This window comes from Anser anser (assembly GCF_964211835.1).
Source record: "Anser anser genome assembly, chromosome: 1".
Lineage (NCBI taxonomy): Eukaryota > Metazoa > Chordata > Aves > Anseriformes > Anatidae > Anser > Anser anser.
Window position 1 is genome coordinate 200794109 of NC_139720.1, and position 100959 is coordinate 200895067.

Here is a 100959-nt window from a genome sequence, read left to right on the forward strand (position 1 = left end):
TTTGTTTTTCCATCTAGCATTCAGTAAGACAGAAAATAAGTAAGTGCTAACTTTACATCTATATCCAGACGCCTCACATAAAGCTACTTCTCTTCCTTTTTCTTCTGAGCTGGGAAGTGAGAAAAGCTGGGTATCTGCAGGTGATGCCTTGTGCAAGACAACCTGAATTTTGGCACTGGGCACCATGGCAGCGTTGCTGTCCATATAGGTGTCCGTAGATGGATGCAGCAGCGTCTCCAGCACGGCTTGGAGCAGCACTTGCCTTCCGCCATCAGCAGCCAGGGGGGCCTGGTCCTTGCAGAGTCTCTGGGATCTGCTGGGGGGCTCGGTGGTGTCAGTAGGAAGCAAAAGGGGCAGTTCTTGTGGTTTAGGTGCTGCATGAGAGCCTCCAGGGCAGAGGAGGAGGAGAGGACCCCCCCCAAATGTATGCTTTTGATATCCTCTGCTTTGCTGAAGGTCTTTTAGCAGTGCTAAGCAGCTCTGTGAGGGCTGCAAATCTGGAGAAAACACCCAAAAAGAAGGGCATGAAATGAGAGGAGGAGCTGTGCTGCTCTCCCCCGAGACCTCCAGGCTGTCATTTCAGCATCAGGAGCTGACCAAGACAGGGTCCTGGTACCCGCCGAGCCCCCCGTCCTGCAGCTGTGCTCCCCAGACTCTTCAAGGCGTTGCCCTGAAGCCTTCTGGCTCATTTTCTCCCGACCACTTCTTTATGCCACTTCAGCAGGTTTCAAGCTGTGCTGCCCGAATTCCCCCATGTAATGTCCCTCCTTGTGCCGTGCCTGGCTGCTCCTCCGGGTCACGGCGCCCAAGCTGACGCCTCCCCATCAGCTGAGGCTGCTCAACGCTGGGCGACTCCTCCCCGGCTGTGGGGCTGGCAGACAGAGCCCAGCACTCACAAAAGCAGCCCCACGGTCCCTTCGTATTGCTGGGAAGCACCCAGCTCCCAGAGCTGAGTCCAGCAGTCCTGGTACAGCACAGATCAACGGCGGAGAGAGCAACCCCGCGGGCAGGTCAGGGTGCCTTCTGCACTGATCCCTGTGTTCTGCCAGCTCCTACACCCTACAGGCTGTAGGACATGGCGAAAAGGGTCAAGGCAAGGGCAGGGATCGCAAGAGAAAGAAATGAAAACAAGCTCATTCAATATAAACTGCGTGTTTTCTTGCCCCTGCTTAATTTACACGCCGCGTTTTTGCCTCCTCTCCGACCAGCAGTGTTTATCTTGCAGGGCACAGCCCTCATTAGCAGCGAGGAGCAGCATCAGATTTTTCTGTGCTTTGTTTAAACATTATCTTGGGCGTGTGTTTTCCTTAACATCGAGCAAACGGCTCGAAAGCGATCCAGGCGTGCTCCCTGCAGGCCTTCAGCTCCCCGCGGCCATCCTTTGGTGCCCTGCTCAGCGCTTCTGCTGCAGCCCCCTGCTGCAAACCCCTTCTCAAGGGTTTGGTGGTTTGGGAATTTCAAGGAAAACGTAGCACTGAGTCGAGCAAAACATCTCAACTCGCTGCTTCGGAAGGGTTCGGATGGGAAAAATCCATTTTCAACAACAACGAAAGAAGAGAGCTTTCAGTTCTCTTGAAACCGCTGGCACTTAGGCAAGCTGTTGGGTCGTGGCAATACAGATATTTTGAGTTTAATAATATTTAGAATAACATGTTTATGCAACGGTCATGTTTTGCATGAAGGTCATTTCTAGTAAGCGGGGAGCTTTCCCAGGAACAGAGCCCTTTTTCTTCAGCAAACCAGAACAAAAGAGCAAAAGCTGTGCCTGGCCTGAGGGCAGCTGAACCGGGGGGAAGATTGGCTTTGCTTTGTTGGCTTTTGGGCACAGCGAGCTGTATTTGGGGTGAAGGGGCAGCCGGGCAGCACACCAGGGATGCTTTCTGGCCACAGAAAGGCACGGTCTGGTCCACCCAGCTCTGGAGATGCTCCACGTGTGGGTCTGACCCCAAGGACTCAGCCTTTGGTGGCATCAGAAGCGTCCTCAGCCCTTATTTTGGCAGCGCGTTTCCAGAACAGCTCTGCGCATTCATAGCATAGAAATATATTTAGTGCCAGTCACTAGGAGCATCACATCAACCAACGTGCAAGGAATCCCTCTTGCGCTTCTGAGGTGGTAAAAGCTTTATTCAGAAGGTTTCTTCCTAAAGTTTTTTAACGTTTTAGCATTTCCTGGGTGGTTTTGCTCTCCGTTGGCGCACACACCTGCAAAGCTTCCAGTGCTTCCAGCTGGGGTGGTAAAGCTGGAGCAGAGCCATAGCACTGAGGTATCGTTCCTGGTGGCTGTGCTGGACGAAGAGAGGACTTCTTGTGATTTCCTCCACCACACAGCGAGGGCTGTGCCCTACCCCGCCAGGATGGGTGCTGGGGGAGCCATGTCCTGAGGCTGGCTGGGGACACCGAGGGCCCACGTGGCGGAGAGGACCCCAAGCCCAGCACCTCTCCCGGTCCCCCGACTGCTCCCCATGGATGATTTCGATGGCTCTGTGGATTGAAGAAGTGGCTCGTGATTTATCCACAGCAGGAGACAAGCCCAAGGGCCGATCCTCACATCAACGCCGCCAACCCCCCATGGAGAATGATTAAACCCACGGAGTCATGGGCTTGCTTCCAGCCTCGCTGGCTGCTCCAGGACATTGCTGGCTGCTCCGAGGGGTGCTGGCAGGAGCCACGACCGACTTTGGGCCCCCAGGGGACAGCACGGATCTAAGGGTCTGGCTCTGAGCATCCTTCTCCCTGCTCTCAGCAGGGGCTGGGGACAAGGGGATGCCGCGGAGGTCGGTCCCTCTGCCCTGGGGAAGCGAGAAATGATCCTTGGGTGGATTTCTGCTGCAGCCATGCTTCATGTCAGGAGGAATTTGCAACTCCCTTTCCAGCTCTGCTCTGCCAGACAGCAAACTGCTTTGCCACGTTGCCTGTAGCAACACCTCCTGCTTGAAAATAAGAGCTGTGACACGGGGCTGGGTTTGCTGGTGGCTGCGTGAGAAGGGCCGATATTATTAATTACTGCTCTTACTACCACCACTGTTATTTATGGTGGGGCCTGTTTGGGTGGGATGCAGCGGCGCGTGCTTCGGGAGCAGCGTCACCCAGATGGCACCGCTGCAAGCAGAGGGCACCGGGCGCAGCAGTCTGGGGCAAAGGCACAGCACGGCGATCACAGCGGGGCTGGTTTCCCTCCTATTGCTTAAACAACTGCTTGTCTTGGCAGGGATCTTGTGGGAAGAGGCCTGCGGCATCAATAGGGAATCCTTTTTTTCCTGGAAAAAAGTATAATGTACGTCAGCGTGGCCAGGGCAGCCGGGCAGGGCGGCGTGTCCCCAGGGCTCGGGCTGGAGCACGTGCTGCTGGCCTCCCGCGACGGAGCAGCTCTGTGAGGTTCATGCTCAGCGGCTCACGAGAGCTGCTGCACAAAGCACAAGTCAGGGATTTTTAGGCAGAGGGTGCCCTCAGAGGGGCTGAGCCGTGCACAGGTGGCTCAGGGGTTTCTGGGTGACCCCACTGGAGTTATTTAAGACCGTGCAGGCAGCCCCACAGCTCACAGTCACTGGCCATATTTGCAGCTCTTGGCCCTTTCAGTCCCTGTTCACAAATTGCTGTTGGGTTGGGGCGTCCATCGGTCCACTATGGCCAGGGAAACGGGGACGCAGAGACAAGTGCCTTCTGCACAGGCAGCCTGGGCGCCAGGCGCTGGATTCCCAGTTTAACCCATTTGCTTATCCCACTCCACCACCCCCAGACCCACCAACCACTTGTCATGGGGTGAGAGCACCACGGTGGTTTCCGTCTGGAGGATGGAAGTGGGCACCCCTGTCCCCCAGGTGGGGTTATTTAACACATTCTTGCTTCAGGGTAGGTAGCAAAAAAACAAACAAACAAAAAAAACCAACAAAAAAACCCACACTTCAAATGGCCCTTTGGTGGTTTCCATCCAGTTGGTGCTCCCCACTGTGTCAGCTCCCCAACGTGGATTTGAGCTCTGTCATTCAGCACTTTTTCTGGAGGGTCCTGGATGGGAGCTGGGGTATCTACAAATGGAAACACAGGAGGAAAAATGTGCTCTTGTGGTTTTTTTCTCTAAGCAAGCCTCCTGGCTCCTCCTGTCCTGGTTGATATCTGGCCTCCCCCAGGCATTTTTTGGTAGGAGACAAGTCCATCCCTGCTCAGCCCCTGTCCTGCAGGCTAGAAACACCAAGCCACCACTCTTCTCCTCTCCGTGGGCATGGTCTGCATGGCTTGGCTCAGCTTCACTGTCCCAGATGAGGTTTGTTTTCCCTTGAATGTGGATGTGCCCAGTGCTTTCCCCTCTTCTGTGGCAGGAGGCAAACAGGTGCTTGATGCTCCTGTGAGGTTACTTGGGTTCTCCAGCATGCTGATGGCTCATCAGCATCATCTCTCTCCAGCATTTGAAAGTGGTGTGTGTGTGTGTATATATATATATATATATATATATATATGCGCCTGTCTTCTAGTAAACATTTTCATTATCCATGAATTCAGGCTTTTTATCCCATAAAATTTCATCCTATTTCTATTATTCTACTTTACGATACCACAAATTCCACTAGCAGGTAATTCGTTGTGCCAATGGCATTGCCAGAAATACGCAGTGTAACCCAAGACTCATCTTTGAGGATCTCCAGTAGGCATCTCCCTGCAGCCTGGGAAAAACTTTTCTGAAACAGAACACTGATCCCTTAGTCCATTTGCTACCTATCTCATAGTTTCCTCCCACTAGAAGATACGGTCTTCCCCATTTTAGCTAACAAATTCACGTGGGATGCCATAAAAAAAAATCTGCTGAAGTCCAGAGAGGTTTGACTGAATGCCTCTCCTTTGTCTAGAAAAATCAATTACTCAGGAAAGCTCACAGAGCTCTCAGGCAAGAATTTCATTTGGCAGACTTACTGTAGACAAGCAGAGCTGTAGTTGCCCGAGGCGTCTTTCTTGCCTTTCTAAAATTACTATTTTCCAGTACCAGTTCTGAAAGGCAACAGATTAATTTCAATTACTTGCTGTTGGACTTGCAGTTTGATGGCCCTCTCTTCCCTGGCTCTGGGATGGAGCTGGTCCAGCTCCTCCAATTTGCACGCACTCAGCTCTTTGAGATTTTCTTTCCATTTAGATGTGGTCATTTCCATATCCTGATGTCCCTCATCCATCTTCATTTTGTCCTGAGATTCAGCACCCTCGTTCTTCCCAAAGCCTGACACAGAACAACCACCTCGTTTGCGGGATGTAGTTTTAGTATCTTTAAGCTCCACCACATCCTGGGCAAGCAGAAGCCACATTTCTTTGTTCTTTTCTCATTTATGACTCACGAACATTTTACTAGTTGTTTTAATTTCCTTTGTAAGATCTAACACAGCTCGACTTTGGTGATTCTCATGTTACGCTTCCTGACCTTTAACATAAAACTCTCTTTGCTGGTTAATCCCCTTTTCCATTCACTGCAGTCTTGTGGTTATTCCTGATTTTCTCGTTGTGGTAATTCTTCATCCAGTTAAGGCTTTGGCCTTTCCCCTGAGAGTTCTCCTCTGTTCCCTGGGATATATGATCCAGATTGTTGTAAGCTCATTTGATTTCTATGACTAATTCCCTTAATTTCTCTGAATTCCCCCTCTGAAAAAGTTAGTGTCGAGACAAATTCCTTATGATTTAAGGCACTGAGATGCCTTCAGGGCACTTGATCCAAGATATTTTCTATGACGAATTCCTCTATAATATCCTTAGGTCTTACCAAAGCCAAGCAAGAACGTCTTCCCTTTTGCTGGATCGAGGGCATTTCAGTGAAGAAACCAGACCGTTGTGTCCAGGAGTGGCTGCGTCTCGTGGCCACCAGCAACAGGATAGGAGGTTAAGGTCTTCAGTAGGGACACCACTCCCACACTTGGTGGCATCAGCTGTATGACAACAGTGCAGAAATCCCTGTCCTTACCCACATCTGACCCTAATGATCTAGAGGAAACTGCCACCCCACCCTTTTGCAGGCTTTTGATGCTCCCATTTCCTTCCCATCACTGCAGACACCTCCTAGACACTTCCGAGGCAGAGCATTGCAGCCCTGGTTCCTCTCACCCAGACTCGTGCTCTGGTGAGACCGCGTTTCCTCACAGCCACGACAAGGCCCACTTACTTCTCCATCCCCGCTGCCGAGTTTGTGCCCCTTCCATCATTTCCCACACGCTTCCCCAGCCTGACCCCTACTTTTTGCCCGATCTTCTGCAAACTCACCCTGGAAGCTGCCATTAGAAGCACCTGGTTTTCTCGATACGACCATCCCCTTTGAGAATTACATTGTCAGCTTTCCCTTTCCTCCAGCAGGATTCTCAATCAAACCTAAGCTCCTTCGACCACCATTTGCCTGAGGCCTCTAATTAAGGTCTCACTTTGAAGCACCTGTGGGTACTTGCTTGGTATCTGGGCCCCATCTCCAACCCCAAGGCCAAGGACAAGGCCAACCCGTTTTTACTCCACCCCCCCCTTGCCTGCTGGCCTCCATTTTATGACCTCCTCTCTCTCTTTGCCTCTTCATTGCTCCCAATCATTGAAGTTTCCTAAATCCCCCCATCTGCAGCAATGGCAGTGGGGGATTTTGAAGCTCAAGGCTCTTGGAGGGCTAAATTCGTCCTTCTTGGCACCCAGGTACAAACGCAGCCGTGGTGAGGCAATGACGGACCGACCGGGGCAGGCCAGGCTGTCCAGCACCTCGTCTGGCTTTGCCAGGCCGGAGCAGATCGGAGTGTTTCTAAACGCGTTTCTTCCAGGGGAAGGGTTTCTCTACCACTTGCTACAAATCTTAAATTTAAGGTGAAGCACGGCAAACTGCATTGAGCTTTCATCATGGGGAGCGGGGCTCCAAGACAAATGTTTTACCAGCAGAAGTTCCTCCCGGGGCCAGCTTTGTCTGACCAGCTATACTCCTCCTTATCCTCTGACAACAGGCTTTCAATAAATGCTGTGAAAAGGAAGGGTGACAAAAAATACCTGATTTTTGGCCCTTTGAGATAGCCATTGCTGCTGTCGCATGGGATGGCGCTCCCCTACCCATGCCCCTTGGGTCGCAGCCAGCGAGCAGGGGTGGCGCCTGCACGTCCCAAACATCTCCCCCGCGTAGGCCTTCGAGTGCATTTTTCACATGGGAAAAAAATCTTGCCACCGGTGAAGTGTCCAAAGGGAAAGCCGACGTGCTGCAGGTCAGTACTGCCAACTGCTAAAAAAATGTTTGCTTTAAGGTGTATGACATTCCTGTCTGAAACCGAAATTATTCTGGTCTTCTGGAGCATTTTCAGTTCTAACCCGTCAAGTGGATGATAGGGCAAAGTGGACTTCATTGCCCAGAAACTATGTAATAAAATAAAAAGTTTTAAAATACTGGCCAATTCCTGTGAACACATCAACCTGTCCTCTGCATGCATCCAAGTTCAGTGCTCAGGCCTAGATGTTTCACCTGGGAAGGCCCAAATGGAGCTGGCAGCACCAGCCAAAATCAAATTCTTCACCTTCAAAGCTCTCTTTTGCCACCTGTAATGGACTGAATTTCTTATTTTTATTCTTCCCCTTCCCCTTGCCCTTCTTCTTCTTCCTCTTCCCCTCCTCTTCCCCTTCCCCTCCTCCTTCCTTTTCCCCTTCCCCTTCCCAATTCCCTTTCTCTTCCCCTTTTCCTTTCCTCTTCTCTTTCTCCTCCCTCTTCTTCTTTTTTCTTTTTTTCTTCTTCTTTTATTCTCCTTTTCCTTTCTTCCTTCTTCTTCCATCTTATTTTTATTGTTTCTCTAAAGTTACTATTTATTGAGGATGGGGATGAGGGAGGCCAATGGGGTCGGGCGAGGCTGTGGGGCCCCGTGCAGGAGAAGAGCCATCGCTGAGATAGTCATCTGGGTAACATGATAAGGAGCTCAGGGTGGCCGAAAATAGAGGCTCGCCCAGCTGAAAAAAGCCCCGTGGTGGCGCGGAGGGGCATTACTTAACACCTAAGAGACAGGGCTCTTACCTCTCTGCTGGATTTCGGCTCAGGGGATGTGTACGACACTTTGGTTTTAAGAGGAGGGGGGCAGTGAGCTGGTGAACAAATAATAAAATACAATATAATTATTTACAGGCGGAGCGAGTGCTCTGGGGCTGCCACCGTGCAAGGCGCTGCACAAGCACTAAATGAGGGCAGCCCCAGCCTCCCAGGTGTGCAATCTTAACGTTAACCAGGGGAAACGGTAGCACAGGTGAGTGGTGCGGAGATACCTGACAGTGTGGGCTTCCCCTGCCTCTTCTGGCAGGGTTTAGTCAGAAAAAAAAAATGTGGGAAGCAGCAGGGTGAGAGGGATGGGGTATGGGGGCAGGACGGGAGGAGTGCTGCGAGGATGCAGCAGCAGCAGCACAGGGGAGCAGGGTGGGGATGAGGACGTGTCCTGCAGAGCAGCCCCGCACACACGGGGACAGCCCCACTGCAGCCCCCGTGCCTGTAGCTGGAAACGCAGACCGTGGCTGGGTTTGGGCAGGCAGGCTTCACCTCGCTCATCCACTTCGCGTACTCGTTTCTGGGCACGGCATGAATTCACGCGGGATCCGTCCCTCAATCCTTATTATCCCTCAAAGTATTTTTGCACACAGTATTGCAATAAGATTATCAGAAGGGGATTTTTATTTTTATTTTCTTGAAAAATGCTCAGAATTAACAGGCCAAGGGAGCACACCTCAATTTCCTCACCCTCCATCCTCTATTCCACCGCTTCATCCCAGAGGGATTTTGCCTGTGTTGGTTGATTAAAATCCCAATTAGAGACCCCCATGGAGAGCCCGGCTGCCACCGTGCCCCCGGCCCCGGCCCGAGCCCAGCTGTCCCACAGGAAGTTTTGCATTCCCGCAGGGTCACCAGCTGCCCTCGCCGCTTCTGCCGAGCTTCCAGGTAATGGATATTTCAGCCCTAGATGGGGACTCGGGTGGGCTGGAGCCCGGCCACGCCGGCCCGCTGCCACCGCAGCAGCCAGTGCAAAATAAATAGGGTCGCAGCAGGGTGAGTGTTGGCGTGCTGCTGGCCGCGCTCCACGCGGAGGGGTTTCTGCTCCTGGACACCCACAGCCCTCCACCTGTGGGGGCCCGTGCTGGGACCAGTGCTCAGAACTGCAAAATGTTTGCGATTTTATTCGTATTCAGCTCAACCTCTCTATCGTTTGCTTTAGCAGGCAGTGGTGTCAGGTCCCCAGTCTCAGCTCCTGCTTTTTACCCGTCTTTTTAGCTGAACCAGAGGATGCTCCCTGCCTGCCTGGAAAGGGACTGAAAGCAGGCACAGGCTTTCAGACCTGCACAGGCTTTTCCTCTGCCCCCCAGCAGCGGGGACTCACTGCCCTGCTTCAAAGCAACGCTGGCAAAGGACCAAGCATCGCGCCGCGGCAGGGCCATGCAGGGTTACTCTGGAAAATATGCAGGCTGATATTTTATTCATCTGAAGCTGAAGTGGTTGGTATGAAAGAAAATACCCCGTGGGGCTTCATACCTCGAGTCAATGAATTCCTGGTCCTTTTATAGCTCAGGAATGCCGGGTGCTCTCTGTCGGTTTTACAAGGCCATGAAGCCGCAGCTTAAGGTCTGGATAACTATTAATCACGGCGGGGACGATGACAGCTGCTCTTGTTCTGCTGAGCTTTCAGACGGGCACCGGACTTGTGCACGCTGTGCCCTGTTCATCCTGCTGGCTTGAGACATCGGTGCTTTTGCTTTGGTCTGGGGGGATGTTAGCTTCTTGCTTGTGGGACCACCAGTTTTGGTAGTGGTCGTGCCAGGGATTCGATTGGGGTAGTCCCTTCATGGCACACTGTTTGGCCAGCCCTCTTGGAGCATGTGGGCAAGGATGAGTGATTCCCAAATCACTGAGATCTCTGTCGTAAGAGCTACAGACCTACAAGGAGATGGGCTTGAAGGTCCAGGCGCAAGGGGTCTCTCCTCCCCATCAGGCACCGCTGATCCTCGGCGGTGCTGTGCATTTTCTGGCTGTGCTATCACAAGGCTGGGTGTGATGTGCTCCTTGAAGTCCAGCTCCGAGAGTTGTTTAATGACGTGAGAAATCACAGCTTTTCCTCGAGAACGCATCTCACCAGCGGCTGTGTGTTTGTTCCATTACAGCACGGGGAGGAGAAAGCCCTGATTTCGGTAACAGCCCAGAACAGAAGGACGTCACAGCTGTGCAGTGCACCAAATCCAAATGAGTCCTAAAAAGGTCTCCTAATTTTGGGTGGGGTTGAGTCATGATTTTTGAATGCTTCTAAATGGCAATTTTGTTAACATTTTTAGCTCTTCTGAGCTCTCTCCCTGTGTGCGATAAGCACAGAGGACACTGTCCAATGCTTACTGCTGGGAACACGCAGTAATCAGGGATTTTAACATTTAAACAAATCGTCTCTGGAAGTTTGCTTTTTGCACTATTTTTTTTTTTTCCAGAGGAACATGCAAAATGTACTTAACCTGCAGACAGTGTTAGCGATGTTCTCAGCTTTTGGCCACAGCATCCGTGAAGGCACAACCCAAAGATGGGATAAAGCCCCTCTTTGCTATATATCTGAACACAGTGACGACGCTTTTCCCACCCTCATAGTGGTTTTGCCTCTGTTGGTTTCTTTTCTCCAATAGGAAAACAAGGAAAAGAAAAGCAAGCTTGAAACCAAAAGCTAAACCCTCAATCCTGCTTTCAAATCCTGACTCAAAGCAAGCTGAAAAGCCCCTATCTAAGCAATCACCAGATTTTTATTCCTGGTGGTAAACAGCCAGGGCGCTGCAAATACTGAGAGCTGCCACGTCCTGCGGAGGGAGTGATCAGAGGGGTCAGACCGACCTGTGCTCGCACGGGGAACACAAGGTGCCGCCGTGTGGGTGAAGCACGCTGCTGCTCGAGCTCCTGCAAGCCCCCTGGGTCTGGCTGACACACTCCTGCTTGGGGCAGGTTGCTTTTCTTTTGCGCAGGGTTCTGGGGAGGGAGTTGGGGCAGGCAGAGCCCACAGGGGAGCGATGCCCTTAGTGGCATTCGTGCCTTTCGTGCCTGCAGCTCGGCGGGACCCGATTCAGGAATTTTCTAACAGACACTTTCAAGAGCATGTGAGAGCGTGCTGGGCAGATCTCACTCACTCAAAGCCAGGAGCTTCTTTCAGTTGCATAAGCAAACATGGGTGCAATATTTCCACAAGGTCTGAGCGTTCCCCTTGTCCACACAACAGCTTGAAATGGGACATGATCTTTATTCCTTACTGAAGACATCATAGTAATTCAAGAATACCAATATCCACAAGGTATTTAGGTATCTCAGTCACTTTAAGCCAACGCCTGCCAAATTAAGAAGTCTCAGACCCAGAAGGATAAATATATATATAGATACATATATATATATATATATCAATGGGAGTGCCATGCTTAATGGGATACAGGGCTAAAGTAACTTCTGATGCTCACCAAAGTGTCTTGATAACTTTCTGCCCTGATTTCCTTCAGATAAAGGTGCTCTCACTAAAACCCTGCTCTTGTAGCTTGGCAAAGCTCTCTGCTTTACAGACTTAGTGATTTCATGCCCACACCTACTAACTGATGGTACCTACTGTGGGGCCTTTCATCAACAGCTATGAAAAACACAGGAGATACAGCCTAAAGTCAACGAAGTATGACTTCTTCGTCTTAGCACGTTGTGTGAAAAGCTCAGAAAATTGTTTAAAAAATCCTCCCAGGGACTGAATATACTCACACTGGAAAAGTGAGGAAAGAAACGTGTTTATACATTTATTATATACAATATTAAGGCACAAGTTTCAACAGCAAAGAATAAGAAATCTTTGGCTGACCAACAATATCAATATTTGCCGTGGGTGACACATAACGTTCTTCATTTACCCACCTATGTACAAATAACCCTCCAGCTGTACAACACTGTACACCAACTTCTCTATACAACCAACGACAATAAAAAACGACAGTATTTTACAACTAGTTACCAACGTCACCTGGAATGGCTACAGCACAGTTTCTCGAAACACCATACAGTTCAAAGAGCTGGGAAAACCAGTACAAATGGAGCTGCACCGCTCTGCTGAGAGGGGCTGATTCGTGGCAGCAGGACTCCACGCAAGCCCTGCTAGTGCTTGGGCTGCGGGGGAGACCCCTGCGCCTTCAGACCTTCCCTCCAGGAAAGCTGAAATCTCTTGAGGTCAGTTAAATTGAGGAGAACGAACCCTTATGTTTATCCGAGCTGTGAATCTGAAAGTAAAATTTGCCCGCACTGTGCTTGTAACAGACGGTTTCCCATACGTGAACACAAAGCTGGGGCAGCACCAGTTGTAAACGCACCTTTGGACACCCAGAACCGGAGGGCCCGTTGTCTCCACGAGGAGGAGGAGGAGGAGTGCGGTATTCTAGCTGACTTTGAGAAGCAGAGAGCTGCACCACAGTGAAATACAACCGACTGAAAGCACGTCACGCACACTGCTCCAACGCTGCTCCTGCCGGACACCTAGCTGCCTGCCTGTACGGAAACCATTAAATAGTGTCATCAAAAGAAATAATACAGCCAGTCATACAATGCAGCTGGGTATCCTTATTTCTTGGAGAAAGATGGGGAAATGCTCACTACTGTTTAACTTCTGTTCCTTTGCTCTCTCACCCTCCTGCCCAGCTCCCCGTGCTGGCTCCCTTGCGGGAGGGTGACCGTGGTGGGTCGGGGGGTGCTGGAGCCTTCAGCCAGCCACTGCCACGCACAGACCCGGCTTGTATGCAAACGTTTACAACATTTAAATTAACTTTAGAGGAAGAAAAAAAATAAAATTATTTTACAAGGCATATATTAAGCAGCGTAACATCTTCAAGGGGCTTTACACATTTGGTTTTGCAAAGCTGGTAATACTCGGAACACACGATTCTCTTGACTACAGAGCCTACTTAGCACTACTGCAGCTAACAAGTGCAAAACTCAGCAACACCGACGTATGTCTAACTCTAGGTACACACACAAGTAAGTGCATAGATTTAGCACAGCCATTTTGTTTCCAAAAACTGGTCTCTCTCAGCCATGCAGCGCTGAGCGCAGGGCTCTAGCACCTGCCGGCTTTGAGCTTGCGAGGACTTCAGTTTTCAGCAAAAGCAGCGTTTAAAGTGCCTGGCGTGTTCACAATCAAGAACATTTTGATGCCTACAGGAAGGGATGACCTCGAGCCAGTCCTGAGCACAAGGTTCCTTCCAGCCACATGAGCACCCATCACCTTTCCACTTCAGGCAGCTTCACACAAAATCCCATCACCCTTTTCCCAAAGCCAAATTCTTCCTGATGTCATTGGGGTGTACTAGATGATTTAGGAAGATAAAAACCAACATAGAAATACCTCAGAGAGGAACGTTTCCCTATCAGCATTTGCAATACAGGAAGCAAAACGTCTAAGTAACACTGCCGGTGAGTTGGCTGTCTTACAGACAGTTGCCACCTCTTAGAGAAATCAGGGACTGAGCTGAAAAGGAGTAATTGTCTTGGGTGAAACAAAGTGAAAAGAGACTGCAGCTCAGCACGCAGAACAGATGATGCTCATGCACCCCTTTGCAGTTAAACCCTTCCGGGCCTGACACTACACCCCTTAATGCTGAGTCCCACACCAGCCTAACAACAGGTCTCTTTGCTCAGGGAAGGTAGGATTTGGCTGCAGGCCCTGAAAATAAGGAAAAATTCCTGTTCTTACCACGAACACACTGATTCTTCCACTGTTGTGAACCAGTGCGCACTAAGAGGCATCTGCTGATCTCACGTGCAAGCCCAGCTTAGTTCCACTGAACTCATTTCAGAAACCCTCAGTGTTTTCAGGTTTTTTTTTCCTATCTCTCCAATGTAATTGGCCCCAAAGGGCTTGTGTTCCCTCGGGCTACGTTCTGTCTACAGCCTTGTGCTCAGATTCCCACCTGCTGAAACCTGCGTGCAGCTGGCAGCATCGGGGGCAGCCCAGGTCCGGGGAGTGCTGCAGGCTGGACGGACGCTGTCCATGGGGCTGTGCTTGGGGAAGGCACTATGTCAGCCCCTTCCTGCCCTCCCGCACACATCCTCGCCCACAAAATGCTCCCATGCACTTCACCTCTTACCTAACCCTGCCTCGCATAGCCCCTGTAGTGGAGCTGGCTGGATCCTCCCCGACTTTCCCTCCTGAAACGTTCCCAGTGTTACAGAAGGGATTGCTTCAGCCTCTGCTGAAGGAGCTCCCGTCCTCCCCCACCTTCATCCTCCATGGAAATTCCAGCAAACAACTGCTCCTACCAAAAAAAAGAAGCCTTAGCAAGCTCTGAGTTTGCAAGACGCGAATATTTGCACTGCAATCCAGCTCCAAGAGTAACATTTGTCCAGCCAGGAGTGAGGCACCTGACCTACACGTCCAGGAAAACCACACCACACCACTTCAAACGGATACTTACAAGAACCTGCCGTGTACATCTACAGACCAACGCTTCACTAAAACTCAGCAGTGAATACTTTTAAGAAATGAATCAATACTGAGGAAGATGCAAGTTTCTCCTGTTATTTTCAGAAACTCCCGTGGCCCCAGAAGAGCCAAGATTTTGCTCCTGTCCTGGCTGCAGAGGCAGTAAACCAGAACGGCCCCGTGCACCCAGTCTGTAACTTAGCTCCCTTCTCTTTACACCAGAAAATGCAGTTTCCTCTTTCCTCGACGATCACCTTCTCAAGCCACCTTCAGTTTTCCATGTCCCTTTCTGCTCAGAAAGTCCCAGACATTCATTTCGACTCTCCTCTTCGGTGCTCTTTACTTCTCGCCCAGTCCAAAGTCTCAACGTAGCAGACTCAAGCTTCATTTCAGGTACAAACTTTCTCCGTCCTTCTTCAAATTCTCAGAGTTAGTTTTTAAGGTTGGCACACCGACGACACCCTCAGGCCTGGAAGTATGCCCATGACACCCCAGAGATGCCATCCTCTGCTCAGATGAGGACTTCCATCATGTCTGCATCTGGAAACTCGGGCTTGTGGAGCAAGCTGCTCACCCTGCCTTTGCTGTCGGGCGGCTTCCCATGGCTGGAGTTCTCTGCAATGGAAACAAGGGAAACAAAGTCAGTCCTCGGCTCAAATTCAACAGCAAATTGTTTGAAGCAAATAGAAAATCATTCTTGGGGGGACGCGAAGCGGGGAGGTCGGGGGGCACAATTATATGTCCTAAAGATTGAAAGCCAAATTTGATCAGGAGGCCCAAAAGACGTGAACCTGAATTCCCTGCACAATGATGGAGTATCGCTGATAACGGCAGGTTTGTTGGTGGGCACAGACCCCAAGGTAGGCATAAAAATAGCATTTAAGAGAAACAGACAGAAGCACCCTCTAAAAGGTGTCTGTGTCCCTGGAGAGAAGCAGCCACCTGTGGAAAGTCTGCATCACTTTAGCAACTTACTACTTATTATCTGATCCGTGCTAACTCTGCACGTCTGCATTCCTGTTCTGCTTCAGGTACAAAATTTGGGAGTTTGAAACAACGTGAAGGCAGTACACAAATAATCAGGTGGGTGTTTTAATCTAAAATATATTATTGTACCAGTGAAACAGGCTAAGAGCATGTATATGGCCAATTATGATCATCTATGATACATTTTGTCAGCTATTTCTTTTAGTCATCATAGTTCATGACGTTGTCAGCTTCAGCAAGAAGGACTCGCATTTCTTAAAACAGGGAAAAACCTGAAAGACTAATTTATGGGTTCCTGGAAACAAACTCCAATCTGAATTGTATGGAACACACCAATCCAGAGTTTCAAGTAATTAAAGGTATTTAGCTCTACCAATGATATATATGAAGTTCCTAGGGGGGGAGACTTGTTTTTGAGAACAGATAAATATGCAGGAAAATGGCTTTTTCAAAATAGCATTTGTAAAATAAATGTTTCCCCTTGCTATGGTCGCAAACCTGCAGTTTCCATTTTTCAAAAATAATTAAAAACATATTTCTTTACCAAAAATAAAAAAACAAACACGAAAACACAAACCAACACGACATTCTCCATTTTCTCCTTACATTTTCCCAGCAGGTTTCCTTTAAAAACGAGGTGATGCTTTTGCTAAACACGGTATAAGCTGAAAAACGAGAAGGGGCTGACTATATGAACAGGTATGGAGCGTTTTACGGTGTGAAACCCTGTGATCTTGTCCATGATTGATTTTTATCTGTGGCAGCATGCGTAATTATCACATCTGTCAGGAACTCTGCCTGCCACAGACGAGCAGAACCTTATAAAAGCTGCCAAGCACCAAACCCTGCCGTGCCAGACTGCGCAGCATTGAAAACTCCCCTCCTTTTTATTTTTGCTCCACCAACACCGGGGTGTCTTGCGGAACGTGCCAACAGCCCCGGGGGCGCCAGGACCTTACTGCACGTCCCTGCTGCCCCACCGGGGGGTCCAGCAGCACTCACCCAGTTTTTCGCCCGCTGGCCGTGCCCCCGGGGGCCGCGGAGCGGGGCTGTGCGACGGGGTGGTGCCCAGCCGGCCACGGCCAGGGAAGGAGGCGGCGGCGGGCCAGAAGAGCTCGGCGCTTTTGTCCGTCTGGGTGCTGTTGTCTTTGCTGCCCGTCTTCGCGTGGGAGGCTGCCGGAACTGGCGTGCACGACAAGGAGGGCAGCGGAGGAGGCAGCGAGGGGCCCGACGGGTGGTCGTGGTGCTCCTTCCCCAGGAGCAGCCCTGAGAACACACCGAGCTCAGTCACATCCCGGCCCAAACTTACGTGCTGTCCCCACGTCCCACCCCACAGCTACAAGGTGCTGGTCTGAATATGCCTCCAGCCCTTTCACTCTGCTTATTTTTTCCCTTGGACACTGCGTGATACTCTCGTCCTGACACCCACACAGTACCTTCCCAGGCCAGACGTGCTTTTTCTGCAAACGCAGCCTTTGGAGAGCAGTGCCCTGTCCTACCTCCCTTCTGCACACCGGTCCTGGTGGTACCCCCGGCACAGGCATCCCTCTGCACCCCCGTCCCATGTGGCCCCAAACCACAGGCTGTACTGCACTTGTTTCCCCACTCAGCTGCCACATCACATCACGAACTCCCACCCAAAGGGATGCTCACCCTCTTGTTTAGCTTTAACCAAACCTTTTTTTCTGGTCCAGGTTTGGTCTTTACTCCCACAAAGTTGCAGGCGTTATCTCCTTGTGTCTAGGAGTCTTTTCCCAGACTATGGCTTTCTACAATCAGTGCAGAACAGCTTAATATGATTGAAAATACAATTAAGATATGAAGCAAGGTTAAAAACGGACTAGGTTTTGACCTTGGCACAAGGACAGCGCCACAGCCATGGGCACTACTGCTAGGCTCAGGCAGAAGGATTACCACAAAGCGATGAATGAGCCAAAGCTTAACCAAAACAACACTCACCTATGCTTCCCTTCCAGATCTTCTCCTCCTTCTTCTCCTCAGCTATCTGGTTGCTGGTGAGCGAGGTCTGGCGCGAATGCGTGCCCGCCGCAGCAGCGATGGAGGGGACAGACCGAGCAGGTCGCAGGCTGGCGCTGTCGACTTTTCCGGGATCCTTCCGCGAGCGCTGCTGAAGGACCTTGATCATGGCATCCTTCTCAATTATTTTTGCATGGAGATTCTTTATTCTGCCAAAATATGAATGCTCTGCTTACGGGGGTGGACAACGAGTTTAAACGGGCAGCAATCGGCACCCTAAGGGAGCAGGACCAGTCTGTAGGGACGTGCCCTGCTGCTCTGTCACCTCCACTTGTAAGTGACTTGGGCAAGGCAGCTCCCACCAGGTCCTCCGAGGGATAATGATGCACCTCGGAACAGGAAGCATTTCTGGCTATAAACTGCTTTTTTGCAAGGTTAAATGAACCCACCTGTTGCTGTGGCTTTACCGCAGCAGCAGCAATGAGAGCAATATCCTGACTGCACTGTGGATTGCTACCTTCACTGACATAGTATAAAAACACAAGCAACATTCCCCCATTGCTGTCAAATCTGGAATCCCGTGCTTGGCAGACTGCCACAGGGAGGGGTTTGCCTGAGTAAGTATTATCTGAATTAAAATCCTGAGTTAACCTCATAATTCGGGTCTGTTGGCAGCTGGAGTAAAGCTCTGCTGCTGCCGAAGCGACTGAAAAGGTTCCCTTTGGTTCCTGTAACAGCTGGGCTGGGCTCCTTGTTTCCACTAAACTCTGCAGAAACCATCTGCCTGTGGTGTGCAGAGCGGAGCAAAGCTCCCTGTGCTTTTCTAATCCAGACCTAAAGACTCTCAAAACACACAAAAAATGATTATCTGAGACTTTTCTCCAGGCATTATTAACACCAAATCATACTGAAAGGGTCTGAAACTACATTAAAAACAAAACAGAAAACTTGTACGTGTAAAATATGATAGTCTAAGGACCGTATCTTTACTGAGAAAGCAAACGCAGCTCCATTTTGTGAAGCAGTGAAAGCTAAATTGCCGTGTCTGGAAAGCATATACATAAAGGGAGATAGACAGTAACTTAATGTTGGCTTTAGTTGTCATAATCAGATGTCTAATTTGCAATGAAAACACCAGATCCTAATCTATCTTTAATGAAGCCAATGGCAAAATTCCATTGCTTCACTGGAAGCAGGATTTGCTTGCATGTGTGAGTGGAAAACAAAAAATAAACCCAGTAAAAACAATCATTTACATTTTCCACAAGCAACAAATACTCTGTTTTACAAAACTGTCTGCAGACTTGTCATTCTGCGGCAAAGCCAGAAATGAAGAACAGATTTTAAGTAATTTTTCATTAAAAACCTAGGGAAATGCACAACCATTCTCAAGGGATTTTTACTGATCAAAAGGCCACTTTTCACCAGTAAAAAAACAAGGCAAAGAATTATAAATGGTGCTGAGTATGTAGCCACATGTCTATTTGTGTGCTGAAAATGGAGAAGCGTCTGTGCCAAGGAATGTTACTCTTGCTGATTGCCTGTATCCAAAAAAGTTTACTTCATACCTTCTACTGGAAAACACAGCTTGTTTAGCAGTGCTTTTGGTGCTAAGTTTTGCAGGCTTGTTCCTAAATGCCAGTGTGAACATCGCGCTGCTCGGATGTGTGAAACAGTGCATCTAGAAACACGCAGGCGACTTCTGAAGGAGTGAAGAGGAAGGAAAACGCAGATGCTTGTGCTGCTGATTATGTAGGAGTGGGATTACAACTTCAGCTTTTACAACCAGACGCGCTCGTTTCCAGTGGGGGATTTTCACCGAGATTAAGCAAGCATTTAGCTTCCTCCCATGCCAACCTACTTTTAATACGGGAACTGCCTCCATTTTTCAAGAAGGTCATTTTTGGCACAGAGAAGGCTTAACTGCAAGGTAGTGGGGGGAAATATCTAAGGACAGCAGCTATTTAATCGCTGCCTTTATGCCGAAGAGCCGAAATCATAGTGAAGTTAAGCCCATCCTTCCTGGTTGTGCATGAAGGAACCCGAGGGCATCCTGGCCTACCTGCACAACCCCCAGCTCCAGCCAGGCGGGGTGACCCCGTCCCCAACCCCACGGCGAGCCGGCGCGGCCCCTTACGTGTACTCCATGTCCTGGCACCGCCGGTTGGCCTGCACGATCTCCTCCTCCTCCTGCCAGCCCCGCACCTCCAGCGCGCTCTCGCCGTAGCTGCCGTTGCGCGAGTGGCTCGGGGCCGAGGCGTCCCTGGCAAAGCGGTGCGACACGGTGAGTCGGGCGGACCACGGAGCCGGGGCCTACGGCCACGAGGGTGGCTTCTGCAAGGCAGCCTGGTGCTTGCAAAGAAAAACCCCAATCCCGCGTTTGAAGAGCGAGCTAGCAGTGGTTGGTTATCAGATCGGACGGCTGTCTGGTTGTTTTGCCGCGGCCTACTCTTGGCTGAGGTCATTAATGCCATTAGTAATCGGGACTGGTGGAACAGGGAGTGTGCTAAAATCATGGGTGGCCCCCATGGGGTGAAACACCTGAAACACCATCCTGGAGGGCGGGGTTGGAAATCGAGGGGCCTCACTCACTGGGGGAATGGTCCCAATTACCAGGACTGCATCACAAACGAGAAGCAAAACTGTACGCCTAGGAGGGTGAAAAATAGCACAGGAATTGCTGTCTAGACTGGAGAGCAAAAGAAATTATCATACTGGGACATGCACTCAATCACACCGAGAAAGGCAAGTCTCTTCCTAGGATGTATTCGGGGGATTTGGCTCTGAAGAAACTTGGCGAGAGGTTAATTATCCCGAACCCCTCACTGCTGGAAGCCTTGCTGCAATATGCTGTGTGCTTTGGGGCACCGTGCGTGCAGACAGACAAACTGGAGACAACCCAGATGAAAGCACTGGGAAAGGGAAGGGGTTTACTACGGGACATAAGAGGGATGGCTGAAGGAAGTGAGCTTAGTTCAGGCCAGGGAAGACACACGAGGGGATATGCGTCTTCCAGTATGTACGAGGCTGTTACAAGGTCGCCAGTGAGCTGTTGTTCATCATGTACACCTGAGAAGGACAAGAATAAATTGACGTAATCTGCAGCCAAGAGGTTTAGTTTCGATATTAGGAGAACCTCTTTAACTTGAAGCTTAATGATAAACTTTTGGACATGGTCAGAAGGGTAAATCCTGCTGTATTTCACAGACGTACCACCAGGGACAGATACATTCACCTTGCCAGAGCATCTCAGGGGATGGCAAAGCAAAACCCAGCTTGAAGAAAATATCCTTTCCTTGTTTTCTGCTGCAAATAGAGAAACGCCCGTCCCCATGAACAACATCTCACCTCTCCGTCGCAGCCGTGGCTGCGGCGTTCATGGCGAAGTGCCTGATGGTGCTCTCCTCCAGGTACTTCTGCTCCCACTTGGTCATGTCGGCTTCCAGAGCCAGGATCCGCTCCTCCTTCTCCCGCACCAGCTCCATCAGCGCCGGGGCGTTGTGCTCCGGGAGGCTGTTTGCCTGGTAGCTTCCCTGCCTCTGCCGGGGCAAACAGCCACAGATACTCACCCTGACGAGTACGGGAGCTACCAGCCCCTTTTATCCACGTTACTCCAGAGCCCACAAAGACATCCCCTTTGCTGCCACAGCCCAAGACTTAAAGAGGGCTCCTCGTCCCACAGCAAATTTCGGAGACAAGGAGTTGCAACCACGGAGGTGTAAACGGCCCCGTCTGGGGTTCTTGGCACCGGGACACCCCGGCCATCCCCTCAAGATGAGGCCGGTGCCACACGAGGGGACTGCCATGCCTCTGAGTAAGAGCTGTGGTGTCAAAGTGGGCCAGCTCGTGCTTCCTCGGTATGGACACCTCCTTGGCTGCCACGAGAGCTGTGCCGAGACCCCTGAAAGGGTCGGGGGAATCCCAGGCTAAGCCCCAGGGTTAGTATTGGAGGCTGGGCAGGCTGACCTGGGGTGCAGCACCAGCACCCATCTCTCCGGTGCCAGGGGCAGGGGTCCGGCTGCCCCCTGCATACGCGTGGATTTTGTGGGACGCCCCAAGCCAAGGGAAAAGGTAGGAAAAAGAAGGAATAAAGCTTTAAAGGATATTCTTCTTGCTGGAGCCTCATCACACAGCTGGGTGGTGCTCGGCATGGGGAGGCAGTTATTACCAGAGGGTTTATGTATTAAAGAAAATAACAGAAAAAGGTGGCGTGTAACCTAGCTACAGCACAACAGAGAACGCTAGTCAGAACAGCGGCTGGGAAAATACCCCAGGTGTGGATTTATGCCTGTCTCTTCTGGCACATTTCGGCTCTAAGGTGCCCTCAGGAGGTGCTCTGTGTGGGCAGCAGGTGGCTTTCCACCCGGCTGGGCAGGAGATCCCCAGAGGCTGCGAGGTGGCTGCCGGGGGATGCTGAATGCAGCGGTGGGTGCGTAAGCTCACCAACCCTTCACATCTACACTGCGAGGGAAGCGCTCAGCCAGGCAGGATTTATCCTGCCCAGTCACAGGCACTTAATTACAGCACCTACGCTGCAACTGGAGCTGCCTCGAGCTTCTTTCTTTGCCGTGGAGATAGGGCAGAAGATTCAGCCCAGGGGAAGTCGGATGGGATGAGCCCACGGCAGAGGGACAGGCATGAAGCTGTGTCAGAAGTCAGCAGAAGTAAATGTTGTTTTCTTCAATACAAAATACAAGAGATTTGTTACACTCCAGGGTGCACAACACTGTGCTAAAGGGGAAGCTGTGTCAGGAGCAGCAGCTTTGCATCTGTGCCCCACCAGGAATTTCCACTGGTGAAGCAGGTCCCTGGCACACGCCATCCCACCGGAGCGGGGGCTGCAGCAGCCGTTTCCTTTTTCCAAAATACGTTTTCAGCTCTTCCTTCCAGACACTGATCTCCTGGTTACAGGAAGCAAGAGATAGCAGGGGAGGGCTGCAGCCCTCGGCTTTGGCGCAGTAATGACGCGTTTGGAAGACGCTTTCTGGAACAGCGCAGTAAGGAATAGCCCCTTAGGAGCAACTGCGGTGACTCCGCTCCCGCACAGCAAGCCAGTACACTCGGATATTGTCAAGCTCCTGGCAGGAAGGTAATATTTTCGAAGCACAGCTCTGGCCTGTAAAATAGCATCCTGGGACACTGCGGGTGCCTGCCTCCTTCATTCGCAGTCAGAACGTCTGGCGGCCCTGCACACTCAGCCTGCAACGCTAAGTCAGAAGGGTTATTACTTTTTGTTGTTGTCGTTGTCCTAGCATCAGTGACAATGAGGATTTGCTGTTTGGACTCGGCTGAGTTAAGGAAGAGAAGAGAATGGCTCCTTGTGTGCTGTGTCTCTTCTGCTGACTGGTAAAAGGAGAAAAAAGCTCTTTTTCTCTGCAACGAGAAACTATTCCAGGAGATATAACTGACAGCACAGAGAGGACAGCACCAAATTAAAAAGTTGGGGTATTTTGAAGCAATGTGATTTGTTGCAGCATTGTGGCTCACAAAGCAAAAAGTATCAAACATAACAGGAAAAAGTACCCCTAAGTCACCCCCTCAACACTGATGTGAGATGTGAAATCAAAGAATCTTTCTTCTTAAAACTTCTTTAATGGGATGGGTGCAGGCATTTGGGAGCTATGGCAACCTAAAATGCAGTTGCTAATTACAGTTCTAAAAAAAAAACTATGAAGCAATCTGTAAGTTAGAGATTTTTTTTTTTTTGCAAAAATAAGCAGACATAGCCTGAACTCCCACGGCAAAGACTCAGGTGAGAGTCCATCCCAATTAATCTATCGATTTGCCCTTCTGTTCCAGCCAACGAAACAAAGCCCTTTCTAGTTCTAGTTTTACCCTCACTTGGATTTTAAATGTATTTTCTCAATTGATCTTCCCTTTACACCAGCGTCAGCACATTATATCCCCGTGTGATTTCTTTTTTAAAAAGGAGAAGAGCAGGCTAGGAGGCAAGCGAGAAGAGCTACTGGAAGACGGCAGGCATAGCCTGTCCTCTGAGGCCGTGGAGGAGTGCACGAGGAAGATGCAAAGCACTGATACGGCAGCAAGGAAGAGCCAAGACGGACGGGAAGCGTTCCCAGAGAGGGACTTGCTCAAGTGGATTAAAGCGAGGGCTGGTGGGGCTGCCCTGCCCCGGGGACGCCGGGTGAGAAGGGGAGGTTTTCAGGTCCAGGCACCCTGACCCTGCAGGTCGCTGACACTGCCTGCCCACGGAGCTGTTTCCCAGTTGCGTCCTGCCGGCGGGGTCAGCCCCTCTGCTTTCTGGCAACGTGAGCTCTCTGTAACAGCTGCTTCGGTCTTCACTGATAGCTCATAAATAAGGAAGGGTTGCTGTGGCAGACACATTTCTTGACAGAGATATGAGCGAGCCCTTCACGAGTTACAGCAGCATCGCGCCTTGCTTATGTTGCTGCTTTTCCCCAGGCGGTGGTTTGATATACGTAGAGCATCTGCTCACGCTGCTGAAGCCAGTACTCGTGGATTTGGCACGTGGTGCTGGCTGTAACCTGGAAATCCTCCCCGCGACCTCCTTGTGCTTCCCCTTTACACAGACAACTGGACTTGGGGCTTGGGGATGGGGGAGAGTATAAGAGACTGAGGTGCCCACCCAAAGGAACACCTGCATAAAATACAAGCTTAATGCCTCTCTAACCTATAACCTCTATACATACCTCTAACCCTATACCTCTGAGGCCACAGGCTGTCAAAAAAAAACCAACAAGGACATAAAAAAAGAAATACAAGCCTGCATTTCTAGCCCATTCTGGACTAGACTTAGATCTAATTAATTTTTTGTTGATGAAGGCACCATTTGTTTCTGGATCTGCTGTGGACAGAGGTCTCTGGAACCTGGTACATCACCTTTGCCCAGAACTGAGCACGGCCTGAGCAGACAGTTGCTCCCACCTAACCCCACTTCATCCCACCTTGCTCTTTCAATAAAAGATTGCCCAAAGACTACAGGCTAAATCTCCTGCCTGTACGTACCGCAACTTTCCTCTCCTCCTTCAGTGCAGACCTGACCCTGCACAACCTGCAATTCCTGGAGAGAAGCCGCAAAGGACATCATCCCCCAAGCAGGCAGATTTCACCCATCATCTGCTGAAAATCCGGGGTTAAAAGGGAGAAGTTTGGTGAAGTGCCCAACAACCTGAAGCCTATGTCAAGGTGACTCCTGGCAGGGCTGCAAGCTCCCCGTCCTCACCTGCTGCATCCGCAGCGAGTCCAGCTCCCGCTCCAGGCGCGTGCGCAGCCGCCGCTCCATCTGCTCCCTCTTCTCGCAGGCCGCCTGCAGCTGCGTCAGCGCCTGCTGCAGCTTCTCCACCTTCTCCACGTAGGCCTGCTTCCTGCGCAGCTGCGGGGACAGGGGGTCAGCAGCGCCAGGGGACGGGGCACCCCCATCCCACAGCCAGGACCCCGCACGCTTGCCCACAAGCAGCCCCCCGAGTGTTTCTGAGCGAGGGCGACCGTGTTAGACGTGTTTTGGGCAAGCACATGGGCTGACCCCAGCTGGGAGGCATCACAGAATGGTTTGGGTTGGAAGGGACCTTAAGGACCATCCAGTTCCAACCATGGGCAGGGACACCTCCCACCACACCAGGTTGCCCAAAGCCCCATCCAGCCTGGCCTTGGGCACCTCCAGGGATGGGGCATCCACAGCTTCTCTGGGCAGCCTGGGCCAGGGCCTCACCGCCCTCTGAGGGAAGGATTTCCTCCTTATATCTAATGCAAACCTCCCCTCTTTTAGATTTAAAACCTTGCCCTGTGATCAGCAGTTCTCTACTTTTGGCCTCCCACCACACCACCAGGCACTCAACGACAGCGTAGCATAGCTTGGTAGGGACCCCCAGCAGGACCCAGCATGCTTGAGAGCCCGTGGGGAGAGGAGGCTGCTGGACACAGATGGGTGTCAAAGCCTGTCCTAAAAAAGCTGTGTGCCCAGGGGTGCAGGGGGCCAGGCCCACAGCAGGGCCTGTCCTCGCGGAGCACGGATGCTGAGCTGAAAACTCTCCCGTGAGGCAGGGGCAGTGGGGTCGGTCTGCTCGCCCCATGGGCTGAGGTCCCAGCCTCAGGAAGGCAGTTTCATGCCTTCTCCTCCAACCTCCTGAATTCTGAATCATGAATTTTGTCACTGACACTTTTTTAAAGTTTTGGGGGTTTAGAGCTTCAGGCTTAAACCTGACTTAAACCCCTGACTTGGAGAGGGAGGGTGAATCTGTTTGCATAATGGATCAGATGGGCTTTGCCATTTCCAGTCAGACCCCACCTGAAGTCTGGGGGATAATAAGGGTGCTCAAGGTCATTGCCCTGATCACCATGATGCTCTTTAGGGCTTATGGTTTCCTCCTCCTCATGTATTTGGGCACCTGTTTGAGACCTGAGTCTTTTCAGAAGCAAAACAGGAGGCAGAAAAATGCATTAACCCTCATCAGTGCTGGGGACCTACTTGAAATATCAAAGGCTAGACACGTACTAGAAGCTGGCTAGGTTAGAGCCAAGAAGATATTCTGGTGCCTACCTCTTTTTTAAGTACTTAAATCACTATTTAAGTTAATTGCAAGGTGAGTTCTGATAGCGAAACGATGTTCACTAAACATCTGTGTGGACCTAGGAGATGTAGTTAGACATTTGCTGCCTTGTTCCTGGGCACGAGGAGCAAATAAGCACTGGTCCCTCTGGCTCTGGGGGACTCCCCTTCATCCAGCCTCCCCTGCCTAGCCTGGGGCTCCTGTGTTGCAGAGATGGTTTTTCCCCTGTGTAATGCCAGATTCACCAAGCCCCTCTATCACCAAATACAATGGTGATAAAATAGCTTTTTCTTAAAATTCTCCCACCATCCTAAATCCATCCATGTCCCGGATGAAGTGAAATTGTTCTCAGCAGAAGAAAAGCTCGGTCAGAGCAAACCTCTGGCTCCCCAGCCAGAGCCAACAACCTGCAGCGTGACCTCCTTAGCCTCGCTGTAATCCAGGCTAATGCTCACAGCTCCTGGGGATCGCCACGAAAATTAATGAGATTATAATCCCCACTGGTCTCTGGCAGCAGCAGGAAGATTACATTCCTTGGGAGCTCCCAGCTTTGCAACACAGACACGTCGGTGATTTCTTAGCGAACGTGCTGTTTTGCAAATAGGAAAGTGCCTCCGTCACCTGCCGGCTGCATGAGCACGGATCTGAGAGGTGAAGTGGGTTTCCCCTGTCCCTCCTCGGCAGCAGACCTCATCCCCCGGGTCCTGCCCGGTGCTGGAGCGTCCATCTGTACCATGGCAGCCAGAACTGGGCCTTGCGGCAGCCCTTTAAAACCCAGGGTTCACACGTTCATGCATGAGCATCCCTCTGTGTGTGGGGGTGAGGCCATGCACACATTTACAGCCTCAGTAATCAATTTAGTCAGAGATATGCAACAAGACAGTTCCCACATTCATAAATTCACAGGAAGGTTCCTGAGCCAATTCTGGCTTTTTTTTTTTATCCTGCCTGTAGATCTGTAAGCAAATATTTCACCCACGTACATTTAAAAATCAAAGTATAACATGTTGTCATTGAAATTAATGGGACTGCCAATTGAGTGTGCATCTGTGAGGGAGGGAGACCGCAATCAGAAACACATGACTCTAAGCTCCACTACCTCGCAGAGATGCACTCAAAGAAAAAAATGTCTGGAAGGCAGGTCGGGAGGTACCAGTCCACTCTCCTGCTGCCAGGTAGGATCATCTCTTCCTAAAACCTGCCGGATGCCCGCCTAATCTGTTTGCAAACCCTGCAGGAGTAGGGACTCCAAACCTCCCCCTGCAAACTACTTCACGGTGTATTTTCCTTTACTGCCTGAAAACTTTTACCCTAACGTCTAATCTGTCTTTCTCTTATGCAATTTAAGCAAATTACTTCTTGTTCTGTTTCCAAATTGTGATCTACTAGAGCAAGAAGCATTTCATGAAACAAATCACATGTTCACAAGATCAGCAACTTGCCTGAACGCTGCCCTCATCCCAGTGATTAGGAAAAAAAGATTAAGAAGAGCTAAGGCCAAAAAGGGGCTGATCCAAACCTGGTCTTGATCAAGCAAGTAAGTCTGAGTAGAGACCAGTGAGTCTCACGGAAAAGTATCTGCACTGTGAACATAACTCCAGTTTGAGTTACAGAACAGCAACTGGAAAAAATCTATGGGTTTGAGTTAAAGGTCGTAAGAGATGGAGAATCCACTATCTCCCTAAATAGGTTGTTTCCATGTTAATTACTCTGACTCTTTACTTTTGGCCTGATTTGCTTAGATCCAGCTCCCAAACACTGCATCTCAATATTTGTTCTTATGTTAAAAAGCCATGTTTAATCCGGCTGACAGCAATCTCTTCTTAACGTTCATGCATATGGACTGGAGCTCAGCCATCTCTTAACTAATTGTTCACAGCAAAGAACATCTTCAGGGCTTCAAATAAATTCTACAGCTGTTTCCTGAACCCTCCCCAATTATTCAGTCATCTCTCTGAAGCGTCAACCAGACACACGATTCCAGCAGCAGTCTCCTAAATGACATGTGGTGGTAATACCACCTCCATATTCTTGAATTAAATCCTTCTACTAGCAGACATTCGGGATAATGTAGATTCACACAGTATGTTATTTTATGTTAATTCATCTCGGTAACTGCTGCTTATTTCTCAAGCCTTGATTTAAAAAGCTTTTAAACTTAATTATTCTGATGCTAGAAGAAATCCGTGTGGATTTACAAAGCAGTGCATGAGGTAGAACTCCATTATTAAAAATAGCCATTTTTTTGTTTGAGAGATATTTGATATTTTGATATATCCCAAATTATAGTAAGAACATCTGGTTTGAGATGAAGGTTCAAAACCTCAGCAATATCTGGCTGCATATGTGTCAAATTGAGCTCCAAAACCTGGGGACTGTTAAAAAGGTGGTTGCATTCACTTGAACTCCCCCTAAATTGATAAATCAGTTAAACACTAGTAGGTGGGTCTGCTGAGGCTGAGGGCTCTCACTGACAAATTCTGGCAAATACGGTCCCCTCACCTCCACGTGGTGCCAACCCTTAGGTCTAACATGCCCCAGGCAGGAGGTTACCACCTCCATAACACCTAACATGCCCCAAGCAGGAGGTTACCACCTCTGTAACATCTAACACACCTCGAGCAGAAGGTTACCACATCTGAAACACCTAACATGCGCCAGGCATGAGTTTCCCAGGTCTCTAGAGGGGACCATTTGCCCTCTCCTCAGTTTAACTTCTGATCCCCATCCAGCAGGGGCACATTTTTATTGGATGACTAGCTAGGAACTGGCAACCACAAAGCCTTTAGGCACAGAGCCCTAAGGCTGCCAATGTGTTTACCACAGCCCAGCAGGTTCAGGGTAGTTTCTCATCCCACCTGCCTGGAAATCTGCATTTATACTTCTGCTGCCTTCACCAGCATGTGATCGGCAAGTTGGCGCTACCTGCCAACGTCATACCAACAGTCTGTGGAGCAGCCAGGAGCTAACCACGCTTCTTCCCATCCCCTGCATGATGCTGTGATTGCAGGAGCAGGTGTTGCTGCCTAAAACGTTCCTTTATTCAGCCACTTTATAATAAAATGCAAATCGAAAACCTCTGGTTGCCTTTAAGGCAAAGAGTATCAAGCGAATAACAGACAGATTAAAGCTACACTAGCTCCTGCAGCTACCCCAAAGGGACTGCCCTAAATACACAGGGACAATGACCACACTTCAGTCTAACAAAGGAGCACTTAAACTTAATGTGATCCTCTTCTTGCTGCTGAGCGTATCTACCAGAGGCAATAGGGTTTTTAAAATGTTTCCAAATAAGAAGTCAGAATGGTCTAGTGGTCAGGAACAAAATAGCAATCACCTTTATATAATACTTTAAATCATCCAGACTGTGAGTAGCCATTAATTAGCTTAACTGGGGGTCTGCCATGCTGGATACCCTCATTAAAAAAACAGTCAAATATCACCAAGGTCAACCCGTCCTTTCCAAGACAGAGACAGAAAATGAACTGCATTTAGTTAATTGCAAGTATTTGATAAAAGACCTTGCCTGCTCCTCACAAGACCCCTGTGCACACAGCAGGCTCCTGCGGATTCATCCGCAGGCCAGCCTCAGGGAGAGTGCAAGTGGGAAATGAGGCATTGAGGGGACCAGACCTGCCCAAGATCATGCCAGCAGTCTGTGCCAGAGCATGAGCCTCTACCTAACCCTGCTAGGTGAGCATCCTTCCCCTCACCAGTGGTCTGCCTGCTCAGATAGTAAAGACTGCATCTATTTTATTCGCCATAAAACATCCTCTCTCTTTGCAGGTCACAGGGCCAGAGATTTCAGAGCCAAAAAGTCCTGTTATGACAGTCGTGTCTTATCTGCCAGAGTGCATAGACTTTCAGCTAATCGTTGAAGGTCCTTAAGGAATACAATAAATTCAGATTTAGAGACCTCCGGTAATGGAGAACTGACAACATCACTCTTGGTTATAGCTAAAACTGAGCATTACTTCCACTTTGAATTTGTCTAGCTTCAGCTTCCAGCTACCAGATGTTGTTCTGTATTTGTCTGTCAGTTTGAAGAGCCCTCTGTTCTTGGGATTTCTCTTCCCTTCTGAATATTGATTTTCACTATCAGGCCTATAGGAACATTGCCTAAAAACATCCTGAGGGTTTTGAATAGATGGCACTCCTTGGGTTTCATTGTATAATAGTTTTTTCAGCTCTCATAAATCTTGTAGCTCTAAATCCTGGAGGTTTTGCCTCTAGCCAGATCAGCCTATTCTTCTAAGACTACCGTTGACACGCGAAGTTGCCAAGCCCTGCTTTGTTGTGCTGCTGTGCACACCTCAAAAGCCCCCTGGGAGAAATGGGATGCACCAACATCACGCGTTTATATCACAGTCCTGATTCAGTGAGTAGTCAGCTTTCTGCCTAATATTTCTGTGAAGTCCTACCAATACCTCAGCCACCAACCCACTCCAGTATGATGACGGTCCTGGTTACATGCTGAAGACTTTGCTCTGAAAGCATCTGTGGTTGTGGTCTCCTTTGCTTGCTTGTCTGGCTCAGTGTTGTATAGCTATGTGTATTCTCTGTGGGAGGGACAGCGCGTGGGAGCAGGAAGACCTGCCACACCATGGCCAGAACAGATTTAGGACATGGATGGAGAAAGCCCTAACTGCAAGCCACTGCTAGCCTCTGAGCAGAGAAATGATGCCCATGCCTCACCTCCTCTTCCAGTTTGATGACCTTGGCTTGAGCATTGTTCAGGGCCTGGTCGAGGATTTCGATGTGCCTCCGCTGATCCTCGTTGGTGGAGCGCATGGCTGCCAGCTCCATCTCCAGCTTCTCCTTCTCCTTCAAGTGCTCCTTGTCTGGAAGAAAGACAAGAACAAGAACAGCTCCATGAGAACAGCCCACAGGTGCTGGGCCACATGCCAGAGGTAAGCCGCCACCTTCCTAGAAAAGCAAAAACTATGTGAAGCTGCAGCGAGTGGATCCATTACAACATGTGCTGAGACACAACAGGCAAGGAATTTCTGCAGCCAGAGCTCAGCCTCTCGCCGCCCATCCTTATGCAAGCACCAGAGACAGAGACGAGTGGCAGCTCAGGCTGCAGCTGCACTAACAGAGCTTGTGAACCTGTGAACCCTCACTCTTGTCCTTACTGCTGAGCTCCTAGCATCTTCCCCAGCAACATTTTGGCTTGCACCAGTGACCCCTTCACCCCACACGATGCCCAGGCACTGCTAGAGGACAGCCTGCATCAAGGACTGGTCGCAGCTGCCAGCTTGCATGTTGCCCTGCTCTAAGGGGCAAGAAACCTCGGTCGGTCACATGCATGCACCAATAAGGAAGAATAAGATAGGGGACATCTAGATGGGCTTTTTCTGTCTGTGCAGGGAAAGAGGATGCCACAGGAGCTGAGATGTCAACCCTGAGGGGGCCCTCGGTGACTTTCATGTCCTGCATGATCTAAGTATCCAGCATTCAGAGCTGCTCTCCTGTTAAGCACCCTATTGCATGAAGAGCAAGCAGATATCCAGCAGATAACCTCCGTGACAAAAAATTATACCCTTTTTGGATAGGATTTAAAATAACACTTTAAAAAATGGCTAAATTCAGTCAGCTTTGCTCACATTTTTCCTTCATCAATGAACCTCAGGCCCACCATCAACGTTGCTGGCAAGCTGCACGTTGAAAGGCTCAGCGCCATCCATCTCTGCTCTGACAGTGCTGAGGAACCACTTCAGGGAATATGAACATCACAGGCTGGTTGCTGGATCTCCAACGTCAGGCTGCAAACAGTTAATGATGGGAGGAAGCAGGGGATGGAGGTTTCATTCAGTGAAATCTGAGATTTCAAAATCTGGCCTTCGTTTTGGATCACAGCAAAAATAGAACACTTGGAAAGCCTCCAGGAAGGGAAACTTCCTCCAAAAATTAATTTGGCGCCAATTAAACATTATTTTGATTTTTGACTTTCTAAACACAGCATTACAGAATTTATTATTTTTTAAATGAAGGAAAAAGTTGTTCCAAAATCATCCAAATGTGGAAAATCTGTCCCTGACATCTGTCCTCAGTCCCACCTGAGCATGAACACTCAAGCTGTGAGGCCCAGCAGTCACCTCCCCACATAGTCACTGAGGATGGACAGGACGCCTCACATGGCTGAAGCCAGCCCATTTCGGAACTGAACTGCCCCAGAACGGCCTTCTTCTTCCTTCATTATAGATAGAATGAGAACGGCATTAATTTACAACCTACTGGTACACCTCTGCAGTGAAGTGAGATGAATATGAGCTGAGCCATGTGGATCACGGCACAAGTGGTCCAGGTGACCCCAAACCCGCCTGGCCATCTCTCCATTTGTCCTAAAAGGAGGAACACCACCCCACAAAAGCAGACCCTGGCAGCAACACCAGCACACCAGGCTCTGTGGAGCCTGTGAGCGAAGCACAGTGACTGCTGTGTGCTCCACATCGCCAACTGGCACCAGGACCAGACGAGTATGACGCGTCCTACATCTTCCCACACAGGCCAGGAATTCTAAATCTGACAAGCAGGCCTCTTCCTTCGACACAAATACATCTACTTCAATCCGATTCACCAGCAGAAACATTAATATCTATTGTATGAAAGTGTAAATCCAGGCAAATTATCAAGGAGCTCATTTTGTTAGAGGGTGAGGAGGCCAGAAGACGAACACTATTTCAGTCCTGTGGCATTCAGTCGTCTCACGCTGGGACCACGCTTGCTGTGCTCTGGACTTGAAACCTACGTTACATGAGGACTGTGTTTACAAAACCAGGATTTGGGACCTTCACTTTCAAGTTTCATCCAAGAAACTCAAAACACTCGGCTCGCCCTGCTGCAGTAAGTTTTCTAGTGCCCCCTAAAAGATTTTCCCTGCAAAATGTTGGAGGTATACTTTATAAGCACTTTCCTATATTGCATTAATTTTTAGTAAAGAAGAACTCCATCAAACATACCTTAAATTCTCTTCAAGTATACGCAAGGTATCCTTAAAGTCTAAAAATCCTGTTTTACTGTATTACACTCTGCATATCCCTTCTATTTTGGCATGTGTTTTTTCCCCAGCAGACTCCAGCTAATAACTATTTCCATTTTCTGACACGCCACTGCCACATCCCATTAATAAGGAATTCCCAAAAGGCTTCTCTGCTGTGGTTTACAGCAAGCTTTCCACCCACTGCCTCCGAGTGTCATACTGAAGACATCACACCTACGCTCGGGCTGGGTAGAAGAAAGAGAAAAAGCAAAGAGCCTGCTAGGGTGCTTCACAAACAGGCATTCTGAGTTGCCAAGCTGGGTACTTCCACCAAAAACAGACTAATCTTGGCCCTGCTTTGAAGCAGAAACATTAGAATTGGAGAGAGAGATTCAACCTGTGCCACCCCTGCCCTACAATCAGATGTGAGCCCAGCTTTTCACACAGACCCCATGCTTTAACAAAAGGTTTTGATCACATCAGTCTTGAAAGAAAAATGAGAAACATGTTTTTGTTTACCTGTATCAGTTGAACGCTTGTCCTCAAAGCCACCCATACCTAAATACCTCATTATATCTAAGTATCAACTTATTTGACTAATTATGTGACCATATCAATACATCCCAAGCTGTTTTTCCCCTTGCTGTGATACTGCGAAGTGGTAACGCTGACATCTTTTAAACACACTCCTTGTTCCTGCATTATGACCACTGGTGGAAGAAATTATATCAAACGACAGCAGCGAGAGCAGAATGTGCCTGCAGGAGATTTGCTGAAAACAAGAATCACTCCTAGACCACGTTCCTTGTGGCATTTCCAACAATGTCTCGTATGCACGTTTGTATTCCTCAATGATCACTCTTCGTTCACAGCTGCTAATTCCAAAGGCGCTCTCTGGTGACCAGGCCTTTCTTAAGTAAAACCTGCAGGACTTATTTAGCCTCCCGTCAGTCTTGCAGCTCCTGACACAGCAAGCGTGAGGAGGAGCTCTGTCATCTGCCATCCACAGGCATGGCCTTATGTCACTGCAGCTGCTGCCAGACCCCCTTCATCGGGGTGATTCGCCAGGATGGGCCGGGGCACCAGAGCTGCCTTTTCTGCTCTTCCAGGTCCAGCCAGGCCTTGGCCAACTGCAGCGGCCTGACATCCCCAGGAGGGTGCCAGGATGGTGAGGCACAGGGCTGAAGCGTGCGATGGGCCCCTCGTATCCTGCCCCTTACCTCAGAACGACCAGCAGAAGGATTATCAAAATCTGAAGTGAGGACAGGGCCTTCTTGCCTGCTCCAAAGACCTTTCAGCTCATGGTTTCCACTCTTCCGCCCAGAGAAGCGGCAAAGCCACCGTCCATCAGTCCCTCTGCCCAAGCCTCTACAGCTCCAGTTTGGTAACAACTGGGCTGGGCCAAGGAAGGCCTGAGGCAGCAAAGCAGAACTGGGAAATGAAGCAGTTCCTTCCATCCTCACTGTCAAGTCCCAGCAAAAACAAACAAACAAACAAATCCCACAACCCTCTCTCCCCCTTGAACAAGAAAAAAAGACGATACAAATGGCCTCCCAAGATTTAACAGGCAACGTACATGAAGAAGTCTGCCCTGAATGGGAGGGAAAACCAAATGCTCCGTCTCAAGAGAGCATTTTTTGAAAAGCGGCAGCACAGTCTCAGTGGGTCACCATTTCTTTTTAGCTCATTCCTGCATCCAGAATGGCTTGGATTAAGCCTCTCTGTACATTCACCCCCATCACTTCTGTGAAGATCACCTTCCTACTGATCAGGCTGAGCCCTGGCCGTTGTGCACACACCAGGAATGCAGCCCCATTCGTACAGCCAGGGCTCCCTCACTGCAGGAAACGAGACAGCACAGGACCCCCGCACACTTCATAAGGAGTAGCTGCATTAACCCCTGTATCCTGGCCAAATGCCAGCAGAGCTCATTACAAGTTACTCCTCCTGCAGTTTTGCTCACAAATGGCACGTTCCTGACAGCTCTTTCGAGTCTTGGCCATGTAAAGACCAAGGAAAGGCTGAGAAGCTGCAGGCCTCTGTGCTCTGAGGAGCTGAAGTCCCTGGGTTAGTTTTCTCACATGATGATTAACGGGGATTTTGTGCTGGAATTAATCATTATGATGAATTTTAATGTACTTAACAAATGGTTCAGTATGTGCTTACTTATGGTCACCGACCTACGCAGGGATGCCGAAAGGTTTGAAGTTCTCTCCTCCTCTGTCAGAGAAAGTCACCACATCTCCATCTGCGCGTGCTTTTCCGCACCCTACAGAAGTATCACCAGCAGCTTAAATGCGCTTTGATTTACAACTTGGGCAGTGCCCGTTGCATGTCATGAGGTTCAAGCCAGGGGAGAATTTGACCTTCACAAGCTGAAAACTGAAATTGGATTTCCCACTCACCTTCCTTTTGTAGGGTGGGGGGGAATCATGCAGAACAGATGCATTTTTCAATACAGCACTGTTTCTTCAGGCTCCTGCCCTTGGCTCTGGGTGCATGAGGGCAGCAGCTCTCCCATCTCCCACATGTGAAGCTCATGGTGGTGAAATGACAGAGCTAGGGCCTCCCTTTCACTTGCCCCTGAAACTTATGACTCTGTACTGATTATTTCCTGTCTTAATACCAAATGGCTCTCAGTCTGCCCAAAACACCACTCTCAAAAACATTTACTGTGAGCGTTTTCTTTGGCTGGGTTCATTTGATGGGAATATTTCTTTGTCTGGGATTTTTGGGACAGAGATACATGCACAAGTACTATACAGCATATCGACTGCACGTTCCCATGAAGCACGAGGCTCTACTAAGACACTATAAAAACTGTCTGCACATTCCCCCTAATGAGTCCAGAGCCGTGCAGAGTTAACCCGGATGTGTACAGACTCCAGTCTGCCTCAGACACCTGAGAAAACAGTCCCTTGGAGGAACCCCTGCTCTGACAGAGTGGCTCAAAGTCCAGAAATCCCAGAAAAATACACAAAATCCTCAGACTCCACCAGAACAAATTTTTCCTCTGACACCCTGTATTACAACCTTTCTCTCCGGCCTGTGTCTTTGAAACCATCAGTCTTCCTGCCTCTCCCTTTTCACAGCATCTTTGCCTCCTGCCTCTTCTGTTGCTTGTATGGGCCCACACACCTTCATCAGTTGCTGCTTCATGTATCTTTTTTTTTTTTAAGAACCTTTTTCACCGACAAAACATCACGTAATTACCAAGGAACTAATAGGCTGTGAGTTCTCTAACTGCACCCGCCACAACAGGAGCATTTTTCATTCCACACAAATGCCTAGCACTTAATACTTGGAGGCATGCAGCCTGGCTTTGCCTATCCTTATTACAAAGAATAAGAGTTTGTGTCACCTTCTGTCCCCATCTCAGAGCACACGACTACTCTGTGCTGCTGCACTGCTAATGGAGAGAGCTGCCAAGAACTGAGAAGTGATCCCTGCATGCCCTGCCTCACGAGACTTCTTTCAGGGTGTTCTTTCTGTGACTGGAGTTTTACCACAGCACTAATTCTGTATTTGCAGCGTTACCAATGGCAAGTGTTAAAAAACCTCAGAAGTTTTGTCTTTCTGCCTTCATCTCACCATAAGACTGGCTTTAAAATGGTTACATTTAGGAAGCTGCTAATGTTGGAGTCTTTTTATGTAACGTTTGGTTTGGGGGTGTTAAGGGTCATGTTTTCAGGTTGTTTTCCAAAAACTTTCTGAGCCCTCGCAGGAATGTTTGAGGCTGACACCCTGATATCGAGCTCATTCCTGTGTGTGCCAAAGCAGCCCAAAGAACATGACTGAAGAGGACCTGCTTTACATGTGCCCACTTTTCTATTCTTGGAAGCACTCTGCATCACATTGGTAACATTGAGCTCTCTGGGCTAGACAGGAAACACTCCAAGTATCCAGCCCGTCTTATGTGATAGGATCTGAAAGGCTATATTTGTTCGCTAGCTGTGAATTGATAGCAGCAATATGCTGAGTGCACAGCACGGAGTTTTACTGCTAGATGTTTAGCATTAGAAGCACAGAGTGTGTTTATGTGCTGGAAAATAACTTAAATTCCGTCCATCCTGGGGATTTAACTCACCCTTGCAGTTACCATCGCATGTGAACACCGCCAGGCTGCCTCTATATGAAGACAGCGGAGCTCAGTCTGCAATTTGCTCTGTGCAGCTTATCCTGTTTGAACTCTTCCCAAGGAAGACAAGACTTACACAGCAATGCTATTTTCTTAACAGACCAGCCATTTGGATTCACATTATTACCTACACTTGCTAATACGGCAAAGCTAACACAGTCAAGGAAAAGATAATTGGATTCTCTTCTGGCCTGTGCACATATGCACCAAACCTTCAGCAGTGTTGCTGTGCTGGCGTCATCGCCGCAGGTGGGAGCTACGAGAAGGCCCTCCTGCATTTGGAGAAGCTGGTGGATGTTGCAGGGCTGGCGGCGAGGCACACCGAGTGTTGTTAACACCGTGCTGTTAATGGAGATGGATGGCTCTCCAGCTAACCACTTGCAGTTGGAGCTCATCTTCCAGGAAAGCTCTCGGTGCAATAAATAAAACAGAAGAAATCCGCTGGACACAGGGTTTTGCTTTAATGGGATTTGAGCCCTCAAGGTACTGCACAGCTCCTGGGTGGTCAAGCCAAGCCCTTCTGGAAACATACTGAAGATGCTCAGGATACACAAGAGGCTACGCGCTGTCACACAGCATCCAGCTGCTCGGGTTTCGGTTTGCCTGGTCACGTGGAGCCACCAGCACATGGTGGGGAAATGCTGTAGTGCTGTGCTCAGTCACTACGGGAGCCTAAAATTTGATGGGAAGGGGTGTTTTTCATAGCAGTAGAAGCTACATTTTTTGTCTCAGCAGTCCTTTGTGAAAACGAAGGTCCAGCTCTGCTCTTCTTGCTAATCAACCCATGGCACTGACAACAAGTCATCAGAGGTTGCTCTAGACTTTTCCCAGCCAAGAGAAGAATTTGGCCTCTCTAAAACATGTATTTTGAGAGATGATCCCTGCAAGCAACACTTAGCAATTTCAGACAAATATTTATAAAAAATAAGCTAAGCTGCGTTACCATTAACTCCCACTGCCTATTTCTGGTGCTCAGAGAAAAGAACAGTCTAAACAATCCAGTTTGCAGCTTAAATAAGAGTGTATTATGAATTAGCTGAGTAGAACCAAGCCATAAGGACAATAAAAATTAACAGCAAAGCATTTGCCTCCTCTCCAGTACATATATGTGTGTATGTATATATATGCACCTTGGAAACAGATTAACACAGTACTCACTCTGAGTGACATAAAGGCCCTCTGTGGACTTATCCTCGTGCCCATCGAAGTCTCTGCTGGCTAGCTGCCTGTTGGCTGTCTCCAGTCGTTCTGCAAAAAACAGGAAATACTTTAAGTATAAATATATGTATATAAAATTGTAGGCCAACCAAGAAAATAAGATGTGTGCCAGCAGTGCAGTATAAATAGACTCTGAAGGAGGGCGTTTAAATGGAGGCTGACACATACATAAAAGATGAGACCTTTGACCTCTTCTATGAAGCTGTCATTCAGATGTACAGAAGCTGGAGGAAGAACCTCTGCCATCTGCAGCTAATGTGTCCAAGCAGTTCGTTTCTCATGCTGTCCGAAACGTGCAATGCACTTGCAGTCTGACTTTACCCAGCTTTGCAAGGTGATGGACGCCTTCCCATGGCGGAGTGCAGCCCCTGGTGCTGCCAGATGCCCTGGGGCAAGGCGGCCTCCACCCTGGTGTCACTGATCCTTGGGACTGTCATGGGAAAGGAGCAGTTTCTGCAGCCGGGGATGATTTCCCCTGGGAAGGGCGGCTGTAAGAGGGATGAGACTCCCTGCCACCAGCCTGCAGGGACACTGTGGGCAGCTTCCCACTGCCACCTGACTTTGGGTATGCCCCCCCAAACACACACCAAAAAAGAGCAGCCGGCCTCCTCACCTCCTCTTAAAAGTAGGAGGCTGCTTGCAAAGAGCACCTCACTGCACGAAAAGGTACCAACGTGCCCCATCAGGCACCTGGACAGCTAACAGTTACTCCTCCGTTTGCTTTCTCAAAAGGATATACCCTCAATTTCATAGGTTTTTAATACCAGAAGGAGATACCCTTTGATACTTGCTACTGGTTTGTGAAGGCACTGAACTTCGAGATATTCGGGATGTATGGCAGCACTCTGTATTGCAACTTGCTGTTCATTAGAGCTGGATGCAACTTCAGGGCTGGTGGCCCAGCAGTCAAACTGATATTTGCAAGTCTTAAATGCAAAGGCACCACTTAAAGCTGTCTTTCACATTTTGCCAGAAGGTTTGTTTGCAACCAGGGAAGCGACAGCAGTTTTGTCTTATGCCAGCGAGCAGGGCCTGATTTCTCAAGAAGGTTATCTAAAACGTGTGAAATTAATCCTCTAAAGCCAGCTACCCTGGAGCTTGTGAAAAGTGAAACTTGTGTCAGCTGTGGAAAACAAACAAAGAAACATGCAAACTTAACATACCACGGAGATCCCTGTTGAAATCGTGAAGTCTCCTAATTTCTCCTTCCAGTTTGTTTCTCATCGCTTTGTCCAGAGACTCCCTTTTAGTGGTGGTCTTGACCAGGCCCTCATAAGCTTCTGAAATCCTCTGAATCTCTATTTCAAACTGAAAGGAGAGAGAGCTCCCATGAAAGCCTAGCAGGGAAGTGTCCCGTCTGGCATTCACCCAGAGCGTTGCAATCGGGTGCGAGTGTTGGGGCAATGCCTGTGCCAAGTGTCATACCTGGCTCTAAAATGAGAATTTCTGCACACCACCAGGAACGTTATAGCCTTGACTCGAACCTCATTTCAGCTTTAAACCACTGTAGTTCACTCCTTTCTTCCCCTGACTGAAGACTGCTCTACTTAAGTTCTCTATAACAGGCCAAGACAATTTTGGGGGGTGTTCAATCTTCTTAACATCATCTCCTTGAAACCTGGCAAGCTTGCAGCTTAAAACCCGAATCCAAAAGACTGACAGGAAGGCAGTCCCAAGCAGGCTTTTGTTGCTCAGGTCAGTCAGATCCAGCTCTTTTAATTAGCTGACTTCATGTCAGGTATTACAGCTTGGCCAAGTCATTGCTGAAGGAATGATCAGCACCAAGGTGGGAATCTGCTCCTGCATGCCTGGCTCTTGTGTTTGTGGAGAAAAGCTCGATAATGTGCATGGGCTGGAAAACCAAGAGATATATATAGCCTCCCACATACCTTTCTAAATCTGGTGCTTTTTGAGTCTCTTGAGTCACGGGTGGGACGGATTCGTGATTTGTGAAGCCAGGGTGCGAGCCCACCTCCACTTGTTGTGGAGGCAGGTCCCTCTCCAGGGCTCATTAAGCTTTAGGTTTAATTTGCCAGCTGCAGCGCTTGCTGAATACAAGCTCCGGGACCAGGGATGCTGGAGCAATCACCTTTGCCATTCGTACATTCGTTTCAGCTAACGATTCCCCACGGCTCCAAGACAAGGGGTGACATGTTGAACCAGCCATATCCCATGCTATGACACTTTCTTGGGTGAACTACAAACGATTACTCTGACTTTCCATTTTGCTTTTTCCAAGCAGGACCTCGAGGAAGCCCTGTTACATTTTAGCTAATCGCTTCTGGAAAAGTGGGTCCCCAGTCTGCCGAGACACAGCCAGACACCAAGAGCGTTCCCACCACGGGGTCAGCATGCTCAGAGGAGCGCTGCGTAAATCCTAACTGCATCGCTGTAAAGTGTATGCAAAGATTATTTTTTAATCCTTTCCTGCACTCAGAATGATTGGCAATGAATTTAATTCCCACCAAGAGGAAACCACTATTAAAAATATCATGCACTGGAGAATCTTGGTTCAAAATTCAGCCTGAACATTACTGTCATTCAAAAACAGACGGTAAGTTTTCTTTTTCATAGAATCACAGAATGGCTTGGGTTGGAAGGGACCTTAAAGCCCACCCAGTTCCACCCCCCTGCCATGGGCAGGGACACCTCCCACCACACCAGGTTGCCCAAAGCCCCATCCAGCCTGGCCTTGAGCACCTCCAGGGATGGGGCATCCACAGCTTCTCTGGGCAGCCTGTGCCAGTAAAGAATTTCCTTCTTATAACTAATCTAAACCTCCCCTCTTTTAGTTTAAAGCCATTACCTGTTATCCTACCATTACACTTCCTGATAAAGAGTCCCTCCTCAGTTCCCCTCCTGTGCTGTTATGTGTATTTTTCCTCATACACGTAACGACACAAGCTCATACAAAGCCTCATCAAAATGTATGACGTATTTAATGAGAAAATCCATTTTGTGTGAATTTTGCAGAATCAGAACATACCGATTAGTTACTCAGATAACAGCATGGCTGCAGTCACTTGATCCTGTTATGGCTTTTTCTTTCTTTTTTCTTTTAGCGTGACCTCAGCTAGCAGAAGTTCTCTACCTGGAAGTAATACAGGCTGTATTCAAGCTACCTTGCACCGTTCTCCTTGATCATCTACACACTGAGCTTCAATAACTCTCCCCTTGAAAGGAAGGTTTGGCTCAGCAAAAATCATCTTTAAGGCACTTTCCTGAACTGTTAACTACAGGATCCCGGCCAGACATTGTGCTCAGTTGGGTGCCCCAACATCCTCCTGCACCTCCCTTCTCCCACTGAGCTGTTACTGCAGGAGATGCCTGCAGTGCTCCTACTGCAGCAGAGCAGATTTGCCAACTCGGCAGGGGATTTTCCCAGCCCAGCAGTCCTGCCACACGCTGCTGGTTAATGCAAGGGCTGTGCTCGGCCCGTTCTCTGCTGAGGTACCCACATTTCCCAAAGCACATCACCACGCGAGCCTCCTCCAGCCCAGGAGGCAAAGACTTGCTGCAGGAAAATTAAGAACCTCCATCCGTGATGAACAAAATTAGAGGAGAGTAGAACAGCAAGAAATTATGCTGATGCTTCTCAGGAGCTCTGGGATTTCCTTTCCCTTCTTCTGCTGGAGGAAATAAATTCAGCCTCTTCTCTCCCTGGTAGCATCTAGAGCTGACCTACTCAAACAGCCCCCACAAAACAGCATGGGAAAGAGCCAGCCCAGCAATTAAACTTCAGCAAGGTAACACTGCCCAGCAAAAAGAACAACAGCAACAAAACCATAATGCTCTACTTAAGCGAAAAACTTAAAATTAAAACGTGCCCTTCCCACCCAGTTCTTTTTAGATAAGAACACCAGACAACACATCAAACAGCACAGGGATTAATCGCTGCCTTGTACCTTTCTGCACAATGTCTGTTCAGACATGACTTAGAATTTGACAACCGTCCGGGTTGATCCGTTCATAGGAATGCCCAGGGAGCAATCTGCGTCAGGCGGATTTTCCCTCTCTAATTTCTTCTCCTAATTCTGTTATGGGAATGAAAGTGCAGGGAGGGTTGCCCTACCTATAATAACCTTGTTACACACAGATGAGAGAGAAGTACTTCTCATGACCCTTCCACTTCCAACAGCAGGGAAGAGTTTCCACGCCCAACGCATGCAATTTAACTCACTGTTAGGTTTTTAGAGGTGGCGTTCAGCTCAAGCTGTGGGAACACAGGAGGACCTGCCCCGTCCATGTGTTCAAACATGAAAAAAACCAGCACAGAAATGATAACGTGTATTACGGTTTTGGTTCAGGAAATTTTCCTGAAGAAAGAATGCACTTGAGCATGTGTTTTGCTTTAAGAGTCTGCTTACATTCCCCTGAAGTCAATGGGATTCGAGTCCACGCTCTGTTGACTGAAGTGAGACTTCAGCCCCGTGCCTGAATACCTTTCTGTTGGTGTCTGATGCAATCGACTCGCAGGGCATCCAAGATAAAGAGAGAGCCATTCCTAAGAGTGTGAAAGGAAAACTGAACATTTTTGGGGCACCGTACCTTTTACTGAACAACGCAGCTTTTGTAAAATTAATAACTGGAATCCTTATTTTTGCCCACAAAGGCCACAGGGAAGTCAGCCTTAACATTTTTACAGCCATCTTCACAAATAATGCTGCTGCAGAGATTTCTTGGCTAAGTTTAGGAGATTCTGTGAATACAACACAGAGGAGGAGGCTGCAAAGATGGCAGTAGCTACAGAACAACAGGTCTTCTTTCTAACCTTTTTGAACCTTCTGGTCACAGATTTTCCCAAAGCTGAGGCTGGGACATGGTCTCTCAGAGCCGCCTCTCCTCCTGTGAAAGGTGGCTCCAAGAACACCCTGACAAAACACAGCACAGGAAAACTGAGCTGCTCTTGAGACTCCTAAATTCAGAGAGAAAAGGCCTGAAGCCTAAGCCCACTTTGGTGGGAAGTCATAAAATGACTTGCTGAGGATGCCTTCCACTCCAGATCACTGATAAAGGGGTTGAACAGGACTGGCCTTAGAATTGAGCCCTGGGGACACCACTAGTGACTGGCCACCAGTCAGACGTAGCCCCGTCCACTACAACCCTCTGAGCTCTACCATCAGGCCACTTCATCACCTAGCATAGTGTGAACCTGCTCAAACCACAGCTGGACAATTTGTCCAGAAGGATGCTGTGAGGGACGGTATCAAAGGCCTTACTGAAATCCAGAAAGATGATGCCCACTGCCTTCCCTCCATCCACCAAACAGGAAACTTGATCACAGAAGACCAAATTACTAAGGCAGGACCATATTGCCATGCCTTATAATTGTTTTACTCTTTGACTGCCTTCCAACAGCACCCAGGATAACTGTTTCCATAACTTTTCCAGACTGAGGTTAGGCTAACAGGTCTGCAGTTCCCTGGGTCTTCTCTTACACCTCTTTTGTAGATGCCTATAACATTGGTCAGCTTCCAGTCAGCAGGGACCTCCCTGGACTCCCAAGACCCTTGGTAAAACTCCAGCTATAACGTCTGCTAACTCCTTCAGTTCTCTGGGGTGAATCCCATCCGGCCCCATGAACATTCAGCTGATACAACTGGTCCCTGACGATTTTGGTGACCACGCATGGGAAGACACTGCTCCTCCAGTCACGATCCTCCAACTCAGAGGACAAGGCAACCCAAGATCTGTCATTAATATTAAAAACTGAGACAAAAAAAGGCATTTCTCCACCTTTTCCTCTCCCTTACTTCTTAGGTGACCATCTTCATCAAGTATCTGCCCAATGTTTTCCTTAGGCCTCTTCTTGCTGTTGACATACTTGAAAAAGCCTTTTTTTTGTTGTCTGACACCACAGTGGCCACTGTCAACTCAAGCTGAGCTTTGGCTTTTATGTTTTCTCCCTACAAATGTGAACCACAGCTCTGTACTCTCTGTGTGAAGCCTGACCTTGCTTCCAGAGTTCATATATTTTCTTTTTCTTAACAAGTTGCAGGAGAAGTTCCCTGTTCAGCCAAGCCAGCCTTCTGCCCCACTGGCTTCACTTGCAGCACAGTGGGATCACCTGCTCCTGGGCTTTTAAAAGGCGGCTCTCAAAAAGCGACCAGCTCCCATGGAGCCCTGAACCCTCTACAGCAGATTCCCAGGGGACACTGCTAACTAGCTCCCTGAGAAGCTTCAAGTTTGCTCTCCTAAAATCCAGGGTGGTAGCTCTGATGACCTTTTTTCTTATTACACCAAACATTTTGAACTCAACTATTTCATGATCACTGTGGCCAAGACAGTCACCTGCTGTCACATCTCCCACACGGTCTTCCCTATTCCCAAACGTCAGGGCTAGGAGGGCACCTTTGCTCATTGGCTCACTAAGTACTTGTGATGGAAATTATCTTCCAAGAGCTTTAGGGCTTTCCCAGACTTGTTGCAGCAGCTTATATATTGTATTGCCAGTTTATGTAAATAACTCACACAGCCTTGAGCCCTTGGGACCCAAAGCCAGCAGACCTGGGGAACATCTCTGCACTGACTTCAGTGAGCTCCCAGCATCTCCTTTGTTTAATTTTCCCTTGTCTTTCCTTCTCAATCCAGGCAGTGAATGAGGCATCATCCTTCTCCAATGAAAACGTCCAGTGTGCATACAGAAAAACAAGTGCAGGATCTCTTTGCAAACACGTTTTTGAGTAAAATCTTTACCAAATAGTTCATTCGGCTATGGGGGCAGTGCTTTTTGAACCAAGATGTCCAAACATATGTGTCTAAGATCACCTTTTAGAAACTCAGAGCAGTCACCAATGACCTCTATGCCAACCATATTGCCCAAACCTCGTCATTTTGGTTGTTCAACCACGTTGTTCAAATCACATCAACCCCATTGCTGGCCTTTATGGTTCCAGAGAGAGTGAAGTGCCACGACAGAGGATTGTGTTGAATAAAACAGCTCAGGACAGAGGTGGCCATGCTCTCCAGGTGCTCCTCACATGCAGCTCTGCTGTCTGTGCAGGACTTGGCTGCCCTGGGGAGCAGACCCTGCTCGCACGGGGCTTCTGGGGCATGCTCATGAGAAGCTGGCACTGAAGGATGGAAGGGGAAAGTCCCCATTTGAAGAAAACTTCATGGGCTGCCTCGTTGTACCTTAAAGGCAGAGGAGCCCATGGGTCTTGGGGCACGGGATTACACTTTTGGAAGACCACCATGGAGAGGCAATGGTTAGACATGACCCATTGGTACGTCCCCAATGCAGTGACACGACTGTGAACAACAGCTTGAGGAACCCAAATGCAGGAGCACCGAGCCCAGACCCCATCCCCACCCCTCCGCGTACCTTCTGCAGCTTGTCTGCCTTCTCGTAGTACCCCTCCAGCTCCTGCCGCAGCACGTGGTTCTCCTCGGAGAGCATCTCCACCATCTGCTGCGCCCGCTCCACGATGGCGAAGGCGTCGGGCGTCAGCTGCGGGCCCGGCGGCGCGGGCGGCTGGGCAGGAGCTCCCAAGGAGCCCGGGAGCAGAGGGCCGGCGGCGGAGGAGGCCTGCGAGGACATGGGGCTGTGCTGCTGGGCCGGCGGCGGCGCTGGGAAGGGCGGCTGGCATTGTCGGCTGCGGGGAAGCACAGGCAGGGGAGGCGTTAGAGCCACGCAGCCTCAAAATGCACGCGGGGGCTTCAGCGTGGTTTATTGATAGGGTTATAACTGTACAGGCGTGATTCCGGCCTTTGGTCGCTCCTAAATACCAACAATCGCGGCGGGGACGGGGGAAATTGTCTCGTCGCCTGCTCCTGACAGTGATGTATACAGCTGGCACGGAGGGATAAAGGAAGCATTGAGTGGAAAGCAGCATTTTTGCCCAGGTGCACAGCTAATATTTCAGCGCTCGGGCAGCCTCTCCCTGCCCCCGCCTCGCCGCAAACCCCACCGCCGAGCGGCTTAAGCCGACGGACGGACGGGACTGCAGCACAAGGGGCGCTTTACTCACCCTTCGAAAACCGAGCCGAGGGGCTGAGCGGCCGAATTCGGAGGCGAAAGGAAGTGATGTGAGCGGAGCCGCGTCCCTGCACGGCGTTAGCAAGCGGCCCAGGGAGCTGCTGGAAGCACAGACCCGACCGGTCACCACGGGCGATGAAAGCTATCTTCCTGGGCGAGACCTCGTCGTGTTGCTCCACGGCTACCAGCATCCATCACCCACCAACCTCGTAGCGGGGAAGAGCAGAAGGGGGCAGCCCCATGGTGCAGAGGCTGAGCTACTCCTTAGCCTAGATGCCCCAAAATCTACACCACGCTTGTTCAAGTGGCTGAGCCACACCGGGCATCAGTGTCAGAGCAGGGGACAGAGCCCAGTTTGGCTGGAAAACCAGCTGGACTTCCCCACCTGCTCTTCCCCGCCATCGACCAAGCGTTTTCCAAAAAGCACATTTTAGCTTAACGACCAGCTGCTAGGCTTGCTGTAGCTCCTGCTGCCTTTTTTCTGTACCCCACACAAGGCAGGAGATCTCACAAATGGATGCATTTACACCCTTTGGCCTCGCAGATCCATGAATGCCGTTTTTCAGGCAGACAATTTTGCGCCATATAAATACATAATAAACATGATGACTTGCCCACACGGCTCCTCAAAGTGGGGTTTTCAAAGACTCTCAGCGCTGGCCTAATTCTACTGCCAACGATAACAACCTGTCACTGCCTGCCGTGGTGGCAAAACGAGATGAAAAGCCAACAGGCTTTTTAAAAACCTGCCCTAAAAGGTGACAGATTGGGAAAACCTTCGCTGAGCTCTTTTTGGGCTCACGATGGCTGTTACCTGCTCCTAGGGCTGTGCCTCCCCTGGTTAAATGAAACACCCAGGGCAGTCGGAGCAAGGAGAGAGCCGTGCCCTGAAGACAGCTCCCGGGACCAGGAGGGTTTGCTCTCAGCCCCTGCCATAGGTGCAGCCTTGGACTTAGGGGCTAAATTTCGACAGAAAGCGGGTAAAGCTTTCCCGAGGACAGTAAGTCAGGGAGGTGTTGTTTGACGCTTTACATATGGCCAACTAAACGTGCAGTAATAAAGAAACATTGCAAAGCTTTATCCGTGGTTGCTGGTGACAGCTCTGCCCATGCTGGCCCTGCTCGCCCACCCCATGCTGCAGCACAAAACACAGCAGCAATGCAAAAACATGCATGGAAAACAGGGGAAAGAAAAAGGCAGCAGCTCCTCCAAAACACCCCCCGCTGAATGCCGAGCTGCCTGGAGCCGAGCAGCATCCCACGCTGCGAGAGGAGAGGACGCCACGGCAGCTCTTTTTTCCGTACCCACTGCAGAGCTTTGCAGCGGTGCTTGACGCTGCCTGAGCGTGGAGGGGGGCACGGCAGGGGGAGCGTACCGTGTCGCTTTGTGTGCCAGGCTGCCCTGCTTGCTCGCATCTGTCATCAGCCCCAGCGCCAGAAAGGAAAGGAGTGTGCAGAGCCCTTCCCACGCTGACTTCCTGGCTGCCGCAGCCGCATGCAGCGGCCTTCCGACGGTGCTCGGCAAAGCCCCGGCTGCAAAAGGAAGCAAGCCCCAACTTCCCCTGAAACGTCCTCAAAGTGAAGGGTCCGAGGCAGCTGCAGCTGGGCACTGGCGCTAGGTGAAGACATCGGTCCCTGCTCACCCACCTTTGGCTCCATTCTCTGTGCACCCTCCCTCAGGTGTTTACAGACACTGATGAGATCCCCCCGGGCCTTCTCCTCTCCAGGCTGAGCAGCCCCAGATTTCTCTCAGCCTCTCCTCACAGCAGAGGTGCTCCAGGCCCTCCATCACCTCGTGACCCTTCCCCGGACCCTTTCCAGCATGCCCAGGTCTCTCCTGTACTGGGGGGCCCAGAACTGGACCCAGCACTCCAGGTGTGGCCTCACCAGTGTTGAACAGAGGGGAGGATCACCTCCCTCAGCCTGCTGGCTGTGCTTTGGACCACGTAACACAGCCCAGAAGACCACTAGCCTTCTTAGTGCCAAGGGCACATCGATGGCTCATGTTCGGCTTGGTGTCTACCAGGACCCCCAGGTCTTTTTCTGCAGAGCTGGGTGGCCCTCAGTGTATGCTGGGCCATTTTGCTGCTGCCATCGCTGCTGGGGACCGTAATGCAGGGACAGGGCCTGGCAGAGACAGGCAGTGACTTCTCCAAAGGAGCTGCATCGACAGAATAACTGCTTGTGGCTGAAGTACCCGTGGGGAAACAGACCTGCAGACGGGCAACAGACCAGCATCTGATTCAGGTGCTGAGCGCTGAGAGCATTTTAATCCAGGGAAATCCCCCACAAACTCAAGCCGCTCAGAGCACGGGAGGCTGACAGCGCTGAGGCCACCAGGAAGACGCAGCCCAGCACGGGAGCCATGAGGACCGTGTCAGTGTAGCTGCTTGGCTCTGCTCCCCTTTGTATTCACACGTTTGCAACCGGGAAACTCGAAGCATTCATCTCCCCACTACAAAAAAGTCCCGAGAGAAGTCAGCGAGGTTCAAACCCTGGCAGCACCGCTTCCCGGAGCCCACAAGCACGCCGAGACCGTGCACGGTCCCCTCCAGTGTCACCGCTGCCGTCTGCTGCTGGGATTTGGGGGGTCACACTGAGCTGGGGGCTTGTTTTACCTTCCTGAGACCGAAACCATCGGCCTGCTGAGGTCATCCAAGCCAGCGAGCCCCGTGCTGAGCTGCTCTGCAAATGGCAACGACAGCCTGCTGCAGGCACGGCTGTCAAACCATCCTCCGAGTGCCCTCCTCTTTCTGGTGCCTAAAACCCCGCAAGGGACCCCGCACTCCTCGAGGGACCGGGATATTGTTTAGCTTGAGAAACTGCGCAATGAAGAACGTCACGAGCGGCGGAGCAAAGGACGTCACTTGCGATGCAAGAGGTGCTCCCCACGTGTGCAAAGGCAGACAAGCACGCTGCATCTCCTCGGCATAGCTGACAGCCATACATGAGCATGCACTTACGTGTTTTACCACGACAAATAACTCAGCTAAACGTGAGTGAGTTTGTCCTGAACAAAATAAAAGACAGGTATTTTTTATGCAGGTAAAAGCCCTGCTGTCTGGACACAGTAATACTGCTCCAAAGACAGGCATTTCCTACAGACACAGGTTTTCTCACTTCTTTATGGGAACAGCTTTGAGCAATACAACACATTTATAAACTGATCTCTGAAACTAAACTGGGGGAGATGAAGCATTTTCTCTTTTCATTACACAGCAGTGCAACTTCCTGTTGTAGATACACCCTTTGCTTGCAGGAACTCTTGACACTGTACTTTTGGAAAATCTCATCCTCCCATCAGTTCGACCTTTTCACATGCATTTCAGTCTGTTTAGCTTTATACTAAAGAGGGGGGAGAGGTGCCCAGGATCTCCTTTTTCTTGAATTGTGAGTTGTCCATCAAGCTATTAAAGGCTTACACACTGTAGCAGCAGCCAGGCACCAGCATCCTTATAGCTGGGGCCACAGGAGAGATTCTCCAAAGTGTTTCCAACTTGGAAATGGAACCAGCACAAAGGACACTGCTCCTTCTGAAGCACAGCAGTTCAATGGCCATTAACTGTTTCTGACATTCACAGAACCACAGAATGGGTTGGGTTGGAAGGGACCTTAAAGATCATCTAATTCCATCCCCCTGCCACGGGCAGGGACACCTCCCACCAGACCAGGTTGCCCAAAGCCCCATCCAGCCTGGCCTTGAGCACCTCCAGGGATGGGGCATCCACAGCTTCTCTGGGCAGCCTGTGCCAGGGCCTCACCACCCTCTGAGGGAAGAATTTCCTCCTTATATCCAATGTAAATGTCCCCTCTTGTAGTTTAAAGCCATTCCCCCTTGTCCTATCACTGCACCCCCTGACAAAGAGTCCCTCCCCAGCTTTCCTGTAGCCCCCTTTAGGTACTGGCAGGCCGCTGTGAGGTCTCCCCGGAGCCTTCTCTTCTCCAGGCTGAACAACCCCAACTCCCTCAGCCTGTCTTCACAGGAGAGGTGCTCCAGCCCCTTGGTCATCCTCGTGGCCTCCTCTGGACCCTTTCTAACAGCCCCACGTCCTTCTTGTGCTGGGGTCCTGCACGCAGCTCTCCAGGTGGGGCCTCACAAGGGCAGAGCAGAGGGGCACAATCCCCTCCCTCCCCTGCTGGCCACTCCTCTGTAGATGCAGCCCAGGACGCAGTTGGCCTTCTGGGCTGCAAGCATGCACTGCTGGGTCACGTTAAGCTTTTTGTCCACCAGAACCCCCAAGTCCTTCTCCCCAGGGCTGCTCTCAATGAGTACTCCCCCAGCTCTCATCTAAGGGTTCAGGGAAACAAGAGACATGAGAAGCCTGACTATCAGTGAAGACAGAGGCAAAGAAGTTGTTGAGTACCTCAGCCTTCTCCATGCCTGTTGTTACCAGTTCTCCCTTCTCATCCATCAGAGGGGTCACGCTCTCCTTGGCCTTTCTTTGCCAAGCAACGTACCCATAGAATCCCTTCCTGTTATCCTTTATCCCTTGCCAAGCTCAGTTCCATCTGTGCCTTGGCTTTCCTGATCCCATCCCTGCACATCCAGACAGCATCCCTGTGCTCTTCCCAGGCCACGTCCCTGCTTCCACTGCCTGTGCATTTCCTTCTTGTGCCTCAGTTTGACCAGCAGGTCCTTGTTCAGACATCCTGGTTGTCTGCCCTCCCTGCCCGCTTTCTTATCATGGGGATGGAGATTAAATATTCATTTAATCTGCCCCGATTTAATTATGACTTAACCAACTGTAAAATCTCTGAGTGTATATATCCCACAAAATCAACACAGCGAGTCATGTTAACAAATCATCATCTGTAGGAATAGGAGAATTAGAACATTGGCTTTGTTCGCATCCAAGCTCTCATGTAAAAACTCCAAAGAAACAAAGCAATCAGGATTATCCTGAGCTTCTTTGGACTTAGTAAAGAACGACATTCTCAGAATGCTTCTACCATATTTTAAGCATCGATCTTACTCTGCACTAGAGCAGGTTAAAATCTTCCAGCCAACCACATTTTCATCAAAAATTGTTCTTCTTAAAAGCACGCAACTGTGGAACAGTATGAGTTTGGAATATTTCTGCAACACTACTGCAGCATTTGTATGGAGAACATATTTTTTCTTGACGTGATTCTAGAAACAGGGCTCCCATATACTTCTGCAATGCAATACAAAAAATGAAAAAAATGCAGGAAATCAGTTTTTAGAATATAGAGAGACGCAGATATACAGAGAGCTTTTCAAGGGCTATCATGCTAGGCTCGCTATACTGCACTCTCTCTCTCTCTTAAATGATATATGGATTTGCAGTATATAGAACTTGCTATGGATAGCTTGCAATACACCGTCTTCAGCAGAATACTTGGCCACGGACCTCACTTTCATAAGAAATCCCACAGAATTCAGCACGGCCATCCACAACCCTAAATTCAGGCACGGTCTTAATACACATTGTCTTAATAAGACAATTGATGATGGAGTCCACTTGCTGTTGACTACCAGGAAGTTGTAAATACAGAAGAGCTATTGCTCGACAAAGCAGGGCAGCGTTAAGAAGTAATGAAACTAAAATCCCTGTAAATATTCTGGACAGTCTACCTTTGCACTGGTGCGGGTACAGCTCTGCTCTCTATGCAGGGACAGAGAGCAGCCAGTTGAGTAAGGACTTTGGTTGCAACATACCACGACATTTACATTCATAATTAAAATGCCCTCCTCTAATCTCTTTAGCTTATCTTTCTCTGCATGCTTTGCCTTCCTCTGCCTCCAGGGCAGACTGGCCAGTTTTATCTCTGAAAGGCTCTCCCAAAGGACTTCATCTCCCAGCTTCACGTGTCTGCTGGGGATGCTGTACCTGAGTCAGAGAAACCAGCATCCATGGGGTGAAGTTCTCTGCAATTACCTTAAGTTCCAGCCTTACAATGAGAGTAGAAAGTGCAAGAAAGCTGCTTACTGCTGCCCATCGACTGGGAGCCTTGAGCCTGGATGCTAATTTCAGAGACAGGCATCCCCCTGAGTTCCAGGATGATTTCTGCAGCATGAAGCAGCCTTTAAAAGCTGTTCTTTGTATCTGTGGGTAACACAGAAGAATCAGTGATGTCAATATGGGGGAAAAGGGCAGGATCCCAGAGAAGTCGGTAAGCCCAGTCTGCTGGGCATGGTGCAAGGAAATACAGTTGTATGCCCATTATGAAATGCTGATACAGCCAGAAATGAGAGAAAACTTTCAGTAGCCAAGACATAGCCCTCGTAGCATTCCCTGCTTTATGGGAAAAGCAACAGCTTAAGCACCTTGCAAACACAAAGGTTTATTTCAAACCCATTTTTGCACACTTGGATTCACCCCTCCAGAATTCACCATTTTGTTAGTGGTGTTTATTAATGCTGGTAGGACTTGGTCCAACTACTTTGTGGGTGATTACATTACGATTTGCAGGGGAAAATTATCTGAAAAGGCATACTGTATTAAAAATAACCTCCATAGTTAAGAGATGGAGGGGATATATTTCTTCACAGGGAGCCACACAGAGAATATTCGTTAGAAGGACAGCTGATCTTCAGCAGGGGAAAAGGTGTGCTCCCCAGCTGTGCCCTCCTAGAAGAAACAACTGGGATGATAACACAGAAGGAGAAAGAGAAGTGACATTGGCACCACTGAAGCTGTTGGAACAGCTTCATTTTTCTTTTGTTCATTTTAATGAAAGACAGACTGGGCCGGGAAATGATACAAATCTCTTCTGCAGTGAGTGGTGCCACAACCTCCATCAGCCTCGGGGACGTGATGCAACGCTCCAGCCTTCCTCACGGCTGCCAGCATCCACGTCAGCCGGCGGTGCTGCCTGCGAGCCACGCTCCTGCTTACGCCAGCCTCGCCGAGAAACATCAGCACACGTCAGCCTGGGTGCCTGACGCCGATGCCCGCCCCAGGGACATCCATCAGCCTTCCCGGGGTGTCTCCGGGAGAAAAAGGACCTCCTTGTAGTCCCCTGGGTGGCTGCAGACGTGTGGTTGAATGAGTAAATAGAGACAGGTTGTCTGAAAACAGCAGCGGCGTGGGGGAGTTAAGGCACAAATAACCAGAGAAGCCGCAGACTATGCTAGCAGTTAAATACAGGTTTGCAGATCCAGGGAAATTTTCTGAGGCACATAAAAAAACTGGCCTGGCTTTAAAACAGCCTAAAACAGCGGATTAAATCAGAATTAAAAGGTGACCGCACGAAAGACTTCTGCACGTCGCCCCTCACCAAGCAGCGGTGTTTCCAGTTCCAGGCTTCGTTCACATCATGCACACTTTTTATTAACTGTGTGAGGAAATCATTCCGGATAAAAGACACCAGGATCTGACTAGGGACACAGGGAGCAATGAAAAGGATTCATTGCTCACATTGAGTGATCTGGATCACTGCTTAAACGGGGCACAAAGAAACAATATGTACTTGAGCAGGTCCAAATAGAAGTCCTTCCCCCAAGGAATAAATACAGCAGGCTACAGTAAGGGGTAGGAATCCCTGTCCTGGGACTACCCTCACACATCTGAGCGGGTAACGAGGCGGACGGCGTGCTCCCAGGGTGCCGGCGTCTGACATGGAAAGCGTTTATGAGATCCATAAACAAGGGCCATGGAGTTGCATTGCAGAGGTGATGTTACATCTGATTTGCCTCGCGTCTAGTTCAGCTTTCCACAAGGAAAAAAGCTCTTTTTTTTTTTTCCCCCTCTCAACAGTGAAATAATTAAGGGGCTTCAGGCTCCGTCTGTTTAATGCATTAAAGCACTGACAGCATGGGGCTCCTCGCTGTATCCGAGGGAGATATTGCAAAATCCAAACTGGTAACCAGAAAATACAGGCTGAGACGGAGATGCGGATCTGTGCCAGAGATGGCAGCGAGCGAGTGGAACAAGCCTGTAAAGGCCGTGATGGATTCTCCAGCTGGAGAGTGTTATAACCATCAGGACTGAACGTTTTGCGAACTGCAGTTAATTCACGGTGTCATGCCACCAAATTAGGTTATTTCAAAGCCCTTTCACCTGACAAGCTCCGAGTCTCTGAACATGCATCTCAGGAAAGTTAGCAGGCACCGTTAAGGAACAGCTGCGCTCTAGAGGCTAGCATCTAGGAAAGGAAAAGTTGAATTTTTTTTTTTTTTTTTTTTTAAGATTATTACACCTGGCCAGCCTAAGGCGTTCACGAGTTGTGAGTCAGTGCCCAAGGCACCACGCAGCTGATTGAAAAATATGCGTATTTTACAACAAGAATAAATATCGCTTCATTTTTATTTGCCTTCTGTCTTGTTGGACTTTTAAGCTTCAGGCTTCAAGCTCTGCTCTACAACCGTGATGTCCATAAAGTAGAGGTCACTGAGCCTAATTTATGTAAATACACTGATTACTGTATAACTGTAAGAGGTGTTCAGGATAATACCAGATATTTTGCTATAGGATAGTTCATTTGGAAGGGACCCTCAAGGATCATCTAGTCCAACTGCACCACTGATATCTGCAGTATCAAATCCTCCCTCCTGAACTGGTATTTAGAGTAAAGATGTGAGATTTCACCACCATGATTATTAAAGGCACTCTTCCCTTTTAAAGCCAACTGCATTGGAAAGGGGGGGGAAAAAAAAGTTAGGCAGCAGCTGCAGTTATTCTGTCTCCTTCAACAGCTACCTGCCAACATCTGCGGGTTTCCAGTCCCATTTCCCTCACCACACACGGACCAGAGGGAGGAGAGGGGGATCAGTGACTCTACAGGCCTTTTTTCATCCCTAATATCTGTGGGTACTCCCTGCAGATCAGTGCAGCTTTGTGCTTCTCCCCTCTCTTTTCTGGAATGCAGAAGCCTTTTGCGCAGTCCCTCCTCCCCAGAGGGCGCCAGGACGGATGGGCTGGGGAACAGACACCGGCCAGGACAGAGGAGAGGAGATGCCGGCGCTATGAGATTCCCACAGGACCCCAGGCAAAGCTCCATTTCCATTAGGTTCCTTCCCAGGCCCTCCCACAGAGATGGAAGCTGGAATTTCTCACCTCGGTTCCCCTACCAGAAAAAAAAAACAGCATCTCCAGACCCTACCCCTTTTGTCACCCAAACATTCCTGGATACCGGGGCTGTAAGGAGACCCTGCAGCCCAGGGGGACAGGTAGGAGCTGGTGGAGAAAAGAAACCAAACCAGTTCACACCAGTTAAATGTGGGTAATGCCATCAGAGAAGATTTCAGTACGGGCAAGCATTTGCTGGGAAAGGCTGTGATGACCCAAGATGAGGGTGAGGACCAGCACGTAGCCAAGAGGCTCGCTGTCACACGTTTCCTGCGCAGCCAAACACACTTTGCAGTGGCACAAGACGCGCAGAACGCAAGTATGAATCCAAAGCTGTCCCTAATGAGCTGTGGCCCATGAATGAATAATTTCAGTCTGCACGCTAGCAACTGTCCTGCTGGTGCTGATTACTGCCTAGGACGTAGCCAGCAGGAGCACATCCCCCAAAAAACAGGCAGGGCGTGCCAGGAGCTGGGAGAGCGCGAAGACCCCGGGTGCGTACCAGGAGCCGGAGCAGCCCCAGAGAGACCGACGGTGTGCTGGAGGTGGAATCGAGCACACAGGGGTGGCAGAATCCCCTCTGCGGTGTGATTCGGGGGTCAAACCGTGCTGCCTTAGCAGGAACAAGCGTAACCGCTGTCAGGAGCTGCAGGCTTTGTCCCTGCCGCCGGGGTCATCCTGCAGGGCTGGGGCTGGGCGTAGAAAACCTCAGCACACCACGGGATTTCTCAGCATTGCCCTCGCTGACCGGGCACCTGGGACAGGTTTGGACGTTGGCCCCAAAGGATTTCTTACTGGACACCAGTGCCAATTTCCAGTTAGCCGCAGAAGTCAGCGCAGTGCCCAGCTCTGCTCGTTTGCATGGACTCAGCAGAACTGCTTATTGAATCAGCATCTTCCAAAAGCGATAAACTCCAACCAGTTCCTTTTATGTGTGGATGAACGCGGTGCTGGAGATGTTTGTTAGCACAACCAACAGCTGCTGGAGCCCTGCTCAGGCTTCCTGAGAGCACAGCCTCAACTTGACCCCGCTGCGCTCGAGTTCATATAGCTGTTTCTTCGCATAAACAGAGATTTTCGCTTAGCTCTTTAAAATATCATCTTGCTCTGAAAAATTACAGAGGCTCCACACAGGGAAGGCTGGTAAGCAAAACACATCTCACTGGGGTTAGGCCAGCAGCGCTCTCTGCTCAGAGGGATAGCGAGGGTCCTATCCTTGTCACAACTTGCAACATTTACCAAAGCCACACTCCGAATTCATCCCTGTTTTGAAGCAAAAGCAAAACTTTTCCAAACACTGCAAGGTTGAGCATCCACTCCCTGGTTTTATGCCGTAAGAACTTCATAAAGGGAGCAGGGGGGCAGCTGCACCATCATTTCTCTGCAGCAAAACAAGTGCACGCACCAAGTTACGCACCAAGTGAAAACCTTGGGGCACTTTGGGGTCAATGAAGACCTAATTAAGCAACTCCCCAAACGAAAACCACATTCACACGAGACAGCTCCAGCCGTCCAAATCCAGCGAGGCTGGCAAAACGCTGCCCAAGAGGTCAAAGAGCGGGTGGGGTGAAACAGAGAGACGTTTGCATTTAGGGAGAGCGAGGAAAGCAGGTTAACGTGGCCGTGCCGTGGACAGGCGGACGGAGGAAGCCATATAACCCCAGGGGCCTGCCTCTGCCTGCAGCCCCGAGCAAGCGAAAGCACCCAGGCGGTGCGGTGCTGGCAGGAGCCGTGCGGCTCTCAGCAATCAGCTCACAGGAAATAAACACTCCGGATTATTTTTAATGCGCTTGGAATAAAACCACCCTCACGCAGAGGCCCAGCACGAGGGGCCAAGTACCATAAAAGTCTCATGTAAGCTTTGTTTGGAGGATTTAAGTAGGGCATAAGTGATGTATACACTTTATCTGGCCCTCTTTGTAAAGGGAAGCATTTCACCCCACTGCTGGAAGCATCATCGAGCGATGAGAAAGGTCTGAAATAAAGAGAGGCCTCTGTCTCAGAAATAAGCTTCATGCAAATTTTTCCACAGATTTTTCAGTTTGGGGTTTCGAAGATCTCAGGGACACTGGGCTTAGGCTATAAACTTTCACATTTTTAGAAAGCAGTCTTTTTCACTCTCACTCAAGTACAGGCCAAACCTCACCTCCAAACTTCTGCTCTTCCACGTGAATTACAAAGCACAAAACCCCAGCTGCTGCCGAGGTACAACACGACCTTGTGTTTCCTCACTAAAATTCAGTGTTACAGCAAGAGCCGGATGCCACATCAGCTGGATAGAGATGAATTTTTATCATGGAATCAAAGAATGGTTTGGGCAGGATGAGAACCTTAAAGCCCACCCAGCTCCACCCCCCTGCCATGGGCAGGGACACCTCCCACCAGCCCAGGTTGCCCAAAGCCCCATCCAGCCTGGCCTTGAGCACCTCCAGGGATGGGGCATCCACAGCTTCTCTGGGCAGCCTGTGCCAGGGCCTCACCGCCCTCTGAGGGAAGAATTTATTCCTAATATTGAATCTAAACCTCCCCTCCTTTAGTTTAAAGCCATTCCCCCTTGTCCTATCACCGCACCCCCTGACAAAGAGTCCCTCCCCAGCTTTCCTGTAGCCCCCTTTAGGTACTGGCAGGCCGCTGTAAGGTCTCCCCAGAGCCTTCTCTTCTCCAGGCTGAACAACCCCAACTCCCTCAGCCTGTCTTCACAGGAGAGGTGCTCCAGCCCCTTATCATCCTTGTGGCCCTCCCCTGGACCTACTCCAACAGCTCCATGTCCTCATGCTGGGGCCCCAGAGCTCAACGCAGGGCTGCAGGAGGGCTCTCACAGCTTTTCAGGTGAAGAACAACTACAAGCAGGCCATGAAAGGGGAAGCCCCCAAGGCAACTTGGCCCCAAACGCCCAAGGCCACAAGCCACCAGCCCAGCTCCCGCTGCCCGCCATGTCCCGAACAAGGCAGCGCGGTGCCACCATGCCCCAGCCCTTACCTGGTCACCCCGTACTCCGGGGGCGGCTGGTACCGGACAACCGCCACCTCCGTCCGGGCGGGCTGGGGGGCCACATAGGAAGCCTTGAGGACGTCCTGCGCTCCCGCTGGGTGCTGCTCACCGTAGAAGAGCCCGTGCTCGGGCACCTTGCTGCCAGGGGACGCCGCCACCGCCGCCGCCTTGGCTTTGTAGGGGTACTCGGGCGGCGGGCCCCGCGGGTCCATGCCCTTGCTGGGTGCCGGGGCCGCCTTCAGCCCCTTGCTGCCCGCCGGGGCCGGCGGGTGCTGCTTGGCCCCGTTCCTCTCCAGCGAGAGCTGCATGATCCTCTCGCTCAGCGAGCGCACGTGGCCCTGCTTCAGCTCCTTCAGCGCGTCGTCCTTATGCGCCTGCCCGCTGCCGGCCCGGCTCACCGTCGGCCTCCCCTCTGTCCTGGACTTCTGGCCGGAGGTGCCGGCGACATAAAATCCCGGCCCCGTCGGCGGCTGTCCCCGGAAAAACTGGGACTGGGCCTTGGCTTCCTCGTAGGTGGGGAGCTCTTCGCTGCTGTGCGGGGGCTGCGCGGCCCGGGGCTGCTTCTCCATCGCAGCACCGTCCCCCTGGTGCTCCTGCCCCTGCGGTTCCTGCCGCGCCGACGGCTGGACCATTTGTGGGTCCTCTGGCGCGAGGTTTTCTGTGGAAGAGAGAGTGCTGGCAGTGCTGTTGGAGGGGCCGGCGCTGCCCGTCGCTTGGTGCTGTATGGCCAGCAGGTTCATGTTCTCGCTGGGGTTGCCATACCTCAGCTGCTCCTGGATCAGGCGCTGCAGGACCGTGCCGGCTGCCACCTCCTCCGAGCCTCGCATCTCCACCTCTGAGCTCCGGAGGAAGTTTGGAGGGTGCAAGGTGCAGAGGGCTTCCTCGGCTAGGTGGGGAGAGAGAGGCAGCGGTTAGCCCTGCGCCAGCCCGGGGGTTTGCTCAAAGATTGGGGTGCACACCTCAGTTTTGGCTGCCTGGAACCAGCGCCATGTTCTTCACAGGGAGGCCTGGCACCCCTCCGCCCCTCCAAAGCCCCATGGCTGTCATCCTCACCCCCCACCCCAGCCCATCCTTCCTTCTGTGTGCAGTGACCCCCAAGAAACACACACTCGTCCCTTCAACACCCTCCTTGTGCCCCACACCAACACCAGTCAATGGAGGGACAGGTGGACCCATACCGACCCCAGTCAATGGAGGCATGGGAAAACGTGACCTTTTCTAAGGTCTGGGTAAACGAACTGGGTAAACCCCTCCCTGGAGATGCCTTGCACAGATTAGAGGCAGCCTCCGTGGCAATACCAAATCAGACGACACATTTTTGACAGCTGAAGTTCGGTGAGATGAATCCCCTCGCAAGTGCACTGCATGCCACAAGAAAATGTAACGCAGAACGTGTCACATAAAAACCTCTAAAATTATACTGAAAATAAAAGGGCTCAGAGAGTGTAATTAAAAAGGAATCTGTGCTCTGGCATCTTGTCTTAAAACTGCAATTTCCCCTCTGGCCAATAACGCTATTTCTATGTGAGTCAATACTAACTTTTGTAATTTTGCTGGGTGAGTACAAAGACGACGTTAAGGTCACGGATGTAATATCAGCGTTTTAAATATCACAGAACAAACTACCGTAGCAGAGACTGCTGAAGTAAAGCAGAGGAAATGGTGTAATTTTTTCACCCAGTCTCCCAGGCTGCATTTGCATGGGATAAGGTGTTACCGGTGCTGTACCAAAGCTGCACAGCTTGGGGGTTGGCGTCAAATACTGAAACAGGCTCCAGCTCCCTTTTCCAGCTCACCCCTGCTTGCTACGTGTAGCAGCACGGGCACCACAAGCCACAGAAAGTGAAATATGCAGTGAAGTTTGCCTTTGTAGTGAAGAAGTAAAGCATCTAAAAACATAATCCTTCCTTCCCGGAGCCCACCATCCCAAGGATGTGTAAAGATCTGTATGAGGGCTGCCTGCACCCAAAGGGGTGCTCCTGAAAGATAGACCCTGGTGTAGGCAAAAACGAAAATAAGCCCTCAGCTCTGCACACAGTCCTCCCGATTTCCTAGGCAAGAAGGAGGTGCTGTTCTGAGTTCAGTTTTTGAGGTCATTCTTGGCAACTTTTTTTCTCTATCCTGCTGTTTCCAATTCTCAAAGGAGTTCTTCAGCAGTACTTGCATTTGTTTTTCTGGCATTCGAAAGTAGTTAAAAAGCAAAACTTTCTCCTGAGGTCTGGTATTTCCCTGAGGTTTCATCAGTTATTGCACATGCTGTGGGATAACTTATATACAATCCGGATGCCAGAGGGGAAGAGAAGCCTTTGACTCTTAACTGTGAGAATAGGTCATTTCCACTAACATATTTTTTTTTTGTGGCAAAAGCTTAAACATGATTGTGGGGCTTGAGAGGGAGAGAAGATTCCCAGGCTGTTCCACTCCATGCCTGCTCTGCAAGATATACTTCTCCTCTGCTTTCCCTGGGACAACATTACCTGCCCGTCAGCCTGACTGGCTGGGGTGGCAGCCTGGCCACCAGGTTTCTGAGGGTCTGCCAGCTCCCTGGGCCAGTGCTGGAGCCAACAAGAAGCAGATATGTGCACAGATAGCTGCACAACAGCCAAGCATCCACCTGCATTATATGCCCCCGCAGCTACAGCAAACTCCTACTGCTGTATGTGCACTATCACAGCGCACAGAAGTCTTGCCATAATGGACATTTCTTCAGACTTGCAATAAAAACCTCCCTTATGTGAGAGAAAGCTCGCAGTCTAGTTATTAGACTAGGAGTGAGGGAAGTGGATAAAGCCAACGCCACACGCTCAAGACAGCTCTTTATCATACACCACGAGGATTTTCTCTCCTGTGCTAGTCACCCGTCGGCATTCTTGTATTCAGGAGATGCACTTTAGGAGTCTATTTTTGAGGTCCGAAAGGACTGAGCACCGTGTGCCTTATACAGGATACCAGCAATCCTGCTCCCTCAGCAAAAAGCTACGGACCTCAGTGCAGCTGTTCAGAGAAGAGCATCCGCGTCCAGAAGGACGAGCAGAAACGGTGCATCCTCCACAAGCACGGGTGACAAACGATGGTGGGTTCTGACACTCGTGTCAAAGGCAACTCTCCTTTGACCGTGCTGGGGATGAGGAGCTGGGCTTTCACCTCTGTAAATATTACTGCAAACAGTCCGAGCTGTTTGGTTTATGCTCAGGGAAAAGCCTGGATGTAACTGCGATGGGTTCCTGTGGAAGAGTGGCCACCCACTTACCAGCTTTCTCTTTAGCGCTGATGGCTTCAGCTGTTAGCGGAGAAACTTCATGCCTGCCAGCGAACAACTGGTGGTCCTGGTAAAGAAAGCCAGCGTCTTCCAGTAGCTGGCCTGGGGTGGTAGGCTTGTAACAAACAGCTGTGGAGCCTGCGAGGAAGAAAGATGGGTTGTCAGTAAATAAACCACTTGCATGACAAAGTATAAAGCCACGATTAATGACAGAAGCCCCCCAAAAATCATCTTGAGCCTTGTTAGGTGCCTGAGAAGCCCTGCTGGGCTCACCCAGCCAACCATCTCTGCTGTCCTCACCACCACATCAGCTCTGAGCAATGAGTGGCAGCTGCCAAGTCATCAGTGCTATTTTGTGCACCAGCACAGCCTGGTTTCCAGTCCAGGACCAAAGCAAGGCTGACCAAGCCTGGCTCATAATAGCCAACAGATTTACAAGATGTTCACAGAGGTTGTGGAGTCTCCTCCTTGGAGATCTTCTAAAACCACCTGGATGTGGTCCTGGGCACCCTGCTCTGGGTGTCCCTGCTTGAGCAGGGGCTGGACCAGATGGACCCAGAGGTCCCTTCCAACCCTTCTGTGGCTCTCTGAACAGCAACAAGCTCACAAACGAGGCACAGCCCCAGGACACGAAGCCAAGACCCAGCATAAAACCAAAAGAGGGAGTGGGTAAGGAGGAGGACAGACGGAGAGGTGAGGACCCAGCCACGCGTTCAACAGGGCCACAGTCTGAAAGGCTTAACCGCAAAATCTGCTCACGTCTAACAGCTCAGTAAGACAGAAAATTACCGAGACATAAAATATGGCCAACGCTATCAAGGGAGTTCATGAATCACTTGGACCAGATGTTCTTAATACGGTAGAGAGAGGATGTAGCTGGAGAGCCCCCGGACATGTCCGGCAGGAGCCGTGCTCCCCAGCTCAGGCATCCCACGGTCAGGGGAGGCTGGATCAGTCCCGCAGCACCAGGCTCTCTGGACGCGCACTGAGGCTCATCCTAAATCTGCTCTGAGGGCGCCTTTTTCTAGCAGTGTTTGTTTTAACAAGCTCACGCAAAATGCCTCGTGGCCGTGTTAAGGTGGGAATGGCATTGGCTTCTTCCCCTTCCGACTCCTTTCTCCGAGCGCTGCCTCATCTTCCCAAAGAGAAGGCTCGTTGAGGTCCAGACCTTGGAGGTGAGCATCTCATCCCCCAGCGGGGATGCAGCCAAATCCCTCTCCACACCACCACTGGTTGCCAAACATTTGGGGCTAAGAGACGGCGATCGACCTCCAGCACTGCTGAGGGATGTGCTTGGGCAGGAGGTGAAGGGTTCGTGGTGGCACCAGCAGGGCGTCCACCCATCCCGGCAGGGCATCTGTCCATCCTGGCAGGGTAGGAAGCCCACGAGCACGGGGACAATCTTGCAGAAGAAGCTCACACATTTTTACGTCCAATTCATCGCTGACTCCACACCCCTGCACGGACCAGGGTAGCAGGAGGAGGCAGGATCTAGCCCATCGTCATTGCAGGCATGAAGACGCAGAAATTATTTTCCTCTGAGCGCCGAGGAGAGGAAATGGGCATTTCTGCGAAATGTTAATGAATTCAGCACTTCACCATTTATATTATGCACGAATCTGCACGGCGGTTAGCTATATTTAGAGAGCAAGGAGGGAAGATTGCTCACTTGAGTAGATACGAGGCAAATAAGTTTGTCAAAATTAGCACGGGAGACAGCTCCAGCACAAATGCTGATACAGATACAGACAAAAAAAAAAATCTCAGGACCCAGTTTCCAACACTACCTCCATAATCGGGCGCAGACCATCACCACAGACACCCTTCACTGCTCCTGCACACACACACACGGCCCTGGCCTGGAATTGGGGATTCTGCCTGAAACAGAAGAGTTACGAGTCCAGGCTTGGTTTGCGAATAAAAGCTGGACTGGGATAAAACAAAATCTGCACACCCAAGGAAGAAAAATGGTCTCGAGCATTGCAAGCAACCTCAACCACCAGCTAGGCTTCACCACTCACCGAACAAAGCCTAAAAGAAAGAAACTGCTACTAAAATTTTACTTTCTTTCATTTGCCTCCTGCATTTTGAGCCAGCAGACACCCTGGGGTAGCACCTTCAAATCTTCCTGGGTGCAAAAAAGCAAATAAAGACTTGGTTTTCTGTAACAGCAGAAGAAATTCTCACCTGACTGCTCTAGTCTCTGGGGGTTGTACCCACGGCAAAGGACACAGGAGGAGAAGCAAGTGAGATGGTTTTACTGGGGATTACAGCAAAAGGTGAGGAGGGAGATGAGAAGCAGCTCACCCAGGGAATCCGGTGCCCACAGGTGAAGGATTTAGAGACCGAGCAACATCGGACGCTTGCTGGGACACCTTGGTTAGCAGCACAGGCTCCTTCTGTCATAAGGGAGAGCTTCATCCTCAGCGGGGGACTGAGCCCTCCAAACAGGGAGGAGATGCTCCCCAGCTAAGACCCTGGTCTTGGGCATTGCCCAGAAGTTACATTTTTTGGACCAGATCCCCTTCCAGCACAGCTCATGCTGCACCGAGGCACTGCTCCGAGCCTCTCTCCCCCACGAGACCTCAGTCTGGCCAATTGCACTGGCCACCATTCACCAAAAGTATTATAAAGTTAACACCTTAAATTAAAGATAAAACTGAGGGAGCTGCATTGCACTACTGAAAGGCACACTTTTATGGAAACCCCTTTGTTCAGCCAGCCAAAACCTTCCCACGTAACAGCTCCGCTCCCTAACAATGTGAACGCCCACCATCCATAAGCATAAAACTTTAGGACAAAAATAAAAACCCAGCTGCAAGTCCATGGCACATGCTGCCACATCACCGGGCACCACGGGACCATCGCCCCTCCCAGGACGCATCCCCAGGGAAGGGCTTTAACCCGGAGGATGCAGAGCGGTGCACAGACGTCACCCTTCCAGCTGCCATATAGCTGCTACCTCTGAGGCACTACCACGTTCCTGGGCTGGGTCAGTCCTCGCTGGATTCACCCTTCGTTACCGATTCTGCCCTGTCTGAGTGCCTGCCCGGCACCCGTTCGTGCGTTTCCCTGGTTTAAGCTGAGCACACGTCACGCCGCGTTATCCCGGAGCCTCACCACGCAGCCGTGCAATTCATTTGAAGATTCCCAACTATTTCGGTGAATCACTCGCTGAGATTAACACCAGGGACTCGGCAAGGACCCACAGATGGAGGAGCGATGCTTGAATATTTCCCGTTTCTGATGTGGTTTCGGTCTGGTTTTGAGTGGGAGCTGAACCAAAACCCCATAGGAAGTGCGGGGCCGCGACATTACAGGAAAGCCACGTCTGTAGAGCAACGCCAACATCTCCCAGCAGCACATTTCCTCCTCAGACCGTATCTGGAGTGGGCGGTGTTCCTTCAGCCCACTTACACGTCTTCACCAAAACATCCCAAAACTGACAGAACAAAAACGACAGCGTTTCAAAGCCCCCACCTGTCCTGTCTCGCAGCCGAGCCAGCAGGGAACATAAATACCTTATTCCACCTTCAAAATGCTTCCTCCGTGGAAGTATCCCAGGCCACCGAGAAAGGAAGAGAATTACCCAAGGGCTCTCCTGCCCAAAAAGAGCTCCATGAGCCCCCCCAGCATAGGTACCGTCATTTCCCTCGCCAAAAATTGCATCATCCAAGTGAGCACCGAACGACAAAGGCTAATAAGAAAAGGAGATGGGGGCGTCCAAACCCCATCGCTGCCGAGGAATCGGGCGAAAATACCCAAATTTAAGGGCAGCTAAGGCGGAACGCTCTCCATTTCGCTTCAGCCCGACGCGCCGATTTTCATCTACGTTTCCCCTTGGCAAAAAAAACACAAAGCGACCCGACGCCGAGCTCGGCGCAAAGCAGAGCAGCCACCCTTGGAAAGCAGCTCCCGGAGCTGGCAGAGGATCACATGGATGCTGGGAAGCGCGGGGCCAAGCCTCCCTGCCCGGCGGATGCCCGCAGATCAGGTGCACGGGCGTGCAGGGGCACACGGGCGGCGGCAGAGCTTTCATCTCGCGGGGATAGGATTTTTATGAAATTTTAATCATTCACAGGTTGTTGGTTTTTTTTTTTTTTTCCCCTCCTCCCCATCTTCCCAGGCTCGCACGCTGCGGAGGAGCGGGATGCACGGGGGGTGTTGTAACAGCAGCGGGATGTTATCGCACCTGCACAGGCAGGCGGGGCGAGGAGACACGCTTTCATGTGGCTTCGGCACGGTTTGCAGAAAAATACATGCCTCTATTCATTATAAGCTACGAATTTGCCTCTAAGGCTGCGGCACCGATCTGCAGTACCGCCTGGATTTATAACGAGGGCTCAAGGAATCGAATCAATAATTGAAATTTCTGCTTTGATCCAGGCGCCGTGATTACGACTTCTGTCAGCGTCGCCGTTCGGAGATAAAAGGTGAGGCGGTGTTCAGAGCTGGAGGCAGGGAGGGAAGAAGCTGTCGAGGAGTGAAGTACAAAGGCTGGCACGGAGCTGGTGAATCAGAGCAGCGCTTGTACTGGAGACATTTCACTGCTCTGTCAATTCTCCTTCCCAAGGCATGAAAAAAGCCTTTCATCCGAGAGAGAAGTCATCATGCAAATTCTCAGGGAATGAAAACGCCTTTTTTTTTTCCCTTTAGCAGAAAATAATATAATCGTGCACCAACCAGCCACAACATATCGACAAAGCATCAGCAAAGCCGGAGTTTAAGCTACGGTCAACTTTGCTGTACTTACTGCCTTTAAAAGCGATCACATTGCAGACAGGCGCTGGCACGGTCGGTTTCACGGGATATTTAAGCCCTTCCATTAATTAAACAGAAGTGAAACGGGACCTCGGACTGCACAGACACTGCGGGTCATTAAGTCCGGTTCCTCGGTACTTCAAGCAACCACGTTATAAAGCTCCCCTCTCGCTCCGCTTGAACGGCACCTTAAAAAGCAGAGGTTTTTATTTTTTGCCCCGTTCCTCCCATTTGGAGGCTGTTTAGGGTCCCGTTCCTCTGCTACACACACAAACCCCTCTCGTTTCCCGCTCGCGGCCCCGCCATCGCTCTTTATCCACGTATTTTTTCGCCAGTGGTGTCCTTTAGGTTAAATAGCTTTCTCCCTGAGTCATTCCCACAAACTCGCAAGCGTACAAAGGAGTCTGGGATACGGGCAGAACAAAAATAGTACAAAGACCGTACAGTGCTCTTGAACGGAAAATGCAGGCATTGAGCTCTATCTTATGCATCTTCATATTTCTCGAGCTTTTCCTTTTTTAAACGCAGCCAGCCCGCCGGACACCAGGCACTTCGTCTGATCCACGTTAAGAGCCGCTCGTGATAACCCAGCCCTGAGCATAATGCAAGGGCTCTGCTTATCTCAGACGGCACGTCTCAGGGAAAAAGACATGAAGCCTTCTTCCCACCCGAATATACATTGAAGTTACGAGCCTCCCATTATTAAATCATCACGCGCAATTTATATTCGGCCGCTTTTGAGAGGCAGAAGCGCAGTAAAGCCGTTACCCGCAGAAGCGCTAACAAGATAATTGCCTCCCGCTCCTGCTCCCGAACGGCTGAGCTCAGATTTACAGCGGGGAAAATCGCTCTAGCGGCCCGCTGCGAGCAGCCTGCGGCTCCAAAAAGGTTCAGAAACGGCCCCAAACCCACAGATGCTGCAGGCAGGGGAAGACGTACCCACTACGGGACACCCAAATGCCCTGCTCGGCCCCGGGACCTGCTGCCTACCCCGAGCAGCGCACACCCGGGTGTCTCCAGCCACCTCGGGGGACCCCAGGGCCATCCCCAGATCCAGCAGGGATTTCCCCTAAATATACCAAACTAAAGCACGTTTACACCAAAAACAGCTAGCCCCAAGAATTGTTCTGTTATTTCATGCCAGGCTCTGCTTTCCCGAAACGCAGCATCCCACTGCTTCTGCTCTCACGTGCACCGGGACACGTCTGGAGGGACTTCGCTCGGCTGTTCCCCAGCTTTACGCCCCGAAAATTCACTGCTGAATCCCACCTGCTGAAAAAGCCACATAAAACACCAGAAAAAGAGATACACTTTCTAAACGCCTAAAGTTTCAATAAAAACAGCTTCCTTCATGATTTTTTAATAGAAGAAGGTGACGTTGTTCTTCTTATTAGCATTATTTTGTATTTCTATTTCTGATGAATGAAGGCTGTTCTATTTTAAAATTCAGGACATAAATGGGAACCAGACCACATCCACCCCAAAGCTGCCAAAAAGACGCTGCTGTACGAAACCAAAAATCCTCCTGGGATTTTCCCAAATCCGCAAAATATTCCCCAGCACCGAAGTTTCCACTGGGACTACTCCACAAGCAGCCAGTCGCTGGGTGAGAACGTGAGCGCTCAGCCCTCCTCTTCACGGTTTCCAGTCTGGTGGGGCCACGAAAGGCACGCTCCCCCACCTCACCCCAAAAAACACTGCCCCTAAAGCCAGCCCGCTGCTGGAAACACCCTCAGCCTCGTCCCCCCTGGGCTATCGGATCCCGGGGGCACAGCAGAGCCCTCCCCGGCGAGGCCGAAGCTCCGCGGCTTTCCGAAATCAGGGTGGGTTTGTCCGGCCAGCAGCGAGGGAAGAAACGGTTTTAAACGAGCGAATTTGGAAGCACGGGGGTGGAGTAAAACAGCCGAAGCTTCTGCAGGGGAAACCTGTGCTTCGATCCGGTTTCGCACCGCTTTGCTGCAGCCGCTGCGGACCTGGCGGAGAGGCAGGGATCAGCACCGAGACGCGCATCCGCCGGGTAAATGCCACGCGGTCGCCTCCGGGACGAGCAGCACGGGCGCTGCCCCGAGCTCCTCCGCAGCATCTCAGCAGTCATTTGTGGGTACGAACGAGAAATAAGTTAGAGCAATCCCGAATTCCGCCACCCTCGGGGGGCCTCGGAGGGGCAGCACCTGCGGCCAGGAGGTCGAAGCTGTCCTCTCTCGGTGCTTCCCGAGGGGAAAAGCGAAGCCTGGGGCACATCCCTCCCCCTCCATTCACCACCCTAACACACTGCACCACGCCGGCATCACCCCCGCGCCAAAGCCTCGCCGGTTTCTGCCCTTTCTCCCCTTTTACAGCCTCGCTCCCGTTTCCCCGGCAGGACGGGGACGGGATGCTTTTCTGTCCGAAACATCCTCTTGCCGGCCCCGAGGACTGGATCCCTTTTAGAGATTTTAGAGCCCAGTGAGCAGAAAGTCGTTCGGAGGCATTTCCCAGCGACCGGAGAGAGAGAGATGCGCATACATCCACGGACATACACATATGGGAACGGCACCCTGGAAAAACAAGGGGACACCCCGATTCCAAAGCCACTCCTCTCTCAGAAAGCTGTCTCGGCTTATTTTTGAAGGCGAAAAATATCAAAGAAAAAATAATATGTATATATACACAGATACGTATACAAATATCAAAGCAGAAAGCCCCGAGCTGGCTGGACGCAGCCCGAGGCCCCGCGGACGCCCCGGCGCAGCTCTGGGTCCCCGCAGGCGCGTGGCAGCCCCTCCGCACAGCCCCAGGAAAACGAAAAAGAATAAAAATAAACAAAAAAAAAAAAAAAACACCACCGAACACCACTTTTTTTTTTTTTCCATCACAAGAGGAAAACGAGCGAGCGGCGACCTTCCTGGATGTAAAACCACGGAGCACAAAACCTGGCGGGAGGACTGCGATGGGGGGGGGGGGTGTAACTTGCCGTGGGGTTTGGGGTTTTTTTGGGGGTTTAACTCCTCTTTCAATGCATTTTGCGCTCGGACACGAGTTTCTCCCTGCTCTCCCTGCGGGGGTAGGGGGGGTGAAATCTCAACCCCCCCCCCCGGTGCAGCACCAGGAGAAGCCGCGGCAGGCCCCGGGTCCGAGCCGCAGCGAAGCCCCGTCTGCAGCCAGAACCTGCCCCCCCCCCCGCGCTCCTCCTTCAAAATCCCCCCAAAAAAATCACTTTTTGGGGCCGCCCCCGTTTTTTGGGGCCGCCCCCGTCCCCTCTCCCCGCTCCTCTCCCGGTTTTCGGTGCCGAGCGGGGAAAACTCCCCCGGGTGCCCCGGGGAAGGAGCGGGGGGGACACGGCCCCGGGCTGGGTGAAGGCGGCCCCGAGCCCACGGGGGGGGCGGGGGGGGGTCCCCACGACAACCGAGGGGGTCCCACGGTCACGGGGGAGGTTCCCACGACCACGGGGGGGGTCCCCACGGTCACGGAGAGGTCTCCACTGTCACCGGAGCGGTCCCCACGACCACCGGGGAGATCCCCACGGTCACGGGGGGGGGATCCCACGGACACGGGGGGGTTCCCACGGACACGGGGGGGTTCCCACGGACACGGGGGGGTTCCCACGGACACGGGGGGGTGTCCCCACGATTACGGGCGCGTTCCCACGGTCACGGCGGGGTCCCCACGGTCACCGGGACCCCGGAGGAGGGCCGTTTCCCACCGGATCCCCCCCCCCCGGGACGGAGATCCCACCCCCCCTTCCTTGCCCGCTCCCCGCGCTCCCCCCCCCCGGGCATATCCCCGGGAGCATCCCGCCGCGGTTCCGGCCGTGCGCCGCCGCTGCCCCGCACACGTGGCCGCGGGCAACCCCCCCCCTCCGTTCGCGGGGAGCTGCGGGCGGACGGACACACGGACACGGACACGGACACGGACACGGACACGGACACGGACACGGCCGGACGGGGCCGCCCCCCCCCCGCCGCTTACCTCCGGCTCCGCGCCCCGCCGCCCCCGGCAGCCCCGCGGCCATCCGCGCCCCGCCGCTCCCCGCCGCGATCCGCCCGGGGCCGCGGGGCGGGGCGGGGCGGGGCGGGGCGGGGCGGGGGGCGGGGCCTGGCGGTGTGGGCGGGGCTTTGGCCGCGTGGGCGTGGCCGAGCCTTTTGTGGGCGGCGGGGGAGGGTTGTGGGCGTGGTCTGCGTCGGTGGGCGTGGTTAGTGGGGGGCGGGGTTAGTGGGTGGGGCGTGGTTAGTGGGAGGGGGCGTGGTCAGTGGGGAGGGGGCGGGGTTAGTGGGGAGGGGGCGTGGTTAGAGGGTAGGGGGCGTGGTTAGTGGGGAGGGGGCGTGGCCAGCCTCGGGGGGCGGGGCTGGCGGGGGCCGGGGCAGCCCCGGGCCGCTGGGGGAGGCTCCGGGGCTGGGCCCCGTCCCAGGGGCCTGTAGAGGCACGGGCAGTGCCCGTAGGGCCACGCGGAGCCCCAGAGCCGTGGGTTAAGCCGAGGCAGCCTCCCTTAGTCCCTACCGCAGCCTGCCCAGCCTCTAGGACACCCTTGCCACCTCCTAAGGCATCCTCCCCATCCCCTAAAGCATCCTCCCCATCCCCTAAGGCAGCCTCTCTGTCTCCTAAGGCATCCTGCCTATCCATAGGATATTGTCCCCATCCCCTAAGATATCCCTCCCCATCCCTAGGGCATCCTCCCCATCCCTAGCATATCCTTCCCATCCCCTAGGGCATCCTCCCAAGCTCCTAGGGCCCCAGTCCCTAAGACATCCTCCCCATCCCCTAAGACATTCTTCCCATCCCTAGGGCAACCTCCCCATCCCCTAGGACACCCCTCCACCTCCTAAGGCATCCTCCCCATCCACAGGACATCTTCCCCATCCCCTAGGACATCCTACCCATCCCCTAGGGCCTCATTCCCTAGGGCATCCTCTCCATCCCCTAAGACATCCTCCCCATCCATAGGATATCGTCCCCATCCCCTAAGACATCCTCCCCATCCCCTAGAGCCCCATCCCTAGAGCATCTTCCCCATCCCCTAGGGCACCCCTCCACCTCCTAAGGCAACCTCCCCATCCATAGGACATCTCCCCCATCCCCTAGGGCCACATCCCCTAGGATATCCTCCCCATCCCCTAGGGTCTCATCCCCTAGGGCATCCTTCCCATCCCCTAGGGCATCCTCCCCACCCCCTAAGACATCCTTCCCATCCCCTAAGGCATCCTCCCCATCCCTAGGGCACCACCCCCAGCCCCTAGAGCTCCATACTCCAGGGTATCCTCCCCATCCCCTAAGACATCCTCCCCATCTCCTAGGGCCCCATCCCCTAGGACACCCTCCCCATCCCCTAAGACATCCTCCCGACCCCTAGGGCATCCTCCAGCTTCACCCCGAAGCCCTGAGCACGGGGTTACAAACACAGCCCCTTCCCCTTGCTGCCCACCTGCTGCATCGCCCAGTTGCATGCGTGCAGGGCGCTTCACGCCAGCCCCAGGATTTATGGGACCAGCTCTGTGGCGAGAGGAAATTGGCCAGCTGGGGTTTCTCTGTGCCTCAGGACGCCGGCCCCACAGGACGCGTTTCCATCTCGGCGGGGCTGAATCACCAACGCACCGCGGCACCGCTCCCCGGGGGCTGGCACAGCCCGGCGCTCCCCTCCTCGGCACATCCGACCCTCGCACGGAGCCGTGCGGGGGCAGGCGGGGCTGAGCAGCCCCTCTGCACCCTTTTCCCGGTGATGCCCCATGAGACGGACCTCTTTTGGGGTGCTGGGCACCGCCAGCATGCTGCTTGGGTTCCTGCATCCCGTTGTCCCAGGCGCTTGCAGCCGGGCGAGCCGTGTGGCGCGAGCGTGGCCGCCCTTCTGCTGGCACTCCTCTCTCCTCGATCTTCATACACGGACACGAGGTTCAGGCCCCAGAGGGACTGATGGCGGGCTCTGCTTCCAAAATACTGCGCTGAAGGGGGAAATTTGGGTAGAAACGCAGCAAGAGCTGCTGTCCCTGCAGGATTCTCTGAAGCTTTGGAGCTGAAGCACCCACAGGAGCCGTCTGAGTTTTAGGGGCGCTGCCCTCCATGGTGCGGGGCTGGTTTGGGAACAAGCACGGCAGAGACCCGGGGCACCTCCCTGGGCAGCTGATACAGGCTGGGTTTGCACTTGAGCAGAACAGGGAATTGCAAATCCCCTCTGCTGTTCAAGGGGGAGGCAAGGAAAAGCATCGCATCCTTGGCACACATTTTAACTTCCTCGGGGAAAAATAAACAGACTTAGGGGAGCAGACTTGGATGAGAGAGGGACGCTCAGTTCCCTCACCTGCTGCGAATGCCCTGAGTATCTCACAGCAGATAATTTAGGTCCAAATTCAAGATTTTCAATGACTAAATCCTCTGTGAAATCAAGGCAAACCTTGACAATAGATTAATTAGACACCTTGATCCACTGGATGATAGGGTCTCTAGTATCCCCGGTTGTGCAGCGTCCTCTCCTACCTGCCCTGGCGAGGAATTCTGGCTTTGCTTACACACACTGGTGATCCATGAGCCCACCTGTCTATAAATGGAGGCAAAACTCATCAGCGATGATTTCAATGATAGAGGAACAAACGTATCGAGAAATGGGATTATCTGCCCTCTTGTCTCTCAGTAGTATAGCAAGGGCAGCACGAGTTGCGCCGCTGCATTTCCGAGGAAAGCAACCTGTTATTCTGCTTAGAAGTGTAATTTCTCTTTTTCCCTATATCCCTCATTTTCTGGAGCATGTTTCCAAGTGATTTTCAAAGACTTTTTCCTCTTTTAATTCCATTCTGATTCAATAAACCCAGAGCTGGGGACCTCTGCGCCGCTGTCACCCCCAGACCTGGGGCTGGACATCCCAAGCCCCAAGTGACCCAGGTGCGGATGCTTGTAACATTTCCACCCACCCACGTGCGCAAAGCGCACAGATTCCTAATGCCACAAGCAAACAAATGATTGTACCACCTGCCCCATCGGATGGAAACAGCCTCGCCTTTCCTCACCAGCCACAGCTCGTGTCGGCTCCTTTTGACCATCCTCACCTTCCCCCAAACACCCGTGAGCTCCGGGCAGAGGTGAGTCCCCTTGCAGCAGTTTCAAGCCCCGTCTGGCAGAGGAGTGGGAAGAAGCCAGCTACCAGGTGGGCCGGGAGCTCAGCTGCTGGGGCAGCCCCGGAGAAACGCACCCGGACAAATTAACAGCCACTGTAAGGTTTACGCAGCGACACCTGTGAATATTTGTCAGGTCCCCTCCGGTAAGTGCTTCACGGGCAGGGTTGTATCTGGAGGCAGCAGAAAGCGCTCTGCACATCTGTTTTTCCAGTTCTGCCAAAGAGCCTTTCATTTTTCCCCAATAACTTGACCTGCTCGGTTTCTGGCAGGCGTTGCGCAGCACAGCGCTGCTCCCTGGGCTCCCTCCAGCACGGGATGAGGTCAAGGCAACGAGGAAAAAGAAACAGCTGGATGGCTGCTCAGCACTGGGAACAAACAGCGCAGGGTCCGGGGCTTTTTTTTTTTTCTTCCTTCCCTTTTTGCTTATCCAGTGGGATTTCATTCCTGGATGTATTTATTCCCCTGGCACACTGCAGCACCGAAGCAGCGTTTCTTGCAGTCGGCGGCTGTGGGAGCCTCCTGCTCCTGCTGCTGGCCCTGCTACAGGTGCAGAGAGCACATCAGGATAACCACCGCTGCGTCCGTTTATCCAGCACGGGTCCTTGGGCTTTCCACTCATCCACACGAGCATTTTGATCCTGATTTCCCTGGGTGGGTTTCACACCCTGCCCTCCCGCCCTATTTTTCCATGTCAGCACGCTCCCGTTAGCCTGCCCAAGAGCCTGGGGCAGGGAGGGCTGGGGATCTCCCTTTTCGATCACATTTTTTCCTTTTTTTTTTCTCTGCCATTCAGGCAGACCATCTAAAAAGAGTGAGCAGAAACATTTCCAGTGGAGAAGGAAGGACGTGGAAAAGAAGGGGGGGATGAGGGAATGGAAGAGAAGGGAGGAGAGAAGGGAGCAAGCAAGGGAGAGAGACAGAAAAGCCATCTGCACATGTTCCTCCGTGGGGAAAGTTTCTCCCTCCCTGACCTCACTTTCTCCAAGGCCAGAAATTCCACCTCAGGCCTTGCCAAGGAGACAATGCAGGGCCACAGAGCGGGCGTGAAATGTTCTGGTTTCATCATTTGCAGAACAAAAGGAACACAACAGCCACAGCCTGATTCATATCTGCTGCAATCCAGCAGCCAGGCTGTGGGAGAGGAGAGGCAGGCGGGGAAAGGAAAAGAAGAGGAGGTGTGGGGTGGGGGTGGTTTTTACTCATGGTTAATCACCGTAGGCACACGAAGGACCGCCCCGGCTTACACTCACCTGGTGTCTTCTCTCTGACATGGCCACTAAGCAGACAACAGCAGGGAAAATATAAGGAAGAGGACAAACACATGTGCTGTTTCCTCTAGTACACAAACCCATTCTCCAGCAGTTCCTGCGCTGCGGGAACTTCCTGAGCCAGAGGCTGCAGCTACATCGTTGGGTTTGAGAGCCCTTCATGGACTTTTCTTCCATGATGTTTTCTAATCACTTTTTGAGCCCATTCATACTTTTGGCAAGCTGGACATCCTGTGGCAATGAGTTGCACAATGTAATTGTGCACTGTGTGAAGACATACTTCCTTTGGGTTGTTTTAGGGCTTTCCTTATTTACTCCTATGTCATTCATAACTCCCCTATGTCTACCGTATCCTCCTTCAAGCACCTCTTTTCCACCTCAGCAAGCTGTAATTTACCCAGTGTCTCCTTTCATGGAAGCTGCTCTGTCCCTTGGTCACCATTGCCTCCCTTGCCCTCTGCTTAGAATCACAGAATCACAGAATGGTTTGGGTTGGAAGGGACCTTAAAGCCCACCCAGCTCCACCCCCCTGCCATGGGCAGGGACACCTCCCACCAGACCAGGTTGCCCAAAGCCCCATCCAGCCTGGCCTTGAGCACCTCCAGGGATGGGGCATCAAAAGAGAAGCTCTGCCAGGGCTTCACCACCCTCTGAGGGAAGAATTTCCTCTTTATATCTAATCTAAATCGATCTTCTGTTACTCTAAAGCCATTCCCCCTTGTCCTATCACCGCACCCCCTGACAAAGAGTCCCTCCCCAGCTTTCCTGTAGCCCCCTTTAGGTACTGGCAGGCCGCTGTAAGGTCTCCCCGGAGCCTTCTCTTCTCCAGAGAAGCCCAGAAATGGGCTCGTAGCTCAAGGTACCATTGAGCCATGCCCTGGTTACTCAACAGCAGAGCAAGGAGGGGTTTCCAAAGGTTGGGTTGGGCATGACAAGCAGAGCCCAGTCCTTAAGAGGCAGAGAGAAAGAAGTGTTAGGAAGGGATTTTCCAGCCATTGTTCATTCTATTCTCGGAAACATGAGAATGATCAAAAGCTTTGCAAATGCACAGGAAAGGAGGATATGAGTAACAGCCAGCGCAGATTCAGCAAGAACAGAGCTGGTCAGACTAATTTAATCTTCTGTGATGAGGTGATAAACCTTGTAGATGAGGGGGGAATTGGTGATAGCATTTATATGGGCATATATGTAAGGATTTTAATACCGCATCATATGGTATCACTCTAAGCAAGAGAGAGAGAGAGGAACCTGGGCTAGAAGAAAGAATTAATAGCTGACACCACGACTGGTCAAAACCCTTCTCAGAGCTTAGTTACTAATGCCATGAGGCTACGCAAAAAGCCTCTCCTGAATCTGGTACTGATCAGCATTTCCAGGAATGATTCAGAATCCAAGCACAGCTTTTTATGTTTGCAGTTGACATCAGGCTGGGACAAACTGCCAGCAAGCTGGACACGGGACTGGAGTTCAAGGCAGGCTTGACAAGCAGGAAAAAAAAAGGATGTGAGTTGGTGATCTGCAGCTGGGTAGCGCCTGGAAGAGGAGAAGCTCCAGATGAAGTGGCAGTTCTGTGTGACCTGCAGCTCCCTTGCCAAGCACGAGCCAGGACCATGCTCTTGTGAGAAAGGAAGACCTTGAAAGAGATGTTGGCACTGCACTTCTCCCAGCCTGGCCCACAGAAGGGCTTTCTCCAGTCCTCCTGCCCTCTGACAGCCTCAGCCAGAGGGCTTCTTCCAGCTCAGGAAAGATGAGAAACATTTAGAGACAAAGGAGAGCAGGGAAAACCACTACAAGTCTAGAAAAAACATCCTGTGAGAGAAGGGATTTGGGTTATTTAATACAGCCAATGGAAGGATGTATTAAAGAAAGAACAACCTTCAAGCACAGAAGGCACAATGAAACAAAGAGAAAACGAGTAAACTCTTTCTGCTTGGTTTTGGCAGCACAACGCGTCATTGGCTTACGTTCCAGACATTTAATTAGATATCAAGAAAACTTGCAGCGTTTGGAGCAGGGAAGCACTGGAGCAGGCTCCCTGGGAAGGCTGCTGGAAGTTCTCAAGACAGGTTGCTCCACCATGCCTTGGCGGTTTTGTCTGTGAGTCTTGCCCTCGGGCAGAAGGGAGGCGTAGCTGACCCCTGCTCACACCTGCCTTTCTGTGACTTTTAGGACAGTGAGGCTTTGTTACCATATCGATGTTTTGTCTCAGGATGTCGTTATTAAAATGCTGCTTTATTCTCTGCTCCTCTACCGGGTGCCCCGTTTCACGAGGGCTGAGCACTGACCTGGAGCTGCCAAGCCCTGGTTCCACCACCACTTAAATGCAGCACACATCTGATGGGTGCTCTCGTCCTCTCCCCCCGCACCCCGTGGTTGCTCTTACCACCCCGCTGGCCTGGCAGAGGAGCTCATGCAGCTGTGCATGACTCAGGTCAGGAGGCTGATCCAGCTGAAAATTCACCAGCCAGGAGGGAGGCAAGAAGAGGGATCGGTTTTCCATTACTCGTCCTGCTATCTCACATGCTTTTGTCTGCTGTGTCTACCTCGGATGGAGCAATCACGTCTTGTGCTGTGCTTGGAAGGCAGAGTGGAAATGTAAGGTGATACGAGCGCTGCTTTCAATAATCTTTTCCAGACTGAGGGATGTCTGATAGCACTGGGCAGAGGGAGGTGGTGTCCGAGGAGCTTCTGCTGCCCCTCAGCTGGGAGCAGGGCTGGGCAGAGCCCCTGGGAGATGCTGACCAGCACGGCCAAGTGCCCCAGTAGGGAACAGCTCACCCTGGATGCCACACACTGCTTTGTTAACATGGGGGAGATGCCAGGAACCGGGCTTCCCTGCGCTCCATCCCTGATGCCTGCCCCATCCAGAGTCCTGCCCCTTGACCGAAGTCATCAAGAAAACAGAGATAAATCTTATTTTGCACATCGTAAAAATCTGCTTCTAAACTAAAACCAACCAAATCTTATGTTGAAGAGGGAGCTTGTCTTTGTCACAGACTATGTTTGCTCAGACTTGGAGGTTTTGCCAAGGCTAAGAGAAACAGGCACCTGTCCCTGTAGGAAGGCACCAGTCAAGGGAAAATTGAAGAGACGCAGAAGATCAAGAAGAAAAGGAGCTGGAGGAAGCTGTGTCAAAGAAAATGTGTTTTAAAGTAACTTCATTCGGTTTAAATCAGCTGGGCAGTGAATGAGGCAGCCAAGGGGAGGTTGTTGGCTCTATTCCCATTCCCTGTTAGACGTCCGTCTGGCCAAACGCGTGTCAAAGCAGTCTCTATCCTGACACCAAGTGGAGAGAGCTCACAAGAACTCCTTTAAAACGCAATCAAATGTATGAGACTGCCAGTGAGGAGAGCTGCTGGCCCAGCCGTCCCTTCTAGAGCCAGCGAGGCATCATGCAGTTCATGGGCATCTCTGGATTTACAGTATTTTTTTCAAGATCCTGGGTCTTAGCAGCAGTGGTTTACAGAAGAGGTGGATGCACATGATAAAAATCACCACTCTGGGCTCCTGCACTTTTACCATCCTACCCCAGTTTCTACCAGTTTCTTATGTATTGAGCAGCCCGACACATGCACACTGAGCACCCTTACTGGGGACAAGGAGGGTTTCAAGAGCAGTGGGGAAACCATTGCCTGTAAAGTGAAGAGGAGGGCTCCTTTCCATGAGCAAGAAGGGCTGGTGCTCTGCCATGCGGTGATGGAATCCATGGTCCCATTAAATGGTGCTGAGCCCGGCACCATCCCCAGCCACCACCATCTGCTCCATCTCTAGCCTTCCCCCATGTCCTCAGGAGGGACTGGTGCCTCCTTGATCTTCCCCCTTCCCTGAGTGCCAGACCTGCAGGGTTGGAGGTTGGGGGACCTCCTGCAGAAGTTCCCCACCCTGCACCTCCTCTCCTCACCCTTTCCGCTAATTCATCCTGAGAAATGCATCTTTCTTGACCATTGCCTTGGAATTAAGGGGAGATTGCTTTCCTCACCTCTACTTCTGGCTCCCAGGACTAAAAACAAAACCACAAAACCCAAAGCCAAACAAGGAAACAAAAACTCATCCTGTTGCAAGGCATCAGAAAGTCACAGAAGTGCCAGCCAAGGGTTGGACTTCCAACCCAGAGCCCAGCAGCACCCAAGCACTAGGAAGGCGGCAGCTCAGCTCCCAGAGAAGAAATTTTGCACAAATTTCACACAGAAAGGTGCTAAATGCCTCCAGCATCCATCCCTCTGGTGGACAGAGTTCAAAAGCAACACAAAAAAAGGCCCTGGTGGTGATGAATTTAAGCACTGGAAAACATTCAACGTCTGCCCTGAGTTTTAACAAAGTCATCTCCTAATCACTCTGCTGGGTACAGAGGAAAAAAAAAGAAAGAGGAAAACGTATTGCGTATGGACTTACCCAGCTGATCCCGAGCAAACAGGGCTGGTGCACCTTCAGAAATGTCATTGTCTGAGAGAAGAAGAAGAAATGGTCAGAAAGGTCAGCTCAAGAGGTAGGTGCAGAGAGCTTGGGTGAAAATGCCCGCTTTAAGCTCACTCTGCACGTGCCTTTCCCCCTTGGGGACAGACAGGTGATGGCACAAGCTGCCCAGGGGCTGTGCAGCCTCTGACCTTGCAGGTTGTTGAGACCCGGCAGGATACGGCCCTGAGCAGCCAGGTCAGACCCGCCAGATCCCGTCCATCACCCTACAACGCTCTGGCACTGCAGCGTGGGCAGGGGATGTGAGCTGCTTGCAGTTGCACAGCTCGATACAGGCAGGACTGAGAGATGACTGTTTTGGAAGTGGTGGAGGTTTATTTATTTTCCAGCACTTCATTCAATAACAAAGTGCTGCTGAAGTCCAGGAACTCAATGTAATTTTCAAAAAGAAAAAAAAATGCAGAGTTTTTTTTTTATTATTTTTATTTTACTTTATTTTATTTCATTTCTGGTTTAAAACACTTGCTCAATACCTTGGCCAGACTAAATAAAAAAAAAAAATTATAGTCTGGAAACTGTGGACTGCTGCTAGGGGGATCACAGAGGGTGTTTAAGACAGGCAGGTTCATGACATAATATAGCAGTCTATACCTATGTCATTGCTAAGAGATCTTTCCCCCCACTATAAAATGCTGTGAGATCAGTTAGAAAAGACTACTAGTTTAGAACAGCAATTGGCTGCATACAAAACTAAAGTCCAATGTTTCTTTAACTACTTTGTGTTTTTATAAGCTGTTGATGGCAGCAACTCTGCCCTCCTCTGCTTTACAGACCCAAGCGCGGTGGGATCCTGAATCCAAGAGAGATTTGGTTGCTTCAGCTATAAAACAATAACACAAACCATGCCCATGGCAAATAATAATAATAATAATAATACAAATAATGAAGCAGAGGTTGTTCTAAGGGGCAAAAAGCAGGGGCTGTGGCAAATCCCCCCATGCCCATCTCTTAGAGATGCCCCACACTGGCTGGCTTCAGAAGCAGCAGCTGTGCTGTTAAAAAGATGCTAACCAAGGGTGCTCAACTGGGAGGTTGTGCCAGGGCTGCTGTGTTCCTAAAGCATTAATTTCCTTATCTAATTCAGCTCTGGTGGAAATGGAGGTGATGCTGTCCCCAGCGAGGAACAGCTGGTGCTGGCCTGGGGTGATGGGGCCGGGCAGGAGCACACGGGGTTCCGTCTGCCACATGTTTGAATGGGAAATAAAAAGCAAATCCCAGCAGCTGGCTGGAAATTAAGTAGAGATTAATTGATGCAGGAAATTGGTCTGCTGGCTATTTCCCATTGCATCTTCCCCAAGTACTTTCCTGGCAATTTCTGGAGAGTCATGCACTTGGGCTGGGAGGTCTGGTGTCATGTTAAATTGGAATGAAACCTTAGGTGGTCCCGCACAGGGCAGCCCTCATCCCTCCTGTTGCTGCTGGGACAGTGTCCCTGAGCACCCATCCTAAATGTTTCCACACAAATATGGTTGAAGAGAGAATGGAATCTTTTACCATCTCTCTTCCTCACTCCTCCTCAACCATGGTCATCGTGGACAATTAGGGTGGTGACACCTACCATAAGTGCTGTACTAACTTACCAAAACTTTTTTATTTTTATTTTTATTTTTATTATTTTTATTTTTATTTTTTTTATTTTTATTTTTATTTTTATTTTTATTTTTATTTTTATTTTTATTTTTATTTTTATTTTTATTTTTATTTTTATTTTTATTTTTATTTTTATTTTTATTTTTATTTTTATTTTTATTTATTTATTTGGCAAAAGGCTATTCCAAGGAATGAAATCAAGCAACAGATTGAGCGTGTCGGTCAATCTGCCAGTCCCTGCAGTTTGGATCAGACCTTTCCCACCTTTACACTGAGCACTACTTGGGCTGGATATAGCCGCATGCAGCCCCTAGGACTACTGCAAGCACAGTGATGGGCAGCAGCACATCGGGAAGGCTCCCAGCATGGTCACCAGGCAGATTAAAAACTGCAGTGATGTCCTACCTCCTTTCACACTGGCGAAGGGATGGATCCCACCACGAGACAACCAGTTGGTTTCATCCAGCTTCCAGTTTTCACCAAGGTCCATCTCTGATCTGCAGCATCAAAGCTCTGCTTGTGATGCCTCCTGCAGCTCTCTCTGGGGAATAACCAGAAGACAACACTGAGTGCCTGTCCTGCTCCACACCACTGACAGCTGCTGAGGAGCTTCTCTCGGCAGAGGAAAATGTCTTGTCAACGTTTCAGGCAGAAAGGAAAAGATTAAAAATTTCATGATTCAAGGAAGAATATTGGACCAAGGGGTAGGTAGCTGCCTCTGCCAAACCTCAACTTATCATATTGACAAGTCTGTTGGCCGGGTCAAAAGGCCACTGATACTTCAACTATCTCCAATTTCTGCTAATGCTGAGAAGTTCCTAATCCCTTGCCATATTTCTGGGGATGGAGTTTTATTTCTGAGCAGGATGATGTACTGCGAGGGCATTGGGGTTCACAGCAAAAGGAGACAGCAGCTCACATTTTCCCTCCCAGACCCCTTGGACCTGTGCATCTGTGATGCACGGGGGACATTTCACCCATCTTCCTTTCCCTAAAGTAGGGTTATAGAATCACAGAATGGCTTGAGTTGGAAGGGACCTTAAAGATCATCTAATTCCACCCCCCTGCCATGGGCAGGGACACCTCCCACCAGCCCAGGTTGCCCAAAGCCCCATCCAGCCTGGCCTTGAGCACCTCCAGGGATGGGGCATCCACAGCTTCTCTGGGCAGCCTGGGCCAGGGCCTCACCACCCTCCTTATATCGAATCTAAATCTACCCTCTTGCAGTATAAAACTATTACCCCTTGCCCTGCTGTTATGGACTCTAGTAAAAAGTCTTTCTGTCCTTCTTATAAGCCCCCTTTATCATCACAATTTATAGGAATTAGTTGGAATTTGATGCCATCATGGACCTGAATTTAGGGTGCCTCTGGGAGGAGCAGGTAGCGATGGAGGGACACCATCACAGCAGCACCATTTCTTTAGGAAACAAGGCACAGGAAAAGAAGGATGTGCCCTTTCTCCGTGTCCTAGCACCACATGTACGGGCCCTGTCTCCATGGCCCAGTCCCACCACATGCATGGGCTCCGTCTCCCTGGCCTAGCACCACCACATGGGAGGGCCCTACCTCCATGGCCTAGCACCACATGTATGGGTCCTGTCTCCATGACCCAGCCCCACCGCCACATCTCCTGTGCACGGGTGAATCCCGGCCACCACCCCACCATGGGGAGATGCCACAGGAAGACGTGGCAGCCCCAGGTCGGCATGTCAGCCTGGCAAGCCAGCTGTGTCCCCGTCGGGGTGAATCATGGCTGCACCAGCGCTTCCCTGGCTGGACAGGCCTGTGAGAGGTCACTGCACCCGCTCCCTTGCCCAACACCTTCATTATATGGAATTAAATCCTTGTGCGGGTGCATTTGCTGAGCAGCACACAGAACAGGTCACTGCTGCGTGCAGACGGCGTGATGGTTTTTTTTGATGTTGCAAATTCACCCGAAGCACAATTACGAGGTACTGAAACTCTCAGAGAGTTTGGGTTGAATATGTAATTAGTTTTAGCTGAAAGAGCAAACATTCTGAGAGAAGCTGCAAGACTCCATTTTGACATTTTAATAATGAAATATTTTTGTTGTTTTTTCAAATGATGTTTTCTGTCTGAGAGCGACCTAGTTTGCTTTTTCTTTTCTTTTTTCTTTCTTTCTTCTTTTTTTTTTTTTTAAGCTATGGAAAGCACTAAATAATCCTAACCAGAATGTATCATGCAATGCCTATGAAAAGGAATAAAAAAATCCAAGAGAAGAAAAGAAACATTCTCCTTTAGGGGGTGACCCAAAACAAAAAGTATTTTCTATTTTTCAGTTCAGCAACTGAAATGAAAAACCTATTATTTGCACAGCTCCACTACTGAAAGGCATCTCGTAAACGCGTACTGCTGGCAATTTATTCTTTCCACCTGCCAAGGGACAGGCTTGCCTGCAAGTTCAGTAAAAGTATGAGAGAGAAAGAACGAAAGGGCAATTTATCAACACTGCAGAGAAGATAAAATGGCTTTTCCATATGCACTTGTTTCTTTAACGGAAGAAAAAAGCCAGCTTCCAGACCCCAACCCTTTGCTTGCTGTCCATCTCTGTTCAGAGTCACGTGGACATGAAATGATTCAGACACAAGCCCTGAGTTCCCATCAAACAGAAAATTAATTGCAAATGTACGACTTCCGACTTTACTGATGCATAAGATCTAGTCACTACAGGAGAAAGCAAAAGTAGGTTGGCATGGAAAGAGAGAGACACGGAGAAGGGCCCACCAGCTGTAAGCAATGTTTGTGCAGAGGACTTGCTAAAATACAAAGGAACAGAAAGAGGCATTGCTGCTCTGCCTTGTGATTTACACTCTGGCTGCTCGAAGTGCTCGGGCTTGTTGCAGTCAATAGCCAGCACCTATTACCGCCATCTTTTAAGAAAACAAAACAAACAAACAAACAAAAAAATGTCAGATTTCCAGAGTGCCTCCACTCAGATCCTGTGCTCAGTCTCCATTTAGAACAGGAGAAGCTCATTTTACACACCCACAGCTTCCACCAGTCATCTGAAAGCACAAGATGAGCAAAGACATGACATTCCTGCTATGATACGTGATACCTTAATACAATATAAAAAATAATGGAAGGCAGGGTAAGTTAAGACCCCATTTACTTCACAGCCTTCATTATACTTCAGCTAACACCCACACAGATCACAAAGCACTGTCCCTTTTCATCTTGACCTATAAAGCTCTTCCAAACTGCAGAATAAAATAGCATAACACTGGAATAATGATTTCAGCAATATTTTACCACCTCTCTGATCTATAAGAAATGGCTGGCAGAGAACAAGCCTCGTTCAGGCTCCTCACTGGGAACATTTCTAGTTTAAAACAATTTGCCACACAGCACCTCTGGGCGCCCAGCAGCTGTGCTGGGAAATTTTTTTTCAGTATCATGAAATGCAGAATTCACATTGCCAGACCAGGAGGAATATAAAAGTTAATGACTTGAGACTAACCCAGATAGACAACTGATTACAGTGTCAAACCCTAAACACTCCAGCAAGCAGGGCTTAAGATAGACGACAAGAAGAAGCTGGCAGCTCTCACCCAAACACAGCCCACAAAACCTGCTCCATCCTCACAGCTCACCAAAACAGGACATTGCTGACTGGATGTGAGCTGTTGCATGAAGGATCTCCCATTTCTCAGAGCTACTCTATCTCTTTGCTCACAGTTCAACTCCAGAGCTGTTGAGCAGGCTGTAGCTGCAACCACCTACTTGATGGGAGGGAAAAAAACAGTGACATCTTCCAGGAGCCACAGACTGGAGGTGGTTTCCATGGTCAAGGTAAGTATTTCTGGTCCTTCTTTCTTCCACAAAGAATGAAGGAGGGCGTAGTTTCACAAGATGCTTATTCCCACCTGACCTGGTGCGTGGTTAGGGCCGGTGATCACCACACACCGCCTTATTGGTCTGAGCTTCCAATGCAGAGAAGCAGCTGGTATCAAATGATTTGGTTATTTGGATGACGAACCTTTCCAGTGACTTGTGGTGGTTAGGAGCTCATGTGTGAAGCTTGTAGAGCAGGGTCCAGCCTAGCGGAGTGGTGTGGTATGGGGTACCTTGATGGTGGAGAAGCACCAAGTCAAGCTGATACTGCCTTGGCCCCTATGGGAGGGCCGTATCACAGAATCGCAGAATGGCTGAGGTTGGAAGGGACCTCTGGGTCCATCTGGTCCAACCTCTGCTCAGGCAGGGACACCCAGAGCAGGCTGCCCAGCACCATGTCCAGGTGGTTTTGAAGATCCCAAGGAGGAGACCTCACAACCTCTCTGGGCAGCCTGTGCCAGGGCTCCGTCACCCACACAGCATAGAAGTGCTGCCTGGTGCTCAGAGGGAGCCTCCTGGGTGCCCGTTTGTGCCCGTTGCCTCCTGTCCTGGCACTGGGCACCACTGACAAGAGCCTGGCTTAGTCCTCATTGCACCCTCCTTTTAGGTATTTATAGACACTGATGAAATCACCCCTGAGCTTCCTCTTCTCCAGGCTGAACAGCCCCAGCTCTCTCAATCTCTTCTCACAGGAGAGATGCTCCAGTCCCTTTGTCATCCTCATGGACCATGGCAAGGGCCAAGCCAAAGTGGCTTGGGAGAACAGAACTTGGGAGAGAAATCTCCGTTTCTGCTCATGTTGCAACCCCCCCAGCAGGGGCTGGACATTTCTAGTGCATTTCCAGCAAGAAAGAGCACCAATCATTTTGGGAGGATTTGGGATGGACATTGGCCATGGCAAAGGGATGAGGAGGGCAGCCAAGGCAGGACTGAGGCAAGCAGAAGGGGATGAAGAAGGGCACTTGGTCTGGCTGGAGAAGAGGGAGAGAGCTTGGGCAGGTCGCTGCATTTCACCTCCCACTGCACCACTTTGCTGCCCTGAACACTCTCCTTTAAGTAGTCCAAAAGGTGACTAATGAGCTGTTTGTTAATGCCATCATTCAAAAAGCTCTGTTTGTAGCTGGTCTTAAAGAGTTTTTTTTTAAAGCGGTGCGTTTCAGCCAACTGGCACAGAGCATGATCGCAAGTTAATTACATGACCTCATGGTAGTTATCTCAAACTAATACATCATTAATCTGATCTTACGACAGCTACAGGAGAAGCCCAGAGCCAAGAAGCACTTGCAGGCTCCCCAGTCCCCAGGACAGAAGCCCTTTTCATAAAAGCTGAGGGTTTACATACAGCAGACATGTCAGGACAGGCTTCTCCGCAAGTCATATCGCTCCCCTTGCCAGAGAGAAATGGAAAAACAAAAAACAAAACAAAACAAAAAAAACCCATCCAGGAGCCATGAAACACATCTCCTCCAAAAGGATCCTTTCCCAAAAGAGCGGCCACCATGGAAGCAAGCAGGTGGGCTCCCAGCATCACAGGGGGACATTGGGTTGTCTCTGGTGCATGACAAAGCCCTCTTGGAGGGCCTGGCCCAGGCTGGTATCAGGGGTGATATTCACAGGTCTCAGGTCACCTGCACTGAAGGGGACAGGAGCTCAAACTCTTCTATATCCCTTTGGGTATGGAGTAATTGTGGAAAGCAAATCAATAACTACATGGCTATTTGCATGCCATGACTTCAATTGAATAGCCCTTCCCTATCTGGGTACATGCATCTACATAGATATTCGGGAGCAATAACTTGAAAAGCTTTAAAGATCTTGTCTTTAAGGTCAGCCAAGCTCTTACTCCCACTCCTGAGCAAGGACCCCTCAGGAATGGCCCCAAAGAACAAAATGGGACTCCCACAGCCTCTCCCAGCCCTGACTGCCCCTTCAGTAAAACCCATCTGAGGTTCTGGGTCAACCCAGGTTTGGGGTGGTTTTAAGTAAGGTCCCCCAAGTTACTGCAGGGAATAATAACATTTCTTCTACTTTTCTGTTTTCTTCCAAATTCGGCAAATTAAATTGTAACGCTATGATTCAGATGTTAAACCACCTAATTCAAAGACAGTGTCTCTTTTTGTGTCTTCCACAGATCTGCCTGTGCTAAAACAATGCTACCAACCACCACCACACCTCATTTTTTGCCACTTATCTTCACCGGTGATTAGCTGCCAGGTTGTTTTACCTGTAACAATCACTTATCTAGTTAAGAGATGATAATTTCTCCATGCTGTTTGTTTTTTGCATCCAGATTTCACCTCCCAGCTCCAGTCTCAGTTTGTACACGATCTCTCAAGAAGCAGTAAAATACAAATGGTAAATCTTACCTCGCACAATGTCCGTGATTTCTCCAGCAACAAAAAGAGCCTGTGCCTCAGTGCTGCAAGACCAAGCTTTCTTTCTCAGGGAGGTGTTTGTCCTTTGTTAGGAAAGGGCTCCACAAAAACTATGCAGCCATTGCCTGGACTTGCTTTGGGTTGTGTGGGTAAGTCACGGGAATTCAGCTGCTCTTGTGTGTTCAAAGAGCTTCAAAATACTCTAACCCACCTATCGGCATTATGGTTCCCGCAAATATGTGAAGTATGCGTTTGTCTTCCTGAGTCATATAATTATCTTGGAGAAAGTAAAGCCACGGAAGTGCAACGGAGGGGAAAAACACAGACTGGCCACTTGAATTCCTCGAAGGTCAGCAGTGACCCGGCAAGAAGATCACCTCCAAAAGGTGACAACGGCATGAAGGAGACTGCTAATTCCTATGTACCAAACATGAATCTAATGGAGATGTGGGGCTGTCTGCTTCCACTCCTGCCTTTCCCCATGCTAGAGGTGCCAAGGAGAATCGGCAGCACCTTCTCGAAAGCAGACAGAGTGCTAGGGGAGCTGGCGTGAAGCTTGGTGGATTGCACAGGTTACAGGATGGCCTCTGGCCAAGGGGAAATGTAGTGGGATGATTCCCGGGTGACTGACGGTGAATGGAGACTGAGTCATCAGTGATATGAATTGAAAAAATGATGTGAGGCATCAGTGTCTGGGCTAGTTCCATCTTGATAAGGGTGGTGGGTGGCTTCCTGCATTTTCTGTTGAGTCAAAAGCACCTGGGGAAAGGTGACAGCAGCAAAGGAATTTGTGCTATGATCAAATGCCACCTCAGGCAGTCCCAGAAGAGGAACAGATACCATGAGAGAACAAGGTAACACAAAGTTGAGCTTCCCAGAAAAGCCCCTTATGCCAAGCATGAGAAAATGGTGAGCAAAGAGAGACGGGGTCCTAGATTACGCCATCTTTTTGCAGAGAAGAATACGGGCTTACCGTGGAGCACATAGCTCCAGCAGATGTTGACACATGGCAACAGAAGCAGATTTGCAATTTTTCCCAGATGTCTAATAATGAAGACATCTCAGAAGTGAAGCTCCAGATCACTCCAGTTCACACAGGAAAACAGCCAGCTCTCTTGAGCAAGTCCACGTACCTGAGACAATTGTGAATAGATCTTAGTTTTTGGTCCATCTCCCAGAAGACCAAGCCCATCCATCATTTTCTTTGGCAGCTTATGGAGGTGATTTCAAAGTTATGAGCTCAACCACAAGACACTTCCAGCCACTAGGTTAAACAGAAAACCTCAGACCTGGGAAGCCAACAGCTCCCTCTCCCAGGGTTCTCCAAGCACCCATGTGGGGTGAGTGACATAGAGAAATGTGCTGCGCAGGCTTTGAGCCTTCGTGACTTGAGAAGAGCCCTGGTGCTGGGATATCCTGAGGATGTCCTCAGGTCCAGGCTCACCCATGCAGTGCTGAAGCTCCCCCACTGATCCCCAGGGTGCTGGTGACCCAGAACCTGCCCCAAGGATGGGGAAGCCCCAAAGTGTTGACCCTGTACTGGGAGAGACTGGGAGAAACATCACCGCTTGGGCACAAGTGAGCCATCAGAAGTTCAGTATTCACAGCAGAAGTTTTGGATTATGCTTGTTAAAAAAAATATATAAATAAATAAATAAATAAAAGGAAAAAAGAATTGAAATCCAAATAGCAGACTTGTAATTACAGAGGCAGAGTGAGTCATTAGCTCTCCTGCAGGTTTACGGCGGGCTGCACCAATCTGCCCTGCAGGCAAACGAAGCAAGCACCTGCAGCCCAAATCCAACTCTTCCCGGTGGGAAGGGGCGAGGTTGTGAGGAGCCGTCCCTGCACGGCATTGTGCCTGTGGAGCTGGGATTGCCCACGAAGGAGTGGCTCTGCTCTCCTCCCAGCCCTTGCTGGAGATGGGGTTCCTGCTGAGTGTCACCAGCCTTCATGCTCTTTCTCCAGCCTCTTCTCCTGAGCCTTGGGTGAGTTAATCCATTGGGCATCAACAATGTTGAGGTCCCAACCTCATGCCTCCAGCTGCCCTTGGTCTGGAAGTGTTCGCCGCACAGACAGAGGTGTGCGACGTACCCTTTGTGTATTAATTAGGGAGGTCTCGTTCTCAAGACTTCTTCCTCTTAATCACAAACTACTCTCTGGTGAAGCACAAGAGCAGAGTGAGGAAGCTTTTCTGCCCCAAAACCTAAAGTAAACCATTCAATGTAACTGCAGTGTGTCTCAGGCGGGATGTCTGCTGTCAGATGGGAAATACTAGCGCTTTTTGTTTAAGCTGCATTATTTTTCAGAGAACTGAGTTAGAAATAAACCTGTAACAGTGCTGCCTCCAGAGGAAGCTTCTTTGGGGGATGTCACTGTGCTAAAAAAAAAATAATAAAAAAAAAATCCAGAGCTCTGCAGGGAAAAATAAAAAGGGAATCCAAACAGCATGACACTGAGTGGTTTCTCTGGGATCTGAAAGGAGCCAGAAATGGGTTATTAAAGCAGTGATGCTTTGGTGACTCTGGGAGGAACTGTGTCAAAAACAGACCCTCTGCTTGCTGGTCCATGTGAAGGATGCTTGTCCTTTCCACCATCATCTGGCTGCATACACGGAGTGTGTGACCCTGCACCTGGTCTGGCTCCTAATCCATCCCCCTACATTCAAAGTTCACCCAGTACTATTGTTCCACATCCTGGCTCCCTCCAGCTCCTCCTGCACAGCTCTGACCTTCCCCGGTGCCACGTTTCACCATCCCAGCACAAGCCGGTGCTTGCAGCCGCCGTGCCTCTCCCCGGGGCCTCCCAGAGCCCCAGCTCCTCCTGCCAAACACACCCAGCACCGCGCCGCTCCCGAGGCTCGTCCAGATGGTGCTGGTGCTCGAGAGGTGCCGGTGCTGGGGGCTCGCCTCACCCTGGACACGGTGCAAGCCCCTGCCTGGAGCAAATGTCTGACAGAGGCACAAGTGACTGCTGGTTGATGGTCTCGCACGGGTCATGCGTGGGTTTAGGTGTTTAAATCCACGGATATTCAAAGGGCAGACCAAGTGGGACCTTGTCACGGCAGTAAAAGGCAGGCTTGCTCATGTCCACCATGCAAAAGGGAGTGTGAAAGCCCCCGCTGTGGTGATGTGGAGAAACAAGACAAAGTTCCCTTCTCCTTTCTCTAAGAGAAATGCATGGAGAGTGTGGTGCTGATGATCTCTGCCCCCCGGGAGGAGAGAAGGAAAAACAGAAGCAGTCCATTGTGGCACAGCGACTTCATGTCTTGCTGTCAGGGCCAAACGAATGCAGCCACCAGCCACTCCTGGGGAGCAGCCCTCCTTTCAGCCAATACTTCACTCAGCTTGGCACCATCACCGATGTCCCAGCACAAGAGGACTTTCATGGTCCCACCTGAAGGCCCAGAAGAAGACCTCGAGCCACGCCTGGGGTCTTTGAGCAGCCGGGCTCAGGGAGCAGGGACCCTGTCAGAGGCTACACGAGGAGGTCTGTGTGGGCATTGTGTGGGGAAAGGCTGTCACGTTTGTCCTCCAACCCTTCCACAGGCATCGTGTACTCATGTGCACAAGGACATCAAGGCCCTGGAGCGTGTCCAGAGAAGGGCTACAAAGCTGGTGAAGGGCCTGGAGCACAAGTCCTGTGAGGAGCGGCTGAGGGAACTGGGGTTGTTTGGTCTGGAGAAGAGGAGGCTCAGGGGAGACCTCATTGCTCTCTACAACTACCTGAAAGGAAGGTGTGGGGAGCTGGGGGTCGGCCTCTTCTCACAGGTAACTCGTAGGACTAGAATGGGAATGGCCTCAAGTTGTGCCAGGGGAGGCTTAGGCTGGAAATGAGGAGACATTTCTTCTCAGAAAGAGCAGTCAGGCATTGGGAGGGGTTGCCCAGGGAGGTGGTGGGGTCACCGTCCCTGGGGGTGGTCAAGGAAAGGTTGGACGTGGTGCTTAGGGACATGGTTTAGTGGGTGACACTGGTGGTAGGGGGTTGGTTGGACCAGATGATCTTGGAGGTCTTTTCCGACCCTAATGATTCTGTGATTCTATGATAAAGGGCAAATGGTCTGGCTTGGCACTCACTGGGGAGGAGGAGGGCACACCTGTGAGCCCCACCACTACTGACGAGGGGCTGGCCACGTGTCTCAGATACGGCCTGGTGGGGTGAGTCCCTGTCACCGAGCCCAGCCCTCACTCTCTTCAGTTCTCAAGAAATGGATGCCTTGGCTTTGGTCCACATCAGAACAAAACCAAATGCTGAAGTTTCTAAATACCTCATAAAAGAGAAATGCCATTTTCCAGCCAGCTCCACTTGCTGCTTAAGAAAACAAAGCTATCTTCACCAGAAAAGTATCTGCATGGCACTGATATTTTTTCCAGCTAAAATGTGAAGCGTACCAGCTCCATTTCTCCTTTCACATTTTAAAGGGTTGACTGCCCTTTAGACTTGCACTTTGTGGCAATCAGGGGCTGTTGATTTGTGCATGTTATTTAAACCCTCAGCGAGGAACCAAAGTAACAATTATCCGTCCCATGGTCTGGTGATTCACAGGAGACCGACAAGCACAGCGATGCCGTGTAACCGCTATGAGCTATCGGTGAGGAATGACCATAAAGTCTGCTCAGGTTCATTATGGGAGGGCAGTGTCTAGCAGGACGTGTCCAGATGTATCCTTGAAACTGAGGAGCTGGGTGATTTAATCATTCCATGAGGTAATACACGGCTGATTATTACTTGTGTGCATTACAGAAAAAATTAACAGTAATCCAATGTTAGTGGGTAACAACTTCTCTAATGGAAATTGCTCCAGGTGTAGGGCAGAGATGGAGCAGCTCCCTGATATGGGACCTCCCCAGGTCAATGACTTGACCAGACCCCAGTTACAACAAAGTGAGTATACATGGGCTAGCTTTATCTTTTTACTGGATGATACACAGCAATTCACCTGCACTTCATAATAGCTAAAAAGACACCTGCTTTAACACTAGAAAGGCTGAAAAAAAAAAAAAAAAAAGCCAATAATCTAAACAATTTTCCTGTGGCTTTACCAGGCTGCTCCCTGTAACAGTCAGTCCTACCCACTTTGGTCGCTGTGATTCTCTAGTCTCTGGCTGGAGGCATCTTGGACATGGACTCTTTTCAGAGGTGGGGTTGGTTTTTGTTGTTGTTATTTTTATTTATTTATTTGCTACCACTCATAAATGAAGAACAAGTATTAAATCTTGTTAGAGATGTTAGATTTTGTCTGACTCCCTCTCCTGCAAAGGAAGAAACTGCTCTCAAGCCTTTTTCTGTTCTTGCTGTGACCCCCGCACTGGAAGCACATCTGAGCAAATTGGAGGCACCTTCTTCTGGGGCATGGAGCAATCTGATGGCTCTTCCCAAAAAGATGGCGCAACAGAGACTGCCTTTCCCTTTCTCTCCTTCCAGTAACCGCTTAACCCAACCTCCCCATCACTATAGCTGGAAGAAACCTGCCGGTGCTCCTTGGTTCCCCCACATCTCAGTCCTGTCTCTCCTCACCTTGCAGGCAGGGTCCCTGCACACCCACCTTCTGCTCCCTTCTGGGGACAGTGAACCCTACTGGATGTGCATCTCAGGTTATCCTAAAAGCCAGAGTTAGGTTTTTCTCTGGGATTTTTTCAAGAGGGACACACCATTACATACGTGCCCTGCATGAACTGAAAGAGACATCTACCTCTTTTCCCCCCATGAGCAAACTCTAACAGCCCATTCTTGACCGTCTGTGGCTTGGGCTGCATCGCTGGGGTTTCCACTGTGTTTTTTCCAGACACACAGACCTCCTCACTTTTCCAAGGGGCCAGCAGCGGTCAGGACACATGGAGGCCCCAGGGCTGCTCCCTTTCCATGGAAGAGCCGTGTCCACCTGATGTATGCACACAAGCAGGTCAGCAGCAGCTCCTGCAGCACCCACTGCCCACAGCAGGCAGAAATGCCTTGATAAAGCATATTTTCCCCTGGAAAATATCGATTCATCCTTCTTTTTTTTCACCCTCTTTTTGGGAACATACCACTTTCAACAAAATCTCTGCCAGGAAAAGTTTCTCAGGCTGGAATTTTTAGTTGATGTGTGGAAAAGCCACCTGGGAGCTGCCAGCAGCTAGCGGACCTCAGATGGCCTGTTTCAAATAAACATCCCCGATCCAAGCTTCCCACATCATTAACCCCTTGGTTATTATCTTGGGCTCCAACTCGTGTTCCAACAAAATCAATAAATCAAAAAACATAAAGATGAGGCTTGGTCCTCCTGCAAAGTAGGAAAAAAGAAAAAAAAAAAAAAAGACCGAAGAAACATTTCTCCCCAGCCACAGCTCAGGCTGTTTGCTTTCCAGGCAACGGTCTCCATGTCTTTCCTATGATATCTTTGTGTCCCAAGCTGAGATCCCACCTGTGATCCTGAGATCCCACTGTGGCTTCGCTCCGGGAGACATGAAGGGCTACAACTACAGCAGGAATTTAACAACCTGAAGCCAAACCAAAATGCAGAGGTGATGTTTGTCCTGTGCTACCTTGGCTCAAGCCTTCTGCCCACCCACATCCCGTCCTGCCTTCACACATCCCCATGCCTCGAGCAGTAAAATGCCACATATGGCTGTGACCAACATTGCCCTAATAGCACCAAACAACTCCGTTCCCACAAACGACAAATCCCATCCAAACACCTTCAAGCCAAAAATCCCGTCCCTCTCAGCTTGTCGTGGTCCCCACTTCCTCTGAACTAATGGGGAAAGCCCTTTATGCCAGGACCTGTCTTCTGTTAAACATCTGTCCAGCTGCAAGCACTGGGCTCCCTCAAAAGAGCAGGGAATGGAGAGGGTCACAGTGGGCAGACTGATGAGAAGAGACATCCCGCTATGGTTAGTAAAATCCCAAAACAGACCTTTTTTTCCTAGGAAAGCCTTTCTAGGTGAGAGCTCGCACAGCAGCTCATGGAGTTTAGTGGGAGCCTGTCCTCCATGCCTCAACCATCCCATATGCTGCCTCTCGAGGGCAGGAAAGGAAGAAGGGAGCAGATGGGAAGCTGGCCAGGGTGGCTGCCACTTTTTCAAATACATTTTCTGTGAAATGAGGCATCCGTTTCCCTTGTTCTCCTTACAGACACCCAAAGTGGAATCAGTCATCTCCAGCCCCATCCAGCGTTTTCTTCTGAACGGACCTTTTCTCTTCTTCCCTGTGTAGTTTTAATGACAACACCCCCCCCCCCCAAAAAAAAAAAAAAAATAAAAAATGCAACATACATTTAAATCCAGACCGAAGTGGGTTTTCTTCCCCCTGCCAATTTGTCGGTTCGGAAGCCAAAGCAAACACAGCTGTCCTCACGCCTGCTCTCCGGGCACTGCTGGAGCAATAAATAATAATCCTGCTCCCAGCCTACCTCGAGAGGTCCCTCCTTGTCCCACCGGCCGCATCCAGCTCTCCTGCTGCCAGCTTGCCCCAGCTGCGGTGCTGCTCCCCCTGCACGAGCATGGCTCAGGGGGCTGTGCTATGGGAATGGGCACCAGGAGGCATGGCCTGGGTTGGGATTCAACCCTCTGTGTTCAGGGAGTTATTCCTGGCTCCCGCCGGGGTGTGTGGGAGCAGAGCTCGGTGCAGGGAGCTAACACGAGCCTTTGACATCAGCAGTTAAATTTAGGATTAACGCAGTCCTAAAATGGTCTAGAGGGAAGCTGGCAGGAGAGACGCAGCTCCCTGCCACTGCCTCCAACACAACACACGAGCCAAGCGTGCCTGTATCAGCGGCATCGCTATGCGGCTCACACCTTCAGGAGGAGCAGCTTCCAGTCCCTGGCCTCCCGAATCCATCTCATCCCCATCCTGTAGCTCTGGGCAGCCAGAGCAGGACCAGGAGCAGGTTCCTCCAGGCGGTCCCGGGACAAGCGTGCCTTCAAACTGCCGCAAAAGATGGGGCTGCAGATCCACAGAAGATGAGGAGGCACCCGTAGGAAACACTAAAAGCCATGAAAAGCCTTTTATTCTGAATTTTCTCCTTTCTTGGACACTTATTTCTCCTTGATTCCTTGATGATTCCTGGAAATTCCTCTCTGTTCTTCATGTGAATAACAACCCAAGGCACCACTGAGACAATACCCTCGAGTTTTCACTTATCTTCATTATGCAGATCAAAGGGTCACTCTTTTGGCATGACCAGCAGCAGCAGCCCTCTGTTTCTGAGTGCACCTCCTTGCACGAGCAACTGCCGTATTTTGTTGCAGTCGCGTGGCACCTGTATAATGAAGACCAGAGCATTCAGGGTGCGAGGAAAGAGCCCTCTGTTTGCAGTCCTGCAGGCACAGCTCTGCTGCCACCACACAGCCAGCTGTGTGACCAAGAGTACCCTAACGTGGCACTTGTAGAGCTCCTCGAGGTCTCAGTATAAAGAATTTTCCTTCTCATCTTAATTTATTGGAAATGTTGAAGGTCTGCTGTTGGCATTTCCAAATTGCTCTGTCTCTGGGAAAATAGTCTCCGTAGCTTCAGCTGCTGAAGGTTTCCCATGCCCATGGGATGTGGAGGGCTCATGTTCAGGGTGTTCCCCCAAGAGCCGAGCCCAGACGGAGGGCACCAACCCACATGGGCTCCAGACAGCATGGTGCAGGGAAATAGCAAGATCGCCATCTGCCAGGTCAAAGCATCACCTCAGATTCCTTTCAGAGCATGCAGCATCCTTTCTAACCTCCTTGGGGAAGGATGGAAGCTCAATACAAAAGCCTGAAACGGTTCTCGTTGCAAAACTTGAGCACTTCTCACAGCAAAGCCCACGTTTCGTTCTCTGGGCACAAACACCTGATCAGCTACCGCCACTTCCCTTCTGTTTCCAGTGTTGGTACCTGTGCACCTAGACAACTGCGTACTGATTTTATGACCACTTTTTGCTGTTCATCAGTCTCCAGGTTTTCACAGTCTGTGACCACCAAGGACCTTTGCTGCAATTTGGCTCTGCAGCTAATGACCGAGGTGCGGTGTTCTCAGATCAGTCGTTCTCCTGCCCTTTTTGTTCCTGCTTGATTAATGCCTCTCCTGCTCGGGGAGACGTTTCAAGTGCCTTCATCTTCCCACCTCTGCTGCAATCACTGAAGGTCATCAATCATTTCCTCTGGCCCAATTACTTCCGTAGAAGAGGTGATTCACCTTTCATACTGAATTGTTTGAACATAACGAGCTCGCAGGTGATCAGAGCTGATCCACGAACTTGTTGAGAAGAATAAGACCATGAAGATTATCTACATGAAAAGCCCTCACTGCATCATACTGGGAGCAGAAGATGGCTGCAGCAGAGCTCCCAGGTCATCGCACTCCGTCGCTGCCTGCCACGGGGAATCACATCACGAGATGGTGCCAAGCTGACCAAGGCGTATCTCACAGCTAGTGTCAGCCTCTATCTCCATTTTTCCTATCAGAAAGATGTTCTGAAAGCTCACTCTTCTGATGGTCACAGGCTTTCTTCCAGTCTAAACACAGTCTTGGGCAGTTTACATTCATTTTTAGTTAAGCCTATGTTCTCTTTAATTTAAATAGCTTAATCCCATCTCTTTTCTAGCCCAGGAATCTATTTTTAAAGGAGCAGCCATAACCCATTTATACGGCACTAAGCTGTATTATACATTTCAGCTGCTGTATACTGGCCCCCTAAGGCTCTAACATGCAAAAATTCCTCTGCTTAATTTTATTTTAACATGTAGGACTATTAAAATTACTGGGACTATTCAGAAATAAATGAAGCATAACTTTGCAGGAAAATTTGCTGTGCAATTAGCTGCATCTATGCCTTGTCTGCATCTAAAAGTCTGCACTGCTTTTCAAAAGGCTTATAATAGGTATTTTCTGTCAATAGAAACAAATCTCCTTTAATTTGCCCTCTTTCATTAGGAAATTAAAGAGCTCTACGAGAAATAAGTACAATTACTTTGGTTTAAAAACCATCACAAGCATTTCTAAAGCTGTAGAGCTGCCACAATAGCTTCGTGTTAAGAGTAACACAAAATCCAGACCCAAACCCCGCACCCAGCTCCTCTCTCGGCTGAGCATCCCCTTGGCATGGGGTGGGCAGGTGAGGCTGTGCCTCGCGGTGTCACCAGGCAGTCACAGCAGCTGTGTGGGCTCAGCTCACAACCCTGCACACTTTAACAGCCCGTGTCTGTCTGTCTGTCCATCAGCACAGGCATCTGGATGGGCTCAGAGGGCAGCGAAGGTCATGCAACCTTAATAGTGACAGTTCTTTATCGCTTGGTCTGCAGCTCCCTATTGCCTCTGGTTGCTGTATATGAATTTTGCATGCAGTTTAGTAATAAAAAGCAAAGAAAACCTCAGCCAAGTAAGCACCATGTTGTCCATAAAAGTAGAGCATATGCCATTTTTAACTACACAAGGGTTAGCATGCAGCTAACAAAAATGTATTTATTAAGTGATTCTGCAACCAACACCTCCCACCATCTTCACCTGCACAGTACCTGGGCACAGAGCTAAATTGCCTCATGCTAACAAACTTTCAATATATAAATACCCACTTTGGGTAAAACTGCTTTTTATTATTATTATTTTCTTACCAACACAAATTCCTTGAGAACACAAGCATGGACTCAGCCTGGAATAACTGGAAATACGAAATGCCCATGGCCCAGCACCACAGCTTCTCCTCCCACCAAGGTCTGTAGAGAAAATTCTTTTCTAAGCAACTGTCCTGAGAACTTTTGCTCTTTTAACCTGGATGTTGGGGCACAAAATGAGCCTCAGCAGCTTCCTCCATGTTGGTCCATTTTACTTCTCCCTCCTTGTGCATACACGTGCATATATATATATATATATATACAGGCTGGACAGACACCTTGCTTAGGTGTTGACCTTGCAAAGCTGCACCTCCACTCCTTGTGAACAGCCTGGCTTAACAGCGTTTGAAGCCCTATCCTCAGAGGCTATGCTGGGAGACACACTCCTTGTTTTGCGTGAGATCAGAGACTTCGTGGGTTTGTATTTGTTCAGCACATACACGATTTCACTCAGGGCTAACCTCCAGTGTTCTTCTGCCCAGTGCTCTCAGCACTGCACCTGTAACCACCAAATCAGTCCTAGGGTCTCCATGTGCTACCAAACCCCTGTATTTCTAGTTCATAAAATATTTCCTGTATTCCCCAAATGCCCTTTTCTTATTTTTAAGCAATATGTGGTTTATGGACAGTTTTGGTTAACACTGGCTTGCCTCAGCTGAAGATGAGCATTTCCAGGGGATGATTCAGCCAACCAGCCTACCAACTCTCTTAAGATGGATGAATTGTCCTGCAAAAGTGCTTGTTCTTCCCCACTGATGACAAAGAAAGCCTAAGGCAACTACTTCAGACTTGGCTAGCCAATTTCTGAATGCCCTACAGATGAGGAGTGAATCCCACCCAAAATGGATCTACAATTGCAGACTACTTTCAAAATTTTCTCATCTAATGGATGGGGCTCGCTTCACATTATTTAAGCTGTAAAATTTATCCCAGGTGAACGGAGGTTCCTGCATTCAGGATGGGATGAATCACGCTGAATTGCTGTCTTGGGATGGGCTGAATCACTCTCACAACTTGCCTTTCTCTCTCTTCACCAGCACCAGCAATGAGGTGACCAACTCAGGTTAGCCACAGCTGGGAGAAGGCCACTCCACACCTTCATGGGATCCGTGATCCATACGGTTAGAGCAATCAACATGCTGGGAACTCTACAAGCAGCTTTGCTTTGTATTTCTTGCATTTAAAAGCTAGGATCTCTTAAATTCATTCAGTTTCTTATAATTTAGGTAGATTTCCACCCTACGCCCAGTGCCGAATTTGCATAGCTACATTGGGCTGTCTGTGCTCCTCCTGTGACTGCTACGTAAAGCGTGCTGCTGAGCTATGAGGGCTTTCCCGGGAAAAGATGTTCTTCAGACTTCCTCAAAGCCTCTTTTCCATTTTCTACTGGAGTTTTTGCTGCTCTCTGTTTTCTCTTTGGGTGTTTCCTCAGCCTGCACTGCTTGTGCAGCATCTTCAGGCAGATCGCCACGTCCGTCAGCACGACAGGGATGCTCCACGCGGTGGCTGCATCTCCACAAGGCAGCAGCCACTCCAGAAACACTTCCCTACAGCCTAGTTGGATGGAAAAATGTCATTCTTTAGCCACCATTATATCAAAATACTGTGTTTCAGTTAAACTATCCACCAACCTTTAGAGGAGTAGGAGAATATGGCTGTTCTCTGGACTGCAGTGAGCGACTGTGATAAACCTTACGTCACCTGCTGCTGATGGATAGGGTGGCAGACAACATTTCCTTCTGTAGCACAGCTTTTTTGCTCTCTTACACACACACACATGTATTTTGCCCTCCTTCCCCAATTATTTTCATGGCATTACAGTGCAAATCCCTTCACCACGATTTTGGTTTCAGATCAGAGATGCTTCACAGTTCTCAGCTTCAGTGCTGACTTTTTCTCTGCAGCTGCAGGGATTGTACTGCTTTTTCCTGCCTTTCTTTTGGAGCTTCATTAAGGGATGCTTCAAATGCAGGACCTGCAGCCACCCACAGCTGCTGCCTGGGACCTGCACGCTGATGTCCCTCAGCCCACGTGAACCAAAACCCCTCAGGTTTGCAAAGCTCAACTATTTGACCCACTTAAATCCAAATGAACTGAAAATCTGCATGGACCCTCAAATTACATGGCAGGCTCTCTTGTCAGAAGCATGCCTGCCCGGGGTTGTTCCAGCTTAATTAAACCAGTGCAATGTTGCAAGTTTAGGCAGGTATCTTTCAGTTTTAAATCAGAACCTTTGATAGGTGGAACCATACTGGATTTAACAGTCAAAACCAGACCACTCCTAAAATTTAGAGTAAATATCACTGGGCTCACTCAGTTCTGGCTTGCTCCGGTAGGTACGAGGCAGGTGCTACTGCTCAAACATCAGCATAGTCGCTCTTCTGAACCTGGTGGGGAAGGCACAAGGACGTGCAAGCACACGGCTTCTCATCTGGTTGAAGTCATGATTGCCAAAGCAAAATAGTTTTGTGCTTTGACTTCCCAGAACTCATAAAAACAAAGTGGGCAGCTGAGATCAGCATGATGGCTTAGACAGGCAAATGGTTCGGGCATGCACGTTAAGATAATTTTGTATTTTTCGTGATATTTGTTGCTTTCTGGAGAATCACAGAAAAAAAAATGAAGAAATTAACCTGAATTCCTCTATCCTGCTGCTTTAAAGAGAGGGGAAAAATTCCTGCTGACCAGAAATGGGCATGAAGGAAACATTTCTATATTAAATGTCTAGAAGCTTGCTGCTTTTGGAACTAGAAAACATTTTACCTTAAGCACTCGTACGTGCAAAAAAACCCCAAGCAGAAAGCCAACATGGCATGCTCTAATACAAAATGAAACATGACCTTTTAAGAAACCTTAAGCTTCTGGAAGAGTAAATGTTAACTCTCTATATAATTCAAAGTATGTTGGCTAAATTACATGCTGGATTCAAAGCTGTCCTGTGTAAAACCACCCTCAAATTCAGGTTTTGGCTTTATTTATTCCGTGCGGTTAAAAAAAAAAGGTCTTTGAAGATTTTCTGTTATTAAGCAATTTGCTGCATGGGCAAACCTGCTGCCGACAGCAGAGCTGCTGAAGAGCCTGTGTGGAGAAAGATGCACATACAGCTTTAATAGCCACATTGCCCAGGGCAGGATCTGGGTACTGGGCTGATGCTTGACCCAGGTTTGTGATGGAGCTGCCAGGGCAGGGTGCAGAGCCACGGGCTCAGGCTGCAGCTAAAATAAACACAAGGTAAGATATTGATGGTGACGTTCATCCCCGGGCGCTTACCACCTCTGCTGAGCTAGCTGTTTGCTGTAAAAGTAGGTTCTCTGAACAAAAATGTGAAGTTACTTACTGACGCTTGAAGATCCCACCCCTTTACTTCAGCCACAAATTACTATACTGCCGTGTTATCAGGGAGTGAAAACATCGAGTTAAACCCAGTGTTTTCCTATTAAAACTCCCACTCATAGTTATTTTAATAAGAATTTACTTGCTTTGAAATGAAC

The 100959-nt window shown here is 50.3% G+C and overlaps 1 protein-coding gene and 1 long non-coding RNA gene across 5 annotated transcripts; one reads left to right on the forward strand and one right to left on the reverse strand.

The window, feature by feature from the left end:
• Positions 1–1953: 1953 nt before the first annotated feature.
• Positions 1954–13531, forward strand: LOC310889183. Its single transcript, XR_014576424.1, has 2 exons — positions 1954–8213; positions 8661–13531. It is a non-coding gene; the product is annotated as an uncharacterized lncRNA (long non-coding RNA).
• Positions 11724–87056, reverse strand: AMOTL1 (angiomotin like 1). 4 transcript variants are annotated; one of them, XM_083816230.1, is made up of 15 exons: positions 86901–87055; positions 81083–81218; positions 79007–79057; positions 61498–61644; positions 58236–59133; positions 45572–45842; positions 39411–39555; positions 38188–38277; positions 30605–30750; positions 24586–24735; positions 20730–20920; positions 19519–19644; positions 17364–17590; positions 16407–16670; positions 11724–15032 (listed from the first exon to the last, which is right to left on the reverse strand). In XM_083816230.1, the coding sequence occupies exons 2-15, from the start codon at positions 81165–81167 to the stop codon at positions 14929–14931; spliced, it is 2895 nt and encodes a 964-aa protein (XP_083672356.1). In that variant the 5' UTR covers positions 81168–81218; positions 86901–87055; the 3' UTR covers positions 11724–14928. The 4 variants fall into 4 exon arrangements, with proteins under 4 accessions (XP_083672356.1, XP_083672358.1, XP_083672359.1 ...); XM_083816232.1 differs by lacking the exon at positions 19519–19644 and having other exon boundaries at positions 86901–87056; XM_083816233.1 differs by lacking the exons at positions 79007–79057; positions 81083–81218; positions 86901–87055 and adding an exon at positions 70216–70282 and having other exon boundaries at positions 58236–58905; positions 59010–59133.
• Positions 87057–100959: the final 13903 nt, after the last annotated feature.

Bases quoted from the DNA above. Each gene is read 5' to 3' on its own strand.
- AMOTL1 (XM_083816230.1), bottom strand. From the start codon at position 81,167: ATGGACCTTGGTGAAAACTGGAAGCTGGATGAAACCAACTGGTTGTCT. The intron at 38,278-39,410 runs GTATGTTAAGTT...TGTTTTTTGCAG, and splicing joins TTTCAACAGGGATCTCCGTG to AACGACTGGAGACAGCCAAC. The intron at 15,033-16,406 runs GTGAGTGCTGCT...TTTCCATTGCAG, and splicing joins GCCAGCGGGCGAAAAACTGG to AGAACTCCAGCCATGGGAAG.